Raw genomic sequence first — 144179 nt, 5'->3', positions numbered from 1 at the left:
AGATTTAACTTTCACCTTATATAAAAATCATTTCAAAAATCTCAGGTCACTGATCAGGGAAATGTTTTTTGTTTGTTTGTTTTTTGAGTTGGAGTCTTACTCTGTTGCAGTGGTGCAGTCTTGGCTCACTGCAACCTCCCTGGTTCAAGAGGGTCTCCTATCTCAGACTCCCTAGTAGCTGGGATTACAGGCACGTACCACCACACCTGGCTAACTTATTTTTATTTTTATTTTTATTTTAGTAAAGACGGAGTTTCACCATATTGGCCTGACTGATCTCAAACTCCTGACCTGAAGTGATCTACTTGCCTCAGCCTCCCAAAGTGCTAGGATTACAGGTATGAGCCACCATGCCTGAATATTTTATAAATATGACCTCAAAGCACAGGAAACAAAAGAAAAAATAGACATATAGAACTATATCAAACTGTAAGTTTTCTTCACCACAAATGAAACAATCATTAGAGTGAAGAGAGCAGAATGAAATGAAATATTTGCAACAATTCAACAAGGTATTCATATCCAGAATATAGAAGGAACTCAAACAACTCGAAAGCAAATAATAATAATAATTTAATGAAAAATGGGCAAGTGATATATACAATAGGATACTATTCAGTCATTTAAAAAGAATGAAATCCTGTCATTGGTGACCACATGGATGAGCCTGGAGGATATTACATTAAGTGAAATAAGCCAGGGAGAGTAATATAAATAACACATGTTTTCACTCATATACAGAAGCAAAAAAAAGTCGATCTTATAGAAGTAAAGAGAAGATGGTTACTAGAGGCTGGAAGTGTAGTGAGAAGAGGGGATAGGAAGGAACTGACTAAAGGATACAAAATTTCACCTAGAGGTAGAAATAAATTCTAGTGTTCTATAGCACTATAGGGTGACTTTAGCCAAGAATAATTTATTATATATTTTTAAATGGCTAGAAGAGAGAATTTTGAATGTTCTTAACTAAAATGAATGACAAATGCTTGAGGTGGTGGGTATGATAATTATCCTGATTTGATCACTATCCATTGTATGTACTGAATAGCACTATGTGCCCCATGAATATGTACAATTTATGTCATTTAAAATGTATACGATATTATTTAAAAGAAAATGAGTAACAGTCATAGTGAGATATTTTATTGAAGAGAATAAACAGATAAAAAATGAATACATGGAACAGATGTAATGGCTCATGCCTGTAATTTCAGTACTTTGGGAGGCTGAGGTTGCAGGATCTCTTGAGGACAGGAGTTTAAGACCAGCCTGGGCAAAAAAGGAAGACCCTATCTCTACATTTTTATTTTAATCAGGTGTGATGACGTGCATCTGTAGAAGTAGTTAGGAGACGGAAACAGAAGGATTGTTTGTGCCCAGGTGTTTGACGCTACAGTGAGCTCTGATCACGTCAGTGCACTCCAGCCTGGGTGACACAGCTAGATCCTTTGTTTATTAAATAAATAAATAAATATGTTAAAATGCACACATAAAAAGATGGTTAGCATAATTGGGCAACAACTAAATGCAAATTAAAACTCTAATGTGATATCACTCCACACCTAACAGTAAAGATAAAATAAAAACATAATGACAGTTCCCAATGCTGGTGAAGATACAAACTGAATCTTTCCTATATGGCTTGTGAGAATGTGAAAAAATAAACCAACTCTGACTGGCAGTTAAATGAACTTAAAGAAAACCTATACACATATTTATCATACAACATAGTATTTGGACTCTAGAGTATTTTACCCCAGAAAAATGAAAATTTATGTCCACATAAAATGCTGTATATAAATGTTCATATTAGCTACATTTGTAATAACTCAAACTTGTTAAACAAATGTGGGGCATACATATTAAGGAGTACTATTCAGCAATAACAGGAAATGAACTATTGATACCCAAGATAGGGGAGGGGAGGAAAAAAAATAAAAAAAATAAAAAAACAAATAAAAACAAATGATACCCAAGATAATTTTGATGACTCTACAGGGAACTATGCTGAGTAATGTCAATCCACTGAAGTACAGGGTGTTCCATGGAGAAACCACCGGAAATAAGTCATTAATGTGCCATCTGCTGACCAAAGCTGACTGTTCTATTATCTTGGCTGAGCTACAGGAGACATAGTTGGAAATCATTTGCATAAGGTGGTGAGTACTGGACAAAATGCAGGGCTTTGAAGTCACAAACCTGGGAGCTGCCCCCATACCTGAACTCTTGCAAGTCTGTTCAGTCCTATTATTTCTACTGCCACTTTGTTAGTAGAGGTACTTGGCATCTTTTCTCTGGGTTACTGCACCAGCCTTCTATCTTGTTTTCCTGCCTCTGCTCTCAATTCTCCCTAACCAGTCTCTGCACAGCAGCCAGAATGATCTTTTTTACACACTAATGACTCAAAATCCATTAGTGACTCCACATTACCTTAAAGATAAAACTCAGACTCCTTGGATAGCATATGGACTTGTTCCATTCAACCTATTCAACTTCATATCCCACGGTTCCCCCATAACTTTAAAGTTAGGAATCCCCTTATTGCCCTCCTACCTGTCCCTCCAAATATCCATTTGCATACACTGCTCTCTCAGTCTGAAATGTCTTTTCTTCCAATTATATACTTTTAATTAATTCTTTAAGTCTTAGTTCTTAAACTTCCTTCCTTGATTACTACCATGAAGCAAGGAGTCTTACCAGACTATCTCCATCTGGAAGAAAAAAGAACTTCAAAATATCCAAAAGACTTATTTTTTTCTACATAATTGCAGCATTAAAATACAATTAACTTGTACTTCTATAACTATTTGTATTATAGAGACAGGTGTATAAAATTGTTAGTATAGGAAGGACACTGTGGATATCAGAATGTAAGATGGTAACATTAATGTTAGCCTTTCTTGTGTACATCTGTTAGTTTTGCAATTTTTGTGGTTTTTTTTTATAATTTTGTGGGTACATAGTAGGTGTATGTATTTATGGAGTAATGAGATATTTTGATACAGGCATACAGTGTGAACTAAACACATCATGGAGAATGTGGTTTCCATCCTCTCAAACATTTATCTTTGCAGTCCATTTTGAATTCTTGTAGTTCTAGATCACTGTTATTTAGGGTGGAATTAGATGATAGAATATTTATGAAATGACAAAAGACTGTTACATTAGAGTGAAGTAAACAGGCAAAAGGCTGTAGACTTTCATAAAAACATAAAACATAGAAATTTTTAATTTAGTGCTGTGTTTCCAGGCATGTCTATTTTTATTTTCTAAAAATAAATCTGAACAGTAACCATCACCACTTCAAGAAGTTGTGCTGGTACTTATTGGAGAGTGCAGCACTGTTTTCTGTTTTTGGAAATGTAATGGGTAAATCAAAAGCCAAAGTAGCTGTTTAGAAAGTGATAATTTTATCTTTTAGAAAATCGTTATCAATATCAGATGCAAAGTAGTGTAATGAAAAGACTGCTAAACTGGGAGTCAAAAGCATTTTTTTCTGGTTCCAGCTCAACTTATACTTAACCACATCTTTCTCAATTTTTAGAGAAAAAAAGCAAAAAACATTAAGAAATAAAATTAGTTACACTCTTCTGGCTCATTATTTGATGAGTGCTGTGGCACACAAAACTATATGTACATCTTTGGTTTAGCCTATTTCAATGTTTAACTGATTATTCTTATAGATGATGCTCAGTTTAATAACAAAAATCAAATAACATTACATATTTAGTATTCATACATTAAAACCAGGAAGTGTATTATTAACTTCGCAATGATTCTTATTAAAAATATGAAGATACAAGTTCACATGTAAATGGTAAAATTTTTCATGACCTGCAAATCTTACTAGAACATTTTCTTTCCTGGATATCCAGAGGAAATATATTATTACTTGTTTAGAACTGACTGAATCCTACCAGCAAACTCTAAATGACAATTCAACAAATATTTCCTGACTTCTTACTATAGAGCAGGCACTGAGTTAGATTGTGAGGGATGTCATCTTTTATAAGAAATAAATTCTGCTCTTGAGATACTGACTTTCTTAAACACCTATTCTTATAAATCATATTTTACCAGGGTCTATAATTTATTTATCTCAGTGCTCTTCTTCACTCTCCTTTTAACTGAGTTTCTTGAATTTTAGTATATTCTGACTAAATGGTAATTTTTCTAGAAATCAATTCCACAAGGAATTGGAAAACTCATTTTTTTAAAATTCAGCTATCTTAAAATCTCAGAGAGGATAATACTTGCCTCCATAAACAACTTGAAAATAGCATAGAAGTGGCCAGGCGCGGTGGCTCAAGCCTGTAATCCCAGCACTTTGGGAGGCCGAGGCGGGTGGATCACGAGGTCGAGAGATCGAGACCATCCTGGTCACCATGGTGAAACCCCGTCTCTACTAAAAACACAAAAAAGTAGCTGGGCATGGCGGCGCTTGCCTGTAATCCCAGCTACTCAGGAGGCTGAGGCAGGAGAATTACTTGAACCCAGGAGGAGGAGGTTGCGGTGAGCCGAGATTGCACCATTGCACTCCAGCCTGGGTAACAAGAGCAAAACTCCGTCTCAAAAAAAAAAAAAAAAAAGAAAGAAAGAAAAAAGAAAAAAAAAAAAGAAAATAGCATAGAAATATGGCACAATATGTCAGAATACAGGAAGACTTCCTGAAGGATAAAAAGATTTTAAAGTAGGAGATAGATAGTCCTTATATGTGATCATATACAGAAATATTAAAAAGAGAGACATACAATAAAAATTAAAAGTTGGGAATGTGAGAATTATCAAGGCTTGAATTCAAATCCAGATTTCCATCACTTATTTTTTATGCACCCTCGGTAAATATACTTATTCACTCTGTTTTAGTTTCCTCATGGTAACATTAAGTGTTGAGAGTCATGATCATAGGAGTGAGCGTGAAAGCTAATCAAACAAAATCACTACCATTTATTAAGCTTGTGAGAAACTCAGCCTGTCAGCCCTATAGTTATTCATTACCTATAATCCACAGAAGGGGGCAGTATAGCATAATAAATCAGAGTGTGAGCTCCTTTTAGAGACTTGGCACTAAAGGATTACAAAGCCTTGGAATGGAACGCTTGGGACATGACCAGTGAGCACCAGAAGGCAGCCGTCAGGGACTGCCGAAGACTACATGCCCCGTTTTTTTTCTGTACTACATAAACCTATTTAAACCTGACAGTTCTGTGTAATGTTTAAAAGCTGCAATTAAAAAAAAAAAAAAGACTGACTTTTGATTTCCCACCAACCTCCCCTGGGAAGCTGAACGGAATTAGAGATAATAATAATAGGTAATATTTACATACTAGTTACCTGGTTTCAAACATGACTGTAAGTGTTTTACATAAATAACTTATTTAATCTTCACATCAGCCTTACTATTGTTCTTCCATTTTACAAATGAGGAAATTGAGGCTTAGAGGGGTGAAGTCACTTGCTCAAGGTAACACAACTAGAAAATGGTAAAGCTGGAATTGAACTCAGCAAAGTAACTCTATAGTCTGGCTTTTAATCACAAAACAAAACAACACAAATGTGTAGGCTAAAAACGTATTAGCCTGCCTAATTAGACTGCCTGAATTACAACTGATGCTCTGCCCTTTGCCAGCTGTGTGATGTTTGTCAAGTTACCTCATTTCTCTATTCACTGGTTTTCTCATTTGTAAAACAGAGATAATAATAGTATGTACGTCAGAGAGATGATGAAAAGCGTCAATTAGATAAACCTTATAAGTTTTCTAAGGGCTGTCTCTGACACACACTCTGCTAATAGATGTTACCTATTCAAGTACATAAAGAGAGCCAAAGAATGAAACATTGTGGAATTTCTTAATCAACGGAATAAACAGACAACCTACAGAACAGAATATTTTCCAACTAGATATTCAACAAAGAACAAATATCCAGAATCTACAAGGAACTCAGAGAACTCAACAAGAAACAAACACAAATAACCAATTAAAAAGTGGGCAAAGGAAATGAACAGACATTTTCAAAAGAAGGCACACAAGTGGCCAACATAAACATAGAAAAAAATTAATCTGATTTTGTAGGTTGCCTGTTTGCTCTGATGAAAGTTTCTTTTGCTATGCAGAAGCTCTTTAGTTTAATTAGATCCCATTTTTCAATGTTGGCTTTTGTTGCTAATGCTTTTGGGGTTTTAGTCATGAAGTCTTTGCCCATGCCTAATGGTATGAACGCTTTTACACTGTTGGTGGGAGTGTAAATTAATTCAACCCTCGTGGAAGACAGTGTGGTAGTTCCTCAAGGGTCTAGAATCAGAAATACCATTTGACTCAGCAATCCCATTACTGGGTATATACCCAAAGGATTATAAATCATTCTACTATAAAGACAGATGTACATGTATGTTTATTGCAGCACTATTTACAATAGCAAAGACTTGTAACCAGCGCAAATGCCCATCAATGATAGACTGGATAAAGAAAATGTGGCACATATACACAATGGAATGCTATGCAGCCATTTAAAAAAATGAGTTCATGTCCTTTACAGAGACATGGATGAAGCTGGAAACCAGCATTGTCAGTAAACTAACACAGGAACAGAAAACCAAACACCACATGTTCTCACTCATAAGTGGGAGTTGAACAGTGAGAACACGTGGACACAGGGAGGAGAACATCACACACTGGAGCTTGTCAGGAAGTTGGGGGGTGAGAGGAAGGAGAGAGAGAGCATTAGGACAAATACCTAATGCATGTGGTGCTAAAAACTTAGATGATTGGTTGATGGGTGCAGCAAACCACCATGACACATGTATACCTATGTAACAAACCTGCACGTCTTGCACATGTACCCCAGAACTTAAAGTAAAATTTTAAATGATTAAAAATATGCTCAACATCACTAATCATCAGTGAAAAGCAAATGAAAACAACAGTGAAATACCATCTTACATCAGTCAGAATGGCTATTAAAAATTTTTTAAAAACAACAGATGTTGGCAAAGATTCAAAATAAAAAGAATGCTTATACACTGTTGCTGAAAATGTAAATTAGTAAAACCTGTACAAAAAGCATTATGGATATTTTTCAAAGCACTACAAATAGAACTGTTATTCAGCAATCCCACTACTTGGTGTCTATCAAAAAGAAAATACATCATTATATTTTGTAAAACCTGCACTTGGTTGTTTATTACAGCACTATTAAATAGTAAAGACATGGGATCGACCTAAGTGTCTATCAGCAGAAGATTGAATAAAGAATGTATGGTATTTATATGCCATGGACAATGCTACTCAGCCACAAGAAACAATAATATCATGTCTTTTGCAATAACATGGATGAGACTAGAGGTCATTATCTTAAGTGTAATAACTCTGAAACAGAAAGTCAAATACCACATGTTCTCACTTATAAGTGGAAACTAAATAAGGTGTACACATGGGCACAGAGAGTGGAATAATAGACAGTGGAGACTCCAAAAGATCGGAGGGTGGGAGACAAGTGAGGGATGAGAAGTTACCTGTTGGGTGCAATGTAAGCCATTCAGCCACTCAGGTGATGAACATTCTAAAAGCCCATATATTTCCATTTCTCAATATACCTATGTAACAAAACTTCACTTGTATCCCGTAAATCTACAAAAAAAGGTTTTTAAAAAGAAAACTGTAGAGAATAATTTTTAAGACAATTCAACACACACTGGGGTCTCTGTGGGGGAACTAGGGGAGGGACAGTGCGGGATGGGGAGTTGGGAAGGGATAACATGGGGAGAAATGCCAGATAGAAGTGATGGGGAGGAAAGCAGCAAACCACATTGTGATGTATGTACCTATGCAACAATCTTGCATGTTCTTCACATGTACCCCAAAACCTAAAACACAACAAAATATACATATATATATATATATATGTATATATATATGTATATATATATATATGACAATGTACATCCATTAAAAAGAAAAAAACTTGGCAGGATTTCTATATTGGGGATGGCAAAGGCAATAAAGAAAGGGGCTATGATGTTTCACAAAAAGAAATAGAGAATCAGAAATAAGCAATATCATGGCAGTCAAGAAAAGAATCTAGTAATGTACTATAGTAGTTTAAACCAGGGACAGTATACCTGGGTGGAATCCTAGCTCTGCTATTTTTACTGGTTATTTGACATTAAACAAGTTACTTAATCTTAAATCAGCCTCATTGTCTTATAGGTAAAGAGAGGACAGTAATAGTACCTACCCCAAAGGCTATTGTGAAGATTAAATGCATTAGTGCATACAAAGCACTTAGGGCACTATTTCACACACAAGAAGCACCTAATATTATTGACTAGTATTATTGTTCCCCAAATGAGGGGAAGAATTTTTTAAAAATGTTTGGCAGTTACTGTAAAGCAAAGGAAACAATCAGGACTAAGGCAAACCTACCCTTTCTGTTTGCATTTCTTCAAATCCATCCCCTTGTCTTCCCCATTGCCTCAGAGAGCCTCACTCAGGTTTTTATTATCTCTGCGTGGGCTTGTTGCACATGGAGTGAAGCAAGTAAGACATGGATTGAGAAATAGGAAGTAATTGTGTTTACCTGGAGCATTAGGCTAATTACAGGTCAAGTTGAAGAAGAGCCTTGATTGTCTGGTGGGTCATTTCAGACTTGATTCTGTAAGCAACCGAGAGTTCTGAACAATTTTGGAACAAAATTAGTATTACAAAATTGTGTTTTAAGAAAAATTATCCTAGTGAGAGAAATACTAGGTGTGGGAAACTAGTTAAGAGGCTTCACAATAATCTGGGTAGAGATGATTATTGTCTGATTAAATCTGAAGAAGAAAATGATGCAAGAGATGTTGGGGAGATTTATGAGGTTTTGCTAATTTATTTTTTTATTCAATATTAAATGAACACATACTATATGCCAGGCATATTGCTAGGCACTGGGGATGCAACACTCATTTAACAAATATTTATTGTGTATTTATTTGGGTATGAATAAATAAAGTTGGAGTAGACTCCATTGTAAGTACATTATTAAGAGCAGAGAATACTTTTAGAATCCTAGCAGATTAAAACAGAAAAGGCTCATGGATATCTACCAATATTAACCAATCTTCTTCCAGTTTCGCAAACTGAGACCCCAGAGAGGTCAAGTGATTTGTCACAGAGCTAATACCATGGCAAAACTTTAAATCTGAAGCAGGTCTGATCTGATTCCCAGTCCAGTACTCTGATTACTACATCCAGATATGAAGTTAGAAGGTGCTCATCAAGAAGAACACAGGAATAGAGATGGCAAGTATGAACAGCAAGAAACTGCGGGACTGAAAGAGGATGTCTTACACTGAGATTATGTTTTTCTACATTCAGAACCCTAGAGTTTTGCAAATGTTACAGGAAAGAAAAAGAAAGAAAGAAAAAAGGAAAGAAAGAAGAAAAGAAAGAAAGAAGAAAGAAAAAGAAAGAAAGAGAAAGAAAGAAAGCAAGAAAGAAAGAAAGAGGGAGGGAGGGAGGGAGGGAGGAAGGAAGGAAGGAAGGAAGGAAGGAAGGAAAAAGACAACATTAGAAGGCCAAGGAGTGGTGAATGGTAAGATGTGCATGCTAAAGTGGTGTATCCAGTCTGCAAAGGAAGTAAGTCAGGTCAGAAAGTTGAGATTTCTTCAGTCATACTTTGCTTAACGACAGAGATACATTCTGAGAAGTGCACTGTTAGGTAATTTTGTCACTGTACTAACATCACAGAATATGTACTGTGATACAAACTTAGATGCCATAAACTATTACACACCTAGGCTACATAGTATAGCCTATTGTTTCTAGGCTACAAACCTGAAAAGTATGTCATTGTACTGAATACCGTAGGCAATTGCAAAACAATGGTAAGTATGTGTGTATGTAAACATAGAAAAGGTGCAGTAAAAATATAGTATGAATGATAAAAAATGATACAAATGTATAGGGCATTTACTAATGAATGGAGCTCACAGGACTAGATGCCATTCTGGGTGAGTCAGTGAGTTTGTGGTGAGTGAAATGTAAGGGCCTAGGACATTACACTACTGTAGATTTCATAAACACCGTAAGCTAGACTAAATTAAAAAAAAATCTTTCTTCAATAATAAATTTACCTTAGCTTACTATAACTATCTTACTTGCTTTTTAAAAGCTTTTTGACTCATTCGTAATTATCTCTTAGCTTAAAACAAAAATATATTGTATAGCTGTACTCAATTTTTTCTTTATATACTTATTTTTATAAACTTTTTTATTTCTTAAATTTTCTTTTTCTTTCTTTTTTTTTTTTAACTTTTTAACGTTTTTGTTGTTATAAATCAAGACAAAAACACATACATTAGCCTAGGTTTACACTGGGTCAGGATCATCAAGATATCATCAGGCAACCAGGCGTGGTGTCTAATGCCTGTAATCCTAGCAGTTTGTGAGGCTGAGGCCGCCCATCTACTTGAGGTCAAGAATTCGAGACCAGCCTGGCCAACATGATGAAAACCCATCTCTACTAAAAATAGAAAAAAAAAAAAAAAATTAGCAGGGCGTAGTGGCTGGCGCCTATAATCCCAGCTACTTGGGAAGCTAAGGCAGGAGAATCGCTCGAATCTGGGAGGCAGAGGTTTCAGTGAGCCAAGATCTCACCATTGCACTCCAGCTTGGGGGACAAGAGCGAAACTGTGTCTCAAAAAAAAAAAAAAAAAAAAAAAAAAAAAAAAAAAAAAAAAAAAAAAAAATCATTAAACAATAGAAAATTTTCAGTTCCATTTTAATCTTATGAGACCACCATCATATACGTGGTCCATCATTGATATCATTGCTCCAAACATCCTTATGCGGAGCATGACTATTTCACAAGGACCACAGTCAGGGAGGAAAAAGATGTACTCCAGCGACCTCTGCTGAATTCGAAAGGCTGTCGCCATAGTTCCTGGTGACGCAGACAGTCTGATAAAAAAGAAAAAAAGAAAATGGCGGTATCGCCAATGCACGTCGTGAAGCAGAGCGTAACAGAAAGGACTCTGCTGGAAGGACTGGCACAGACCTAAGGCTGTACTCCACTCCCCCTAGTTGGGGCTTCATACTCCTGAGCTCTGAAGGCACTCTGAAAACGCTCTGGAAGTGCAAAGGTATGCCAATGTTGTTGCCATTACCAGAGACATTCCAGTAGGCGGCGATAGAGGGCAGCCTGAGAGCGGCAGCCGCTCCCTGTTTTCTAGAACTGGGCTGTTAAATGATAGTTTGAGGCTGAGTCAGAGTTTAAGAATGGTGGAATTTAAACTTTAGAGCTACGAGTTTTCACCTGAGATTCCTAGGTGAGCCACACAAGGGTTCGTGGCAGTGGTGAAGGTCAGGAAGTGAATTTTTTTGAAATAGTATATAAAAACATAAACGTAAGTTTCTGTGCGTAGGGAGAGAAGGTCCACAGCTTTCATCAAAGAAGTGGGTGAGTCCTTGCCTTAGGGGTTGGGGCTCTGAGCCGGGGATAACATAGGCTAACAATAATGCAGAGCTCTAGAACCAGACTTTCTGGTTTCGCATTTTTATTTCTCTAATTCCTTGCTATGTGATCTTAGGCAAATCACTTAACCTGTTTGAGACTCAGTATCTTTATCGATAAAATGGGGATAACAGCTGTGCTGTTTCATAACAGTTGTTATAAAAGATTGCATCAACTAAAAATTGTTGTATTTATTAACTATTAATAGAAATAATTTAATGACTCCCCACCTAAGAGTTCAGTAACCCTTGGCAGCATTATAACGCCTTGTATTGTTACAAACACTCTCAATATCGCTTCTCTCTTTGATCTTAGTTCTGATTTTGTGAGGTTGATTTACACATAAGGAAAGTTGAGACAGAGACAGTCTACATAACTTGTTCATCCAGCTAGTCAATGATGAGTTTGGAATTCTAGAACCAGGTTTGCCAGATGCTTAGCCTAGTGCTCTCTCCATTTTGCCATGAAAGACTATTGCAAAGGGCCTGATGGAAACTTAGTTTAAATCTTCTAATCCTGACTCTCATTTTATAGTTGAGAAAAAAATATCTTCAGTTGGGTCTTTATCCAGACTGGGCGCAAACACATGTGACAGGGAGAATATTGTATGTTGGGATAACACAATCTAATTCATAAAATGGTAACTTCATTATGATGTTCCCTGTTCGCTTTTAGACTTCAGGTTTTTCACATGTTAAGAAAAGTTTTCCCTGACACTGGTTTCTCTCTGTCACCTTCTCTCTCCTTCCCTTCTCAGCAGGCTTTGAGGAAGGGGGCCGTTAATTTAGAATTTCAACGCCTTTGTTTTTACTTCACATATCAATTCCCTTTCCTAGTATTTTATTTGTGCCCTCGTTGGCAAAGCCAGAGGCTCACTTCAGTCCTTGTCATGCCTGACTGATATGCCATTTTTAATCCTGTTGGCCTCTAAAACGTTTTCATTTTCCTTTAGCCTATCTGTCTTTCCTTCTCCCTTTCCCACTGTGGTTTAGTTTCCTCTGCATATTGCTTAAGTGTTGATCTTCTACAAAGATATGTCCTTGACCCTTTCTCCTTTTTCTTTTCAATTATACTTTAAGTTCTGAAATACATGTGCAGAACATCCAGGTTTATTACATAGCTATACATGTGCCATGGTGCTTTGCTGCAGCCATCAGCTAGTCATCTACATTAGGTACTTCTCCTAATGCTATACCTTCCCTAGCCATACACTCCCCAACAGGCACTGGTGTGTGATGTTTTCCTCGCTGTGTCCATGTGTTCTGATGGCTCAACTCCCACTTATGAGTGAGAACATGTGGTGTTTGGCTTTCTGTTCCTATGGTATTATGCTAAGAATGATGGTTTCCAGCTTCATCCATGTTCCTGAAAAGGACATAAACTCATCCTTCTTTGTGGCTGCATGGTATTCCATGGCGTATTAACAAAAATCCCCTAATCTGATATACCTGAGTCAATCATATTGTAGACCTAGAGATGGTTATTCCCCCCACATCCTTCTGATAGACTTCAGCACAATGATTGAGAATCTTGTTTGCCAACCCCTCTTGATTAGTGGTAGAAAATTGGAATCTCTATATAGAAGGATTCTTAGGTTGTGTCAATTAAGCTGGACAGGCCAACACAGTAAATTATTGATGTCTGTCATTGGCGCAGGAGATAGAGTAGAGACATGCATGCCATATATTTACCGTATTTTCCTAAGAGAACATAGAACAGAGGGAAACAAGAGTTCCCTTTTATTTCTCTAATGCTTACCCTCTAAATATTTATTTCTAGTCTGAAAACACACCTTTGTTTATTTGTTTTGAATTGTTAGTATATATTTTTATTTTAGCTACTTTTCACCTCCTCTACCCTTTTTTTTTTTTTTTTTTTTTTGCACCTCTGATTCTTTCCTCCCCCATAACTTTACGTGGTTCCAGCACTTACCCTAACAAAAATACATAGTAGCTAATAAATTTGGTCCCTGTAATGTTAACACTCAAGAGTCACTTTCCCAGGGGTATCTATTATTAAGAAATAATGCAAAATCCTAGAAAATAAGCCAATATAATAACTACATGCTTGAAGGATTGTTTAATAGGCTTGCTATTGAGAATATACAACTGTGATTTGTTAGTTACTATTAAATAAGGGCACATACTCTAATATTATATGTTAACTTGAGTGTTTGTGTTCAGAAAAAAAAAAAAAAAAAACTAATCCCGAAGTTGGGTGTTTATTGCCTGGCAGGACATTCATGCCAATAGATTACCTGGAGATCCTATTAAATTTCAGATTCTGATTTAGTAGGTCAGAAAAGAACTAGAGACTCTACATTTTTTTCCTTTTATTTTCAGTTCATATGTAATAACTACATATATATTTGTGGGCTACATAGTGATATTTTGATAAATGTATAGAATGTGTAATGATCAAATCAAGATAGTTAACGTAGCCATCACCTTAAATATTTACATCTTTCTGTATGAACATTTAAAATCCTCTCCTCTAGCTTTTTAAAAATCTACAATAAATGTTGTTAACCATATTTACCCCACATTGCTACACAACACTAGAACTTATTCTTCCTATCTAGATGTAATTTTGAATCTGTTAGTCAAACCCTCCTTATTCTCTCCACTCCACACTTCCAACCTCTAATAACCCCTATTCTACTTTCTACTTCTATGAACTTAATTTTCTTTGTTCCCACATATGAGTGAGAACATGCAGTATTTATTATTCTGTGTCTGACTTATTTCACTTAACATAATGTCCTCCAGGATCAACCACATTGCTGCAAATGACAGGATTTCATTTTTTTCTGTTACTGAATAGTATTCAATTGTGTATGTATGCTACATTTTCTTTATCTTCTTATCTATTGGTGGACACTTAGGTTGATTCTTTATGTTTACTCTTGTGAATAGAGCTACAATAAACATGAGAATGCAGGTGTCTCTTTGATATACTGATTATTTTTTCCTTTGGATACTCAGTGCTAGAATTGCTGGATTATATCCTTGTTGTAGCTTTAGATTTTTGAGAATCCTTCATACTATTTCTCATAATGGCTTACTGTAGGGAATCCATGAGCCCCACATGTTGGTGTGCCAGAATGTAGGGATCCATGAGCCCAACATGGGGCACTAGAATGTAGGGAGCCAGCCCGTGGGTACCCTGAGTTCAGTGGTGACAAAGGAATGAGAAAAAGACAGATTAAGAGAAAAAGTGGGACTAGGGGGCCATAAGTTTACTACTCTGGAGGAAACAGTGAAGGCCCCGAGCTCTGATCATCCACACTATTTACTGATTACAATCATTTTGATCTATAGGATAGGGGTGGAGTCATGGTGGAATGATTAGTGAGCTGGAAGTGAATCAGAGGCTGGGATGGGTGTATCATTCTATGGATTGGTAACTGGTGGTTTGGGAGTTTCCAAAAACAAGAACATGTGGTTATCTTTAGCTTATTATCTATGTACAGCTGATGGAACGTAAGCCTTACAAGGAGCCTACAAGTCTGGCTACATCACAGTGCTGTGAAGGGGTTTTGTGTCCTTGAGCACAATGTTTATGGTAACAGAGCTTAGGTCACCCTGCACTGGAACATGAGGCATGGAGAGGCCTTCCTCCTCAGAGGCCTCCTGAGGCCTTCTGCAGTTTGTTGTTCCTTGTTTATATGTTACTCATAACCAACTTATGTAGGCACTCTGTAAGTCCTTTCTCCTTTGCAGTGTTTCCCACTAATTTACATTTCCACCAATGGTATATTAGAGTTCCCTTTTCTCTGAGTCTATGCCAGTATTTTGTTGTTGTTGTTGTTGTTTTCTTTTCTGTGATAGCCATTCTAACTGGAGAAAAGTGTTATCTCATTGTAATTTTGCTTTGCATTTCCCTGATGATTAGTGACACTGGCATTTTAAAATATATTTATTAGCTCTTTGTGTATCTTCTTTTGAGAAATGTTTACTTGGATCCTTTGCCCACTTTTAATTGGATTTATTTGTTTTTCTGTTGTTGTTGTTGTTGTTGTTAAGTTATTTGAGTTCCTTGTATATTTTAGATATTCATGCCTGTCAGACAAATAGTTTGTATATGTTTTCTCCCATTTTACAGGTTGTCTCATCACTGTTAATTATTTCTTTTTCTGGGCAAAGGCTTTTTAGTTTGATATAATCTCATTTGTCTGTTTTTATTTTTTGTTTCCTGTGCTTTTGAAGTCTGACCATAAAATATTTTTCTAAACGATATCCTGAAGTATTCCTCCTGTGGTTTCTTCTAGGAGTTTTATAGTTTTGGATCACATTTGTCTTTAATCTGTTTTTTAGTTTATGTTTGTATATGGTGAGAGATAGGGGTCTAGTTTAATTATTTTGCATATGACTATCCCAATTTTCCCAACAGCATATTTTGAAGAGGGTATCCTTTTCCCAATGTATGCTGTTGCCACATTTGTTGAAAATCAGTTGGCTATAAATATGTGAATTTATTTCTGGATTATATTCTGCTCCATTAACCTGTCTCTGTTCTTATACCAGTGCCAAGCTGCTTTGGTTACTATAGTTTTGTAGTATGTTTGAAGTAAGGTAGTGTGATTTCTCCAGCTTTGTTCTTTTTTCTCAGGATTTCTTTTTATATTCAGGGTCTTTTCTGGTTTCTTACTAATTTTAAGCTTTTTTCTGTTTTTGTGAGGAATGTCATTGGTGTTTTCATAGGTATTGCATAGAATTTATACATCACTTTATGTATACTATGGTCATTTTAATAATATTAATTCTTCCAGTCCATGAGCATGGGATGTCTTTCTATTTTTTTGTGTCCACTTCAATTTATTTTATTAATGATTTGTATTTTTCATCATAGCGATATTTTATCTTATTGATTAGATTTATTCCTAGATATTTAATTTATTTGCAGCTATTGTAAATGGGATTGCTTTCTTGATTTCTTTTTCAGCTATTTTGTTATTGGGGTGTAGAAATGTTACTGATTTTGTGTGAGAATTTTGTAGCCTGCAGCTCTACTACATTCATTTAGCAGTTGTCAGCTGGCTAGTCCTCAGTCCCCTAGGCTGTGTATGTGAGCACCAGCAGCAGTGGTAGCAGAGAATGGTAGCTTTGACAGGCTTGTTCTGGGGCCCCCAGGTGGCATGCTTAAGTGCGAGCTGTGATGACCTCAGATCCCAGGCGGGCCAGTCCTAGAGTCTCCAAGTGGAATGCACACATGCCAGTGGTGGTGAGGGCAGGCTGGGCAAGCTTCTCCTAGGGCCTGCAAGTGGTGCACACAGGCATTGATGTTGGCCATGGTAGGCTACTTCTCTTGCCCCTGGATGGGATGCATGGACATTGTCAGTAGTGAGATCTTACCCTGGACATTCTAGTCCGAGATCTGGGCAATGTGCACAGGCACTGATAGTGGCTGTGGTAGGTCAGGTGAGCAAGTTCCCGGGCTCCTGGGCAGGTTTCAAGGGTCAGTTGGTGTCACTGCCAGAGGAGGGAGGGATCACTCCTGGTGGTAGTGGCCCCAAATAAAATTGCTCTCAGGTTCTGGGGAGAACATGCTCCAATTCCCTGTTTCCCAGCCTCTCTGATGTGCTGGACTACCTGGGTTTGTTTGTTTGTTTGTTTGTTTGTTTGTTTGTTTGTTTGTTTGAGTAAGACACTTGGGTGTTGTCAACGTGGTCAGAATGTAGGCTTCTGCTGGTACCATGATGCTGCAACCCTTTGTGTAGATGTAGGTGATGCCAGTTGGTGTCAAGGGATATAAAAATGCAGGAGATATTGGGCATCTTCAGGGAAGAATGTAGTTGGGTGTTGTCTCCACTCTCAAAATGGCACTGTGCTGCAGCAGCTTAGGGCCTGGTTGGTGGGTAGAACCTGGCACAAATTCCCTCTCTGGAACAATGCAGTGCACCAAAGTCTCACAAATCACCACTAAAGAACTTATTCATGTAAACAAACACCACCTGTTTGCCAATAATCTATCAAAATAAAAAATAAAAATAAAGAAATAAAAAAGTCTCTTGAGGAAGCCTGTCTGATAACAAGACATAAAATGAGGTTCAGCATCTGCAGTTATCTGGTCCAAGGGCTAAGGAACCAGATATCAGAAAAAGTCAAATTTTATTGGTGTTTTGTAGGCTGGACAAGTGATAAATTTTTGAAAAGCATACACTTTTATTGAACTGGTCTTGTCACTGTACAGGTGAGCCCTGACTGCCTCCACACCTCTATTCTAGGGAAAAACCAAAAGATTTCATATGCAAGACCATAATGGCTGATCACTCAAAACAAAAAAATTAAAATTAAAAAAATAAAAACAAACTGGACCACTGTCTTTCTTGTGAAAAGGGGCAGATTTTTGGCATTCAAGGGACTTTCTATAACACCGCATTTTTGTCGGGGTCACTACCTGTGGAGGTCTGTCCTGCAGACCCTGACTCAATGACAGATGAATAAATTACACTGACACACAGATATTATGCTTTTCCAGTTCAGCTGAGGGTCCATGGTCACTTGCATGCATCCTGGAGAGTCCTGTAAATGGTTGCAACTGCTGGACCTCACGAGCCAGTGAGAATTGCATTTATTTAGTGAAGTTTAATTGACAAAGGCTTGAGTCAACACCACTAGAGTGAAGATTAAAGCACAAGTTCTGATGCCCAAAGCAAACACCATTAGAGGGTAATATCTCCTCTAGGTTGACCTCCCCCCAAGAGGGCCATCTAGTTCAAAGGTTAGTTTTAAGACCACATGAATAAACAAGTTAGTTAGGTAAACTCCCCCACATACCTTAGTTGTTTGCTTTCTCTATTACATAAATGTAAGGGGGATTTAGGCTGCCTTCAGCCAAAACTTTTACTGAAACTATGAAAAAAACCTTAGGCCTTCCAAAAGGATTTGAGACTATATTTTATAACTTTTCTCTACTATTTTTTCCTTATTATTTTTGCCACCATCCTGACTGAATTCCCACATCTCCCCCTTTTCTGTTTTTAATATTGGGTTCTGTTGACTGACAAGATGTAGCAGCAACCTGTCAGTTAGGCAAGGTGATCATTGCTTGTATTCTGGCTTTACATTCTAGAATTAACAAATAACATAGAATAATTATGAATTAGTACACTTAGCAACATTCTTTTCCAGTCAAAGAGTGATCTCCAGGAGCAGGAGTATAACCAGGAGAGATGATCTTGCACTACCTTCCGTATGGCTGTTTCTTCGGTGTGTATCTCCACAGCGTGAAGGGATTCTAAAATTTTAGTTTTGTCTTTACGTCTGCTGTTAAATTGTCGTGAAAGGCTCCCCAGAGGTGTTGTTGCTGTTGTTGCACCTCATCCCAACTATGTATTGATTGATTTCATGGTAGAGAAGTGACACAGATATGTTTATGTTTCCAGTTGAATCTAATTGCTGTTGGAATGCCAGTGCATCCTGTCACTTTCCCACATATTCTACAGCAGCTTTGAGGGCTTTCAGATGAGCAACAATGTTTTCATCTATACCTTGCTGTAAGAGAATTTTATTAGACATATTTTGGGCCAGATTATCTACAAAAGCACCTGTTTTCACTGACTTAGTAATAGATACCACTGCAATGTTGGCAGTTGGCAGTATGACTATGGCTGAGACTGTAAAGGCCATGAGTGTAAATATAAATCTTTTGTGTCTTACCTGGGACAGGGCACATTCTAAAGTGGCAAGGGCAAAGGAACCTTGCCAATCATATGTTAAATTGATTGGTAGGAATGCCTCAGATTTTCTTCTTAATACCATGACACTAGTAATTTTTAAATTAGATGTGCTGTGATTAGTGATACATGAGGCAAACCAAGCCTGTCCCTGCACCTGGGTTACAATTGTGGAGTTTTGGGGTGTAGCGGAAATGTTAGTTCCCATAAGGAAAACACATGGATGGGTAGTGAAAATCAGGCACCAATCACTGTGATTATAAATAAAGGTTATAGTATGGTTGGGACTGGAATTATGGTATGTCCCATGTCAGGTGTTAAGGGAGGTGCTAAGATGTCTCAGGATTCACAAAGTGCCTTGGGGTGGCATGGACTTTACTCAGGGTCTGGGATATCCCATCCCCCCATCAGCCCAAATTATAGGGAAATTAGATGTGGCTATGAAACTGTGATTAATGCTATAATTGATGAAAACATTAGTAAGGCTGTCCTGCAATTGGCTGCGGGGGCTCCAGTCTAAGATGTTATAATTGCCTAACTGGAGCCTACAGGCTTGTATCCCATGACAGACCTCTCAGCTTTGTTCTTTATCACTGGAAGGAATGTTTGAGAAAGCAGCATTGATTTCACTGCCCAGTTTGAGGCTGCCTGCAGCTAAGAATGTTAAAGCATTTCCTTTGGCATGATTTAGCCATACTTCTTTTGGGGCAGATACACAGTAAGGGTTACTTAAACACAGTGGGAGAATAGTAGAGTGATATGTAATGTTATCTGGCACCTTAGTCTAGTGTGTGCCATTATCGAGGGACCCCACTGGGGGTAAATCTATCCCTCCTTAGCCAGGCAGTTGCATTGTTAGAAACTGGGAAAGGAGGTGTTTGTTAAGTAACAGGGCAGTAAAAAGGCAAATTAGAAGATGGGCTCCGTAGAGTGTGGCAGATACAGGTAGAAGACAAAGTGAGAGAGAAAGTAAAAAAGATACAAATTATCTGGAGTGAATGATGTCTGTGTCCAGAGCAGGTTCACTCAGCCTCCTGCACTGACCTTTTCAGCATTCCCCAGGTGATGTCCAGGGCGTGTGTGTTCCTGTAGGATCTTTCCTAGGCTGGCTTGGGTTTTTCTTCTTTCCATCCTTTGATGAGGATGCAGTCTCCAGGCTGGTGCTGGTGTACTGGAAATTCTAGGGATGTGCCTGTGCTAAGAGACTTTTTATAATCTTTGTAAAAAAGCAGGTTAGTGCTTTAAGGAAAACCTGTTGTGCCTTATTTTACTGTCTAGTTTACAGAAAAACTGGATGATACATCTTTAACTTTAGCTAATATGCTTACACTCAGAATTTCTTTAATAATTAACATTTTAAAACTTCCTTAGACCTTTAAAACAAAAATTACACATTTTCTGCCTAAATTCCTTTTTATAATATTTTTCACAACTTTCAGTCTTCAAGACACCTTAACTTTCTTTTTCTCCTTATCTTTCTTTCTTTGCCTCTCCTTTTCTCTTTGCCTCTCTCTCTCTCTCTCTTTTTTTTTCCTTCTCTCTTCTTTTTACACTATCTCTTTTCTTAGCCTCACTTTCTGTGTCTATTTCTGTTCTCTGCCTCTTCTAATCTCTCTCACTCATTTTTCCCTCTCTTTCTCTAATCTTTCTGTTTCTGTATTATCTAGCAACATGCTTTTCTATAGCTGATTGAAATTTGGCATGTAAGTATACAATATTAAGGGTAAATAAAGCTTGTGCCAATAATGTTGGCTTTTAAAATAGAAAACAGGTTTTGCAACTTATCAGACAATTAGAAAACATTCTTTCTACTGAGGAGCAAAGCTATATGGCTGGCTTTTAATTTCTCTTTAATTCATGGGCTTGCTGTAATTTCTCTCCTTTCAGAGACTGTTATTCTACTCTAATAGGATTTTCAGATAGCCACGTTAAAGGTAGGATTGGAATAACAGCAGTGGCCAATATCAGAAAAAGGTCTTACAAATTCTTAAATTTTACTTCAATCTTAACAGAGAATTAAAATCTGATATGTCACTTATAAACACAAAATTTCCCCATGGACCACCCATGGAGCTAGAGAACAGTGGCATGGGCCCTAGGTGGCAGTCGCTTTTTGCTTGTGCTGCTCCCTCCCCCCATGGCTGGTGGCTGTTGCCTGCTGAGTGAAACTTCCTATGCCCACCAGGCTTCCTGCTCACTCATGACTGCTTTGGCTCCTAATGCTTTTCCTTATCTTTTTATGTACCTGAATGCCTTGTTGATCTTGCATTATAGGACAGGTTAAGAGCTCCCCTCCTAATGCTCCTTGTCTGTCTATTGGAGGAGGGGGCTCAGATAAAAACCTCCATTTCCTCTTTGTTATTTTGGCTTGATGATAACATTACTGGGATGTGTTGCCCTTGTGCATGATGCTGTTTAAGATTTCTCCCAATTTGTTCCCAGAGCTTTATGTCTAACATACTTTCTGCCAGGTACCATGGGCTTTGGGAAACAACAGTTTGCATTAGGTATAACTGCTGTCCCATAATGAAACCTCAGCCTGAACAATTCCTCCCCAACTTGGTAATCCCCAGTCAGTACCAATGACTTACTGACTCAATCGTGTGGTCTTCTGCACCTTCTTATTTGGGGGTCTCTCACTCTCCTTTTGCAGTGATGGTCACGGCAGGGTCCTCTTTGCCTGCCAGATGTTCTTCACAATGGGGGGTACCACTGGTGGGGTCGTCCCACATTTGGGCACCACTGTTGGGGTCACCACCTGTGGGGGTGTCTCCTGCAGATCTTGGCTTAATGACAGATAAATAAAGTACACTGACACATAGATGTTATGCTTTGCCAGTTTGGCTGAGGACCCTGGATAGTCCTGTAAACAGTTTCAACCATTGGCCCTCCCCAGCCAGTAAGACTTGCATTTATTTAGTAAAGTTTAATTGACAAAAGCTTGAATCAATACCACTAGAGTGAAGATTAAAGTACAGGTTCTGATGCCCAAAGCAAACACCATTAGAGGACAATATTCCTGGGTCGACCTCCGTGCAAGATGGCCATTCGGCTCAAACTTAGTTTTAAGACCACATGAGTAAACAAGTTAGTTAGGTAAACTCCCCCACATAACCTAGCTACTTGCTTTACTTATTAACCAAAGGTAAGGGGGATTTATGCTGCCTTCAGCTGAAACATCTACTAAAACTATGAAAATAGTTTCATGTCTTCCAAAAAGGTTTGAGACTATATTCTATAACTTTTCTCTACTATTTTTTTGCTTAATATTTTTGACACCATCCTGAGTGAATTCTTACACATTTTATAATATTTGAAATGACTGTTTTAAAAAAGTACAAAGTCCTTGGTCATATTGCAGAATTATAGGAAAGATCATTCCAACCAGCTGTCATCATTACTCTTTCAGTTTTTAAATCCTGAGTCAAACCAAAAAATAATAATAATAATAATAATAATAAACCAAAAATAAATAAATAAAGCTATGCCAATTTCATCTTTTTTTTTTGCCCAAGTAAGTAATCTTGCTGAGTGTACCTTTCAAGACCAAACAAGGATGTGCAGTACTGAAGTGAAGAAAGTCAATGCAAGAAAGTCAAAAAACATGACTCCCTAAGGTGATGGTCAGTGCTTTGATGGTAGTAGAGACGAAAATTTCACTTACTTGGCATTTTCTGTTCAGGCAATGTAGTAAGCTACTTTATGCATGTTGACAGCATCCCATGTTTACAATAATTTTGTGAGGCAGGAGTTGTTAGCCCCATTACTACACATGGAAAAACACTGATACTCTCAGAAATAAATTGAATTTCACAATTCTATCAAGAGGCAGAGCCAATGTTTTAACCCAGATCTATATGACTATATGACTTTCTTGAGTTTTCCAAACAGATTACTTCAGTGGTTCAGGTACCTACAAATATAAATGATTTGGAAGAAAGTTCTTAGACTATGACCAATGACAAGTGAGATCATAGGCCTTTGATGGAGAAATATTGAAGGTTATAAGATCAGTGAAACCTGTCACTGGGTGCTGATAATCCCTTTAGACAGTAACACTAGATTTCAAAACATGTACTGATGGCAGTATTAACTTTTTCCCAGTCTATAATCATACTCTGCCAGCTGTTCTCTTCTCAGAAATGACATAGAAATGATAAAGGGCATGCACCTGTCCATACTTTCATTTCTTTTTGTAGCTTAGTGCATTATTTTGTCTAGCTGTGTGGCTTTAAGCAATATTAATAGATATTATTCTTGAGTACTATTAATAACTATTATTCTTGAGTGCTTACTATATTTTAGTATTGTTATACTGTATTATCATTCTTTTCCTACATTCCTACCACTTAATTTTCATGCCAAACATATGAGGTAGATTGTATCACCACTCTCATTTTACAGATAATCAGCTGAGTATTACGAGGCTAATAAATTTGTTCAACGTTACACGACCAGGAAGTGGAAAATGAAGAGTCAAATACAGATTTGTCACTCTGTAACATGTGCTCCTAACCATTCTTCTCTACTGCCATTTTGGGCAGTTAACTCAAGTTCCTCTTCTGTAAAATTGGGACAGTTGTTGTTTTTGCCTACCTAGCTTCTATTCCTCCAACTGGTAGTAGAAACTGTCTTTTTCCTCTGGGAACCACCCTTTCTCCACTTCCAGTCTACATGGTTCAGTGAGGGGAAGCTTATTTCACTCCTGATTGTGGGAATGGGCTTGTCCCCCAGGGATGACCATTTAACATTTTATCTTCTTAGCTACAATGATTGTTTCATACATGGACACTGGATCTGTCTCTAAACAATAGGTGTGTAACATAGGAACTGGTTCAGAGATAGACACATGACTCAATTTGTTCCAGTAAAATTTAGGACTTTTCTCTGAACAATGTAGGAAAAGATTTCTTGTTTATGAACCAGAATCTGGGTTGATATAAACATCTTGCTACTAGGGGCCACTCCATGAATGAAGCCTTAGTAAGCATGATATTCACATAGAAGAAAGCACAACTGAAAGATATTGGGTCCTAATGATATAGTTCGGACCCCTAGCTACAGTCATGCATGAAGCAACATACCCTTTGATTATTTCAGGTTGTTTACTCAAAAAAAAAATTTTGTTGAGTTTCTGTACTAGTCCAGGCACTATTTTAGATGTAGTCATACTGCAGAAAACAAGGCAAACATGGTATTCTATAACTTGATTATGAAGGCCAGTGAATTCCTTTCTCTGCCTTAATCAATTAGATTTTTTCACATCAACTGAAATAGTCCTGACCAATACAAGCATGATAACAATAACTTCTCAGGGTGTTCGTGAGAATTAAAATGAGTTATTATTTTGTATGAAGTGCTAGCACAGTGCCTGGCACATAATAAGTTCTCAGGAAACATTTATATAATTTCATATCCATCCCACATCCAATATCCTCAGCATCCTTGGTATAGAGATTATTCTATGCCTATACATAGAAATGTGTTCAGGTATATTTAAAATTTAATAAAACAAAATAAACTTCCTGATAATTGTATATAAAGACACCTGTGCTATAAGATACATTAGCTGCAACATATTGACCTTATTTGAATTCTTATTTGAATAAACACATGGAAGTTAGAAGATGAGAAACAGTTGGACACTGGTCATATATTTAAAATATTAATATTTTAGGTGTGATATAATTGTAGATAGGCTTTTAAAAGGAAACCTTATTTAGAGATACATACTGAAATATTTTGTAGAGGAAATAATTTGATTTTGGGGAATTTTCTTCAGATTACCATGGAAAAGGAAGAAATTGAGTAGTAGTCTTGGATGAAACACAAGTGGTCATGAGTTGCTAAGAGTTGAAACTGGGTAATGGCTATCTGGTAGTTTAACATGCTATTCTTTTGACTTTTTTATTAGAAATTTTTCTTACTGACAAAATATTTTTAAAAATTATGTTGCCTGTAAAAAAAGAAGCACTCTTCTTGACTGTACATTTTCTTCTTCAAATTATCTTGTTTTTTCTTCACAGCAAAGTTTACAGAAAAAAAAAATGTCTAGACATTGTGTCTACTTTTTCCCTTTCCAGTGACTCCATATTTGCTGCAGTTTAGCTTCTGTTTTTACCATTTTGGTGAAATGCTTTTGTTTTTGCTATAATCTATGAATCAAAAATCACTATGCTTACCTCATTGTAAAATCTATTTTCTCTGCTTCTGTGTTATCTTTCTTGGTTCTTCTATTGTCCTGGTTCTCTGACCACTTCATCTCAGGCTTCTTCACTGACTCCTTTCTTTCACTCCTTCCCCTGCACAGAGTTGGAATTCTCCATAATTCTGGGTAGATCCCTCATCTTCTCACTTAAAAAAATGCTTCAATAATCTCAGCCATTTCCATGACTGCTTATCAGTAAATACAACATTTCTATTCCCCAATACATTCTAGGTTCCACATCTATATTGCCAACTGCCTGCTGAACATTCCCACCTAATGTTTCCCAGGCAATTCAACCTCAGTATGTTAAAAAAAACAAGCACACCATATTGGCCAACTCACCCTCCACCTCATCAAAGAAGTCTGATACCTTATATTTCCCTTTTGAGTGACTGGCAACATTATCATTTCAATTACTCTCTGATCCAAACTAGAAATTCTAGACTTACCCCAGATCCATCCTAGATGAACAGCCATCCTTTCCACTCATTGATTCTGCCTGTGGATTTCTTTTTTAGATAATAAACATACAAAGTTATATACGTAGCTAGATTAAAAATAAGTTATTTGATTAATTTTTTCAATCTATCTCTAACAATTTGTACTTATATATGTTTGTCAAAAATATTTGGAAGGGATCTTCTTGGGAGAATGAGGGATTGCTTAAATTTAGGGTTCACCTTATATTCAGGTATGTATAATATTCGTGATGTTCATCTACCCTGTCTTAGGGGTTAGCTCCCTTTTTATTTTGTTGGAAAATTTAAATAATATTCTACTTTAAAGCATTTCTGTTACCCATCTTCTACAATGTGATTTACCTACCCATCTGCAATGATATCTCTAATGACAAAGTGCTGTGAACGTTTATTCTTAGAGACCTAGTAGTGTGGCCTGAAGTGGACATCTTGGAGGCACGAAATTTCTTTGTAATTTTGTGTTTTACTTTATTTTTATTTTTTTTGACATATATATTTTTTGTTGTACATTAGGTTCTGGGGTACATGTGCAGATCATGAAGGATTGTTGCATAGGTACATACATGGCAATGTCATTTGCTGTCTCCATACCCCCATCACCTCTATCTGGTATTTCTCCACGTTATCCCTCCCCAACCTCCCTACCCCCTGTTGTCCCTTCCTTGCCCCCGCAACAGACCTCAGTGTGTCATGCTCCCTTCCCTGTGTCTGTGTGTTATCATTGTTCAACACCCGCCTATCAGTGAGAACATAAGTGTTTGATTTTCTGTTCTTGTGTCAGTTTGCTGAGAATGACAGTTTCCAGATTCATCCATGTCCCTACAAAGGACACGAACTCATCATTTTTTATGGCTGCATAGTATTCCATGGTGTATATGTGCCACATTTTCTTCATCCAGTCTATTATTGGTAGGCATTTGAGTCAGTTCCAAGTCTTTACCATTATGAATAGTGCTGCAATAAACATATGTGTGCATGTGTCTTTATAGTAGAATGATTTATAATCCATTGGATACATACTGAGTAATGGGATTGCTAGGTCAAATGTAACTTATATTTCTAGGTCCTTGAGGAATCGCCACACTGTCTACTGCAATGGTTGAACTAATTTGAACTCCCACCAACAGTGTAAAAGTGTTCCTATTTCTCCACATCCCCTCCAGCATCTGCTGTCTCCAGATTTTTTTAATGATCGCCATTGTAACTGGTGTGAGATGGTATCTCAATGTGGTTTTGATTTGCATTTCTCTAATGACCAGTGATGATAAGCACTTTTTCATATGTCTGCTGCCCTCATATATAACTTCTTTTGAAAAGCGTTCATGTTCTTTGCCCACTTTTGAATGAGTTTGTTTTTTTGGTTCTTGTAAATCTGTTTTAGTTCTTTGTAGATTCTGGATTTTAGCCCTTTGTCAGATGGGTAGATGGCAAATTTTTTTTCCCATTCTGTTGGTTGCCAGTCCACTCTAATGATTGTTTCTTTTGCTGTACAGAAGCTCTGGAGTTTAATTAGATCTGATTTGTCTATTTTGGTTTTTGTTGCCAATGCTTTGGTGTTTTAGTCATGAAGTCCTTGCCTATGCCTATGTCCTGAATGGTTTTGCCTAGGTTTTCTTCTAGGGTTTTTATGGTGTTAGGTCTTAGGTTTAAGTCTTTAATCCATCTGGGATTAATTTTAGTGTAAGGTGTCGGGAAGGGGTCCAGTTTCTGTTTTCTGCACGTGGCTAGCCAGTTATCCCAACACCATTTATTAAACAGGAAATCATTTCACCATTGCTTGTTTTTTGGGTTTTTTGTTGTTGTTGTTGTTAGGTTTTACTTTAAATATTAAAGTTCATATTCTAATCTATAACATCTCCTTGCATGTTCTAAAATACTAAAGTAGTTTCTATTGTTATTGAATATTCACATCATTTCAAAATAATATGGAAAGTAAATTAGAATACTCAATAACAATTGCTATGCATCCTGGGTAATCTTATGCTCTAATTTGATAAGAATGGCCTATAGTACAAAGTCAAAATTTTTTAATTTGACATACAGCGCCCTCAGTGATATGTAGCTCTGTCTTAGCTAATTTCTTGACACTCCATTCCCCTTTTTGCTTCCTGACCCCTATACTCCAAGCTCAACAGTCAAGGTTAGATCTCTGATTTGTATTCCATGAAGAGGGCAAGGGCATTGGTGGACAAAGAGGGACAGATGAAACTCTATCATCTTCATCCCATGAGTAACTCTTATAGGGCTGATGACTTGGGTTCCAATATGAGTAGATAGTAGTCAGCTGCTGTGACTGACCTGGTAATATGTCCCAAGCAGCAGCACAATGACCTGATCCCATCATCAAAATAGAGGCACTTTCTCTGGCTTTTATTTATCACAGGGCTTGAATGTAAGTCTGAGTTAACTTGGGATGGTGAATATCTTGTGATGGTTTAGGCAGTGCACATACTATAATGGAAGGCATGTATACATTGGCCCTTGTAGTAAGTGGACTGGAAGATAATGGGCTCACATTTCACTAGCTCTGTATTTTGGGTCCTCAGAGAGTAGAGAGCTGCATGTCTAACTTTATTTAAGTATTTCTTTCAGTCATAACAGTATCTTCATTTATTGAATGTGTACTATTTGTCAGGTACTTTAGTAGATACATTTTACATACACGATTTTATTTCTTGTTTTCTTTTCATAACATTATCTGAAAAATACCAAACTTTCAGAAAAATTGAAATAACAGTTCAATGAACACCATATACCTAAATTCATTGATTGTTAGAAATTTTCCTCATGTATGCCCATAAGCTGTCTCCCACCTTCCTCCCACCTTAGTGTTTATGTGTGTGTTTATGTATGTGTATTTTATAGTGGTTGTTATATTGTTCCTGAGACATTTAAGAGTTAATGTTAGACATCATAATGCTTGACCTGTATTCATGAAGTACTTCAGCATATATATCCTAAGAATATGGGCATTCCCTTACATAGCCTTAATAAGATCATCATAATTGGGAAATTTAACATTTATATAATACTATTACCTACATTCAAATTTCCTCATTTGTCCCAATAATTTTTATTATACCTGCTTTTTTTCCTTATCTAAAATCCAGTCAGGGGTCATGTGTTGCATTTAATTTTCATGTCTCTTTAGTCTTCTTTAATCAAAGAAGTATCCCAGCCTTCTTTGTCTTTTGTTACACTGATCTTTTATTTTATTAATTTTTTATTATACTTTAAGTGCTGGGGTACATGTGCAGAATGTGCAGGTTTGTTACACAGGTATACATGTGCCATGGTGGTTTGCTGCACCCATCAACCCATCATCTACGTTAGATATGTCTCCTAATGCTATACCTCCCTTAGTCCCCCACCCACTAGCAGGACCTGATATGTGATGTTCCCCTCCCTGTATTCATGAGTACTGTTTGTTCAACTCCCACCTATAAGAAAGAACATGTAGTGTTTGGTTTTCTGTTCTTGTGTTAGTTTGCTGAGAATAATGGTTTCCAGCTTCATCCATGTCCCTGCAAAGGACATGAACTCATACTTTTTCATGGCTGCATAAAATTCCATGGTGTATTTATACTACATTTTCTTTATCAAGTCTATCATCATGGGCATTTGGGTTTGTTCCAATTCTTTGCTATTGTGAACAGTTCCACAATACACATACATGTGCATGTGTCTTTCTAGTAGATTGATTTATAGTCCTTTGGGTATATAACCAGTAATGCGATTGCTGGGTGAAATGGTATTTCTAGTTCTAGATCCTTGAGGAATCACCACACTGTCTTCCACAATGATTGAACTAATTTACACTCCCACGAACAGTGCAAAAGTGTTACTATTTTTCTACATTCTCTCCAGCATCTGTTGTTTCTTGACTTTTTAATGATCACCATTCAAACAGGTAGGAGTTTTGAATGGTTTTGATTTGCATTTCTCTAATGACCAGTGATGATGAGCATTTTTTCATGTCTGTTGGCTGCAAGCATGTCTTCTTTTGAGAAGTGTCTGTTCATATCCTTCACCCACTTTTATGGGGTTGTTTGTTTTTTCTTGTAAATTTAAGTTCTTTTTAGATTCTGGATATTAGCCCTTTGTCAGATGTGGAGATTGAAAATTTTTCTCCTGTTCTGTAGGCTGCTTGTTCACTCTGCTGATATTTCCTTTTGCTGTACAAAAGCTCTTTAGTTTAAATAGAATCCATTTTTAAATTTTGGTTTTGTTGCCATTGCTCTTGGTGTTTTAGTCTTGAAGTCTGCCTATGCCTATATCCTGAATAGTATTGCCTAGGTTTTCTTCTAGGAATTTTATGATTCTAGGTCTTACATTTAAGTCTTTAATCAATCTTGAGTTAATTTTTCTATAAGGTGTAAGGAAGGGATCCAGTTTCAGCTTCCTGCATATGGTTAGCCAGTTTTCCCAACATTATTTATTAAATAGGGAATCCTTTTCTCATTGCTTGTTTTTGACAGATTTGTCAAAGATCAGATGGTTTTAGATGTGTGGCATTACTTCTGAGTCCTCTGTTCTGTTCCATTGGTCTATATATTTGTTTTGGTACCAGTACCACACTGTTTTGGTTACTGTAGCCTTGTGGTATAGTTTAAGGTCAGGTAGCATCATGCCTCCAGCTTTGTCCTTTTTGATTAAGATTGTCTTGGCTATGCAGGCTCTATTTTGTTTCCATATAAAATTTAAAGTACTTTTTTTCCAATTCTGTGAAGAAAGTCAATAGTAGTTTGATGGGGACAGCATTGAATCTATAAATTACTTTGGGCTTTATGGCCATTTTCATGATATTGAGTCTTCCTATCCATGAACATGAAATGTTTTTCCATTTGTTTGTGTCCTCTCTTATTTCCTTGAGCACTGGTTTGTAGTTCTCCTTGAAGAGGTCCTTCGCATCCCTTGTAAGTTGTATTCCTAATGGTATTTATTCTCATTGTAGCATTTGTGAATGGGAGCTCATTCATGATTTGGCTCTCTTTTACTGATGTATAGGAATGCTTATGATTTTTGCACATTATTTTGTATTCTGAGACTTTGTTGAATTTGCTTATCAGCTTAAGTAGATTTTAGGCTGAGATGATGGAGCTTACTAAATATATCATCATGTCATCTACAAAGAGACAATTTGACTTTATCTTTTCCTATTTGAATACCCTTCTTTTTTATTTTTATTTTATTTATTTATTTATTTATTTATTTATTTATTGCTCTTGCCTGATTGCCAGAGCTTCCAATACAAATAGGAGTGGCGAGAGGGGGCGTCCTTGTCTTGTGCCAGTTTTTTTTTTAATTGCATTTTAGGTTTTGGGGTACATGTGAAGAACATGCAAGATTGTTGCATAGGTACACACATGGTAGTGTGGTTTGCTGCCTTCCTTCCCCTCACCTGTATCTGTCATTTCTCCCCATGCTATCTCTCCCCAACTCCCCATCCCCCACTGTCCCTCCCCCATTTCCCCCCAACTGACCCCAGTGTGTAGCGCTCCCCTCCCTGTGTCCATGTGTTCTCATTGTTCAACACCTGCTATGAGTGAGAACATGCGGTGTTTGATTTTCTGCTCTTGTGTCAGTTTGCTGAGAATGATGGTTTCCAGGTTCATCCATGTCCCTACAAAGAACACAAACTCATCGTTTTTGATGGCAGCATAATATTCCATGGTGTATATGTGCCACATTTTCCCTGTCCAGTCTATCAACTATGGGCATTTGGGTTGGTTCCAGGTCTTTGCTATTGTAAACAGTGCTGCAATGAACATTCGTATGCATGTGTCTTTATAGTAGAACGATTTATAATCTTTTGGATATATACCCAGTAAAAGGATTCCTGGGTCAAATGGAATTTCTATTTCTAGGTCCTTGAGGAATCGCCACACTGTCTTGCACAATGGTTGAACTAATTTACACTCCTACCAACAGTGTAAAAGTGTTCCTATTTCTCCACATCCTCTCCAGCATATGTTGTCTCTAGATTTTTTAATGATCGCCATTCTAACTGGTGTGAGATGATATCTCAATGTGGTTTTGATTTGCATTTCTCTAATGACCACTGATGATGAGCATTTTTTCATACGTTTGTTGGCCTCCTGTATGTCTTCTTTTGTAAAGTGTCTGTTCATATCCTTCACCCACTTTTGAATGGGCTTGTTTGTTTTTTTCTTGTAAATCTGTTTTAGTTCTTTGTAAATTCTGGATATCAGCCTTTTGTCAGAGAGGTAGACTGAAAAATTTTTTTCCCATTCTGTTGGTTGCCAATTCACTCTAATGACTGTTTTAAAAGGTAATGCTTCCAATTTTTGACCAATCAGTATGATATTGGCTGTGAGTTTGTCATAAATAGCTCTTATTACTTTGAGATACATTCCATCAATACCTAGTTTATTGAGAAATTTTAGCATGAAGGGCTGTTGATTTTTTTTTTTTTTTGGCGGACTTTTCTACATGTATTGAAATAACCATGTGGTTTTTGTCATTGGTTCTGTTTTTATGATGTATTACATTTATTGATTTGTGTATGTTGAACCAGCCTTGCATCCCAGGGATAAAGCCAACTTGATCGTGGTGGACAAGTTTTTTAATGAGCTGCTGGATTCGGTTTGTCAGTATTTTACTGAGGATTTTCGCATCGATATTCATCAGAGATATTGGCCTAAGATTTTCTTTTTTTGTTGTGTCTCTGCCAGGTTTTGGTATCAGGATTATGCTGGCTTCATAAAATGAGTTAGGGAGTATTTCCTCCTTCTTCGAATAGTCAAGCCCCTCTTCTGCAGGTCTGCTGGATTTTTTTGGAGGTCCACCCCAGACCCTGTTTGACTGGGTATCACCAGTGGAGGGTACAGAACAACAAGGAATGCTGCCTGTTTCTACCTCTGAAAATTCATCCCAGAGGGCCACCGACCAGATGCCAGCCAGAACTATCCTGTATGAGGTGTCTGTCAGCCCCTACTGGGAGGTGTCTCCATGGTGGGTCAGGGACCCACTTGAGGATGCAGTCTGTCCCTTATCAGAGCTAAAATTCTGTGCTGGGAGAACCACTGCTCTCTTTATAGCTGTCAGGGAGGGACATTGAAGTCTGCCGAAGCTGCACCCTCAGCTGCTACTTCCCCCAGGTGCTCTGACCCAGGAAACTGCAATGAGTTCCACCTAGTTCAAACTTCCTGACAGCTTTGTTTACCCTGTGAGGGTGGAATCATTTACTCAAAGCTAGTAACATGATTCTTTATTTTAATATCTACTTTAAATTTTATTTTAAAATTGATAAATATAAATGTTTATATTTCCAGTGTATAACATGATGTTTTGACATAGATACACCCTGTGGAATGCTAAGTCAAGCTAATTAACATGTGTATTACCTCATATACTTTTTAATTACTCATGGTGAGAACACTTAAAATCTACTCTTTTAAATTATTTTCAATTATGCAATATATTATTAACTATAGTCATCATATTTTACAGTAAATCTCTTGAATTTATTACTTCTGTCTAATAGAAATTTTGTATCTTTTGATTAACATGTCCTCAGTCTTCCCAACTCCTCCAGCCCCTGGTAACAATCATTCTACCCTTTGCCTCTAAGAAAACTGCACAAAATAAAGAAGAAAATACAAATCACTTATAATCTTCTTAAATAATGGTAATCATTGTTAATGTTTAGGTATGTTTCCTTCTAATATATTTTCCATGCATATATACCTACATTAATGCAGAATACATAATGTGTTTACATAATGAAATTTATACTAAATGATAGTTGTATATTTTTTATGTAACTTTACGTTAGAAACATAGTCTAATTTAATTTTTAAAAGACACTATGTAAACATCATTTTACTGGCTGCATAATACTGCATCACAACACGATTCATTTAGTCATTTCCTGTTATTGGACATTGAGATTGTTTGAAATGTGTTACTATGAAAAGCCTCACCACTGTAATAAACAATCTTATGCATAAAGGTATATGTATATAATTTTTGAACCACTTTACTCAGGTATGATTGACATACAAAAAGTTATGCATTTTTAATGTATACAAATTTATGAGTTTGAAGATAAGTATATACCCATGAAATCATCACTACAATCAATGCCATAAACACAACCTCCCCTTCTAATGTTTCCTCCCACTCTCTTTAAATTTTTTATGTTTCCTTAGGCAGGAGTCCCAGAATGAGAATTGCTAGATCAAAACCCATGAATAATTCTAAGATTTTTTATTTTCTTCCAGAACATGAATTCCAGAAAATGGATGTCAATAGGATTGCCTTGTAACAAAGTGAGATAGATACCTAAAACATAGTCTCTTCTTGGACCCTGGCAAGTGACTATTATCAAAGGGCAACCCTAGATTTTTACTGGCAGGAATAGTGCAAGGGCAAGGTGACAGCATTTTATATTATCTCAAGTGTCCGCTAGTAGGGTTACACCAGAAATAGTTGCTTTTTGAAATTGCCAGACAGCTTAGGTTAAATGTAACTTCCCAAGTCTGTCAGTTAATTTCCAATGCGCCCTGAACTTCAGCCAGTTCTCACTATTTACTGGAATTTAACATAGATTATTTATACTCCTATCTTTCCTCTCTTCACCTAAGTCCATCATTTCCTGAATTTCCAATCCTGTATCTCTTTACAAGATAACATATAGCAGACCCTTTGCCATCATATTGATATGAGTTCCATATCAAAGTGAACATTACTTATAAACACTTTCAACTATCTTAGCAAGCCACAGCTACACACATCAACCTCTTAAATAAAGATATAGCCTAAGTGGAGTAAAGGAAAACAAAACAAATAATTTTACAGGAAATCTTTTCCTTATTCAGACTCAAAATGCTGTACAGTTTCCTCAGTGTTGTATTATGGACTGGGATGGAATTTATTTGTCAGAGCCCCAAATTTAATGGTTTCTGTTTTTATAGAGTTGTCAAGCCTCAAACAGCAAGTCTTCCAGAATGATGAAGCTGATACACTCTTGATTATTCTGGTTCCTGGCATAATCAAGCACCAGTGACTTAGCTGGTTTTTTTTTTTTCCAGGGGTTTTAAGCCAAGGTCAGATTAACACTGACTCAGAGGACAAAAAAGAGATTTGGTCAGATGTTAGGCACAAACTGAATCCCCTAATTCAAAATACTTTCCAACTAATTTTTATGCCCCACTTAGCTCCAGAAAGTGTTAAAATGACTTGTCTCTTGCATCATTCATCCTGGTTCTGCTCTATTGACTTTGGTGATAGCTGACTCTACTAACATTTTTACACTAATTTCTCTGCCCTATAGTGCAGACTAATTCTTGTCTGAGATTAGAAGTGCCAAATGAGTATCTTCCTTTTCCTCTTTCTGCCCTAAGTACAAAACAATTAAAAATCCATGTGTAGGGGGTAAGGCTGGAGTGGAGAGGCTTAGTATTGAGTCACTCTCATTATTAAAAGGGTCTAGGAATAGTGAGCATCTGTAGATAATGAGGTGTTCCTGTGATGATGGTGGGAACCTTGCATGGACAGTTGCCCACATTTTACTCTCTTTCTTCATTGTCTTAAGAGAGTATGACTGAGGATAGATTCTTCAAGGCCAAGAAATCCTCATTTTCACCTTAAACCATAAAGTTGGACAGTAGACCAGAGGTGCATACCAAACCAAAGTGGCATGCCAGGGCTCCAAATGTAGGAAGAGAAAGTATGGAATAATTCTTAATTCTGGTGGAGTCAGAGCCAGTACGCTATAGTCAGAATATAAAGCCATGAATTTAAGGAAAAAAATGAGGATAAAAACAGAGGGAGTGTGAAGCAATCATCATGAATGCCATCTAGCAATTGAGACTTGCACCTGTGGAGCAAATATGGCATGGACAACAGAATTTTCTAGCCCAAGAAGCTTCTTCATGCACCCTAGCTCTTAACAATTGTCAACTGGCCATATTTTCTACCCTTCTTACATGCCCAGCTCGGTGCTAGGTGCTTTCATGAATCCTATCAACTTTATAAAGTCGTTACTTTTTCTGTTTTATTGATGAGAAAACAAAGCCTCCTGACTTTCAGACCAGAGACCTTCCTCTTGTGGGCTGTCTTGATTTAATGGTTTTCAGCCCTGTTGTCAATGTTCCAGTCTTTCTCTGTCGTATTAAATATCAGTCATTCTGTGTGACACCACTGTAGTCTATTTGTGCCAGTGAAGGATATAGATCTTGCTTCCTATTTATGGCTACTTCATTTCTGCTCATGCTCTTATCTCTGCCTGCTCCACCAAGAAGTTCCTGCTCTGACTCATACTTCTAATTCAGACTCTGCCACTTGTATGGCAAAACTAGGCATGATCATCCTGATAATAATAACAATGATGGCACATAGTAGTTTTTGAGTACTTGCCGTGTGCCAGACTTGTATCATAATTTTAACATGCATTATCTCATTCATTTCTTACTCCAGCTCTATAAGTACTATTATTATCCACAGTTTACAGAATATGAAAAATTAGCTTTTGTTCACATCACAAGTCTCATCTAGCATGACTCTTCCCTTCCTTCACCCTGCCCTAGCCACAGTGGCTTTCTTGCCGTTCCTCAGAAAATCAAATGTGTTCCTACTTCATAGTCTTTACACTTGCTATTTACTGTGGAAAAAAAAAACTGTTCTGCTAGATTTATTCTCATGGCTGATTCCTTCACATCATTTAACTTTCTGTGCAAATGTCACTTTGAGGCTTTCTCTGAACACCTCATCTAAAACAGAATTTATATTTTAATAAAATCCACCATCCCTACATGTTAAAAACTGACAATAAACTAGGCATTGAAGGAACATACTTCAAAATAATAAGATCCATCTACGATAAACACACAGCCAACATCATACTGAATGAGCAAAAGTTGGAAGCATTCCCCTTGAAAACTGGCACAAGACAAGGATGCCCTCTCTCACCAGTCTTATTCAATGTGGTATGGGAAGTTCTGTTCAGAGAAATCAGGCAAGAGAAAGAAAGAAAAGGACATCCAAATATGGAGAGAGGAAGTCCAACTATCCCTGTTTGCAGATGACATGATTCTGTATACAGAAAACCCCACTGTCTCTGTCCCAAAGTTCCTGGATCTGAAAAACAACTCCAACAAAGTTTCAGGATTCAAAATCAGCATACAAAAACCAGTAGCATTTTTGTACACCAAAAATATCCAAGCTAAGAATGAAATTATAAATACATTCCCATTCACAATTCCCATGAAAGAATAAAATACCTAGGAATAAAACTAACTGGGAAGGTGAAATGTCTCAACAAGGAGAATTACAAAACACTGCTCAAAGAAATCAGAGATGACACAAATAGAAAAACCATTCCATGCTTATGCATGGGAATAATCAATCATTCATTCATCCTGGCTCATATCATTAAAATGACTATACTGCCCAAAACAATTTACATATTCGATGCTACTTCCATCAAGCTACAAATAACACTCCCCTCAGAAATAGAAAAAAAAACTATTTTAAAATTCACATGGAACCAACAAAGAGCACAAATAGCCAAGGTAGTCCTAAGCAAAAAGGACAAAGCAGGAGGCATCACATTACTCAACTTCAAACTATACTACGGGGCTACAGTAACCAAACAATATGGTACTGATAGACAAACAGACATATAGACAAACAGAACAGAATGGAGAGCCCAGAAATAATGCTGCACACTTACGGCCATCTGACCTTCAACAAAGCTGACAAAAACAAGCAATAGGAAAAGAATTCCCTCATAAATGGTGCTGGGATAACGTCTAGCCATTGGCAGAAGATTGAAAGTGGACCCCTTCCTTATACTGTATACAAAAATCAACTCAAGATGGATTAAAGGACTTAAATGTAAAACTTAAATCTATACAAACCCTGGAAGAAGACCTAAGGCATACCATTTTGGACATTGGAACTGGCAAAGTTTTTATGCAAAGATACCAAAAGCAATTGCAACAAAAGCAAAATTGATAAGTGGGATACAATTAAAATAAAGGGCTTCTACACAGCAAAAGAAACTATCAAACAGAGTAAACAGACAACCCACAAAATGGAAGAAAATTTTTGCAAAGTGTACTTCTGAAAAGTTTTAATAACCAGAATCTAAAAGGACTTAAATTTACAAGCAAAAAGCAAACAACCCCATTAAAAAGTGAGCAATCTTGCATGTTCTTCACATGTACCCCAAAACCTAAAATGCAATTAAAAAAACAAAATAATAAAATAAATAAATAAATAAATAAATAAATAAATAAATAAAAAGTGAGCAAAGGACATGAACAGACATTTTTCAAAAGAAGATATGCATGCAGTCAACAAGCATATAAAAAAGTAGTTGACATCACTAATCATTAGGAAAATACAAATCAACACCACAATGAGATACCATCTCACACCAGTTAGAATGGCTGTTATTGAAAGTCAAAAAATTACAGATGCTGACAAGGTTGCAGAGGAAATGACATGGTTATACTCTGCTGTTGGAAGTGTAAATTTATTCTGTCATAATGGAAACCAGTGTGGCCATTTCTCAAAGAACTAAAAACTGAATTACCACTAGACTCAGCAATTAAGTTGTTGGGTATATATCCAAAAGAATGTAAATTATTTTACCATAAAGACACAAGCACCCATATGTTCATCTCAGCACCATTCACAATAGCAAAAGCATAGAATCAGCCTAGATGCCCATCAACTGTAGACTGGATAAAGAAAATATGGTACATATATGCCATGGAATACTATGCAGCCATAAAGAGGAATGCAATCATATCTTTTGCAGGGGCATGGGTGAAGCTGGAAGCCACCGTTCTTAGCAAACTAACACAGGAACAGAAAGCCAAATACTGCATGTTGTCACTTGTAAGTGGGAGCTAAACTCCATATCCACTCCAGCCTGAGTGGATAATCATTGCCTTATAGTAAGTCATAGTTACAGCATTGTGGTTATAAGCATGAAATCATGCTTAGACCACCTCTGTATGAATCCTGGCTCCTCAGTTTGCTAGCAGTATACATATCCTCCGGATTTTAGTTTACTTACTTGTACAATGGAAATAAAAATAGACTCTTAAACTCTATGGTTGTTGCAAGGATTAAATGAGTTAACATACGTAAAACATTTAAAAGAATGCCTTGGAGATGGTAAGTGCACAGAAATTGTTAGTTATTCATGTCATACCCTTGAGGAACATTGGGCTGGAAAAAGTTTGAGAAGAATTTTGGTGTGCTTCCTTCCCACAATAAAGCTGTTAAGTGAGGCTACAGCTTTCATGCAACACGGCACATTAGGGCACCTGCAAATCCATGTGTTCCATCCTCAGCGGGGCCTTTAGTGCTGCACTTGACAGTGTTTTTAATGTGTTCTTGGTCAGCCCCCTGTTTTATTCCCTATTCGATATTCCGCATCTTTGTCCACTCCTCAAACCCTGTATCTCACTCCACTCAAACACTTCCCAGTTGGAAAAAAAAAAAAAAAAATCCCTTTATTCTGCATCTTTCTCGAACTGCCACCCTGTCTTTCCCTTTCTCTTTACTGATAAGTACCTCAAAAGAGTATCACCTCATTCTCCCCACTTCCTCACTTTACAATCTGCTGCACTCCCGATTATACTCTCATCACTCCTCTGAGAGTGCTCTAGTATGAATCAACAACATCCTTGTAACTGGATCCTGAGGTCTTTTTGCAGCAACCTTGCTTATTTGATCCCTGCTCCATGGCCGTTGACTGTTGTCTACTGTCGGCTTCCGCCGTACCTCTCATGCCTGTTTCTCCTCTTATCTCTTTGATAGTTCCTTTTCAATCCCTCCTGTAGTCTTTTCTCCTTCACACACCTAAAAGTTTGTCGTGCCTAGAGGTTTCACCTGTTGACCCTCTTATTTTTGCAGTCTATGAGTGTATCTTAAATGATCACATCCACTGACAGTATTTTATTTACAGCAGTGATTAAGCATGCAGGCATTAAGGTAGGAGTGACATGGGTTTAAATCTGGCTCTGCCACTTACTAACTGTGCAAATTACTTTACCTCTTCTAAGCCTTGGTTTCCTCATTAGTACAAAGGGGTCAAATATGCTTCCTAAATTATAAAGTCTTTGTGAGCGTTAAATGAGATAGTGCTCGTGAAGTGATAGACACATAATAAATAATAAATGTTAAAGATATTAATTCTAAATTCAAAGCCCAGCCTTTTCTCCTGACTTCAGTTTCATGTAACTGACAACCTACTTAAAGTATCTACCTGCATACCCTCAGAAATCTGAAACTCACTATGTCCAAAACTACCATCATAGTGGTTTCCTCCAATTTTGTTTTTCATCTTGTGTTCTCAATCTCAGTGAATGATACCACCATTTATCCAGTCACCTAAGCTGTAATAAACCTGCACATGCATACTCTTAGCTCCCTTTTGCTCGTCTGCCACATGTTCAACTAGCAACTAAGCCCTATTTTTTCTCTCTTGTTAAAATATGTCCTGTCTGGGTTTTCCTCCCATCTTCCATGCTGCTGCCTTAGTTAAGGCCTTCATCCACATAGTATTCTAATTAGTTCTCCCTTCACATATCTGGTCTTTTAATTGGTCTCCCTGTCTCCCACAGCTTTGTTCCCTTTTAGTCCATTCTCTAACTGCTGCTAGAATAATCCTCTAGTGTCTTACTAATGATTATAAAATAAAATCTAAATCCTTTAGTGTGATATACAAGGCCCTCAGTGATTTCACACTTTCATGTCAAATAGCTTATACTGCTTTCTCTACTGGAAATGCTCCCTCACCTTGGCCTTATGGTAAGCTTGCAGTCAATGGCTAACATTTAGCTCCAGATTCACCTCCTTCAGGAAAATTTCCATGGCTGGTTTACCTTTTACTCAAATTTTGTTTTCTCCCATTCTTCCTAAAGATATTTACTTCCTACAAATACTTATTTTCTTAAATACGTTGTCTCATGTATTAATATGCATATCTACCTTCCCTTACTAATGTAAGCTCCTTGAGGGCAGGGACATTGTTGTGAACTTTCCTGTTTTTACTCCGTTTTGTTTCATGGCTTATCATAACATATAATACCACAGTATTGTTGATCAAATAAATGCATGAATGAATCAACCACTCGTGAACTGTGCTAATAAAAATGTACACCATTAGGAGCAAGGAAAATGATCATCGTTTCCCTGTTACTTTTTTCTTTTGCCACAGTCAGATCATTTTTTAAAGAGGAGCACTGGTTAAAAAAAAATTCAGATCCCTTCTGTTTCTGAGAGTTGTTGATTCTACCTTATCCTGAATACTATAGGGGATACCAAAGTATGAGATACAATATGCATTCACAGTCAGCTTACAATATATCTGACCAAATGAGCATAACATCTATGAAAAACTTAAGTAGAAATATGTTGGGAATGATAAGGCAATAGGTCTAGGCATCATATTAGTAATATAGCATCAATAAAAACTCAGGAGGGGTATTTCGCTAATGGCTGCAGTGGTTAGACAAGACTTTCTGAAGGGATGGGACTTGAGTTGGACTTTAGCAGATCAGAAGGCATGAGTAATGTAGTAATAACAGCAAAGAGACAGAATTGTAAACTGGTTAACGGCATGGACTCTACAGTACAACTTTCTGGCTTTAAACTCAGCTCTCCTACTTACTTGACCATATGTCTTTGGGCAAGTGATTTCACCTCTCTCAGACTCACCTAATTCTTCCATGCATTTAAGATGGCAATCATATTTGCCTCATATTGTGAAGATTAAGTAAGATATTGTGTATAAAGAGTTTAGAAGAGTACCTAGTTTATAGTAAGTATTTAATGAGTCAATAAGTATTGGTTGTTTTTATTATGCCTTACATACCCTCAGGCTTTCACTTTGCACAATTTGTTTTGCAAATTTCCTGAGCAATCCTATGAGAACTGGGAAGTGTTGTATTCCCATTTGACAGATGATAAAACTGAGGTCCAGAAAAAGAAAGTGACTTATCAAAAGTGAACTAATGGAAAAGTCAACCCTTCCTTTGGCCATTGGTTAGCCTTTCATACTCAGTGATATCACGGCTCCTCAGTAGTTGCTTTATTCATGTCTGGGAGATAAAGTGGAGTTGGGTACAGCAAAGGGTTGGAGGGAATAATGGGAGAGGAAAAGTGTTGAGAAAAAGCCAGAACTATCTTCAGGATTTGATGTTCGTTAAGGATAGCCCAGCTCAGTGGATAAGGTTCCAGTCCTGGTCCTGCCTTTTAGGATACGAAAGAAGCATAACAGACAACCCACCCTACTAGGTTAGAAATTAGTTGGGAGGATATAAGTTTCATGCCTCACTCTCCTTGTCAGTCATCAAAACAAACAGAAAGTTCTGAAAGGTTTGAGTCAACCTCCTGAGGAGGAAAGGGGAGCTTTTCTGCAATTAATAACATCTGGGAAAATTGTTTCTGATTACGACTAATGGGTTCCAAGGGTAATTCTTCACATTCAGTGGTGTGCGGTTCAGGTCCGGTTGTCACATTGAGATGAATATAGTGATAACTACAATTTTTTCACTCAAATCACTAATCAGAACCCCCCCCCACCAAGGGATAAACTACATCCTGGATTACCATTTTTAAAAATTACTTTTATAGGCTCTATTTCAAAAGGCTTCTTCCTCCCTGTTTCTAGTCAAGGTCTCCGACTATAAAGCCACACACAGAAAAACAGCCTCACTATTTCTCCTTAAATCATTTCTCTCTTTCACTTCCCCTCCTTCTCTCTCTTTCTCTCTCTTCTCTCTTTCTCTCTCTCTCTCTATATATATATTTTTTATCTCTCTCTCTCACACACACACACATACACATACAAAAATAAACACTCACATACACACAGAGTCCCAGTTCTACTTCTTGACATTAAACCAGTAAATCGATACTCTCTGATCAACAGTGTGATTTCTAAAGCACTACAGCCTAGAATACCTTTTAAAAATGAAGTATAGGCCGGGCACGGTGGCTCACGCCTATAATCCCAGCACTTTGGGAGGCCGACGTGGGTGGATCACAAGGTCAGGAGATCGAGCTCATCCTGGTCAACAAGGTGAAACCCCGTCTCTACTAAAAATATAAAAAATTAGCTGGGCATGGTAGCGCATGCCTGTGGTCCCAGCTACTCAGGAGGCTGAGGCAGGAGAATTGCCTGAACCCAGGAGGCGGAGGTTGTGGTGAGCCAAGATCGCTCCATTGCACTCCAGCCTGGGTAACAAGAGTGAAACTCCGTCTCAAAAAAAAAAAAAAAATGAAATATAGTTCAAAAGCCTACACCAGATCAACCAACAAGTGCTTACTATGTGCCAGATAGTCTGCATTTTTAACAGGACTCCTATGACTCTGTACATTAAAGCCTCTCGTTGTGGAAAAGAATAGAAAGCCAACCAGGCACTATGAATGCTAAACCTATATCTGTCATATTTAATTCTCACAACAAACTGATGAGTTGGCTAGCTCTGTTATCTCCACTTTACAGAAGAAGAAACCAAGGCTCATGCTCACTTCCACAGCACATAAAGTAAAATTGGAAAACTGAATAGATGACTAGCATGGTTCTTATGTAAGGAAAACACATAAATTCATAAAATACACTGTATATTTGTATATTTGTGCAATGAAAGGACTAGCAACATGAATGAATGCATAACTTCTATACTCAACATGTTCAATGAATCTCATACACATAATACTGAGTGAAAAAATGAGACAAAAAAACAGCATATGATTTTGTTCATAAAAACTTTAAAAAAAGACAAAAGTAAACTATAGAGTTTATATAGAGAGAAAAGCAAGCAAGCTATTATCTATTATTTCATATTCTCATTCATATTCCTTCCCTCCATTTCTGTTTCTTTATGTATAATGTATCTCAAAATGAAATTTCATTTTTCTAGGCCCTAAGGAAGGGTCTGGGACCTTTCGCAAGAGAAATTTTACAGGCTCCAACTTGTGATGCATCCTAAGTACAGACATGAGAATTGTGAGAAGAGGAAGCCAGGGTAAAGGGGTGGGCTAGGGACAGTTATTTTGCATGGCATGCTCTGAGGAAAAACATTAGCTCACAGGGGAAAAATAGGTCTTCATAAAAGTATGTTACATGCCAAAAAATGTTCCGTGACTCATTGTACTCCAAACCCCTATAATGAAGAACTCCAGTAACCCCAATAGGCCAAAATGCTAATGTTGAAATTTCATAAATATAAACCTCTGTTTCTTGCTCTGGTTCAGGAGTTGTGGGAACCAGAGAACAATTGCTGGTAGCATGGTGTATCAGGGGAAAAAAACAGAGTTTGTGTGTCTGACTGACTTGAGATCATTTTCTTGGATTTCCTAAACTGTGTAACCTTAAGAAAGTTACTTGCTTTCTCTGAGTCTCAATGTCTTCATAAATGGGGATGTGAAAGGCTTAGCGCACACTAAGAATCAATCAAATTAAAATGGAATAATTGTATTACCTAACTTACAAATTTATTTTAGGAAAGCACCTGACACATAGTAGATACATAGTAAATAAGTTTTCTTCATTTCTTCACTTAGTGGCCCTTGCAAGATCTCAAAAGATAAAGTAGAAAACTCAACGTCAGATGACTTGAGAAGATATGTGCTAGTTTACTTTTGGAAAGGCATGTTTCAAAGGCTATAAATTTATCATTGTCAAAAGAAGACACTCCTGAAAGCATGAAGTAAATCTGCTATCTACTTTAAGTTCTGTCTTATATGGGGGAACAGAAAAACAGAAAGAAGGGGTCTACCTGGCTATATTTCTTCATCAAAACAATATTCTGCTGCTTCAAAATTTACTTTCTGTTAAACCTCCCTACCCACAAATCAATGTAGCACACAACCATAGGCGCTCAAAGGAATAAAATTCTAATAACATCGAAGCAACTATCCTTTGGTATATATTAAAACATCTTGCTTATCTCCTTTGACTAACATTACTTAGTGAAAAGGTATTCCATGCTGGTTATTGAAAATGAGTGTAATATAAGAAACTGTAAAAATACCAGGTGACTCCATTGAAACAGATGTGATGCCGAGAGATAATTATGAATATCATCTTTTTGCAACCCTAGGGAGGTATCAGCTATTGCTGTTGATGTACCTCTTCTACTGAACTACCTGCCTAACCCACCAACCACAGAACATACAGTCGACATGCTAAAATTACTGTAAAGGATTTTGGTTTGGTAGCCAGAGAGACTTGTGTCTGAACCCTGGCTATGATACTGGCTTGGTGGACTTTAACAAGTCTCTTTTCTCTCAGTCTCAGTTTCCTCATCTCTCAGACAGGAATAGCAACAGTACCTGATTCATGAAATTATTGTGAAGACTCAATGAAATTATGTTATATAAAACTCTGGCCAGACACAGTTGCTCACACCTGTAATCCCAGCACTTTGGGAGGCTGAGACAGGCGGATCAGGAGTTCGAGGCCAGCCTTACCAATACAGTGAAACACTGTCTCTACTAAAAACAAAACAAAAAAATAGCTGGATGTGGTTGTGGGTGCCTGTAGTCCCAGCAACTCGGGAGGCAGAGGCAGGAGAATTGCTTGAACCCAAGAGGCGGAGGTTGCAGTGAGCCGAGATTGCGCCACTGCACTCCAGCCTGGGCGACAGAGCAAGACTCCATCTCAAAAAATAAAAATAAAAATAAAAAATAAAAGTCCTAGGATGACACTTCACATCAGTTAGGTACTCCAATGTTAGTTTCCTCTTGCCATGCTCATTAAAACATCTACCTTATTTCAGTTAATAAATTTAGTTACAGGTTTGAGTCTTCTCAGTTTGTAGTTGACTAGATCCTAAGACACTGTAGCATGCTCTGTTTCAAAATGGCTCAGCCTGAATCTTTACTTAACTTCACTAAACCAGAGCTCAGAAAAACTGTCCAGCCAAATGATATTCAGCTTGAAGACTGTTTTGGTATGGCCTATGAGCTAAAAATGGTGTTCACCTATGTAAAGGATTGCAAGAACAAAAAGAGGATGAGGAAGAAGTAAAAGAGAGTATGTGGCCTACAAGCCTAATAACATTTACTATCTGACCCTTGGAGAAAAAAAACTTGTCAAACTCTGCAGTAGTCCCTAGTGAGTAGGAAAATCACATGTAATTATTTGTCTGTGGGATTACTTTTTTAAAATCTGTCCTTTCTTTTTTCTTCTTTTTCTTGTAACAAATTCTCACAAATCTGGGTTGGCCTGTGATCTAGGCTTTGCCAAAAAAAATATCCTACTTTCTCCGGTGACAGTGACTGATCAATCCCAATTCGTGTCAATCTCAGTCTTTCACTGAGATGTAGATTCTAGGAAAAAAGGAAGTTTCACCCACTGAAGTTGCAGAATGAGGCTCTTGTCAGCCATGTTTCCTGGCAAGTGGACAAAACCTGTCTGAAGTAAGAGAGCATGAAAGAAATTTGAATAGAGAAGCAAAGATAAGAGATATGCAGAGAAAAGGAGAGTCCTAGCAGCTTTGAGTCTCAAGTTCCACTCACCAAAATCTTGGTTCCTACAGCTCTTCAATTCCATGAGTTACCCTAGTTCTTCTTCCTAGATTATCCCAGCAATTCTTCCTAAAATAAAGCCAATAAATGCCTTTTTGTTTAGCTACGTTTTGCATAAGTTAAACTGAGTTAATTTACTGTTGCCTATAACCACACACAGCCTGTTCCAATAGAGCACAGTTCCGAAATCCAGTACAACTGGAATCAAGTTAATATCCCATTTCTTAACTATATGATCCTGAGCAATTTACAGTCTTCTGTTTTCTCTTTAGTAAAACTAGGACAATAATACTTACATAGAAAAGTTGTTTTGAGATGTAAATAAGATAGACATAAAATAAGAGTCACAGTGCAGGGTGTGATAGTGTTTAGATGATGTGAGTTTCCTTCCCCAATCTAACAGATCTAACAGATCAGCTGAACTACAGACAGGGAAACCCTCTCTAATTCCTATCTCTTTAAATATTTGGGGGTTACTTATGAGCATAAGAAACTCACCAGACCTCCACCATATAAATGAGACCCTGGACTCACCAGCCAAAATGGCAAGTGTAGTTTAGCAGCTTGAGCTCAATAACAAGCCACTGAAACTCCTTCAACCCTTCCTGAACCAAGTCAATTTCCTCTTGCCATGGCTATGCAGCCTCTTAAACTAACTCTAACCCTCCCAGATTTTCCAGTCAATTAAATAAGCTTTACTCAGAACTGATCTTCGACTTTGAAGTGAAAAGGTGTTCTGACGTCACTATATGGGGAAAAAAGATCATCAAACCTCTTCAAGTGAGAAGCTTCATTAATCTTGAGGGAGAACTCCATTAGCTTTAAGAGAAAGCTAGGTGGAGCAAGAGTAAAAAGGAAGCCTCAGATTTTTCACTTAGACCAAGATAGTCATACATCAGAAAGCAACCAAGCCTGTCTACTCTGCCCTTAGGCCAGGCTCTCCTCTGGTGAAATAGGGTCAGAAAAACTCTTTACCTTGGACTACCTGATTGAAACCTGAGGGTAGGACTCAGGTGCAATCCATCAGGGGAGGATGGGTGGGAGATTTGCAAGGGGTAAGTTAACCCAACCTCAATCTTGCCCCAAAAAGAAGATGGGCTCCCCTACACTGAAGACAGGACTAAGAACAGTAGTCCTTTCACCCTCTCCCTAGCTACACAAGAGAGAAAATCGACCGAAGAGATTTCAACAGAGCCTAGCATTCCCACTAGCCATATAAAAGGTAGGGAGAGGGAGTGACCAACACAAAGGCAAAACCCTCTACTGATCAAGTTGCTGAGCCTGAGGCAGAAAATGTGGGAGTCGAGAAATGCTTATCAAGTAAGGCCTAACATTCCAAGGATGATCCAGGCTTTCTTAGGATATGCTTCATTGACTTAGTTTTTGTACCACTGGATCAGCATGGGAAATGAAGCAATAAGGACATTACAAGAAAGCAAATCTACAAAGTGCTCTCTCATGAACATAGATGCTGAGATATTAAAAGTATTATCAAATCAAATCTAGCTTTATATAAAAGAAAATGCATCACAAGCAAGTGGGGTTTGTTCTAGAAATGTGAGTGTGATTTCGCATTCAAAATCATTAACATAAAAAGGTGGGAATTATGTGATCATCTTAGGAGATGCAGAAAAACATTTGAAAAACATAAACACCCATACAAGATAAAAACTATTAGCAGAGTAGGTATAAAATGGAACTTTCTTAATCTCATTAAGATTACAGAAACCTATAGCAAACATCACACTTAGTAGTGAAGTATCAAAAGCTTTCCTCCTGAGATCAAGGGTAAATAATGAATGCCTACTATCAGCATTTCTACTCAACATTATACGGTAGTTATAGCCAGTGCAATATGATAAGAAAAATAACAAGCATAAGGATTAGAAAGGAAAATATAAAACTGTTATTATTGTCAGGTGACACATTTGTATAGGTATAACATTTAAGATAATCTGTAAATTGTTACAATTAATAAGTAAAATTTGCAAGGTTATTGGATGCAAGGTCAGTACACATAAGTTACTGTTATTTCCACATAGCAGCAATGTATAGCAATTTAAATTTATATAAAAGATGACATTTACATTAGCTATCAAATACCTAGGAGAAAATCTAATGAAAGAATTGCAAGACTAACAAAACATAATTGAGAGAAATTTAAAAAGATCTAAATAAATGAAGAGATTCATGGACTGGAAGACTCAGTATTAGATGTCATTTATCCCCATATTAACAAATACATTTAACAGAATCTTAAGCAAAAGGTGCTTTTGGCCAAAATTTTGAAGCTTACTCTAAAAGTCATATAGAATTTTAAGGCCAGAAATAACCAAGGTAATTTTTATGATGAACAAAGCTGGAGGACTTAGTCTACCAGATTTCATTTCCTGTTACAAAGCTGTGATAAATATGACTGTTTAATACTGGTGCAAGTATAAATAAACTGACCAAATACACATAATATACAATTCAGAAACAGAACCATACATTTTTAGTAAACTGATTGACACTGAAGGTGACACTGCAATGCAACAAATAAAAATAGTCTTTTAAATAAATGGTGTTATGTTAATTGGGTTGCCATATGGGGAGAACTGTATATATGTGAGTGTATATATATATATACATATATATATATATATATATATATGTATTTTAGAGACAGGGCCTTCCTGTGTTGCCCAGGATGGAGTGCAGTGTTGCTATCACAGCTCACTGCAGCCTTGAAATCCTGTGCTCAAGTCATCATCGTGCCTCAGCCTCCTGAGTAGATAGGACCACAGGAGTGTGCTACCATACCCAGATATTCTTTTTTTCCAAATCTGTTTGTAGATACAGTGTCTCACTATGTTATCCAGGCTCATCTCAAACTCCTGATCTCAAGTGATCCTCCTGCCTCAGGCTCCCAAAGTGGTGGGATTACAGATGTAAGCCACCATGCCCAACTGAGAACTATGTCTTTATCTCTATCCCACCATAACTGAAAATCGACTCCAGATATATACAGATCTAAAGTAAGGAGCAAAACAAATCTTTTAAAAAATATAAAATATTTTTATGACATTAGAGTATGCAAAGATTTTTAAAACAAGACACGAAAGCCCCATTCTTAGAGGTAAAATTGATCACATGAACTAAATTAAAATCAGGAACTTCTACTCATTAAAAGACATTAATGTCAAGAGAGAAAAGGCAACTCACCAACTTAGGATATTTGCAATACATCCAACAAAGGACTCATATCAGAATATATAAATAACATCTACAAATTAATACAAAAAGACTATAGGAAAATAGACAAAAGACTTGACATTTGACTAGAATGTATTCAAATGCCCAATAAGCATACCAAGTGCCCAGTTTCATTAGTTATCAAAGAAATGCAAATTGAAACCACAGTAAGTTTACACTGACACTCATCAGAATGACTAAAATTAAAATGTTGGAAAATACCTAGTTTTGGTGAGGATGTAGAACAACTGAAAGTCTCATACAGTATTAGTGGGAATGTAAACTGGCATGACTACTTAGGAAAACTGTTTTACAATACCTGCTAAAACTAAACATAAGCATACCCTATGACCTAGTGATTCTGCTCCTAGGTATCTAACCGAAATATGTTCATCAACAGACATGTTCAAGAATGTTCATAGTAGCACTATTTGTAGTGGTCCAAACCTGGAAACTCCTCATATGCACAGCAACAGAATGGATAAAGTGAATAAAAACCTGTATGGGAAAAGAAAACCAAACACAGCATGTCCTAACTCATAGGTGGGAGTTGAACATGGAGAACACATGGACACAGAAAGGGCAACAACACATACCAGGGCCTGTTGGGGGTTGGAGGGTGAGGGAAGGGGACTTAAAGGACAGGTCAATAGGTAGAGCAAACCACCCTGACACACTTAGACCCATGTAACAAACCTGCATGTTCTGCACATATATCCCATTATTTTTTAGAAGAAATAAAGAAAACAACAACATCAAAACATTCTGTATGAGGGATACTCTACAGAAATAAAACAAAACTCTGCAGATATGTGCAACAATATGGAATAATTTCACAATCAACCAAAGGAAGCCAGAAATGAATGTAAACTGTATGTTTCTATTCATATAAATCACAAAACAGTTAAAATTAATCTATGCTGTCAGATGTTCTAATAGTGGCTACCCTTAGGGTGAATAATTAGTAAAATGGGGCACAAGGAGGACTTCTAGGGTGTTGAAGCTTTTGTACATTGATCCGGGTAATGATCGCTTGAGCCTGTTCAGTTTGTGAAAATTTATTGAGCTGTACACTTATGTATATATTTATGAATATATGTTACGCTTTAATAAGGGAGATAAAGAAAGTGAGGCAGTATTTGCTAGGGCTAACATAACAAACTACCACAAACTTGGTAGCTTAAAACAGAAATTCATTCTTTCGCAGTTCTGGAGATTAGATAGATGCAAGAAATCAAGTTATTAATACAGATGTACTCTCTCTGAAAGCTCTAGGTCAGGCATCCCCAAACTACAGCCCGCGGGCCGCATGCGGCCCCCTGAGGCCATTTATCCGGCCGCCCACCGCACTTCAGGAAGGGGCACCTCTTTCATTGGTGGTCAGTGAGAGGAGCACAGTATGTGGTGGCCCTCCAATGGTCTGAGGGACAGTGAACTGGCCCCCTGTGTAAAAAGTTTGGGGACACCTGCTCTAGGGGAAAATACCTTCCTTGCCTTTTCTAGCTTCTGGTGGCTCCAGGTGTTAACTTGGCTTGTGTTTGAGTAAATCCAATTTCTACCTTTGCCTTCACATGGCCTTTTCCTTCTTGCTGTGTGTCTCTTTTAAAAACATTTGTCATTGGAGATAGGGCTCATCTAGAGAATCTTCACCTCATCTCAAGATCCTTAACTTAATACTTTTCCTCTTTGGGGGAATCATCATTCAAACACACTGTAGTCAGAAAAATACTCAAAGAGAAAACTTTTAGCAGAGGAGGTCTTCCATTGCCTGAGATCTGCAAGAGCCTCTTGCACAGTGTAATAGTATTTACTATTGCTTTTCTGGCCTCCAGAACTGAAAATATTGACAGAGGCCTCCAGCACTATGCACCTGATGACCTAATTGATGGGATCAGCTTTTCTGAAACCGGAATCCTAGAAGATATTTGGAACTAGGACTACTTATAAAGGAGTTGTAAGAGAAGCAATTATAGAGCTGGTTGACTTTCACACACCCAAAAAATTTCTTTGGCAATCAGTGTTCACCTGTCCCCACTATGTAGGTTGTTTTATCTCTAGGTCTCCCCAGTAACCATTTTAATGCCTTTGTCTTTCTACAGCTGAGCAAAGTTCTATAGTGTGGATGGCAGGGCAGTTAAAAGAAAGGGTGGTTTGTATTCAGTTATGACATTCTCACGGTGTCCTGATATTGAGGTCTGTAAGAACCTTTTGCTCAATGTATTTGTATTCACTATTGCACAGAAGACTTTTTGTTAGAGGACTATGGTGAGCCAGTATGGTTGCATTTGTGAAGAAAAAACATGGCATAGGTCTTCGGAAAGACTGATGTTCTGGCTCATAGGCTGAACTAGGTACCACATGGGTATCTCGTCACATATGAGCCACATACCTATAAAGTTATAGCCTTCTTGTTTTGTAAATATTTATAGAACATACTCTCTAAATCTAATAAATCAAGCTAATTAGCATATCAATCACCTTATATATTTCAAATTTTTTTGTGGTGAGAACATTTAAGATCTAGTCTTTTGATAATTTTTAAATATATAGTACATTATTATTAACTGTAGTTACCATGCTGTACAACAGATCTCCAGAACTTACTCATATTGCATAGCTGAAACTTTGTTTACTATGAGCAATATCTCCACATTCCTTGCTTACCACCGTTACCACTAGCAACCATTGGTCTACCGTCTGCTTGTATGACTCCAGTCACTTTAGATTCCATGTATAAGTGAGATCATTCAATATTTGTCTTTCTGCGTCTGACCATCTGACTTATTTAACTTATCATAATGTACTCTAGGTTCACCCATGTTGGCACAAATGACAGAATTTCTTTCCTTTATAACAGCTGAATAGTATTCCATTGTGTATATTTACCACATTTTCTTTATCAGTTCATCTGCTGATGATCACTTAGGTTGATTCCGTATCTTGGGTATTGTGAATAATGCTACAATGAATATGGAAATGCAGATATCTCTTCAACATGGAGTCATATTTTGTTTTATTGCACTTTGCTTTATTGTGCTTTTTAGACACAAATTGAAGGTTTGTGACAACCCTGCATTGACCACATCTATTAGAACCATTTTTTCCAAAAGCATATATTTATTTCATGTCTGTGTGTCCCATTTTGCCAATTTTGCAGTATTTCAGACATTTTAATTTCACATCTGTTATGGTCGTCTGTGATCAGTGACCTTTAATATTACTCTGATAATAGTTTTGGAGCACCACAAACCATGCCCATAAGACAGTGAACTAAATTGATAATGTATATTCTATGTGTTCTGACCACTCTACTGACTGGCCATTTCCCTGTCCTTACCCCTCCCTATCCCATGAGACAAAACAAAATGGTAATTTATGCCAATTAATAACCCTAAAATAGCTGCTAAGTGTTCTAGTGAAAGGAGGAGTCACATGTGCTCACCTTAAATCAAAAGCTAGATATGATTAAGCTTAGTGAGGAAGGCATGTCAAAAGCTGACATAGGTTGAAAGCTAAGCCTCTTTCACCAAACAGTAAAGTTGTGAATGCAAAGAAAAAGTTCATGAATGAAATTAAAAATGCTACTCCAGTGAACGCATGAATGATAACAAAGTCAAATAGCCTAATTGCTAATGTGCAGAAAGTTTTATTGGTCTGGATAGAAGATCAAACCAGCGAAAACATTGTCTCTACAGAGCTTAATCTGGAGCAAAGTTTTCTCTCTCTTTAATTCTGTGAAGGTTGACAGATATGAAGAAGTGGCAGAAGAAAAGTAGAAAGGTAACAGAGGTTAGCTCATGAGGTTTAAGGAAAGGGGCAATCTCTGAAATGTAAAAGTCCAAAATTAATCAGTGCTGATGTAAATGCTACAGAAAGTTATCCAGATCATTGATGAAGGGCCTACGCTAAACAAAAGATTTTCAATATAAATGAAAAAGTCATATATTGAAAGAAGTTTCCATCTAGGACTTTCAAAGCTGCAGATAACTCAGTGTCTGTCTTCAAAGCTTACAAAAGTCCAGATGACTCTCTTGTTAGGGATTAAGGCATCTGGTGACTTTAAGTTGAAGCCAATACTCATTTACCATTCTGAAAATCCTAAGGACCTTGTGAATTATACTAAATCTACTCTGCCTGTGCTCTATAAATGGAACAATAAAGCTGAATGACAGCACATCTGTTTATAGAATGGTTTACTGAATATTTTAAACCCACTCTGGATACCTACTGCTCAGAAAGATTAGTTCAAAATATTGCTCATTGACAATGCACCTAGTCACTCAGGAGCTCTGATGAAGATGTATAGGGAATTAATGTTGTTTTCATACCTGTTAGCACAATATCCATTCTGCAGCCTATAGATTAAGGAATAATTTTGAATTTCAATTCTTACTACTTAAAAAATACATTTCACAGGCAATAGCTTCCATAGATAGTTATTCGTTTGATGGGTCTAGATGAAGCAAATTAAAAATGTTCTGGAGAGAATTCACTACTCTAAATGTCATTAAAAATTTTGTGATTCATTAGAAGAGGTCTTGTCAACAATAATGGGGATCTGGGAAAAGTTGATGACAACTCTCATGGATGACTATGAGGTTTACAAGACTTCAGTGAAGGAAGTAACTGCAGATGTGGTGGAAAAAGCAAGAGAATTAGAAATAGAAGTGGAGCCTGAAGATGTGACTTAATTGCTGCAATCTCATGATAAAGCTTGAATGAACAAGGAATGCTTCTTATGGATGAGCACAAAAAAGTGGTTTCCTAAGATGGAATCTACTATTGGTGATGATGCTGCGAACATTGTGGAAATGACAACAATGCATTTAGAATACTACATAAACTTCATTGATAAATCTGCAGCAGGGTTTGAGAAGGTGACTCCAATTTTGAAGGAAGTTCTCCCGTGGGTAAAATGTTGTCAAAGAGCATCACATATTATAGATAAATCTTTTTGTGAAAGGAAAGGTCAACTGATGTGGCAAACGCCACTGTTGTCTTATTTTAAGAAATTGCCACAGCCACCTCAAACTTCAGCAACCACTACTCTGATTAGTCACCAGCCATGAACATCAAAGCAAGATCCTCTTCTGCAAAAGGATTATAATGATTTGCTAAAGTCTCAGACAATCATAAGCAATTTTTTCAAAATGAAATATTTTTAAATTAATCTATGTACTTTTCTTAGACATAATGCTATTGCATTCTTAATAGAGTATGTTATAGTGTAACTATAACTTTAATATGCACTAGGAAACCAAAAAAAATGTGTCACTCACTTTATTGCTCCTTTTGCTTTGTTGCAGTGGTCTGGAACTGAACCCCCAATATCTCTATGGTATGCCAGTAATGAATGAATTTCCTTGACATATATACTCACTAGTGGGATTATTGAGTCATATGGTAGTTTTATTTTTATTATTTTATAAATTTCTATGTTTTTATAACATCTATACACTAATTTATATTTCAGCTGCAGTGTAAAAGGATTTCTTTTTCTCTACATGCATGACAACATTTGTTTTTCATAATTTTTTAATTTTTAAAAACCTTTATGTGGGTACATAGTAGGTGTATATATTTGTGAGTTACATGAGATATTTTGACACAGGCATGCAATGTGTAACAATTACATCAAGCATTTTTTCTCTGTGTTTCAAACAATGCAATTATACTCTAAGTTATTTTATTTTTTCTATGTATTACTTCTATTTTAGATTTTTGTGGGTATATAGTAGGTATATATATGTATATGAGTCCATAAGATATTTGATACAAGCATGCAGTGTGAAATAAGCACATCAATGGAGAATGGGCCATCTGACCCCTCAAGCATTTAATCCTTTGAGTTACAAATAATCCAATTGTATTCTTTAGTTTAAAGTATACAACTATGTTATCACTGATTATAGTCACCCTATTGTTCTATCCAATAGTAGGTCTTATCAATTATTTTAACTATATCTTTGTACCCATTAACCATCTCCACCTCCTCACCAGCCCCTCAATACCCTTCCCAGTCTCTGGGAACCACTCTTCTAGTCTCTACATCCATTAGTTTAATTGTTTTGATTTTTAGATCCCACAAATAAATGAGAACATGCAATGTTTGTCTTACTGCGCCTGGCTTATTTCACTTAACATGATGATCTCCAGTTTCATCCAAGTTGTTGCAAATGACTGGAACTCATTCTTTTTTATGGCTGAATAGTACTCCATTGTGTATAAGTACCACATTGTCTTTATCCATTCACCTGTTAATGGAAACTTAGATTAGCCAAATCAGCTATTGTAAACCATGCTGTAACAAACATAGAAGTGCAGGTATCTCTTTGATATGCCAACCTCCCTTCTTTTGAGTATATATACAGTAGTGGGATTGCTGGATTATATGTGTATTAGTTCTGTTTTCACACTGCTATAAAGAATTTATAAAGAAAAAAGGTTAATTGACTCACAGTTATGCATGGATGAGGAGGCCTCAGGAAACTAACAAGCATGGTAGAAGGTGAAAGGGAAGCAAGGTATGTCTTACATGGTAGAAAGAGAGAAAGAGAGAGAGGCAGGGAGTGTCACATTTTTAAACTATCAGATCTCATGAGATCTCACTATCATGAGAATATCCTGGGGGAAATCTGCTCTCATGATTCAGTCACCTCCCATGAGGTCGCCCCCCAATGTGAGGATTACAATTTGACATGAGATACAGGTGCAACACAGTGTCAAACCATATCAATATGGTAGTACAATTTCAGATTTGTGAGGAAACTCTAAAGAGTTCTCCATAGTGGTTGTCCTAATATACTTTCTCACCAATACTGTACAATGGTTCCCTATTTTCCACATCTTTGTCAGCATTTGTTTTTCCTTTTGGATGGAAGCTATTTTAACTGGGCTGCTATGATATCTCATTGTCGTTTTGATTTGCATTCCTCTGATGATCAATAATGTTTAGAACTTTTTCATGTGCCTGTTTGCCATTTGTGTATCTTTTGAGAAATATCTATTCAGTTGTCTTGCCTAACTTTTGATCAAATTATTAGATTTTTTCATACACAGTTGTTGGCGTGTCTTAATTACTCTAATTATTCATCCCCTTGTCAGATTAGCTGTTTGCAAATATTTCCCCCATTGTGTGGCTTGTCTCTCCACTTTGTTGATTGTATCCTTTGCTGTGCAGAAGTTTTTTAACTTGATGTGATCCTATTTGTCCATTTTTGCTTTGGTTGCCTGTGCTTGTTGGGCACTGCTCAATAAATTTCTGCCCAGACCAATGTCTTACAGAGTTTCCCCAATGTTTTATTCTAGTAGTTTCATAGTTTGAGGTCTTAGATTTAAATCTTTAATTAATTTTGATTTGATTTTTGTATATGGTGAAAGATATAAGTCCGGTTTCATTTTTCTGCATATGGTTATACAGTTTCCCCAGCACCATTTATTGAAGAGACTGTCTTTTTCTGTGTGTATGTTCTTGGTACCTTTTTTCTGAAAATGAGTTTGCTGTAGGTGTGTGGATTTTCCTCTGGGTTTTATACTCTGTTCCATTGATCTGTCTTTGTGGCAACGTCCTGTTTTGGTTACTATAGATCTGTAGTATAATCTGAAGTCAGGTAATGTGATTCCTCCAGTTTTGTTCTTTTTGCCAAGATTGATTTGACTATTTGTGTGTGTGTGTGTGTGTGTGTGTGTGTGTGTGTGTGTCTGTGTGTGTGTGTGATTTTATACACATTTTAGGATTTTTTTAATTTCTATGAAGAATATTATTGGTATTTTGATAGGGATTGCATTGAATCCATAGATTGCTTTCTCTATTATGGATATTTTTAAACAATATTGATGTTTTAATCCATGAACATGAAATATTTTTCTATGATTTTGTGCCCTCAGTTTGCAATTTGGATTTCTTCCTGTTTCAGTCATGGTACGTTGCATGGGTCTAGGAATTTGTCCATTTTTAACAGATTTTTTAATGTATTGGCATATAGTTTCTCATAGTACCCACAAATGATCCTCTCATTTTTTTCAGTATCAGTCATAATGTCTTCTTTTTCATTTCTGATTTTATTTGTATCGTCCTCTTTTCTTAGTCTGGCTAAAGGATTGTCAATTATTTTTAACTTTCTTAAAGTACAATTTTGTTTCATTGATGTTTTGTATTTTTTTATTTCAATTTCATTTATTTCTGCTCTAATTTTTATTATTTCTTTTCTTCTACTAATTTTCATTTGATTTTCTCTTGCTTTTCTAGTTCTTTAAGATGCATTGTTATATTGTTCATTGTTATATTGTTCATCTGTTGGTACTTTTACCTATAAATTTCCCTCATAGTACTGCTTTTGCTGTATCTCGTAAGTTTTGGTATATTGTCTTTCCATTAGCCATTGTTTCAAGAACATTTTAAATTACCTTCTAAATTTCTACATTGATCTACTAGTCATTCAGGAGCATATTGTTTAATTTTCATGTTTTTATAGTTTCCAAAATTCCACTTGTTAATTTCTAGTATAAGCCCATTGTGGTCAGAGATGATGCTTAATATTATTTCAATTTTTTGATGTTTCAGGACTTGATTTGTGACCTAACATATGGTTTGTTCTTGAGAATGATCCATGTGCTGAGGAAAATAATATGTATTCTGCAGTTCTTGAGTGAAATGTTCTGCAAACATATATTAAGTTCATTTCATCTACAGTAGAGATTAAGTCTAATTTTTCTTTATTTTCTGTCTTGTATATCTGTCCAATGCTAAAAGCGAGGTGTTAATGTCTCCAGATATTATTGTAATGTTGCAATGGGACTTATCTCTCTTTTTAGCTCTAATAATAATTACTTTTTTTTTTTTTTGAGATGGAGTTTTGCTCTTGTCACCCAGGCTGGAGTGCAGTAGCATGATCTCGGCTCACTGCAACCTCTGCCTCCTGCATTCAATTGATTCTCCTGTCTCAGCCTCCCGAGTAGCTGTAATTACAGGCACCCTCCACCACGCTTAGCTAATTTTGTGTATTTTTAGTAGAGATGGGGTTTGCCAAGTTGGGCATGCTGGTCTCAAACTACTGACCTCAGGTGATCCTCCAGCCTTGGCCTCCCAAAGTGCTGGGATTACAGGCATGAGCCACGTTGCCCAGCCCAATATTTACTTTATATATCTGGGTGCTCCAGTGTTGGGTGCATATATATTTTAAATTTTTCTATTCTCTTGATGGTTTTACCTTTTTATCATTATATAGGGAACTTCTTTGTCTCTTATAGTTTCTTTCTTGAAATCTATTTTGTCTGATATAAGTACAGCAACTCCTGCTCTTTTTTGGTTTCATTGGAATGCAATACCCTTTTTCATCCTTTTCATTTCAGTCTATGTATGTCTTTATAGGTGAAGTGCGTTTCTTATAGGCGAGCGATCAATGAGTCTTGTTTTTAATCCATTCATTCATCCTTTGTCTTTTGATTGGAGAGCTTAGTCAATTTACTCTCAACATTATTATTAATAAATAAAGACTTACTGCTGCCATTTTATTTGATTTTAGTTGTTTGTGGTCTTCTCTTTCATATTTATTTCCTTCCTGTCTTCCTCTAGTGAAGGTTTTGTTGTTGTTGTTGTTGTTGTTTTTTGTTTTTGTTTTTGTTTTTCTCCTGATGGTTTTTAGCTTCTTGCTTTGTATATGTGTGTCCATTGTATGAATTGAATTTTGGTTTGAGGTTACCATGATGATTGTAACAACTTAACACTTTGCATAAACAAACAGGCAAAAAGAAAACTAATAACAATTTGATGCTTTAACATAATTTCCCTGCTTTTTTAACTATTTATTGCTCCCTCCATGAGGTGACTCATCTGACTTTTGTCCAGTTTTCCTTTCTTTTTTACAGAACAGTACTGACTTCCATGCCTCGCAATTGCTGTGTTCTCCCACCTCCAGCACCCAGAGATGTTCTCCAAACCATTCTGCTGCTGCGTGGGTTGGGGATGGCATGGCATCTGTAATTCAGAACTATTTGTTCTACCTCTTCAATACCTTTTTTAGTGACATGAAGTTAAACCAGGTAATATGTATGCTCACCTGATTTTTGGTTCTTATGAAGGTTTTTTTTTTTTTTTTTTTCATGTGTAGATAGTTGATAACTTGGTGTCCTTGTTGGGGGCATGATCCGTGGAGCTTTCTATTCTACCATCTTGTTCCACCTCTCTCTAAGTTATTTTAAAATTTACAATTAAATCATATTTTTACCATAGCCACCCTATTATTCTAGCAAATACTGGGTCTTATCTTCTGACTTTTTTTGGTACCTAGTAATTATCTCCTCTTCCACAACCCTAAGTACACTGGCCAACTCTGGTAAATCATTCTTCTACTCTGTATCAGTTAATCCAATTGCTTTATTTTGTAGCACCCACAGATAAGTGAGAAAATGTGATGTTTGTCTTTCTGTGACTTAACTTAATGCCCTGCAGTTTCATCCATCTTGTTGCAAATGACAGGATCTCATTATTTTTATGGCTGAATAGTACTCCATTGTGTGTATGTACCACATTATCTTTATCAATTTATCTTTGTGAATAGTGCCGCAATAAACATGGAACTGCACGTGAGTCTTCGATATACTGATTTCCTTTATTTGGGGTATCTACCTAGGCATTGGATTGCTGGATCATATGGTAGCTCTATGTTTAGTTTTTTATGAGACCTTCAAATTGTTTTCCATGCCAGTTTTACTAATGCACATTCCCACCAACAGTGTATGAAAATTTTCTTTTTTCACATCCTTGCCTGCAAATGTTATTGCCTGTCTTTTGAATAAAAGCTTTTTGTTGTTGGTGGTGGTGGTTTTTTGTTTCTTTGTTTGTTTGTTTTGAGACAGAGTTTTGCTCTTGTCACACAGACTGGAGTGCAATGGCATGATCTCAGCTCACTGCAGCCTCTGCCTCCTGGGTTCAAGCGATTCTTCTGCCTCAGTCTCCTGAGTAGCTGGGACTTCAGGTGCCCACCACCATGCCCAGCTAACTTTTGTGATTTCAGTAGAGACCAGTTTTCACCATGTTGGCCAGTCTGGTCTGGAACTCCTGACTTCAGATGATCTACCTGCCTCAGCCTCCCAAAGTGATGGGATTACAAGTGTGAGTCACTGCACCCAGTCTTTGCATGAGATTATATCTTATTATACTTTTGCTTTGCATTTATCTGATGATTAGTGATGTTGAGCACATTTTCATATACCTCTTTGTCATTTGTATGTCTTTTATTTGAGTAATACCTATTCAGATCTTTTGCCCATTTTTAAGTAATATTATTAGATTTTTTTCTTATATGGCTGTTTGAGCTTATGTATTCTGGTTATTAATCCCTTGCTAACTGTGTAGTTTGCAAATATTTTCTCTAGTTCTGTGGGTTGTCTCTTCACTTTGTTGATTGTTTCCGTTGCTGTGCAGAAGGTTTTTAACTTGATATGACATCATTTGTCTGTTTATTATTTTGCTGCCTATGCCTGTGGGATATTGCTCAAGACGTTTTTGTCCACTCCAATGTCCTGGAGAGTTTCCCCAAAGATTTTTATAGTAGGTTCATAGTTTGGAGTTTTAGCTTTAAGTGTTTCATTCATTTTGATTTGATTTTTGTATATGGCTAGAAATAGGAGTCCAGTTTTATTCTTCTGCATATGGATATCCAGTTTTCCCAGCACCATTTATTGAAGAGATTGTCCTTTCTCTAATGTATGTTGTTAAAACCTTTCTTGAAAATGAGTTAATTGCAGGTGTATAGAATCATTTCTGGATTCTCTATTCTGTTTCATTGGTCTATACATCTATTTTTATTTCAGTACCATGCTTTTTTGGTTACTATCACTCCATGGTATAATTTAGTTAGGTAATTTGATTCCTCCAGTTTTGATCTTTATGCTTGGGATAGATTTGGATATAGTGAGTCTTTTTCTGTTCCATATAAATTTTAGAACTGTTTTCTCTATTTCTATGAAGAAAGTTCTTGGCATTTTGATAGGGGTTGGGTTAAATCTGTAGATTGCCTTCGGTAGTACGAACATTTTAACAATATTTATTATTCAAATTCATGAACATAGACATATTTCCATTTTCTTGTCCTCTTTTTTTTTCCATCAGCGTTTTATAATTTGCATTGTTAACATCTTTAGTATTTTGGTTATTTCCTACATATTTTTTATTTGTAACTATTGTAAATGGGATGAATTTTTAATTGCTTTTCTACATTGTTCACTATTGGCATATAAACATGCTACTGATTTCTATATGTTGATTTTGTATCCTGTAACTTTACTGAATTTGTTTATCAGTTCTAATAGTTTTCTTTTGGAGTCTGTATGTTTTTCCAAATGTAATATCACATCATCTCCAAAAAAGGATAATTTGACTTCTTTCTTTTCAATTTGGGTACCTTTCATATCTTACTCATTTGTTTGTTCTAGCTAAGACTTCCAACACTATGTTAAATAACAGTGGTTAGGTACAGTGGACATCCTTTATGTGTTTTAGATCTTAGAGGAAAGGCTTTCAGTTTTTCCCCTTTTGGTATGATACTGGCTGTTGGTTTTTCCCATTTGTGTTTTATTATGTTTATGTATACTACTTCTATCTCCAGTTTTTTTGAGGGTTTTTATCAGGAAGAGATGTTGAATTTTATCACATTTTTTCACCATCAATCGGAATGAAAATATGGTTTTAGCCTTTCATTCTGTTGATACGATGTATTACATTGATTGATTTGCATATGTTGAACAATTATTGCATTCCAGGGATAAATCCCACTTGGTCATGATGGATGAACTTTTTAATGTGTTACTGAATTTGGTTTGCAAATATTTTGTTGATAATTTTTTCATCAATATGCATGAGTGATAATGGCCTGTAGTTTTCTTTTTTTGATATGTCTTTGTCTGCTTTTGGTATCAGGGTAACACTGGCATCATAGAATAAGTTTGGAAGCATTCTTACTTCTTCCAGTTTTCAAAATAAGTTCACTAGGTTTGGTATTATTTCCTTTCTAGAAGACATTTTATTACAGCTTCAATCTTGTGACTTGTTATTGGTCTGTCCAAGTTTTGGATTTCTTCATGGTTCAATCTTACAGGTGGCATGTGTCTAGGAATTTGTCTGGATTTTCTAATTTATTGGCATATAGTTTTTCATAAAAGCCACTAATAATCCTTTGAATTTCTGTGGTGCCAGTTGTAATGTCTCCTTTTTCATCTTTAATTTTATTTAGCTGGAAATTCTCTCTCTCTCTCTTTTTTTTTTTTTTATTTAGTCTGTCTAAAGTTCGTCAATTTTGTTTAAATTTTCAAAAAACAACTTCTTGTTTCATTGATCGTTTTTATTGTCTTCTTCATTCTTATTTCATTTATTTATGCTCTGATTTTTAGTACTTATTTTCTTCTAATAATTTTTGGATTGATGTGCTTTTACTATTTTAATTTATTTTTAAAGATGCATTTTTATGTTTATTTATTTGAAGTTATTCTTCTTTTAGTGTAGGCACTTATAGTTATAAACTTTCATCTTATTACTCAGTTTATTGTATTCCACAGGTATATTGTATTTCCATTATCTTTTATTAAAGAAATTTTTCAATTTTCTTCTTTATTTCTTCATTGGCACATTTGTCATTCAGGAGATTGTTTTTAATTCTCATTTATTTATATCATTTCCAAAATCTATATTGTTGCAGATTCTAGTTTTTTTCCCAGTGTGGTCAGAGAAGATGCTTAATATGTTTTCAATATTTTTGTATGTTTTTAAGACTTATTTTGTGACCTAACAGATAATGTATATTTGAGAATGATCCAAGTGCTAAGGAAAAAAAAAGTATACTCTTCAGCTGTTTGATAGAATGATCTGTAAATATCTCTTAGGTCCATTTGGTCTATAGTGCAGATTAAGTCTGATGTTTCTTTGTTGATATTCTGTCTAGAAGAACTGTCCAGTGCTGAAAGTGGTGTGTTGAAGTCTCAGCTTTTATTGCATTATGGTTATCTCTCTCTTTAGCTACAATAGTAGTTGGTTTATAAATCTGAGTGTTTGTCTGGCGTTGATATGAGGGTAATGCTGACCTTATAAAATGAGTTTGCTAGTCTTCCCTCTTATTTTATTTTTTGGAAGAATTTGAGAAGGATTGACCTTAATTCTTCTTTAAATGTTTGCTGGAATTTACCAGTGAAGCCATCAAGTTCTGAGCTTTTCTTTTTTGGGAGGTTTTGGATGACCAATTCAATATTTTTATACATTTTTGATTTGTTTATATTTTGTGTTTCTCAATGATTTAATTTTCATAGGCTGTATGTTTGTAGGAATTTAACCATTTTTTCAAGTTTATCCAGTTTGTTGGCATATGATTGTTCACAGTAATATTTTATGATCATTTTTATTTCCATGGTGTTGATTTTAATGTCATGTTTTTCATTTAAAATTTTACTTTTGTCTTTTCTTATCTCAGTCTAGTTAAAGGTTTGTCAATTTAGTTTATCATTTCAAAAAAGTGACTCTTAGTTACATTTATCTGTTCTATTGCTTTTCCTAGTATCTATTTTATTTATTTCTGCTGTGCTCTGTGTTATTTTCTTTATTCTGCTGAAGTTGAGCTTCATTTTTTCTTCTTTCTCTAGTTTCTTGAAGTCTCAGGTTAGGTTGATTATTTAAGATCTTTCTTATTTCCTATTGTTGGCTTACATTGCTATAAATATCTCTCTTAAAATTACTTTTCTGCTGCATAAATGTTTTGTTATGTTATTTTCCATTTTCATTTTTCTCAATACTTGTTTAATGTCCTTTTTTTGGACCACAGGTTGTTCAAAAGTGAGTTGTTTAACTTCAGTCTACTAGTGAATTTTCTCATTTTCCTCTTGTTGATTTTTCATCTCATTATATTTGATCAGAAAAGATAGTTGATGTGATTTTATCTTCTTAATGTTCTTATCTTCTAAATGTTTTAAGAATTGTTTTGTGGCCAGACATATGGTCTATTCTGGAGGATGTTCTGTGTGTGCTGAAAAGAATGTGTATTCTGCTACTGTCGGATGGAATGTTCTGTACACGTGTGTTGGGCCAGTTGTTCAAATCCAGTTTTCTTATTGATTTTCTGTCCAGATGATCTATCCACTGTTGAACATGTGGTTTTGAAGTTCCCTACTACTTTTGTATTTCTGTCTGTGTCTTCTTTCAGCTCGGTTAATATTTGTTTTATATATTTAATTGTTCTCATACTGGTTGCATATGTTTTTACAATTGCTATGCCTTCTTAATGAATTGACCCCTTTATCATTAGTTTTTTTGTCTTTTGTCACAATTTTGACTTAAAAACTATATCTTGTTTGATATTCCTAGACACATCCTGCTTTTTTTGTATTACCCATTGTATGAAGTATCTTTTTCCATACCTTCACTTTCAGTCTATCTGCATCTTTCAAGCTGAAGTGAATCTCTTGTAGAAAACTTAAGTTGGATCTTGTTTTTCTATTTAGTAAATTTATCGCTTTTTATTGGAAAATTGGATCTATTTTCATTTTATGTAATTTTTGGTAGAACTTACTACTAGTAGCCATTATGTTTTCTGCCCCTTTTGTAGTTCCTTTGTTCATTTTTTCCTCTCTTGCTGTCTTCCTTTGTGATTTGATGACTTTCACCAGAATATTTTCATTCTTTTCTCTTTAACATCTGTGTATCTAACATAGGTTTTTTATGTAGTTACTGTTAGAATATATATCTTATATAAAATGGGGTACTATTTGCATATAACCTTCACATATCTTGTCATGTACTTTAAATCATCTGTACATGTGCATATAAAATGTAATGTTATATAAATTCTATGTAAATAGTTGTTATACTATATTTTAAAATTTTTATTTTTTATTGTTATTGGGTTTTTAAAATATTTTTGATCTGTGGTTAGTTGATTATCTGGATACTGAACCTACACATGTGGAGGGCTGACTGTATACTGGTTTCCTTGATGGTAACCCATAACTCCCACATATTTTCATCACCTTTTTCTTTTCTTTTTGTTTTTGTTGCTTTGAGTGGGCAATTTCAAATAATCTCTCTCGTGGTCACTGCTTTGTTTTTCTGCTTTACTGAGTTTGTTATTTCCAGCTTTGTCTAGAAATTTTTAGTTCAGTCATTGTGCTCCAGAATTTCTATTTGGCTCCTTTTTATGCTTTCTATCTCTTTGTCAAATGTTTCATTTTGTCCAGGTATTGTTTTCCTGATATCATTTATCCACAGTAAAAGGCCTGGAGCCTGGGTTCATTGCACCAGGCCTGGATCCTGGGTCTGCAGGTGGTGTACTAGATTGTAAGTCTAAAAGTGGTGGCCTGCAGGCTAGGTCTATAGGGGCTGGCCTGGATACTGTACTTGTGGGAGCAGGCCTAGTATGTATCCTGGCCTGAAGACTGAGTATGTGGTCCAAGCCTGGATCCTGGGGCAGTAGGAGGTGGTTCTGGGGCATATGGCCATGAGCTAACATGACACTGGGGCCTACAGAAGCAGGACTGGTCTTCGAGTCCACTGGAGTCTGAGGCCATGAAGACTGGTATAGAGCCTTATTCTGTGCAAGCTGGCCTGGTGCGTGGTGCCATGTAAGCCAAACTGGAGCTGCGGTCTTTGAGATTTGTTCTGACACTCTAGCCAGTCTGGAGGCTGGGTCTGTGGATGCCAGCATGGAGTCTAATGCTGTGGCGTCTAGTCTGATGGTGGGGTTTCTCCAGAGTCTGGGATGGGTCTGAAACCTGAATATATAGGGTAGTCCTATATATTCATATCTACCTTACTTACCAGGTCTATAGCTGTAGTAGGCCTGATAACTAGGGTAGATATGCTAGCATAGATAAATTACCTATCACTTATGTGCCTCAATTTTCTCATCTATTAAATAGAAGTGATGTCATGGTTTTTGCTGAGACTTGGGGGAGGGGTAATATGGATAACGTAAAACTTTCTTTCTTTCCCTCTTTGATGCATCTTTTCTAATTTCTGTGCTATGTCCAGGTACTATAATCTCTCACCTGGAGTCCCTCACTCTTGTAAACATATTTTTGTTCATAGTTTTCTTTTTTGTTATTGTTGTTGTTGTTGCTTCTTTGTTTTGGTTTTTAAGACAGAGTCTTGCTCTGGTCACCCAGGTTGGAATGCAGTGGCATCATCATAGCTCATTGCAGCTTCAAATTCCTGGGCTCAAGCAAACCTCCCACCTCAGCCTCTCAAGTAACTGAGACTACATGCTCATATCACCACAATAGGCTAATTTATTTCCTTCTTTCTTTCTTTTTCCTTTTTCTTTTCTTTTCTTTCTCTTTCCTTTCTCTTTCTTTCTTTCTCTTTCCTTTCTCTCTTTCTCCTTCCTTCCTTCCTTCCCTCCTTTCTTCCTTTCTTTCTTGACATGAGTCTCGCTTTGTTGCCCAGGCTACACATTGTTTTTCAAACTGATGTTTCCACAAGAGGATGAGTGCTGAAAAGTTCTATCCAAAGATCTTGCTGCTGTCACTCCCACTTAATGTTTTATGTTTGTTTCATTTTAAAAATGGAACTAATTATCTAACTGCTCTGGAAGGGTTAGTAAAATAACTTACCACATTGCCTAGTATAGTGCCAACATATAGTCCACATTGGATGATAGCAATTCTGCCTCTTCCAATTAGTATATTTTTATAGTAATAGTAATTCCACTTTCCTGTGATTATAGGTTGAATAAGGTATGTGTGTATAGGACTTTAAAGGGTTATTCCCCACATTACTTTAAAGTAATATTATTAACAAATACATGTCTAGAAGTTTCAGTATTGCAGAGCCTTCTGGTCAGTGTGTGCTGAGCTTCTGAACATAGGCCCATAAAGTTATAGAGTAGACACAGAGGTTTGGCTACTTGGCTGAGTCAAAATTACATTTGAAGTTGTTTCAGTAAGGTGAGAACAAACAATAAGAGGAAGTAATGATAAGGAAGTTACTCATGTAACCAAATACCACTTGTACCCCAATAACTTATGGAAAAAGTAATTTTAAAAAAATAAATAAAAAGAAAAATAGAAGGAAAACAGGGGGGCAGGATTTTTTTCAACATTAGAAAGAGTATTTTCTAAAGAAAAGAGTGACCAACACTGGAAAAAGCTGTGGATGAATCAAGTAAGAAGATGAGCAAAAATGTTCCTTAAAATTTGGCAGTGAAGTGTTCCTCTCAGGCTTCAGGGAGAACATATGGGGCTAGAAGCCAGATTATAGTAGGTTGGGAAATTAATGGAAAGTGAAGGCATGGAAACAGTGATATAGACAACTCTAGCCAAAAATTTGGCTAAGAAAGAAAATGAGATGAGGCTGTTGTTTGAGAAAGAAGAAATGTGGTAGAAGGGTTGATTATATTTTGTAATGGGAGGAATTCAGATATTTTTATGGGTAAAAGGGGTGGGCACAAGAAGTCAAGTAAATATTGATGCCAGAGAGAGTAGGGGTAATTGATGGAGAAAGATTCCTAGAAATCAGGGGAGGCATTCTCTCCTCTTCTTCAAGAGGAAAACCCAGGATGAGTGAAGACAGAAAGAACCTTATAGGTACAGTATTAGGGAAGAAGGTGTAGGGACTAAATGCCTAATAGAATCTGTTTCTTGATGAAGAAAGAGTCAATATTTCTGGGCTAAGAATTAGGTGCCAAAATAGGAACTTAACCTCTACTTCTAAAGGTAGAGGTTTAGGATAGCTCTCCAGAGAGGATTTGAAAAGCCTCTGATTGGAAGGGAAAGAACGGATTGTACATTTTAGTGTGGCAGTGAATATTTTAGTCATCAGCTATTCTTGAGAATCCTGGGTCAGTTGCCACTTATTGGTTGTGGCACTGATAGATGGCATAGATAAGTTATTTATCACTTATGTGTCTCAATTTTGTCATTTATAAAATAGGAAAAAAATAAATACAAATAAAATAGGAGTGATGTCATGGTTTGTGCCTCATAGGATTATTGTGATGATTAAATGAGCTATTGCATATAGAACATTTGGCATAGGGCCTGACATAGAGAGTTCATCAATCACTGATCAAGTGTTGGCTATTATTATTATTTTGGATGTGGGCTTCAATTCTTTTGCAGCCATGTTATATTTGTCATGGCACACCTGAGGCCTGGAAGCTCATTATAGAAGGATAAATTCAAATGTGAGAATTCTCCTCCTTGGGCCCACCCATTCATTTATTCAACAGATGTATTGATATATAACATATGTAAAAATGTATTGAGCATTTAAAATACTCTAGGTACTGTTTTTCATGTGAAAATTAGTGAAATGGTATACAAAGTCTCTGCCACATAGGTTCACACTCCAGTGAGAGAAGTTAGAATCAGGCCAGAGGGCCAACGGAGGGTTGGGGGAACTCGGTAAAACCCATGCACTTGAGGGGCAAGTGGAGAATGAGAATCCAGAAAATACTGTAGAGAAATAAGTGAAATCAGAAGACATGGTTTCCATGAAAGCCAAGGAAGAAAGAAAAGAATCCAAACAATGTTGGATGTTATAGATAATTCAAATAATAAAACAGAAGAATTCATGGGTTGGATAGTAAAGAATTCATGGGTGACCTTGAGAAGTGCAGACTATCGTGAGTTTGGAAATGAAGAGGTGGAGGTGAGGATATGAAAGCAATGAATCCTAGTTCAGAATGAAAATACAATTTAGGAGAAGGAGACAGAGGAAGAAAGACTATGAAGATACAAATAAAGCAAAATGGAATAGACAGAAAGAGTAAACATGGATGGAGACAGGAGGAATCTGTGAGGTAAGAAACAGGATGAACTTGAATGTGGAGAGGTCAGAAGTTTTTAGAGCTCAAGCTTGGTTCCCTTTTACATTCTCAGTGAAACTGGAGGGGAAGTCATCTGCTAGGAGTTTGGGAGCTGTGTAAGAACAATGAATTTTAAAAGCCATCTTGGGCAAGTGGACTAGAAGATGATTTAGAATTAGAGATAACACTATTGGACTGCCCTAGAATCCAACTGAAGTTTGAAAATTCCCACGGGTGGAAGTAACTCTTATACACCAGCTTTCTAATTCAGAAGACCCAAGCTTGTATACACTATTGCATCAGATATGTATGGCCAAGGTTATCTACACACATCTCACAGGCTGACTAAAGAGAATAAGAAGCTGATATTGTATTCAGGGACATCCCTAGCAATGTTTGAGTTTATAGGAGTTGCCCCACAGGCCTCACATCCCCTTAGTCTTTCAGCCTCTTTTTCCACTCCCTGTTCCCAGTCTTGAGAAGAGCTATAAGGGCCCCATTCTTCCTGGACACTAGAATTAGAGGTTACTCAGGATTCTCTGAGACACAGCTAAGGCCAGTATTCCCTTGACCGACCCTAAGTAACCTCTGAGAGAGAACTGAGGGGTGGCAACAGTGAGCTCTGAATCTCATTGAGCCCCAGAATCTGTCTGGCCCCAGAGATAAGCAGAGTGGAGGCTGGTCCTGCTTATCCTGCTGTAAGGTTAGGCTGGTTCCAGCACTATAGTATAGGGAGAGAAACTCTTTACTGATAGGACTCAGTTTGGATTCATGAAGTAACAGCTGTCTATCATAAAAGGAGGGTATGCGGAAAGCCCTCAAGAAATGAGCTGATCTAAACTTAGTTCTGCTGCACAAGCACATGGAGCTAAAGTGGCTCACCCATAGAGAGCAGAGAGCCTTAACCCTGCCCACCACCACACTGCACCTCAGGTCCTGGGGTTAGTGCTGAGAAAAAGCTCAACTACCCAGTGGATTTCAAAAGGCCTAGTCAAGTCCATTAGCTTGTACTAGATAGGGTATTCAAAAAGTCCTCTTTGATAAGGTAACATTTAAGCAGAGATATAGAGGAAGTGAGAAAAGGAGCCATGCTGATATCTGGGGTAAGATTTGGCTAGGCTGAAGGAACAGCAAATACAAAGACCAGAGTCTGGAGCATGCTTTGAGTGTTGGAATAAATATCAAGGCGGCCAGTGCGGTTGATTATGGTGGTCAAGGGGAGTGTTAAGAGATGAGATCAGAGATAGAGGGGCAGGTTAGTTGGAGTGGGACAGAGTGGGATGGATTGTAGACTATTATATACTATAGTTAAGGATTTTGGCTTTTCCACTGAATAAGAAGCCAACCAGCAGAATTGCTTGGACAGACTTAGACTGATGTACTTTTAAAAGGATCACTCTGGCTGCACTGCTGATAACTGACTGGAGTGGGGTAAGGACAATACAGCAAGGAGAGCTGTTGGAGGATATGACAACAATTCAGGTGAAAGGTAATTGTGGCTTGCACCAGAGTGGTTCCAGTGAAGGTGCTAAGAAGTTGTTGAAATTCAGAGTTTATCTCTGAGGCAGGAGGCAGGGCTGACAGGATTTGCTGATGGGTTGAATGTGAAGTGTGAGCAAAAGAGAAATAAGGATCATTCTGATTGTGGCCCCATATATTGTGAAGATAAAATGAATTAATTCATGAAAAAAATGGAACAGTGCCTGACAAGGGCTTAGTGAGGGCCACCTAACTGTTACAGTATTATTGGACAAGTTATGGTGGAGGACAGTAGCTTCACATGTGCTACTTATAATCACTTTCCACAAGCAAGAGCTTGTGTACTCTGACATTTCCCTGGCACCTCTATCTTAAGTTTCCTCCTGTACTTCCAGGCAGAATCACAGGGTACAAGGAGCCACTTCATCTACAAAATGAGTATAGTAATCTCAACCTCATAGGACAGCTGTAAGGTGTGTAAAGAGACACATATGCATGATATACAGATGTTTAGTAAATGTTCTTCTTGTACACCTTCTAGACCTTTGCTACTGAAACTATGGTCTGTGGCCCAGCATTATCAGTATTACCTGGAAGCAGTTAGAAAATAAGAGTCCTAGCCCCACACCAGAGCTGCTAACTCAGAATCTGTGTTTTAACAAGATCCTTAGGTGGTTTGTGTGCACCTTAATATGTGAGAAGCACTGATCTAGGGTTTCAAGTTTATCCAGTCCAACAGTCTCTTCAGGGTACAGATGCAGAAAGAAAGGCTAAGAGAGAGGAAGAGATTTACATGATGTTATATTTAGTTTTGTGAAGACATCTACATTCAAGCTAGGGTTCTTTCTACTACATAAAAGTTTCAGAAGTGTCTGTAACTCAGCCTCTCTGGGGAGGAAAGGATGGAGAAAAAGCAGAGGTTCTGTTTTCTAGGAAAGCACAGGACGGAATTAAGAAGTATCCGGGGTAGCTATTTTCATTTTAATCTCACAGATAATTTCAAAGGGCCCTAAAGTGCATTCATGTATTTATTTATTTATATTTAATAAACACTTCTATACCACTATGTCCCAGAAATCGTTCTAGGCTCCTTATGCATATGAACACTATTTTGTATATTAATTCATATAATTCCCCAAACAATCCTATGAGTAAAGGATTGTTATTTTCCCCATTTCACAGAAGAGAATCCTGAGCCACAGAGTGGTTAAGTGACTTGCCTTAGGTCATAAAGCTACTAAGATGCAGACCTAGGATTCGAATTCTGGCAGTTTTCCCTCCTCCTAGGCCTGAGCCCAAAGTAGCTAATTCTGGTCTCAACTCTAGCAAGGGAACAGATACCACGTTCATGTAGGACTTTTTCTACTTCAGCTTAGGGCCTATTCAGCCCTTTCCCACCAAAAGCTTTTCAGCTGCTGTACTAAGACTCTATCCTGAGTGGGCATATAGCCTCTGCCCAGTACAGGAGGAGCCCCTCAGAGGCTGATAACGACACATTTCTCAGTCCTCTCCCCCATACCTTGGCTCAAGTTTTTCTTTTCCTCTACCCATAATGCTATTTCCTCTTTGACCTCTTTTAAAACCTCCACATCGATTGAAAAGCCTTTGCTTTCCCTGGCAAACTCTTTTTTAATACTTCTTTCTACCCGCCCCCCAACCCTGTAGTCTGTACCTCATAGTTTGGCCTTCTGACTCTGTCCAGTCAATTTTATCTTCCCAACTCTTCTGCAAGCTCTTCAAGGTCAGGGACCAGTAACGTTTCAGGATTTAACCACTGCTGCCTCTGAGATCATAGATAATAAACTCCCAAAGTGTCATTGCTTGAAGTGCCCTTAGAGACTATGTAGTTCAACCCCATCCTTGTACAGACAATCAGGGGCCCAGAAAAGGTGGGTGATCAGAGCTAAGTGCCGAAAACAGTTTTCCTTTATTTTTAGTAGTGTTTTCTCTGCTTCATTTTTGCTCTCTTCCTCCAATACTACCTACGCTTCTAAACGGAGGAGTATTTTTTTGAGGCAGAGCCAGAGCTGGAAAGTGGCTTCTCCATGTTTCTGAAAATCGTGGCTTTTCCAACAATAGTTTTCCCTGTCAAACCCCAAGCCTGCTAACTCGTGAACAAACTTGGATGAGCTGAGCTGCATTCAGCTGTGAAAGAGACAACTTGAATCTTTCTCTAGACCCAACTCCGTGGCCCTCTACTTTCTGGCCCCGCTTCAGTCACAGGAGCTTTGCAGCTCCTGTCATACCAGTCGCTTGGTCACTGTTCTTCAGCCTTACATTGTGACTCTTAAGGACAGAGTTTCTTTTCGTAGCCACGCCTAGACACTCAAGTAGTCCAATAGCTGCTCTAGGAACTTCACTGGGGAGGAAGAAGTAAGCTTACCCTGAAAGGAGGATTTGGGCCATTGAAGCTACACGTGGATGTGAAATGAGTCAAGCGGATCTTTGATTACAAGGAATTTCATCCACTGTGAGTGTGTGGGCAGGCTGGGGGCCGAGGGGCGGGGCCGAGGGGCGGGGCCGAGGGGCGGGGGCCGAGGGGCGGGGGCCGAGGGGCGGAAGCTGGGTGGGTTGTTTGCTCTCGGCTGAGGTGGGTTTGTCTGGAATCCCATTTTGGAAGCAAGAGCCATCTACTCGTCCGTTACAGGGTAAGTGTGGGAACACTCTCTGGTGTGGCAAGGCGGCTGGGACCTGCGGCATCTAGGTGCGGAAGTACAGAATCGTGTCAGGATGATCCTGCTAGGGTGCCGCAAAAACAATAGGGAGGGCGCCCCGTGACTGTCAGTCCATCCAGTTGTATCCGGAGAGTGCTTTCTGAGGTGCCAGGGATTTGGGCTGATATCCCTAGGGTCCTGGCGAGCCAGTTCCTATAGGCTCTTACTGGACCTGCATTGCCCTGTAGGCTCTTACTGGACCTGCATTGGGAACATGCCTGGACGTGTCCAGCAACCTTGAGCATCTAGCGTTCGTAAAGAAGAGAAGGAGACTGGGAGTTAGTGGAGGGGGGAGCAGTGGATCAGACTTGTGGAGCATCCTGAGGAAAGCAAAACTGCTGGCCCGCCCACGTGGCTGGAGGGCAAGTCCGGGCTTGTGTAAAGAGCAAGCTGGCTCTGTTTGGGGGCTTTCAATCCACCCCCTCACCCGCCGAGCTTGGTTTACTTGATCTCTCATTCCTGGGAGCTGAGTGCCGGGCAGTGTTATTTTGATCCTGCCTCACCCCAAACACTGGCCAAGACCCAGCAAGCTGTAAGAACGGGGGGACAAGAAGGGACCCGCCAGAGATCTGGCTAGGAAAACAGAGACTTCAGGGTCTGACTTAGACAGGTGTTGGCAGAGTTCGCCAATGTCATGCTGGGTAGCTGGGGCAGCAAAGTTTGTACCATCTCTCCTAGATAACTCCTCTGTTCCTTCCTTCACCACAGCATACTTTCAACTCAGCAGACTCACTGAGCACCTAGTCTGTGCCACCATGTGTGAGACAGTGAGATGTTTGTCTGAGACTTAGGCTGTATCCACTGGGGCCTGACAGTGTCATCCTGGATATAAAAAACACAGATAAATATAAATATAACACGAGAGAGGTTTTAAAAGTTAAATCAAAATGCTCAGAGGCTGCCAAGTAAGGATCATATCAAGTTGAAACATATGAAATTAGAAAAAGGTTTTTGATTGTTTTTTAAAATTGCAATGCCTTTCAGGGCTCCATAGTTAGACTATTTGAGTTCACATCTCATACTCACCATTTTTTAACTTGTGTGACCTTGGACAAATAAAATTACTTCTCCCTTTCTGAGTTTCTGTTAACTCCAGGCTAAAGTGGATAATAATAGCACCTACCTCATAGGGTTGTTGTGAGTATTAGATGATATAATCCATATAAAATACTTTCACACACTTAGCACGGTGGCTGACCCAAAATAAACACTCAATAAATATTAACTATTATTATTTAAAATAGACTGTGGCACACAGATAAGATTTCAACAGGTGGAGATAGAGAAGACAGTTTAAGCTGAGAAAATAACAGGAACAACTGCTTTAAGGCAGGGAAGCTCAGGACATGTGAAAAGAACACCAGCTGACCTGGATTTGAGAGTTAGCAGGAAAATGTAAGTTAAAGTTGCCAAGGCAGATGGGTGGTAAACTGCAAAAGACAGTGGATGCTAGGGTTTTGATTGGATTTAGCAGACAATGGAAAGCCATTGAAAGTTTCTGAGCTTAAAAAAAAAGGGCAGATCCTCTGCTTTAGGAATAGTAATCTGGTTAAGAAAAAAATGGTTAGTCAGCTGGAATAGGAAAACATAAGAGGTGGATAAACTAGAGGCAGTGAGAGAACAAGGCCCTGGGACTGAGGTGGTGGCTATGGGAATAGAAAGGAGGTAATGAATTTAACAAGCCATCACGGAAGTTGAATCTATGGAACTTTGTAGTTGATAAATTATATGGGATTGAAAAAGGAAGAAAGAGAAAATCAGAATCTTTTCAAGTTGGCTTAGAGGGTAAAAGGTTGTGCATTCCCATCTCACTTCTGTGGATAATGCAATAGAAAGGATATGCACTTTCTGAGCTAGACACAGCTGTATTCAAGTCCTGGGTTTGCTATTTGTCTGCGGTTTGTGATCCTAAACATATTATGTACCTGACATTCCCAACTAGGATCAGTATTTCCACAAAGCACTTAGAAGTGCGTATGGTGTGTTTGTGTGTTTTACACACAGTCTAAGGTACTACTGCATTGAATGCCAAACCAGTGCAACAGATAATTGTTCCTACCACCCACCATGCCAGTAGTAAGCTAAATGAGAAGTAGTGAAATTCTTTGAGCCTCAGCGTTCTACCCTGGAAAAAAGGGATAATAGTACTCACATCATGGTGTTATGAGATAATTAAAAGAGGTATTTCCTGCCAAGGGTTTAGTGCATAGCGCCTGACAAATAGAATTTCATGATTCGTAATTTACTTTTACCCTAATGGACTCCACATTAAAACATCCCTGCCAATCTCTGCTTGAACACTTCTAGAGGGAGTTCCTTACTTCTTCCTGAGAGAGCCCATTCACTTCAGGGAAAGCCTTGGACTGCTAAAAGTGCTTCCTTTGCTTAGCTTAACTTTGTTTTCCTAAAGCTTGTACCTGGATATCCTAGTCATTCCCCTTGAGACCACCTAGAGCAGTCTGTTCGTTTTCTTCCATGACAGTTTTTCAGAGATCTGAAGATCAGAGATCAGATCCCCCTGCATCTTCTGTGCCTGGGTCAAACAGCTCAGCTAATTGTACCATTTCTTATCTGGCATGGTGCCAAGTCAAATATGACTCTGGTTTTGAAGTCTATAAATTGGGGTATGAGTATGTCTTCATAGTAATGAGGACTTCTGCAAAAGGAACAGAATGGATAAATGTGACAAATTTCTTTGTAGTTTATTTTTTTTAAAACTATTTTTTCTGCTCAGGCTCATTCCTGTAATCCTAGCACTTTAGGAGCCTGAGGTTAGAGGAAGGCTTGAGTCCAGGAGTACAAGACCAACCTGGGAAACATAGCGAGACCCTGTCTATGTAAATTTTTTTTTTTTGATTAGCAGGGCACTGGATGCTGGGCACCTATAGTCCAAGCTACTCGGGAGGTTGAGGCACTAGAATCTCCTGAGCCAAGGAGTTTGAGGTTGCAGTGAGCTATGATCATGCCACTATACTCCAACCTGGGCAAAAAAGTGAGACTCCATCTTAAAAAGAAAAATGAAAGAATATAAATCATTTTTTCCACTATGTACCAAATACTTTCAAATCTATCATCCCAGTGATTCTTTATCTTCAACTGAGGGAAGTGCAGATTTTTTTATATATATTATACAGGTGGCCAGACAGCTCATTTAGTTGGTAAGTATCTGTGCCAGAACTGGAAGCTACATTTTTCTTACTCCAAGTTCAGTAGGGTTTTTTAATTTCCACAGCTGTTAGAGTTTAAGGTGATAGATAGCTGGACAATTAGACCAACTCTGGCACTAAAGAATGAGACAAAAGAAAGATGGATTTCCAATTACCTTAAAGCAGTTATTCCTTCTTTGAGAGAATTCTTTTCTTTTGAGACGGAGTCTTGCTCTGTCACCAGGCTAGAGTGCAGTGGTGCGATCTTGGCTCACTGTGCAACCTCTGCCTCCCAGGTTCAAGTGTGTCTCAGCCTCCCAAGTAGCTGAGACTATAGGTGCGTGCCACAACGCCTGGCTAATTTTTTCTATTTTAGTAGAGACAGGGTTTTACCAGGTTGGCCAGGTTGGTCTCGATCTCCTGATCTTCGTATACACCCTCCTCGGCCTCCCAAAGTGCTGAGCCACTGAGCCTGGCTGAATTCCTTTCTTTAGATGTCTTCTTGACCTGCTTCACTCGAATGCCTCCTGCAGAGAATGAATCATCTTTTGGAGCCACTCCTCAGTGCTGAAGCTTCATATTGAAGCAGAAGCTGCTTTTTCACTGCTTTCTTTTTGGAAACTAGGTCCACCCATGTATTACCATCATGGGAGCTTAACAGGAAGGATATGGGTCAGTTTCACTATCAGTATGTAAAATACAGTTAATATTATTTTGTGTACATAGATATGAGGATGGCTATAGTCTGTCTTGGATCAGAGTTAGTGGTATATATTTTTATGTTGTCCACCAGATTGCAGTCTCTTAAATATGGAGAATATGCTTTATTTACCTCTGTTTTTCTCTCTTGCCATGAAGTTCTAACAGAATACCTAGTATAGAAGGTGCTCCTTAAGTGATTTCTGAGTGACCAGAAATTAATTCTCCCTATCTTGGGGTGACAACAGTTATTCTACCCTCCAAACATCACCAAAAGACATCACTCTATTCTCAAAAATAAAGGAATTTCCGTGTAATATATGGTGGGATCAAACAGTAAGATGTCCTACTTCCAGGAGGTTGTCAGTCACCATTGTTGATAAGCCAAAGAGTAGGCAGCATACTTCCCTCCTACAATCCATCTCTCCATGAACCAGCCCACCGTTTGGAATTGTTTCTGTTGAGGGTAAAATGAGCCATTATCGAGCTGTGGGAGTTAGGAAAAAGAAGCTGAAGCTTTGGTAGTATAGTCACTGAGTAATTGGTCTTAAAGCTGGGCCAACTCCTCTCTTTGTATATGGGAAGTAGAGAAGCCACTGGGCCCTGAATATGCAGACTTGAATTCTACTTTTAGGTCAACCACCAACCAACTGTGTGACTTGGGGAAAATTCTATCCCTTTTCTGAGCATCAATTTCCTCATCTTGGTTCATCAGGAAATGGGGTTAAGTTGTCTTGAATAATTTCAGGATTCCATGACTATATGTTTTCAATTATCTGATAGTTTGAAGTTTTAATTGGTTGCCAAAGAGGAGGAAAAAAAACCCCACAATGGAATGTGATGTCTTAAGAGTACTGAGGTGCTTATTACTAAAAGACTTCAAGTGGAGCTGGATGATATTTCTTTACTGGGCAACAGGCCACTGGGGCTAAGATTAATTTTAAATCCCCCTTTGGCTCTAAGATTGTCAGAGTCTAAAAATGGTTTCAAAGGATGTGCATTTACATGAGAGATTGTAGGCTTCTTGGTATCAATCTCACCTTCCCTCTACAACCTCACAAAGTCCTATTCCTTTCTCTGTTTTCTTGGTCATCTAAAGAAAAAATAAAGAAATATTTTGGTGGCAGTATTCTATTTTGTATATAGAGGCCTCATTCTTTGGGTCTCATTCTATTCTACCGGTCCTCTGGTAAGGATGTGGCCCTGGGTTGTGTTTGTAAATGCCCACAGATTTGGATCTCTTATCCTTTAGGATATTTTATTCCCTGGCCTATGAGGATAGGACGGAGTACTTGATTGCTATGGGAAAAAAAAAAAAAATAGACTATTCTTATTGACATCTTCAGATAAAGCTATTCAAGATGGCTTGGTAAATGGGACAGGGTGGAGGGAGTATGGGGCAAGACCAACAAACTTAATAGAAATCAGAAATTGGAGTACTTGACTGAGTTTTATCCAGTCCCAGCCCTGCAAATAAATCATACCATGAATTCAATTCCCAACTGGGACAACTCAGCCAAAAGCTTTCTTGGGAAGTCAACTTTTCTTCCCTTCCAGTACTGCTGGTAGAGCAACTAATTTTTTATGATACCATAATTTTGTGGCATCGTGTGGTGATTGGTACATGACCAGAGACTCACTTTGGCTAGGGTAACAGCAGAGCAAAGTGGAGTTTAGCTGAGTGCTGGTCTAGCTTGAGGCTTGTCTCCTGTGCCCTTTGTTCCTCAGCTCTGGGTGCGGTAGTGACAACAATCATAGCAACTCCTCACATGTGTAGCACAACCTGGAGTTTCCAGAGCACTCTCACATACATTATCTCATTTTTCCCTTGAACATTATCCAGGGTAGTTTCTGTGCTTTCGCTCCCGCTTGGGAAGAGTATTTCAGAAGTCAGTAGAAGAACATTTTCCCTCAAAATCAGCCCAGAATTTGGTGTCCTTAATTTCATCCTGTTTCTTTAATAATATCTTTGTATTCATGGCTACACAATTCCTTTTCCCCTTTCCTTTAACGATTATTTTCAGCAGTTGCCAAACACTATCCAAATATTTATATTTTTAATCTACAGTCTTCTAAGTTATTTTTGTTTTGTGAGGTTTGTGCTTTGTTTGTTGTGTGTGTGCATGTATGCAGATGTTTTGAAGGCAAAACGATTTGACGCAAATGGTTAGCATTTACTTTTGGCCAAGTGGAAGCAGCCTAGTTCAATTGGTCATTAATTCTGTCTGTACAATTACAATGGCTTTTAGTAAAGATTTTTTTTTTCTTTTTCTACCCCAGTTGGAGCATGACCTCTTGCTGTGTGCACTAGAATAAAAGACAAAGGAGAATAGATGAGACTTCTTTAATTTTGCATATGTTCATTCTCCTCTGTTGATATACCATTCCTGACATCACTGGGCCAGATGTTACTATCACTAACAGTTAAAATTCTTCAGCCACTTTGGAAATGTTGAAAGTAATGCATTAAAAACTGAAGTAACCACCTGTGGTCTCTGAATTATGTCTATTCCAGGCACAGATTTTAGTGTACTTAAAAACAAAAGGACAATTTACTTTCATCACCTGCCCATGTAATAAAATCAAAATAGCACATCTTCAGACCTGTCCTCCTCCACCTCCCAGTTTTAAAAGCTGACACACTGGGCATCCCTTACTTCTTAAAGCTTTGTGCTATACTACCCTATCAAGGTTCTTTGTTTTTTTTTTTCTTCTCTGGCTTCCCCTTCTTTGTTGCTATCATCTGCTCCTGCTCTTCCAGCTTCAAGTATGAGTGACCCTCAATGTTTTGTTCTTGGCATTCTTCTTATATTTGTTTTTAATTTTTTTGAGACAGAGTATGGCTTTGTCACCCAGGCTGCAGTGCAGTGGCACTGTCTCGGCTTACTGCAACCTCTGCCTCCTGGGTTCAAGTGATTCTCCTGCCTCAGTCTCCTGAGTAGCTGGTACTACAGGTGTGCACCACCACACCTGGCTAATTTTTGCATTTTTAGTAGACACAGTGTTTTGCCATGTTGGCCAGCCTGGTCTTGAACTCCTGACCTCAAGTGAATTACAAGCAGGAGCCACTGCACCCAGCCATTCTTCTTTACCCATGATTTAACTTCTGCCATGATTTACTTAGGCCAGAGTTTATCAACCCGCAGAGGTTTTTATTTAATTAATCCAGAGTATAGGATTTTTTTTCAGTGCTCCAGATGATTCTGATGTGCAGCCATGAGCAAGAACTGTTATTCTGGTCTTTTAATGCATTGACACATCTCCAACTTCAACTTATATTCTGCATATTTTATATGCTTGTTGGACATGACCACTGAAATGTTTCTCTCTCCCCTTCAACTTCTCTATACTTGAAATAATTGAAGTGCTCGTTTCTGAAGCACATATGCTAAAAATAATTGAAAAACTGTGCATTATCTTTTCTCTTACCAAGCAGCACTCCTTTCATGCTTCTTATGGCACTTGAACCCAGGAGGCAGAGTTTGCAGTGAAGGCTGGGAGGACATCCATTCTCTAAAGTTCAATACTGCCTTGAAAAGTGTGCCAGACTCATAGGTGCCAGACTCATATGGCACTTACATTCTTGTGGTTTCCTAGGCAGGAGCTCTCAGAATCTTCTCTGACTCTTGTCATTCTGTTGGTCCTCACTTTATAATGTTTATGTCTCCTACTATCACTTTCTCTCTGTTCCTATTGTAACCGCCTTTGACCTGACCCTTATCTCCTAAGGCTTCGACAGTTACCCTGTCAAACCATTATTTCAAGTGCAGTTTGGTTGACGTTCATAAAATACATCTTTGCCCATCCTAAAATATCACTGAAGAAAAAATTGCAGTGAAGGCTGGGAGGCCCTCCATTCTCTAAAGTTCAATACTGCCTTGAAAAGTGTGCCAGACTCATAGGTCCTAAATTATCTTTGAGTTCTGTCCCCAACTATTATTGCATTGCTGTCTATCTCAGTTCTTAGGTGTATTAGTAATTGCTTTCTAAATTTGGGAGCTTCAGTGTTATTTGCATATATGTTTAGGATTGTGATATTTTCCTGTTGGACAAGGCCTTGTATCATATAATGTCCCTCTTTGTCTCTTTTTAACTGCTGTTGCTTTAAAGATTGTTTTGTCTGATATAAGAATAGCTACCTCTGCTCACTTTTGGGGTCCATTTGAATGAAATGCTTTTTTCTATCCATTTTCTTTAAGATTATGTGAGTCCTTATGTGTTAGGTGAATCTCCTGAAGGCAGCAGATAGTTGTTGGTGAGTTCTTATCCTTTCTGCAGTTCTGTATTTCTTAAGTGGGGCATTTAGGCCATTTACAATCAATGTTAGTGTTAAAATGTGAGTTTCCATTGCATTCATTGTGCTATTTGTTGCCTATGTACATTGGTTTTTTTTTTAGTTTTGGTTTTTAAAATGTATTTTTGTTTTATAGGTTCTGTGTGATTGATTTATGCTTTAAAGAGGTTCTGTTTTTATGTGTTTCCGGGATTTGTTTCAAGATTTAGAGCTCCTTTTAGCAGTTCTTGTAGTGGTGGCTTGGTAGTGGTGAATTCTCTCAGCATCTGTTTGTCTGAAAAAGACTGTATCTTTCTTTTATATATGATGCTTACTTTCATTGGATACAAAATTCCTGACTGATAATTGTTATATTTTTAGGAGGCTGAAAATAGGGCCCCCAATTCCTTCTAGCTTGTTGGGTTTCTGCTGAAAAATCTGCTGTTAATCTGATAGGTTTTCCTTTGCATGCTCCCTTCCTCTTCCCTCCACTCCCCTCCCCTCCCATCCCCTCCTCCCCCTTCCTCTCCCCTCTCTTCCTCTCTTCTCCCTCTCCCTGGCTGTTGGCTGGTACTGGGGGTTGTCTGCCCAAAGTCCTGTGGTGTGAACTGTCTATGAGTCTCTCACCTGTAGCTACCAGCACCTGTTCTGTTCGAGGTGGCAGGGGGTGAAATGGTCTCTGTAACAGTTCTTAGTTTTAGTGGTTTAATTTTCTAGTTTTGTGGTGGTTGGCCTTCTGCTAGGAGAGGGTGCTTTTCAGAGAGTATAAGCTATGGTAGTGTGGAGAGGAACCAGTGGTACACGGGGCCCTAGAACTCCCAAGTATATATGCCCGTTGTCTTCAGCTGCCATGGCAAGTAGGGAAGGACAATCAGGTGGGGGTGGGGCTAGGTGTGTCTGAGCTTACGCTTTCCTTGAGTGGGTCTTGCTGTAGCTGCTGTGGGGGTGTGGGTGAGGTTCCCAGGTCCATGGAGTTGTGTACCTAGGAGGAGTATGGCTGCTTCTGCTGAGTCATGCAGGTTGTCAGGGAAGCAGGGCACAGCTGGCAGTCACAGGCCTCACCCAGCTCCCACACAATCTCAATGGCCAGTCTGACTCCCACTGTGCCCCCCTAACGGTCCCATGTCTGTTTCTAGGCAGTGGATGAACAGGGCTTGAGAACCTACCCCATGCTACCCACCTCCCAGCTCTGAAAGAAAAGGGCTTTGGTTCTTCCCCTGCCTGTGGAGTCTTCACACAAGATGAGTGTCATACCCTGAGTTCTAACCAAGATGCTTCTCTCCTGGTTCAAATTGTTACAAAGCTCAGCTGGAGACTTCCTTTTCCCCATGGTGTTTTCCCCCATGCCTCTGGCCACCCTTCTGAAGGTTCCCTATGGTTCCAGGCAGGAATGGCCTGCTTGGGGACCCAGCAAGCTCCCGTGGCCTTTATGGGTGCTTCCTCTAACCCTGTATTTTCCTTGGCTCTCTATTGACTCAGCTGCAGGTAAGATCAGAAACTTCTCCCACAAACTAGACCTTCAGTTTTCCCAGTGGGGGTGTGTGTTTGGTAGTGGAGGATCTCCCTTTCCCACTTCTGCAGTTGGGACACTCACAGTATTTGGAGTATTTGCTGGGTCCTACAGGTGGAGTCTATTCCCTTCAGAGTGTCTGTGGGTCCTCTCGGGATTCCTGGTTTGTTCTTACAGTCGTCCTGGACCTGAAATTCATGATGCAAGCCTCCTCACACTGCTCTGTCCATCCGAGTAGGAACTGCAATCTAGTCCGGCCTCGTGTCTGCCATGATGACCCCCCAGCTCTACTTCTTACTGAAATCTCAAGCAAGATCTCAGATCAGTCCTTTCCTTCCTCACCATGTGATCTTCTTTTTTAATCTATTGATTTATTTACTTAAGATGGAGTCTTGCTGTGTTGCTCAGACTGGAGTGCAGTGGCACAATCTTGGCTTATGGCAACCTCAGCCTCCCGGTTCAAGTGATTCTTGTGCCTTAGCTTCCCAAATAGCTGGAATTACAGGCATGTGCAACCATGCCCAGCTCATTTTTGTATTTTTAGTAGAGTCAAGGTTTCACCATGTTGGCCAAGCTGGTCTCAAACTCCTGACCTCATGTGATTCACCCACATTGGCCTCCCAAAGTTCTGAGATTATAAGCATGAGCCACTGCATCTGGCCAAATTTATTAATTTTTTATGACAATCCCTAGCTTCCTCCTAGGGATATCATGATGATCTGTTGAGCCAATTGATAGAAAGTCCCATATACACTCTGAAACCTTTTACTCAGGCAGGAGATTATTCCCATTATTCCGTAGATTTTCACCATTTGCTCACCCAACAAATATTTATTTAGTGCCTACTGTGTGCCAGGCACTATTCTAAGCACTGAGGATGAAGTAGCAAACACAATAGGTACCATGGTCTCATGGCATTTACATTCTAATTGGGGAAAAAATAAACAATAAAGAAGTATATAAGTAAGACGTGTGATATGTCAGAAGATCACATGTGCTATGGAAAAGAATAAAACAGGAAATGGGTATAGGAATAATGGAAAGAAGGTGAAAATTTGAGAGTGATCAGAGAAGCCTGACTAAGAAGACTGTATATGAACAAAGAACTGAAGAAGATTAGGGAGGTGGCCATGCAGATATCTTGGAAAAAAACAATTCTGCTTGAGGGAACAGCAGATGTGAAGGCTTTAAGATGAAAGCATTTCTGGTTAGTTTGAAGACCTACAAGGAGGCCAGCATGGCCGGAGTGAAGAGAATAAGGAAAAGAGTAGTAGAACATAAGGTCAAAAAAAATAATGGGGGAAGTTGAGGTAGGGATATCATCTAAGGGCTCCATTGGCCATTATAAGAACTTGATTTTTTATTTTTTAATATGAGCTCTTTATTATATGCCATACATCACTGCATATATTTTATGTTTTTACATACCTATTCATTTTTGAAGTTATATCCAAAATTATGTAGGACTTATGTTTTATTATTAGTGAAAGAGGGAGACTTCAATGGCTTTTGAGGCTGGAAATGACATTATCTAACATGTTTTAGCCTCTTTATTTTTATTTCCTATTCTCCTTAGAAAAAATATGGGTAGGCCCCAGGTTTCTCTCTCAACAGATTCTCTTTGCATATGGGAGAGAGACACAGAAAAGCCTTTTTTCTGAATGCCCTTTATATTCAGGTGAAACAGACAAGGTCAGAGCCAAAAGAGCCCTTAAAACTGTGATTTTCAACATTGACTGCACACGAGAATCACTTGGTGAACTGTAAAATGTCACATGCTCAGGTCGCATTTTTTACTAATTACAACAGAATCTTAGGGGAGGGACCCAGGTGTCAGTATGTTTTGGCACTCCCAAGGTGCAACCAAGATTGAGAACCAGTGGTCTAAGAGATTAGCCAAACCAACTCCCTAATGGTACAAAAGGGGAACTTGATTGCAGCATTGGGAGGGGATATTCTCCTGATGGCAGAGCTGGTCCTGGGACCATTCACTATACTGCACTAAAACAAGAAGTGCAAACTTTACAAATAGTAGAGCAAAAGGCAGATATAATGTTTGATAGTTTGGAAGGGGCTTATAGACAAGAGAAACCTAGGATAGAAGCAGGTCAGAAAAGGGGAAGGCTAAGTGCCAACACCGAAAGGTAAAGCAACATTTGGATTACAGGCCAGACATCTGAAAATGATGACACTGTACAGTTTAGAAGCTTGAATATCAAGGAAAGCAGTGTTCTCAAGGCAAGGTTGAGCAACTGCTTTGATTTTGTCTTGTGTATGTGGGTAGAGGGATGGACTCACAGGAGAAGAACGGGCAAGGCATGGAGACCATCTGCTGTCTTCTTCACCCTTTTTAATCCCTCCCCTTCTGCACTGTTCAGGCAATGCAAATATCCTGAAGTACTGAGTTCTTAATTTAGACTTGTCTTTCTGTCCTGCCTACCCATACTACATAGAGAGAGCATGTTTCATCCCACAGGCATGTGTGCAAGTTAAGAAGAGCAACAGCCACAAGCTGCAGCCAGAAGCAGCTGTACCCCCAGCAGCCAGGGTACCTCACATCCAGCAGAAACTTGGCCAACATCAATTATTCAGGGCACGATGAGCTAATTTGGGGCCTACTATTAATTTCAGCTTTATTGTTTCTCCTCTTCCCTGTCTGCTTGCAGTCTTACTCTTCTACGTTATTTTTTGAGGAATCAGGACAGGGGGATGAGTGGGAAGAACAGCCACATGACAGACAGGCAAAATAAGGAGATAACTCTAGTCATATTGCCACTTCTTGGCCCTTGTAAAGACAACAATGTATATACAACACATACTGGATAAGTTTGGGTGAAAGTTGGATAAATCAAATTATAGTTGGAGGACTATATAAAAATATTCATAGCAGCTTTAACAATTTTGGGGGGGCTAACTTAGGCAATGTCCTATTGGAATAACACATTCACAGTATTAAATAAAGCTAAAAAACTATCTTTTAAAATGAGATATAATTCACATACCATAGGACTTACCCTTTTAAAGCGTATAATTCACTGATTTTAGCATATACACAAAGTCACATGACCATCACCACTGTCTAATTCCAGGGCATTTTCATTACCCCAGAAAGAAACTTATACCTATTAAGCAGTCACTCCCCATTTCCCTTTCTCCCCAAGCCCTGATAACCACTAAAACTACTTTCTGTCTCTATTGATTGCCTATTCTGGGAATTTCATGTAAATAGAATCATACAATATTTGTCATTTTGTGTCTAGCTTCTTTTATTTAGCATGTTTTCAAGGTTCATTCATGTTACTGCATAATTAATCATTCTTTTCTCTGACTGAATAATTTTCATTGTATGGATAGACTACATTTTGTTTCCCATTCATCAATTGAATGGTTTTCCTCACTTTTGGCTATTATAAATAATGCTGCTAGGAACATTTGTTTACAGGTTTTTTTTTTTTGTGGACACATGTTTTTAATTATTTTGGGTATTTACACCTGGGAGTGAAATTGCTGAGTCATGTTATAACATGATGTTTAACATTATGAGGAGCTGCCAAATTATTTTCTAATATGGCTACATCATTTTGTATTCTTGCCAGCAATACATAAGGGTTCCAGTTTCTCCACATCTTTGATAACATTTGATTGGCTTTTTTTTTTATTGTAGTGGATATAAAGTGGTGTTTCATTGTGGTTTTGATTTGCATTCTCTTTGTTGCTAATGACACTGAACATCTTTTCATGTATTTATGGGCCATTTGTAAATCTTAGAGTGATATCTATTCAAATTCTGTACTCATTTTTAAGTCATCTTTTTTAAAATTTTTGAGTTGAAAGAGTTTTCTATATATTCTAGATACAAGTCTCATCAGATAAGAAAAATTTGTCTCCCATTATGTGGGTGGTCTTTTCATTTTCTTGATGGTGTCTTTTGAAGCACAAACATTTTTAATTTTTAAATTTCGTTTACATGTCATTGATCTATTTTTCGATTTTGTTCTTGTGCTTTTGTTGTTATAGCTAAGAAACCACTGCCTAATCCAGTGTCACAAACATTTACACCTATATTTTCCTATGAGAAAAACATTGATTATAGAATTTGTATGTTTTCTTATAAAAAAGCATTTATAAGAGTTTTGTAGTTTTAACTCTTAAGTTTAGGGATTTAGTCTATCATGAGTTAATTTTGTATATGATGTGAGTTAGGGGTCCAATTAGTTTTTTTGCATGTGGATATCCAGTTTCCCCAACACCACTTTTTAAGAAGATTGTTTTTTCTTATTGAATTTTCTTAACACTTTTTTAAAAAAATCAGTCAACCATAGTATAACAACTCAATTTATAATGGCCTCAAATTAAAAGCAGCCCAACGTTTACCAAGAAAAAAAGTATAAATTGTGGTATATCCATACAATAGGATACTACACAACAATAGTAATGAGCAAATGTTGCTACAAAAAACATAGTGGATAACTATCACAGACATTATATTTAGCAAGAGAAGCCAGAAACAGAAGAGTGCATCTTGTATTATTCAAATTTGTGTGAATTTCAAAGACAGGTAAAACTAATCATAGTGATAGAAGCCTGTGCTGTAATTACCTGGAGTGGGGGTGATATTGACTGGGAAGGGGTATGAGGGAGTCTGCTGGGGTAATAGAAAGGTTCTGTGTATGTTTCTGGGTGGTGTTTACATGGGCATGTGCATATGTAAAAATTCATTAGATTACTTAATCTTTGTACTCCTTGCTACGTATATGCTGTACTGCAATCAGAAACAGACAGACAAAAAGTCCCAGCATGTTACCCACATGAATTTTTAGAGCACTTCCACATTACCTCATCTGATGTCCAAACTACTCCTGAGTTACAAGGATCAGATATTCTCTGGGCAATTTGGGAAGTTGGAGGCAGTATTTCAGGATATAGTTGGCAAACAGAACAACTGTGTAGGTGATGGGCTTTAGCAGAATCAGAACCCCACCATATGTTATACTTCATGAGATTGAGAAATGAGGCTTCTGCCACTTCCCTTCCTCTTCCCAACCCTCAGTAATGTAAAGAGAACACAGTCCCATGTCAAAGTTGGGGTGAAAAAAATTTTCTTGAGCAATCACAACCTTATGTTGTGGAGGCAAGAGAGACTTTTCTGTGGAAAATAATATGCTATTTCATAAAGTCCATAATAACATCCTCACTTGCAAATCTGATTTTATTTCCTTTGCACTTCCATTTCAAAGACAATTATCTCAGAAAAGTTTCCTCACGTTTGTTGACCAAGTTAATCCTATACAGGAATGTCTTAGTGAAAAAAATCTAGCAAACACTTAGAACAATGTTTCTTTTAGCCAAGGTGGCTTAGGTACTGAAGGTATCGTGGAGAATCTTTTCCTTAAGCCTCAGGTCACCGGTGGTTGCGATTAATGAGTAGGAAACTGCTATAGTGGGACCCATCTTAAACATGGCCTTCATGCTCCAGCTGAAATGGTCAATAAAGATACTTAGGTACCTTTTCCTTTTCTTCCCCACGCATCCCAAGAGTAACAAATGTGCACTCCTTTTGCTATAAACCTCACTCTTCTGAAGAGGAAAAAAGAAAGGGAACCTGTTAATTACCAAGTGTCTCATATGTATCAAGCCCTATACTTGGTCCTTTAACATGTATTATTGCATTTAATTTTCTAAATTACTGTGCAGTATATTATTTAAACCTCCATTTTGCAGATGAAGAAACAGATGCTGACAAAGGTACAATTTGTTTGAGGATGCACAATTAAGATTCAAACCCAAATCTACATGTCCCTAACTAAGAGCTTTGCTCTTTTCTTTATGTGAGGTTACTACTATTGGTTGCAAAGTCATTATCTGAAAGAGAAATAACCTAGGTGGCTAGATACATATGCATAGTTAGCCACAGTCCAGGGAATGAAGCATGTTGACAAGCTAACAAATAGTAAGCACTGTTGAGGTACACAACCTCTGCCAGGTTCAGGGCTAGGCACTGGGCATGCAGTGGTCTCTACTCTTGGGAATTTTATAGGTCTGTCTATATTGCCAACTTACCCAGAAGTTTAGAGGATTCAGGCACATTCTTTGTGATACTTTGCAAGAGTGTCTGGCTGCAGTATGCCATACCTAAGAGTAGCTCTAATTTTCTGAAAACATATTTATTCTTTTACTTTATCTTTTAAAAGGTAATTACATATGCTACAGGAAACTGTTGATTACAGGGGAAAATTGATATAAGGTCTGACATTGTTCCTGGGTAATGACATTTAACTCTCATTAGGTAGTTTTACACATAAGCACTGACTTCTTCAAAACGGTCCAGAGTCTATGCTTTTGTACTCTAATAAAATCAAACAGGAGGCAATCCCTTTGAAAACTGGCACAAGACAAGGATGCACTCTCTCACTACTATTATTCAGCATAGTACTGGAAGTTCTGGCCAGGAAATCAGGCAAGAAAAAGAAATCAAGGATATTCAATTAGGAAAAGAGAAAGTCATATTGTCTGTATTTGGAGATGACATGATTGTATGCTTAGAAGACCTCATCACCTCAGCCCAAAATCTCCTTAAGCTGATAAGCAACTTCAGCAAAGTCTGAGGATACAAAATCAATGTGCAAAAATCACAAGCATTCCTATACACCAATAACAGACAAACAGAGAGCCAAATCATGAGTGAACTCACATTTACAATTGCTACAAAAAGGATAAAATACCTAGGAATACAACTAACAATGGATGTGAAGGACATTTTCAAGGAGAATTACAAACCACTGCTCAAGGAAATAAGAAAGGACACAAACAGATGGAAAAACATTCCATGTTCATGGTTAGGAAGACTCAATATCATGAAAATGGCCATACTGTCCAAAGCAACTTATAGATTCAATGCTATCCCCATGAAGCTACCATTGACATTCTTCACAGAATTGGAAAAAAAAAAAAACACCTTAAACTTCATATGGAACCAATATACAGCCTGCATAGCCAAGACAATCCTAAACAAAACAAAACAAAACAAAGCTGGAGGCATCAGACTACCTGACTTCAAACTATACTACAAGGTGACAGTAATCAAAACAGCATGGTACTGGTACCAAAACAGAGATATAGACCAATGGAACTGAACAGAGGCCTTGAAAGTAATACCACACATCTACAGCCATCTGATCTTTGACACACCTGTCAAAAACAAGCAATGAGGAAATGATTCCCTATTTAATAAATGGTGTTGGGAAAAGTGGCTAGCCATGTGCAGAAAACTGAAACTGGAACCCTTCCTTAAACCTTATACAAAAATTAACTCCAGATGGATTAAAGATTTAAACGTAAGACCTAACACCATAAAAACCCTAGAAGAAAACCTAGGTAATACCAATCAGGACATAAGCATGGGCAAGGACTTCATGACAGAAACACCAAAAGCAATGGCAACAAAAGCCAAAATAGACAAATGGGATCTAATTAAACTAAAGAGCTTCTGCACAGCAAAAGAAACTATCGTTAGAGTGAACTGGCAGCCAACAGAAGGGGAAAAAAAATTTGCAGTCCACCCATCTGACAAAAGCCTAATGATATCCAGAATCTACAAAGAACTTAAAAAAATTTACAAGAAGAAAACAACTCCATCAAAAAGTGGGCAAAAGATATGAACAGACACTTCTCAAAAAAAGACATTTATGCAGCCAGCAAACACATGAAAAACTCGTCATCACTGCTCATTAGAGAAATAGAAATCAAAATCACATTGAGATACCATCTCATGCCAGTTAGCACGGTGATCATTAAAAAATCAGGAGACAACAGATGCTGGAGAGGATGTGGAGAAATAGGAATGCTTTTACACTGTTGGTGGGAGTGTAAATTAGTTCAACCATTGTGGAAGACAGAGTGGCAATTCCTCAAAGATCTAGAAATAGAAATACCATTTGACCCAGCAATCCCATTACTGGATATATACCCAATGGATTATAAATCCTTCTATTATAATGACACATGCACCCATATGTTTATTGTGGCACTGTTCACAATAGCAAAGATTTGGAACCAACCCAAATGCCCATCAATGACAGACTGTATAAAGAAAATATGGCACATATACACCATGGAATACTATGCAGCCATAAAAAAGAATGAGTCATGTCCTTTGCAGGGACATGGATGAATCTGGAAATGATCATTCTAAGCAAACTGACACAAGAACAGAAAACCAAACACTGCATGTTCTCACTCATAAGTGGGAGTTGAACAATGAGAACACATGGACACAGGAACTGGAACATCACACACCAGGGCCTGTCTAGGGATAGGGGACTAGGGGAGGGATAGTAGGGGATGGACAGCATTAGGAGAAATACTTAATGTAGACGACATGTTGATGGATGCAGCAAACCATCATGGTGCATGTATACCTATGTAACAAACCTGCACGTTCTGCACATGTACCCCAGAACTTAAAGTATAATTAGAAAAAAATAAAAATAATTTTTAAAAAGTCAATTTGTTAAACTTCTAATGAAAGATAATTTAATTTGTATGCTTTGAATAAACAGGATGAGAAAAAAGAGGGAAAGGCTCTCTGTTCATTCCCTAAGTCTTGATATGGGGTTTTGGCAACAAGCCTGCCTTGCCTAGACAGAGGTTTCAAAGCCATGGTTAGAGACATGTTAGGGCTTAGGCCACATGATGTTTATTAGGTAGGTGGAGCTCTGGAAGCCAAGTGAAATGAGGTGTCTCAGACCATCAAAAGCCAGCAGCAGCTGTCATGGAGATTTTAAATGCCTATCATGGGAACTTAGTTCAAGAGGAGGGCTACTTCTTGGTTCCTGACAATATTTTTCTGTTTTGTGGGCAAAAGGGGAGATAAGAAAGTTGTCCAGATCAGTATCCTGGTCCTGTTACCGTGGCATTGAACTTCCTGGTCATGAGGGATATGAGAATACTGATGTTTTTTGTTCTCAGTGAGAAGAGTGCATAGCAAGTGGAGGGAAGCATGCCTACTGAGGCCAATACCATTGCCAGTGAACAAATCAGCACAGAAGAGAGTATGTTTATCTTATGCAAACATGGATCTTGTAGCCCACTTTCCTTTGAATGAAGGAATGTGAAAGAATGGCCCAGTTGATGATGGAAAAAGGTGCACTTAAGCAAGAATGCCAGCTAGGATGACTTAACCTATCTCTTTTGGGGACCTTTAGTGAAGAGTGGTGACCTCTCAAGGTACACATGTACACTCTCCTCTCGTCTGACTTATAGTACACATTTAGGACTTTTGGCACTTTTAGAAATCACTTGAAATTCACCCTAGTATGAGGTCATGAGTAAGTAAAAAATACCTCATGCTACCTTTCTTTTTGAGTAGTATAAGCCCCATGTATGAATTATTTGAGCCCCTTCATTAAAATTCCTCTTTGTAGAAGACAACCTTTCTGCATGCTTAACTCTGTCTTATTTTGTATAGCTCTTCAGAATGGTTTGATGGACCTTAGCACCTTTAATCCTTCCAAAAGCTATGCATGGTAGGGGAAGAACATGCTATCCCTTTTGCTTATATTAAGTAATCGAGGCCAAAACAGATAAAAATGATACATCACAGATTGCAGGTTGAAAAGGTAAGAGCCAGGTAGGGTGACCAATTATCCCACTTTGCCCAAAACTGTTCCAGTTTTAGCACAGAAGATTCCACATTCGAGGAAATCTCTTCGTCCTGAGCAACAAGATTATTGGCTATCCTATAGCCAGGATTAGAATCCAGATCTCCTAATTTTAAGTCCAATGCTAGTTCTGTTGCCATATGCATCTGTCTTCCAAGAACTTATCTGAGTAATGTTTCTCTTTCTGTGAACCTTAGTGCACCAAGATATTTCTACGTGCTGGGTCATTCTCCCCTCCCATTCTGCCTAGGACAGAAGCAATGGCAGCTAGTGGTCCTCAGAGGCACTGAGACCACTGTTGGCAAAGAGAAACCATGTTTCAGCTTTCTCAATTACAAAATAAAGATGATAATCCCTATACTGCTGACCTCACATGGATGTTGTATAGATCAAATAATAATAGATATGAAAGTAGTTTCTAAATTGTTATGATCTGTTCACATATGAGGGCTTGTGATTATTCTGTACCTCCTGGGCAGAAGCCAACTCCTTGTCTTACTATTCTCTTTACAAATTCAGCTCCTGGTATAGCCACTGACTGTGAATTTGAGCAAATAGCTTGGTCTCTTTGCCTCAGTTTCTTCATCTGTAAAATGTAGCTAATAATAATTCTTAACATGATTGTTTTGAGAATTGAATGAGTTATTACATGCAAAGCATTGACAAGAGTTCATGGCATATGGTCAGAACAATATAAGCATTAACTCTTTTGTGTTGGCTTCCTCAGCCCCACTGTCTCAGAGTCAGAGACTAGATTAAGAGGACCCAGAAACCAAGTGACATGGAAGCCACTACTTACAGTCTCTTCCCACTGACTCCCTAGTTCTTGTGTTCTGTACACACAGCCTTCCCACCATGGATTGCCAAGAAAATGAGTACTTGGACCAATGGGGACGGTGTGTCACCTGCCAACAGTGTGGTCCTGGACAGGAGCTATCCAAGGTAAGTTCTCCTAGTCAGTACACTTATTTTTGTCACATCTTAGGAACTAGCCTGGCAACTGAAAGAGGCCAAGATTAGGGAAGTTAGCACTACTTATGACTGATCCAGTTCAGCAGGTAAAAACTGGGATCCACAGAGTATGCATTATCAATCATGGTTCCAGCATGAAGTCAGCCTAGCAGGATCAGGGTCAGGGGAAGTTTCCATGAGATAATAGGGTATTTCAAGAAAAGATGTCTTGTGCAGAGATCCATGAGGACTGTTAAGCATTAGGGAAACTGTTAGCTAAAGCAAAGCCCAACCACATAGTGCTGAAGAGCCAGATATCAGATCTTAGGAATGAGAAAGATAGAAGAACCAAGTAGTGCAGATCCTCTGAACTCCAGCCTCTGTTCTAGAGGATCTGCACTACTGAGGAAGCTGTGCAATGGAGAATTTAGGGATAGGGAACCAGGGAGGGTCTAAAATCCCAATTAAAGATAAGGATCAGAACAAAATGACCAGCAAGGCAGAGACTTTATGCAACCTACTTGTTTTCAAGCCTGGATCTGCTTAATTGTTCTTTCCTCAGGTCCTTTGTTGGTCCTTGAACCTTGAACCTGGGGGTGATATTAAATTTTGGCTGCAGCTGGGGCTACAGAGTCCAGAAGCAGACAGCTAGCAGATGTTTTCTGCATACTCATGCCCTATTTTATACAATTGCTTGTTCATTCAGCAATTGCTTATTGAACATTTGCAAAGTGACAGGCATGGTTGTGGATACCATGGATATGGCAAAATGGACAAAAAATATTTGTCCTCATGGACCTTTTATTATTAGTGAAAAAAATAATAATTGAGACACATACACAGATAAATAAAGAATCTAGATATGAAGATATGAGAAGAATCAAATTAGAGTGATGTGATACAGAGTGACTGGGTGGCTACTTCAGCTTATGAAACAGGGAAAGGTCTCCCTAAGGAGACACTCTTTGAGGAGAGGATACTATTGCAGAGTCCCAAGGTGAAATGAACCAGGCATATTGAAGGAAAAGGGAGCAATGAGTGTGTGATGAATGAGAGGGAGAGTAGTACACAAAGAGGTCAGAGAGAGAGGTATGGACCAGACCAGATAGGGGCTTGAGCTCTATGAGAAATGTTCATTTTTCTCTAAGTGCACTAGGAACTCTTTGGAGGATTTTGGGTGGGAAAGTTACATGAGTCTGTGGCTATAAAACAATATAGCAGTTATCTAGCCCACTTTCTTTCTACCTTTGTATTTTAAAAAATGAAGAGAATAAGGCCCAGGGATATCAAGGGATACAAGTACGAATTCTAATTTTTTTTTTTTTTTTAGATGGTATCTCCCTCTGTCACCCAGGCTGGAGTACACTGGCTCACTGCAACCTCCATCTCCTGGGTTCAATCCATTTTCCTCCCTCACCCTCCCTAGTAGCTGAGACGACAGGTGCATGCCACCATGCCCAGCTAATTTTTGTGTATTTAATAGAGACTGGGTTTCACCATATTGGCCAGGCTGATCTCGAACTCCTGACCTTGTGAGGAGTTTGGAAACTGAGGCAGAACTCCCATCTGCCTCAGCCTCCCAAAGTGCTGGGATTACAGGCCTGAGCCACTGCTCCCGGCCCACTAATTCTAAGTCTTTATTCATGGTATTATGTTCCATAGTGGGATACCCACATGGTTAATAAACGATCCCAGAACCAAGGAAAGATTACCAGAGGTTAGATAATGCTGGACATTAAAATGGATATTAAAGCACACATATATATAAAGCTTGCATTAAATGGATATTAAAGCACATATGTAAAATGCACATATATAAAACACTTACATAAAATGGATATTAAAGAACATACGGATCTAAAGCTTCTGTATATAGTATATGTGTACGTATACTATACACAGAAGCTTTAGATCCGTATGTTCTTTAATATCCATTTTATATAGTATATCCATTTTGTATAGTATACATACACATATACTATATACAGAAGCTCTAGATCTAGATACACATGTGTGTATATACATACACACATATACTATATAGAAGCTTTAGATCCAGATACACGTAGGCATGAGTCCCATCTTTGCTCTGGGCAGATTATTTCACCTCAGAATCAATTAGGATGTATTAAGTTGAAAGTAACATAAAATTTAACTGTGACCTGAACCATATTTATTTATGTAATGAAGTCTGGAGACAGGCAGCCTTTTTATTTGTTAGGCAGATCAGCAATGTTATCAAGGACTCAGGCTCTTATAATCCTTCATTTTGGACACCTTGCTGTTTTGTTCTCATGATTGTGGTCTCATGATTGCCAAACGCGAAGCATATCTTCACACAATAGTCAAAGTCAGGAATCAGTTGCAGGGTCAAAATAGCTTGCCTTTTATCGGGAAGAAGACTTTTCCTAGAAGCTGTCCAACAGATTTTTCCTTATATCTTGTGGTCTATAACTGGGTGATGTAGCTATCCCTATCTGGAAGAGAGACTGGGAAATAAGCATATGGCAAATGAGAATGGGATTGTATGATTAAGACTGATCAAGAATCCATTCTTGAGACTGGTCATCATGCTACCTAGAATGAAATCAGTGTTTTCATAGTAAGGAAGAAGAAGGGCATTGATGTTTGAATAAGCAGCTAGAAGCATCTGGCTAAAGTTACTTCTATTTACTTTTTAATTTTATTCATGAGTTATAAGCATCACTGTAAATAAATAATTGCAGAAAATTGACACCATTTCCACAGGACATTTTTCTTGATGTGTAATTGCAAAGCTAAATAATGCATACAATTTTAAGACGCTTGAAATGTATCAGCAGATAACACTTCTGAATTTTTTCACTAATTTTCCATTACAATTACATTTATTTTCAACAGTGCATAGAATTCCCATGTCCCAGAAGCCTAACCGCACATGATAATACATATTTTCATCATCTATTAATTTTATGCCTTCCTTTATAGTATTAATTACTAATTTATGAGGACTTTATGAGAATTTTGTTTTTACTTTTTTTCTATTTGATAGGGGAAATGTACCGACTTTATTGTGTTTATTTATCCATTTGCATTTTCAATTTTGTGATCTGTTTCTTATTGTTTCTCTTTCTATTTATTTATTGTTCTTTGTCTACTCACCTAATGAACTTAAGTAGACAGACATATAGTAGATAACAAAGTATTGTAAAAAGCGTTTATATAAAATTATAAAATATATTAGCATGTGTATGTATTTGTACTTAAAAACCAGAAATGATTTTACACTTTGTTTCATTTTATCATCTATTGATTTTTTAAATATATTTTCCATTTGATGTATTAATTTGATGACATATATTAATAAATTCTTAAAATTTAAATATCTTGCATTCCCAGTATAAACCATTCTTGATTATAGGTTTAAGGTAAATACCCTTTTATGTTGTATAAGTTAGTATTTTATCTAGAACACATAATTATTCTTATAGCACTATCAGCATCAAAATTTTGGATCAGCATTGTGCAACCATGATAAAATTAAGAAGGTCAATGTTTTCCGGTTATAAAATTGATTAGTAGCAAAAGAATTTTTGCACTTTAATCATTTGAAAGAAATTCCTTTGGCTCCTAATTGTGAAGGAAAATTCTTAATAAATTTTTTAAGAATAATTTGCTCCTTCCTAATTTATTTAAAAATGATTCATTTATTTAAGAAATTTTTATTGAGTACAATTGGATAGTCTTTGGTTTTATTTCACTATGCCAATCTCTGTCTTTTAATTGGCTTATATAGATCATTTATATTTACAATAATTATTGATATTTTAGGATTAAGCCTGACATTTTATTCTTTTTTTTGTTTTCTCTGTTTTTTGTCCCTCTATTTGTCTTTTCTTACATTCCTGCGGGTTACATGAACATTTTATTTAGGACTCCATCATGATTTATTCGTAGGGTTTTTGAGTGTATCTCTTTGTATCATTTTCTTACAGGTGGTTCTGGTATTAAAATATACATATTACTTTTTCATTGTCAACTGGTATCAACATTTTGCCATTTCAAGTGAAGTACTGAAATGTCTATTCTCTTTAGTTTCCTTTACTTTCCCCAGTATTAAATATCATTGTCACAAATATCAGATATAATTTTTGTTAAATTTGTTTTAGTCATTGACTATGATTTATGAAATATATGAAGAGAAAGATAGTACATTTTATATATCCATATTTTTTCTCTTCCAGAGTTCTCCCTTCCTTCCTGATGCTACAAGAGTTCTTTTATCACTTCCATCTTTTAAATCATTTCATTTCTGTTTTATGAACTCCCCTTAGCCATTATTTAAGAGTAGGCCTACTAGCAACTTACTGTTAGTTTTTCTTTGCCTGAGAATATTTTTATTTCCCTTTACTTCCAAGGATATTTTCACTGGATATAAATCTGCAGTTGACAGTTCATTTCAGTACTTGAAAAATGTGATACTTCCTTCTGGCCTCCATGGCTTCTGATAGAAATCCACTGTTGTGTCTTTTGAATGGGTGTTTTCTATAATGTCATTTCTTTTTGGCTATTTTCAATATTGTTTTATTGTCTTTTGTTTTCCGAAGTTTTATGATGTGTATTGGTGTGCATTTCTTTGGATTTATTCTATTTGGAGTCTGTTCATCCTCTTTAACTTGTAGGTCTTTTTGCCAAATTTGTGAAGTTTTCTCCCAATTTATTTGAAAATATTTTTAGATACACATTTTTAAAAATGTTCTTTTCCTAAGATTCTGATGATATGATTGTTCTATAATTTGTTGTAGTCTCATAGGTTCTTGAGGCTTTGTTCATTTTATTTTGTCTGTTTTCTTTCTATTGTTCATGTTGCATAAATTCTATTGTTCTTGCCTCAAGTTTACTAATTCTGTCATCTGTCTCTTCTCTGCTACTAAGCCCATCCAGTGAGGTTTTCTTTTTAATTTCTGTCATTTGATTCTTAATAATTACCATCTGCTTATTTAAAACAAAACTTCTGTTTCTTTGATGGGATTTTCTATTTTTAAGAGAATTTTCAATTTTTTTTTAAACTTTTTTTTTATTACAGGTGCTTTAGAATCCTTGTTCAATCATTCCAGCATCTACTTTATCTAAGGGTTGGTGTCAGTTAACTGACTTTTCTCATTCATGTTGTGATTTTCCTTATGCTTATTATCATGGGTGGTTTTTTCATTGTATTCTGGACATCTTGTCAATTGTGTCAGGAGACTCAGAGTCCTATTTAAATCTTTTACTTTAGCACTCAGTCATCTGTTTAGGTTTAGCATACAGTTTCTGGTCTACTTTTAGGAGCTGCAGTTCTAAAGACTGTTTAATTTCCGGGATCTTTGTGGTGTGATTTTTGGTCTGTGGGGTTTATATTGTGCTGCCTTAGGTATAGAAGGAGTTTTCCTGGGTCAGGTCACTTGATCCATCTAAGTCGGCATAAAGAAGTGTCAGAGTTGTGGAGTCAAAGAACATTCCCCAGACTGGACCACTTGTTATTAGTAAGATACCACTTGCCAGTATAGCCACCTGTTCCTTTGTGGGGGGAAAGAATCTCAGACCCACAGGATAAAGAGATATTTAAGCTGGGTCCTTATGGTGGAATCTCAGGTGCTCCCTGCAGCCTGTTGTCTCTAGTTGTGGGTGGGGAATCTCAGGCTCATGGGAAGAGGCTTCTCAGGCCAACAATTTGTGCCTCAATTTTGCTTATTTGTGAAACATGGGTTATAATGCACCCTTATAAGGTTTTATGAAGAAAAAAGTTTTATAACGTCATGACTATGTGGATTTTTATCTGATTGATTCATTTAGTCACAATATTCAGAATACCACCCTCACACGTTGTAGTTGCTTCAAAACTGTTTTTTGAGTTAACCAATAAAATAAAAGGGAGTGCTAACCAATCAGTCGACTTATTAGTTAACTTTGAATAAACGCTAGTTTGCGAGGAATGCTGGGAAGATGGCCACCTAAGAACATCTCAGGACTTCAGCTCCCAGTGAAAGTGCAGAGGGTGAGTGGACGCCACATTTCCAGACAAACTCTTATTGCCCACAGACCAGGAGATACCCAGGCAGAGGGGTCGCCAGCGTCGCAGTCCCAGCCGATGCGGCTGTTTTGGCCCCCGCGGGGCTGATTCCGCCCGCGCGGCTGCTGTGACCATTCCCTGTTGCTGTGGTTCTCCCTACAAAAGCCACTGGTCTGGGAGCCCTCTTAGCTGGCGAGCAGAGCCCTGAGACGGCAGAGTTGCCCATTCATCTGAAATAGCGAGTCAGGCCAGGAGATTCTTAGGCAAAAAATCCGCCAGGAGCCAGCGCCACAGTTAGAGCCGACTCCGTGAGTCGCAGCACTGGAGATCCCGGCGCCTTTTCAACAAGCGACCGGAACGCGGGGTCCTTCAACATAAAAGAAAAGACTCTGAGTCAGGGAGCCAGGTGATCAGGCTCCGTTGGTCCCACCCCTCCACCCCCAACAACAACGAAAACAAAAACAGTAATTGGAAACCCTCTGGGTTGAGCCCTTCAAACCAAGCACAGCTGAACCAGGATAGTCAGGCTCAGTGGGGGAGGGGCTTCCACCATTACAGAGACTCTCCACCACTACGGAGGCAGGCTGCCTCCCCGAGGCAACCCGCCGTTGCCGAGGCAACCTGCCACAACAGAGAGAGTCCGCCATAACAGAGGCGGGGCCACCATTGCCGAGACAGTTCTAACTATGCCCATATAAAAAGGACTGCAGGGAAGAGCTCAGGGCAGCTGGGCGGAGCCCATAGCAGCTCAGCAAAGCCCCTGCGGGCAGGCAGTGGCTAGGCTTGCTGCTAGCTGGGTGGGTCAGACCTGAAAGAAAAATCAAAAAAGGCAGTAGTGCAATGGAAACTCATAAAGCTCCAACTCCCTGGGACAGAGACAGACAACAGGTGGATAAACCCACAAAAATGGGAAGAAACCAGCACAAAAAGGATGAAAACTCCCGAAACCAGAACACCTCTCCTCCTAAAAGGGATCACAACTCCTCATCAGCAAGGGAACCAGACCGGATGGAGAAGGAGGGTGATGAAATGACAGAATCAGAATTCAGAAGGTGGGTAGTAAGAAACTACAGAGAGCTAAAAGAACATGTTCTAACCGAACGCAAAGAAAATAGGAACCTTGAAAAAAGATTGGACGAACTGCTGACGAGAATGGACGGCATAGAGAGGAGTATAAGTGAATTGATGGAGCTGAAAAACGCAACAAGAGAACTTCGTGAAGCATGCACAAGCTTCAACAGCCGAATTGACCAAGCAGAAGAAAGGATATCAGAGGTCGAAGACCAACTCAATGAAATAAAAAGAAAAGGCAAGAACAGAGAAAAAAGCACAAAAAGGAATGAACAAAATGTTCAAGAAATGTGGGACTATGTGAAAGACCTAATCTACGTCTGATAGGTGTACCTGAATGTGATGAAGAGAATGAATCCAAGCTGGAAAATACTCTTCAGGATATTATCCAGGAAAACTTCCCCAACCTAGCAAGGCAGACCAATATTCAAATCTAGGAAATACAGAGAACACCACAAAGATATTCCTCAAGAAGAGCAACCCCAGGGCACATAATCGTCAGATTCACCAGGGTTGAAATGAAAGAGAAAATGCTAAGGGCAGCCAGAGAGAAAGGTCGGGTTACCCACAAAGGGAAGCCCATTAGACTCACAGCAGATCTCTCAGCAGAAACCCTACAAGCCAGAAGAGATTGGGGGCCAATATTCAACATCCTTAAAGAAAAGAACTTTCAACCCAGAATCTCCTCTCCAGCCAAACTAAGCTTCATAAGTGAAGGAAAAATAAAATCCTTTGTGAACAAGCAAGCACTCAGAGATTTCATCACCACCAAACCTGCTCTACAAGAACTCCTGAAAGAGGCTCTACACATACAAAGGAACACCCAGTACCAGCCACTCCAAAAACACACCAAATGGCAAAAGAGCATCAACACAATCAAGAATCTGCATCAACTAACCAACAAAACAGCCAGGTAGCATCAAAATGACAGCATCAAATTCACACATAACAATACTATCCCTAAATGTCAATGGACTAAATGCCCCAACAAAAGACACAGACTGGCAAATTGGATAAAAAGCCAAAACCCATCAGTGTGCTGTATCCAGGAAACCCATCTTACATGCAAGGATACACAAAGGCTCAAAATAAAGGGATGGAGGAAGATCTACCAAGCAAATGGAGAGCAAAAAAAGGCAGGAGTTGCAATTCTCATCTCTGATAAAATAGACTTTAAAGCAACAAAGATCAAAAGAGACAAAGAAGGACATTACATAATGGTAAAAGGATCACTGCAACAAGAAGAACTAATGATCCTAAATATATACACACCCAATACAGGAGCACCCAGATACGTAAGGCAAGTTCTTAATGACTTACAAAGAGACTTAGACTCCCACACAATAATAGTGGGAGACTTTAACACCCCATTGTCAATATTAGACAGATCAACCAGACAGAAAATCAACAAGGATATCCAGGACCTGAACTCAGACCTGGAACAAGCAAACCTAATAGACATTTACAGAACTCTCCACCCCAAATCCACAGAATATACATTCTTCTCAGCACCACATCACACCTACTCTAAAATTGACCACATAATTGGCAATAAATCACTCCTCAGCAAATGCAAAAGAACAGAAATCATAACAAACAGTCTCTCAGACCACAGTGCAATGGAGTTAGAACTCAGAATGCAGAAACTAACTCAGAACCACACAGCTTCATGGAAACTGAACAACTTGCTCTTGAATGTTGACTGGATAAACAATGAAATGAAGGCAGAAATAAAGATGATCTTCGAAACCAATGAGAACGAAGACACAACATACCAGAATCTCTGGGACACATTTAAAGCAGTCTCTAGAGGAAAATATATAGCAATGAGTGCCCACATGAGAAGAAAGGAGAGATCTAAAATTGACACCCTATCATCAAAATTGAAAGAGCTAGAAGACCAAGATCAAAAAAACTCAAAACCTAGCAGAAGACAGGAAATAACTAAGATCAGAGCAGAACTGAAGGAAATAGAGACACAAAAAACTCTTCAAAAAATCAATAAATCCAGGAGCTGGTTTTTTGAAAAGATCAACAAAATAGACAGACCACTAGCCAGATTAATAAAAAAGAAAAGAGAGAATAACCAAATTGATGCAATAAAAAACGATAAAGGGGATATCACCACAGATTCCACAGAAATCCAAACCATCATCAGAGATTATTAAAAACAACTCTATGCACATAAACTAGTAAACTGGGAAGAAATGGATAAATTCCTGGACACCTGCATCCTCCCAAGCCTAAACCTGGAAGAAGCCGAAACCCTGAATAGACCAATAACATGGTCTGAAGTTGAGGCAGCAATAAAGAGCCTACCACCCAAAAAAAGCCCAGGTCCAGATGGGTTCACAGCTGAATTCTACCAGACATACAAAGAGGAGCTGATACCATTCCTTCTGAAACTATTCCAGACAATCCAAAAAGAGGGAATCCTTCCCAAATCATTTTACGAGACAAACATCATACTGATACCAAAAGCCGGCAGAGACTCAACAAGAAAAGAAAATTTCAGGCCAATATCCATGATGAACATAGATGCAAAAATCTTCAATAAAATACTGGTAAACAGATTGCAACAGCATATCAAAAAGCTCATCCACCATGATCAAGTATGATTCATTCCAAGGATACAAGTCTGGTTCAACATACGCAAGTCCATAAACGTAATTCACCACATAAACAGAACCAAAGACAAAAACCACATGATTATCTCAATTGATGCAGAGAAGGCTTTTGACAAAATTCAACAACGCTTTATGCTAAAAACCCTCAATAAACTAGGTATTGACAGAACGTATCTCAAAACAATAAAAGCTATTTATGACAAACCAACAGCCTATATCATACTAAATGGGCAAAAACTGGAAGCATTCCCTTTGAAATCTGGCACTAGACAAGGATGTCCTCTCTCACCACTCCTATTCAATATAGTACTGGAAGTTCTAGTCAGAGCAATCAGGCAAGAAAAAGAAATAAAGGGTATCCAAATTGGAAAGGAGGAAATCAAATTGTCTCTATTTGCAGATGACATGATTGTATATCTGGAAGACCCCATCATCTCAGCCCAAAGTCTCCTGAAACTGATAAACAACTTCAGCAAAGTCTCAGGATACAAAATCAACGTGCAAAAATCACAAGCATTCCTATACACCAGTAATAGACTTCAAGAGAGCCAAATCAAGAACGAACTGCCATTCACAATTGCTACAAAGAGAATAAAGTACCTAGGAATACAACTAACAAGGAACGTAAAGGACCTCTTCAAGGAGAACTACAAGCCATTGCTCAACGAAATAAGAGAGGATACAAACAGATGGAGAAACATTCCATGTTCATGGTTAGGAAGAATCAACATCGTGAAAATGGCCATACTGCCCAAAGTAATTTACAGATTCAACTCTATTCTCATCAAGCTACCAATGACCTTCTTCACAGAACTGGAAAAAAACACCTTAAACTTCATATGGAACCAAAAGAGAGCCCGCATAGCCAAGTCAATTCTAAGCAAAAAGAACAAAGCAGGAGGCATCAGACTACCGGACTTCAAACTATACTACAAGGCTACAGTAATCAAAACAGCATGGTACTGGTACCAAAACAGAGATATAGACCAACGGAACAGAACAGAGGCCTCAGAGGAAATACAACATACCCACAACCATCTGATCTTCAACAAACCTGACAAAAAGAAGCAATGGGGATAGGACTCCCTGTTTAATAAATGGTGTTGGGAAAACTGGCTAGCCATGTGCAGAAAGCAGAAACAGGACCCCTTCCTGACACCTTACACCAAAATTAACTCCAGATGGATTAAACACTTAAACATCAGACCTAATACCATAAAAACCTTAGAAGAAAATCTAGGCAAAACCATTCAGGACATAGGTGTAGGCAAGGACTTCATGACCAAAAAGCCAAAAGCAATGGCAGCAAAAGCCAAAATAGACAAATGGGACCTAATCAAACTCCACAGCTTCTGCATGGCAAAAGAAACAGTAGAGTGAATCAGCAACCAACAGAATGGGAAAAAATTTTTGCGGCCTACCCATCTGACAAGGAGCTGATATCCAGAATTTACAAAGAACTAAAGCAGATCTACAAGAAAAAAACAAAGAAGCCCATTCAAAAATGGGTGAAGGATATGAACAGATACTTTACAAAAGAAGACATACAGGAGGCCAACAAACATATGAAAAAATGCTCATCATCACTGGTCATCAGAGAAATGCAAATCAAAACCACATTGAGATACCATCTCACACCAGTAAGAATGGCGATCATTAAAAAATCTGGAGACAACAGATGCTGGAGAGGATGTGGAGAAATAGGAACACTTTTACACTGTTGGTGGGAATGTAAATTAATTCAACCATTGTGGAAGACAGTGTGGCGATTCCTCAAGGACCTAAAAATAGAAATCCCATTTGACCCAGCAATCCCATTACTAGGTATATATCCAAAGGATTAGAAATCATTCTACTATAAGGACACATGCACACGAATGTTCATTGCAGCACTGTTTACAATAGCAAAGACTTGGAACCAACCCAAATGCCCAACGATGATAGACTGGATAGGGAAAATGTGGTACATATACACCATGGAATATTACGCAGCCATCAAAAACGATGAGTTCACATCCTTTGTAGGGACATGGATGAACCTGGAAACCATCATTCTCAGCAAACTGACACAAGAGCAGAAAATCAAACACCGTATATTGTCACTCATAGGCGGGTGTTGAACAATGAGAACACATGGACACAGGGAGGGGAGCACTACACACTGGGGTCCGTTGGGAGGAAATGGGGGAGGGGTGGGAAGAGATAGCATGGGGAGAAATGACAGATACAGGTAAGGGGACGGAAGGCAGCAAACCACACTACCATGTGTGTACCTATGCAACAATCTTGCATGTTCATCACATGTACCCCAAAACCTAAAATGCAATAAAAAAAAAAAAGGCTAGTTTGCTTTTGTCATTCCCTTCTCTAGCAAGCGAGTAAGTGAGGAGTCAGGCACAGGTCTTCTGATTCCAGTGCTCTAGATGGTATAAACACTTGCTTTCCAGAAGAACAATATCTAATGTTTATCTGTTAATTGAAGCATTACTATATTCCAGGCATAGTGACAAGCACTACACACAGCCCCTACATAGAGCTATATATATACATATATCTGTGTATGTTGTGTGTGTGTGTGTATGTGTGTGTGTGTGTGTATGTGTGTGTGTGTATGTGTGGTTAAGAGACATCTTTTATCTGGGATAAGGGCTGTTAATGTTTCTTTTTCTGTGAATATATATTTAGTTTCTCATAAAGTTGTTGTTGTTGTTAATTTATACCAGTTCTGTATGTTACAATATAAATCTTTAGTCTGTGATATGGTGTACATTTTTTTACTAGTTGTTGTTTGTCTTCTAATTTTGCTTATGAATCTTTTATACTCAAACTTTTTGAATTTTTTTGTAATTAGAACTATCTATCTTTCTTTATTGCTTCTGGACTTTGAGTTGCAGTTAAAGAAGATTTCTCTATTCCCAGATTAAAGAGGAATTTATTTATTTTTTGTTTTGGTACTTTTGGGTTTTAATTTTTATCTATAAATTTCTGATCTATTTGGCATTTATTATGGTATATAGTGTGAGGAATGTATCAAATTTGATCATTTTTCACATTATCTTTCTGTTATCCAACATGACCTATTTAAAAAGCCAGCTAGTCTCCATTGCTTTGAGATATTCCCTTTGTTCATTTGGTCAGCTCATGTAAACTTAACAAACCTATAATTTGGATAGCATTATTTCTGACAAGAAAATTCAGGCCCAAGGACATGCCCAAGGTCACAGGGCTGGTCAGTGGTGGAAGTGGGAGTTAAAGCTAGGTCTTTGCTGCCTTGGATCAGGGATTTTCATCACTACATTGTATTTCCTATTAGTTTGACCCTCAGCTCACCATTTAAAACAGATCTGGCAGCTATCACTATTCCAAAGCTGCACATAAGGTAGCAGAGACTCCAAGAAGCCCTTTGCCTTTTCAAGAAAATTACATTATTAGTAAAATGGCTAGTGCTCATGTCAGATTCCATTGGTATATGGGATCATTGTGAGTGAGGCTGTGAGACATTGGGCAAAGCCTGAGTGGACAAACACAGGGACAGAATGGCAGGCATATTTACAGTCTGCCTGATGCTCACTTTTTCCAACTCCTGGGAAAGTATAACTTAAATGTTAGTTCAGGTAATAATACTAACTGCTGTAACAAATGCTAAAGTTTGGTGACATAACAGATTAAGTGTTTATTCCTGAATGTAACTCCTATCCATGTCGGGGAGTAGGAAGGTTCTTTCCAGCCATTCAGAAACCCAGACTTATTGGAGCTTTATGTTTTTTAGCAGCCTTATTAATATACAGTTTCCATACCAGGCATTTCACCCATTTAATTTTATAATTCGTGGTTTTTGGTATATTGCATTACGATTTTTAAGATTGTGGTAAAATATAAAACCTCAAATTTGCTGTGTTAAACATTGTATGTGTAGAATTCAGTAGCATTAATCACATTCACAATGTTATGCAACCATCACCCCTTTATTTCTAAGACTTTTTCTTACCCCAAATACAGTCTCTGTACACATTAAGCAGTAACTCCCAATTTCCCCCTCCCCAAAGTGCCTGGTAGCCTCTACTCTACTTTCTAGCTCTACAGATTTTCCTATTCTAGATATTGCATATAAGTGGAATCATATTTTTCCATGCATTCACCTTTACCAGATATATTCTCTTTGTATGACATTGGGTTATTGACCATTGTTCATTCATTTCAGCCTGAAAGACTCCCTTCTTGTAGTCAGGTCTAGTGATACCAATCATCTATTGTTTATCTAGGGTTGGTTTAATTATTCCTTTATTTTTGAAGAACTTTTTTGCTGTATATAGAGTTGTTGGTTAACAGTTTGGGCACTTAAATACATCATCTTACTGACTTTCAGTCTCTGCACTTTGTGATGAGAAGTATGCTTTGAATCTTATTGAAAGTACCTTTACTTGACAAATAATTTTACTCTTGATTTTCAGTATTTTCTTTCTGTTTTCAGATATAAACATTTTGTTTATAGTGTATCTCAGCGTGGGTCTCTTTAAGTTTATCTTGCATGGAGTTTCTTGAGCATCTTGGATGGGTAAATTCATGTATTTTATCAAATGTGGGAAGTTTTAAGCCATTATTTCTTCAAATATTCATTCTCTTCCCTCATCTCTCTATTTTTCTTCTGGGAATCCCATAATGCTTATATTGGTCACCTGCATGATGTCTCACAGGTTGCTTCTGTTATGTTTACTTTCTTCTCCTCAGACTTGATCATTTAAATTGTCCTGCCTTCAAGTTTGCTCATTCTTTTGCCTACTCAAATTCCCTAGTGAAATTTTCATTTCATTTATGTTACTTTTTAGCTACAGTATTTATATTTGGTTTCTTTTTAGCATTTTTCTTTACCAATATTCTCACTTTGTTTACACATTTATTTCCTGATTTTAGTTATTAGTTCATGTTTGTCTTTGTGCAAATTTAAGACAGCTCTTTTAGTCTTTCTCTAGTAAGTGCAATGTCCAGGCTTCCTCAAGAATAGTCTCTCTGTTCTTTCTTTATCTTGTTCCTTTGAATGGGCCACAGTTGCTTGTTTCTTTTTACACTTTGTGATTTTTGTTGTTGTTGTTAAAAACTGGGCAGTTTTGTATTGTAATGAAGTAACTCTGGAAGTCAGATTCCCCTCTTCCTCACATTTACCTGTTTTGTTTTTGGTTTTGGTTTTCTTTGTTTTCTAGTTTTGTGTGGTTGAAGGCTATAGTAATCCATTTGTTGTTGCTGTTATTGTTGTTATCATTGCATTTGAGACTGAGTTTTGCTCTGTCACCCAGACTGGAGTGTATGTAGTAGCATGGTCATTGCTGACTGCAGCCTCCACTTCCTGGGCTCTAGTGGTCCTCTCACCCTAGCCTCCTGAGTAGCTGGGACCACAGGTGCATGCCACCATACGCAACCAATTTTTGGTAGAGACAAGGTTTTGCCATGCTGCCTAGGCTAGCAGTCTATTTGTTCAGATGTTTTTCCAAACTATTTTTGTAAATACTCTATTTCTTGTCATGTATAGTAATTGAAACCTATGTTAATTTAGCTCATGTTCTGCTAATGTTTGGACAGCAATTTAATTGAATGCTAAAAGTTAAAAAACAACACCATCAACCAAAAGAAAAAATAGTCACACACTTCTCCCATTTTTTTTAGATTGGCTCTGTGTTGTGGCACTCCTTCAGCAGTTAGCCAGATGTGTACTTAGCTTAGAGATCAGCCTGATATGTAAGCTTTAGGTCTCCACTAGGATTTTCTGAGCATGTGTCTTGTCCTGTGTATGCATATACCTTTCTAAATTCCTCCATGTGGATGCTTTTGAATGTCCTTATTTCTCAAGTAACCTCCCCCAGCTTTTGCTCCCAGATTCAGTCTGTTTTATGTCTTAATCCATAATATTTGCCCTAAGCATTGTGGTTTGTTAGTTTGCCTTGGAGCATTGTGAAACAGTGGCTATCACTTTTCCAATCTGCATTCTGAATCGAGTGGAACATACATAAATACCTTTTATTGGTCCTTCAAATAGCCCTCAAAGAGGTTAGGACAGACATACACAGTAATTTGTCAATAAGGTTTGCTTAGCTCACTCTGGAATCAGGTACTGAGATCTCACACTAGGAACACAGGCTGATGCTACTTTAAAACTTCCACTACTTTAGGACTGCCACTGCTCTGGGGTGAGGGCTGTAACAAGTACAAGTAAAAACAGCAGAAAACTTTCTTATTATTTTCAAGTGAACTTTTTCTTGATTTAACATTTACTTGGTTCATGTAAGCCTTTGAATGTTTTCCGGAGTTCTGACAATATTGATTATGACAGTTCCTGCTTGTTTCTTGATGTTTCTGTGGGTGCATAAGAGCTTGAAGCTGCCTACTCCTCCATTTTATCTGACTTCCTCTGTCATTCTTAATATATTCATTCAAAGGTTTACAGGGGTGTAAACATGCACTGAAAAATGAATGTATAAAAAAAATGTAAGTAGCACACAGGACATGTTATTGAGTCAGGCCTAGGAATGGCACACAATATTTTCATTCCTATTTCATTGGCTAAAAATGATGCACATGCCCCCACTTAATTCCAGTGAGGTTAAGGAATGTTGGGTAGTGTTGTTCCCAGGAGAAATAAAGAATAGGTTAAGTAAACAACCAGCTAGCTTCTGCTACAACTAGCATTCAGTAAATATCCTTTTACAGCTAGAGTTGTTTCTTTGAGAAAGAGCTGTGACGTATCAGGCAAGAGGATTGTTCCTCTTGAGGTTAGGCTGCCAGCTCTAAGAATCTTTAGAGAACATTTATTCCAATTTCCTCAAGTGCTAGAATCTCTGATGCCCAAAATTTGGGGGTTGGGAGGAAGGAATATATGCCAAAGTTAGCACCAGAGCTGAGACAAGAGCCAGCTAGACTGTTTGCCTCTCATCTGTATCATTGGCATTCAAACATTTTTTGCTATTACTAGAGTGAGAAATAACTTTTTATCACAACCCAATATATACTTTCATGGTTTTTTTTTTTTGTTTTTTTTTTTTTTTTGGTGTAGAAGGTTTATTTATTTTTCCCACGAATCACTCAAAGTTTAGGTCAGTGGGAAATAATTTTAATCAAAGAATTGTACATTTTCCTCCCACATATCCTGCCTTGTCTTAGGAAATGACACTGTGATCCATTTTATTACAAATAAAATATTACAAAATATTTACAGGAAAATATTAAAAATAAACACAAAAGGCAAGATGAAATAAACTGTTTTTGTCAGAAATCTCCACTCCAGTGCCCACAGCACACAAGAAGAGTCAAAACAAAATAAGCAACTAAGATACCTCTGATCACAAATTTCCAAAGAACTGGAGAAGGGGAAGAAACAGGATGAAAATGGTAGTGTGAAAGGGAATGATGTTAGCAGCACTGCTTCAATAACTGATCTATTCTTAATGACATACTCTGTTTTATGTGCAGTAAATTCTGGACAAGGCTAAATTTTAGGATATTCCTTGAACTGAAATTAGAAAATACCCTGACGGTGGAAGCAGCTCTTTCATCTAAGCTTAATAAGAGTCTCTTTCTTCATGGGCCACTGTTATGAACAGAAGCCTGTTCTGGCATCAAAAGCTGTCACAGTAGCCCTTCCATCTCTTTCATGAAAGCCTCAAAGACATCATCCTTAGTTTGTACAGAGACAGGAACAGAAGATCAGATTTGGGTGCTGCTTTGGCAAGAGGCACAGCAGAATCATCCTCTGACTTTCTTCGGGGAGCAGAAGTAGCCCCTTTATTCTCCCGATGTACTCTCAGTGCATTGGGCACAAATCAAGTAATCTCTGCCTTGGGGTTAGTGATCTGTGGCTTGGCACTGATGGTTACTGTGGCTTTCTTCTCAATGATGGCTGCACTCATATCATCCACCTTGGGTCGATGAATCAAGTTGGGTGGGGTACTTAAAACCCCAGGGTTCGGCAAGGGAGCTGGTGGGAAAAGCCCAGAGGCGAGCAGGTCCAAGGGGAGGCGCCAAAGGTGGGCACATCATGCTAGGACGAGGTGGAGGAATACCTGGAGATGCAAGGGGAGGTAGCCTTGGTGGGGGTCCCCAAGGAGGGGGACCAGGAGACAGACCTGGAGGTGGACCTGGGGGAGGGCCACGGGGTAGGCCTGGTGGTGGTCCTGGAGGTAAAAGTCGGGGTAAAGGCCCTCAGAGTCCTGGCATTCCATGTGGTCTCAGGAATGGAGGAGCTCCGGGAGGTGGACCAGGAGGCCGTAATGGTGGAGCAGGTGGTGGTAAAAGAGATTGTGGTCCTGGCATGGGAGGTGCTTGTATCTGAGAAGGAGGAACAGACTGCGGGGGAGCCTGCTGCTGTGAAGAAGCAGTGGATGTGCCATCAGAATAGGATTCCGCTTTATGTTGTTTTTGTGATTGCTTTTCTGCTTCAGAGTCATCAGAGTCATCTTCATCATCATCTTCTGAAAATTCCTCTACTTCCCGTCCCTCCTCATGGATTTCTTGACCTGCCATACGAAGCATCATGGCTTGAAGAGGAGTCAGTTCCTTCATATTCTTCTTTTTCTTCCTTGATTTTCCAGGCATATCTGCAAACCGTACACTCAGATCTGACTTCTTTTCTTCGTTGTTGTCTGTCTCACCATCATTACGGTGCACAAATTCATCCCCCTCACTTTCTCCATCTGATTTGCCAGTGTCACTGTCATCAGTACTGTCATCATTGCTTATCTTGATCCATGCCCTCAGAATAGCCATCATCTTCACTGGTGCTAGAAACATCATCATCATAACCTTGCTGGGCAAGTTCAGGACTACATAACATGTCTTCATCTCACCTACGAGGGGGAAGATCTAGGATAAAACCAACTTTACGGCATACATCTGCACGACTGGAGGAGGAGGTGAACCGGGGGAGGGCCAGGAGGTTTTCTGCCAGGGGGCAACTGTGGAACACCATGTCCAAGAAGAGGAAGGATAGAAACTGCCCGAAATGGAGGTCCATAGGCTGAGGTTTTCTTTAGAATGGAAGATGGCTGGGCACCAAGAAGTGGAATGTCCAGGATCAAAATGTTGGAAGGAGCATGCGGCATATCTGGCAAAGGAATACTCTCCACTTCCACATGCTGAGCGTTCTTGACAGCATCAAAATATTGGCTGAGTTGAGCCCTCTTCTGTTCATATTCTACTTCTAGCTTTCTCGGTTCTTTGTGAATATCTGTTCTCTTTTTTATAGAGTCGTAGAATACGTTCAGAGGTTTCACACAGCTTTTTACGCTTGCCTTTCAGTATTTTCTCATTTAGTTGTGGCTGTTGCACTGGGTTAAACTCCATTTCATCCAATTTCTCCATATCTCAGATAATCTGTTTTGGATCCCTCATCTTTAAAGCTGCAGCTCGAACCGTCATGTGCTGGTTTTTGTTCTTTAATTGTCACTTCCAGGCTTCCTTTCGGGCTTGGTCTGTGGGGTTCATAATTTTCCACTTAGTGGATGATGTAGATCTCCGTCCCATGTTGACAATTTGTATGGTTTACTTGTTCATTAAAAAAAGAAAAACACTTCTGCTGTGCTCCCAGGACTGTGAGAAGCAGGGAGGGAGTGATTCCTGACCTCTTTTACTTGGTAAGGGCCTTCAAGTCGGCCTCTCAGTCAACCCCTCAGCTACCACCATCTTGAAAGCTTGACTTTCATGTATTTTATCTGTAAAACTTTTATAAAACGGTACTGATGTGGGTAGTGCTTAAGACTATTTGTCAAATATTTCAGCTCCCCACATTCCACCACATTGAAGAATTGCATTTTCTTGTACTCTTTGTAGTTATTAATGATCATGTGATATGTATGGCCAAGGGCATGTGAGTAACGCAATATGGGTCATTTCTTGGGGAAAACTTTAAGAGCTTGTGCATAGTTCACAATGTTGTAATCATGGCAGCACAAAGATAAAGCTTCTGTAACTCTGAGTACCCCATTAAAGATGATGTAGAGCAGAGCCCTCAGGAACGCCTTGGTAGGCAAATATAAGAAGTGAGAAATAAGCTTTTATTATTTTAAGACACTGAAATTTAGGGTTTGCCTTTTGTCATACTACAGACTAGCCTATACTGACGGATACAAATACTTAGCTTTACTTCATTCTATGTACTCTTATATTTGATACTATTATTCTATTTTATCTTTCAATGCTGGCTGCAACCTAGTGAATTGGTCTTATGACCTAGTAGTGGGGTTACAACTTGCAGTTTGCAAAATACTACTATGTACAAGTCCACTTGTCCCATAGGTGATCCCATCTCCAAGCTCCCATAGAGCAATATTAACAACTCCCATCTCTCTACAGGACTGTGGTTATGGAGAGGGTGGAGATGCATACTGCACAGCCTGCCCTACTCACAGGTACAAAAGCAGATGGGGCCACCACAGATGTCAGACTTGCATCACCTGTGCTGTCATCAATCGTGTTCAGAAGATCAACTGCACAGCTACCTCTAATGCTGTCTGTGGAGACTGTCTGCCCAGGTGAGCCTGGTTTATGAGACCAAGTTTGTCTGGGCTTTTCTAGCTGTTGGAGGTTTCTCCCATCCTCACCTCTTAGAACTTAGTTGAGGTATTCTAACCATCAACATATTATTCAGTTTAAGCTCCCAGAAGAGAGAAGTGGTATCTTCCTAAGATTCCTCTATAAAGTGCCTAGCGCATTGTCAGTCACAGATGAGTACTTGACAGCTTTTTCATCATCACTCTCAGCCCAGGAACAAAGTTCAAGATAAATCTCACTGTAGACTTAAAAGAAGTTATGGTGTATTTGGTAGCAAAGAAGTGCTCCCCTCTCTTGTGGAATTAGGTCTCCTTTGTGGTCCATGGTATGGTGAATGGGAAAAGAAGTGGAGTGTCTAGGCTTCTGAGTCAGAATGAGAAACAGAGGCAGATACCTCACAATGAAGGGTGGGCACTTATTTTCAGGTTGGCAAAATTCTTATCTGTTTTTCCAGGAAAAACTGGTCCAAGTGCATTGCTTGTTTGATCACCCTGCCATTCCTATTTGCTCTGAACACAGGTTCTACCGAAAGACACGCATTGGAGGCCTGCAGGACCAAGAGTGCATCCCGTGCACGAAGCAGACCCCCACCTCTGAGGTTCAATGTGTGTACTCAAGTTGTCTTCTTCCCTTTCCTCCTCAACCCATTGGGTGGCAGCAAGATAGGGTAGTAAAGACTTCCCCTATCCCCTCATACCCTTTCCTGTAGAATAGAGTGGCAAGGGAATCAGATCTGAATTCTGGTTTCATGACATATTATCTATGTAACCCTATGCAAATCATTCAAACTCATTGAACTCATTTCCCTCCTCTGAAGAAAATGTGAGTCATGATAATAATTTTTCTTCATACGTTATGTGGTGGCTGTCTAGGTCTAATGATAAAATGGGTATTAGGAAGTACTTTACAAATTATAACATATGTACACTTATGAGATATTACTATTATACGAAATATATAGGAGGCCCTAGGGCTGAACTTGTAAAGGCTGAATGAAGAACTAGGGTCTAATCCAGGTGTCCCCAAACTTTTTACACAGGGAGCCAGTTCACTGTCCCTCAGACCGTTGGAGGGTCGCCACACACCGTGCTCCTCTCACTGACCACCAATGAAAGAGGTGCCCCTTCCTGAAGTGCAGCGGGGGGCTGGATAAATGGCCTCAGGGGGCCGCATGCAGCCCGCGGGCCATAGTTTGGGGATGCCTGGTCTAATCTATGCCTATATCAGTATCCATTTATCTTACTATCTATCATTTTTGTCTTCTATTGATTATTATTTTTAAATTATTAATATATATTTTTAAATCATGAAAAAGTTCCAACACATAAAAATATTTTTTAAGTTCAGAAAAATGTAAAATTAAAATGCAGTTACCCATCATCCATCCAAAGCTGATAAATCATAGCATTTTGCATATTTGCTTCAGATTTTTTAAAAGAATGAAGATTTCACAGATATAACGGAATTCGCGATCCTCTCAGTCCTATTATCTCTCTACCTCCTCAGATACAACCACTATCCTGAAATTGTATGTATTCTGTTGGTAGACTATGCTACAGTAACAAACAAACTGCAAAATCTCAGTGACTTTATACAATAAAAGTGTATTTTTCACTGTGCAACGACCTTCTTACCTCATTTGACTGTGCCTTCTAAACCATAGAGCTTCCAGGTCAATGATACAGGGGAAGAGATGGAGGAGACATACTGGTTATTAACTGCCTCAGTCTGGAATTGACACATGTTATTTCGACTCACAGTTCATTGGCCAGAAGTACTCTGATGGCCTTACTGCAAGGGTATAAGGGGAATACAGGGGCTCATGTGGATAATTGGTAAGCACTATGCCTCTGCCATACTCTCCACTAATGTTTTAATACTTAGATTCTTTTGTGATATATGTACATATTCATAACCAATATATACTGTTATGTATTTTATAATGTTTTATAGAAATGATATCAAGCTACATATTCTCTTTCTCCAATTTGCTTTTCCCCTCTAGATTATTTATATTGATCCATAAAGGTCTTCAAGTGCTGTGTAATAATACAAAATTTTAGGATTACATCATGATCTGTTTATCCTGTGCTCTAATGATGAATGTTTTAGCTTGTTGCCATTTATCTGGATTGTATTATTAAATGTGGCATGGAAAGATCATAAGATATGTGCATCTTCAATTAATTGTACTAATTTGTACATACCAGCAGTATGTGCAAATTCTTTTGCTTTGTTCTTTATAATTTTGCCTGCTCTGGAAAGAAGTAAAACCAGCATAGGCACTCTAACTGGGGAAGGCCCTAGGGAGAAGGGTGACAGCCTGAGGAAGTCCAGGCCCAGGGTCAGGGTGACTGTTAACTGCCCTCACTAACTGACCTGCCGCATTTTTTTTTTTTTTTGGTCTCACAGGTGCCTTCCAGTTGAGCTTAGTGGAGGCAGATGAACCCACAGTGTCCCCTCAGGAGGCCACACTTGTTGCACTGGTGAGCAGCCTGCTAGTGGTGTTTACCCTGGCCTTCCTGGGGCTCTTCTTCCTCTACTGCAAGCAGTTCTTCAACAGACATTGCCAGCGTGGTAAGGGTGGCTGTTTAACGTTTCACATGAATCAGGAACAAGGCTCTTATTGGCAGAAGACAGGACTGTTCTGAGGTTGAGAAATAATGGGCCTTTTCTACCATGCTTTAAAACCCCATGAATAGTCTTCTCTTGGTCTGGGGAACTATCTGGGGCTGCAGTAGGAAGCATGGGACTTCAGAGATTCCTGAGACTAACCCTGAGAGTTTAGAAGACCTGGTTCATTACATTTCAGAAGTTTGTAAAGGAATGTGGTATGGTGGGATACCACAGGAAAGGAAGCCAGAGACCTATGTTCTACAACTACCTCTAAATCACTACGTAGCCTTAGACAAGTCATCTAGCCTCTTCAGAACTCTTTCTTCCTAATTGTTAAGATAAGAGATAGGATCGATCTTTTTGATTTCTGAGTTCTTTTACAATTCTTTATATCTATACTACTAGGTATAAATTCTAGAGCATGTCAGGAATTGAGAAAGGCTCGGCTATATCTGGGATATGACTGAAATAAAAGTGGTTGAGTGCTAAGGCAACTGCTATCAGTATACTAACTTCACAAATGGGGATAACTGAAACCCCAATGTCCAGAAGAGTTGGCAAACCTAGACTTTTTTTCTCAAATAATACTGATGTCCAAGAGGTCTGGCCCAGTCCATATGAGATGGCCATGTACAATTCCAGATGGTAAATCATATATAAAGTCACACTAGATGAATTCATGGAAGACAGTTTTTCCACAGACCATGGAGAGAATGGTTCAAGCGCATTATATTTATTGTTCAATTTATTTCTATTATTAATATTAATATATAATAAAATAATTATACAACTTAGCATAATGTAAAAAGAAAAAGTCACACTAGCATTGTGATCTTTATTAAGCACAACTTCAGCTACTAGACAAGAATATGGGCCAGAAAATCCAGCTCACTGAGGGCAAAGATGGAGGAAGTGAGAAGGTGGCTGGTCAGGACCAGGCAAAGAGTTAGAACTCCAGCCAAGAATACCAAGGTTCATTGAAGCTTCAGTGCCATTAAGGGAACTGAGAGTTAGGCAGGAACACTGAAACAGGAACTCAGACCAGAAAATGAAGTTGATTTATAAGGGGAATAATAAAGTTTACTAGATAAAAGAGTGCTCAGGACTCCTTTTCAGCCCACTGGACAGTGGACCCAAAGCAGCACTATTTGTGCTAATGTAGATTTGCCTTGGTCAGTTTGGCCCTGGGGCCTGGCAGATGACCTTGAAAAACCCAAGAGGTATATTTTGTTGTGCCCTGGCTTAAATGGAGATGAATATAGCATTTCATGGGCTGTAGGGTACATGGGGAACACTGTTGTCCCTTTATGATCCTTCTCAAAGTCTACTTCTCTCTTTGCTAGCTCCTGGGACATTGTGACTCAGGGTAGACCTTCCTGTCTCTGACTTTGGAGGCCAGTGTCCCAGATAAGAGGTGTTACTTAGTCCCTGGGTGCATGGACATGAAACATGAGCAATGAAGCATTTGGACCTCAGGGTCCAGAAGGTGAAAATGAGAGAATATCTGAGAGCTGCCTCAGGAGAAGAGAGATGGGTAACCCTTTTCTGCTGTCCTATCCTGAAGATAATAATGTGGTAGGCTTCTTGGAATATAAGGGCAAGAAGCTTCCCCAGTGTTTTTATAAGGGGTAGGAGGGCTAGACATTTTCTCATGCTGGAAAACTTTTTCAGGAGTCACTGACTTACACACATACCGGGGTGAGATGTATGTATGAATTAGATCCAATGTAAGGTTGCAAGAGAGACGAGTAGCAACTGTGGTAAACTAGAGAGTGCTCTCTTGTCTAAAGGGGAATCCACTACTCAGCTCCAGGTCTTTGTAACCATGTGGAAATATTTAGTGTTGCAGAATCTACTGCATTTTCAAGAGAATTCAGAAATCTGGATTTTTGTGTGAAATTGTGGTAAACATAGTCAACGAATTTGAATAAAGAGCAAAATCACAACCAAAGTTAAGAGGCCAAACACACATCTCAGAGGTTCTGTTTGTGACCTGATGTTGAATCAGACCTATGCATAAAAGGAATATTACTTTTCTATCATCATAACAAATCACCACACATTTAGTAGCTTATTATCTCACAGTTTCCATAGCTTAGAAGTTCAGCAGGCTGTTCGGTCTCTGTTTAAGAGTCTTACAATGCCAAAATTAAGATATTGGCAGGGCTCTGTTTCTTTCTGGAGGCTTGGGGAGATAATCTGTTCGCTTGACCATGCATGCAGATGGCAGAATTCAGGTCTATGGAGTTAAAGGGCTTAGGTCCTATTTCCTTGCTGACCTTAAGCTGAAGACCATTCCTAGCCTCTAGGGCCACTTACTTTTTTTGGCTCATGGCCCCCTTCTGTTTCCAAAACTAGCAATGGCGAGTTGAGTTTCTCTCATGCCACACCTCTCTCATACTCTCTGTCTCCTCTGTCTTCCTCTTCTGCTTTTCGGGCCACAGAAATACTTTGGACTCATATGAGTAATCCAGGATTCTCTCCCTATTTTGAGCTCCATAACCTTAATTCCATCTGCAGAGTCTAGTTTGTCATATAAAGTAATGTATACAGACATAACACCAGGCCATAAAGATTATGGGAAGGGAGAAGGTATAAAAATCCTGTTTCCCACAAAGACTTCTTTTTGTCTAGAGAAATTGATTATTTTCCCTGATCCAGTACCAGGTAGCCCCAATCTGATACCCAAATGTAAGTATGTTTCTCAACTGTGTCACCTCAGCCTGGTGCTAGGTGCTCTAGTTCCCAGGGAGAGGAAAGGAAGAATCAGCTCCCAGACATCTCCCTATCTTGTGCTCAGTACCCAGTGCCGAGCTGAGAAGAGCACCTGCTTTTGGGTAACCCAGTGGCTTTCTGCTTCGAGTTGCAGGAGGTTCGCTGCAATTTGAGGCTGATAAGGCAGCAGAGGAAGAATCTCTCTTCCCCATCCCACCCAGCAAGGAGACCAGTCCTGAGTCCCAAGTGAGTGAGAGCATCTTTCAGACGCAGCCACTTAACCCTATCCTCGAAGACGACTGCAGCTCGACTGGTGGCTTCCCCACACAGGAGTCCTTTACCATGGCCTCCTGCGCCTCAGAGAGCCACTCCCACTGGGTCCACAACCCCATCGAATGCACAGAGCTGGACCTGCAAAAGTTTTCCAGTTCTGCCTCCTGTACGGGAGCTGAGACCTTGGGGGAAAACACAGCTGAAAGCACAGGAGACAGGCTGGAGCTCAATGTGCCCTTTGAAGTTCCCAACCCTTAACTTTAACAAGGTGAGCCAGAAAGATGGATCAGAAAAAAAAGCAAAACAGAAATTAGAGACCACCCTCAAGGAATTCCCCTCCGGAATATTATTGTTCACAAGGTGTGGAGGAACAGCAGCAAGCTAGGAACACTTGTGGGTGGAGTGACAACAGCGGTGATGCTGATTTTTTAGCCAGACAGATCTCACACTTCTGGGTCTCCAATTGTCAGGGAACTGGCAAGGTTGTCATAATACGAGTCTCTCCATTCTGGCCTTTCCCAAGCTCTTTCAGGGCCCCACTATCTAATGGTCACATTCAGGTATCTCCCTTTATATGTACAAGCAGCATAGCACAGTAGAAAAATATATACAAACCTTGTCATCTGGAAACCCTATATTTCAAATCAACCTACATTCCCTAATAGCCATACGAACCTTGTGCATATCCTTTCATTTTACAGAGGCAAGAACTGAGACACAGAGAGGGAAAATTAGTTTCTCAAAGTCACAGAACAAATTCGTGGGCTAGGACTGGGCAAGAACCCAAGTTTGGGGGCTCCATTTTAGAGTTCATCCAACTGCACCATTGCAACGATTTGATAGCCAATGTTACTTTCTCAAAGGCTTAAGTAGCATAAGATAGGACAGGAGGTAGATTTCCAGTTTGCAACTAATCAAATACCTTGTATCGCCCACTGATGTATTTCTTCAGTCTTCAGTTAATACATCTTCAGTTCTCCCAATGACTTCCCTGCTCCCTACATCCAACCTAAAAAAATGTGAACAAATGTAGATTTGAAAGTCATAACTGATATGAAATGTGAAAGTTATAACTGATATCAAATCAATAAACTTAGGTACCGTCAAGGTTATCTAGTCCAATTCTTCTTCCAAGGCATGTGTCCCTTTTATAATAATCCCACTAAGAGTTTGTGTAGTCCTTGCTCACATACTCGAGGTGGCAGAGGGCTGACTACTTCTCAATGTATATTACAATATACACAATTGTGACTGGCGGGTTTGAAGTCAATGTAAAAAAAAGAGCTTTCTGTCTCCCTTTAGTACCTACCTATGCATCCTGGCTCTGTTCCTTGTGCCAGACAGACCTCATCTGTTTCCTCTGTTTTGTGATAGCCCTGCAGAGGCTTAAAGATAACATTGCTTCTCTGGAGAATACCACTTTAGGTTCTTCTAAATTTTGTGGAGCTTAGAACTAAACCCATCTTCATGATAAATGATTTCATCAATGTAGAATAGGGTAGAATTGTCATATCCCTATCTAACTAATGTATTTCTTCTGTTACAACCTCAACCATTGGCTTAACGTATGATATTTGGAGGGGTAGAGAGAAAAGGATGCTAGTGAGATTTTCCCACGTTTCTAATTTGATCTGCTCTCTCCCTAGGTCTCTTGGGCTCCTGGCAGCCTTGCCCAGTTGTTCTCTCTGGACTCTGCTTCCTTGTTCGTGTACCACAACAGCAACAGGGGCCTGAAATGTGTCCACAACACCTAATATTCTGCAGATGGGGCATATTCTATCCCATCTCACCAGATAATTGATTTTCCATTTCATCAGGACTGATCCGCAGAATTTCTTGCTTCCCCATTGTAGCCTGGGGAGCCAGATTTCCCATTCTTGGGACTACCAGATATGTTCCTAGCTCAACTTGATGATAGAGAAGAGGTGAGAGAAGGACAGTGAATGGGGTAGAGTTTTCATGCCTGCATTTTTGGTCAGGTAAGCCTCTCAAAATTGTGTCAGCACATCTACCCAGCACTTTAAGGCAAAATCAAACCCTTCTCCCTTTTTAGCTCCTCAACACTGCCTCTTTCCTCAACACACATGTGTGCGCACGCACACACACACACACACACACACACACGTATTAATATCTATCTTGGGGGAGGCCTGGTGCCGTAATTCCCCGGCTCATGTCTCACAGACTTCACTAGTTGTGACAGCTCTGAAGCCAGCACATTTGCTAAGGTCCTCTTCCCTACAAGTAGATCTCTACCCTTATTTAGTGTGGATTTAAACTAGTGTCTTTTTTTAATAGTCCTTCTTAAAGTTACTTTCAACATTTATTTCTCTTCTCTTCTTGCCTTTTTTGTCCCTTCCAGGTTCCTCATCTTCTAAAGCCCAAAACTCAGTCTCTAGATCCCAAGATCAACTCAAAGCTCAGAGCTTTGGACTCTGGGTTGACAGTGAAGCTCCTAAGGTCTCAGGGACAAAGGAGATAAAGTTCTCACTGAGGCCTGGCCTTAAGGCAGCTTAGGGACCATTTTGTGCTTTATTGGTTTAGAAAAAAAAAAAAAAAAAATTATCATTTCATTAGCTCTTAATATCAGTTTCACATGCTTCTCAGCATGAATAAAACTACTCTTTCCATGGCTCTCCGATAACAAACAGAGCAAATGAGACCCTCAGGGCTCAGGTGTGAGCATCACAAGTTTATTTATTTATTTTTTTTATTTATTCATTTTTTTTTGAGACGGAGTTTCGCCCTTGTTACCCAGGCTGGAGTGCAATGGCGCGATCTCGGCTCACCGCAACCTCCGCCTCCTGGGCTCAGGCAATTCTCCTGCCTCAGCCTCCTGAGTAGCTGGGATTACAGGCACGTGCCACCATGCCCAGCTGATTTTTTGTATTTTTAGTAGAGACGGGGTTTCACCATGTTGACCAGGATGGTCTCGATCTCTCGACTTCGTGATCCACCCGCCTTGGCCTCCCAAAGTGCTGGGATTACAGGCTTGAGCCACCGCGCCCGGCCTTATTTTTAACTCTCCCTTTTTGTCCATAATGGGCCAATTGGGCTGATTCCCACTCCCTCAAAATGTGTCAACTTTGGAAAGAAAAAGCACTCAGATGAGTGGAGCAACTGGCTCCTTCACTTGAAAGCACCTTATATAGTCTGGGATGTTAGACGTGACAATTTGGAAAAATTAAGACATGATAGGGCACAGTTATCCTAGGTTAAGAATGCTGGAATTCACTACATTTATGGGTGTCTCACTTTACGTTTTGCAATGTGCTTTCATAGTCATCATCTCAGTGGGTTTTTACACAGACCCAGAGGTGGGCAAGGCAGAGATTATCATCCCCAGTTGACAGATGATAAAACTGAAGCCCAGAGATGGAAAGTGATTGGCTTTAAGCTATACAGTTATCCAGAGGTGAACAGCAAGCTAGGATGCCTTCATGGCCTCTTCAATATCTTGAAATCTTCATTTTCTGGAAGAAAATGTTATGAGGTAGAAGGATGTTTTGTTTTCTTGCCATATCTGTTTGAGAAAACAACTCTGTCTGAAAACAAGAGGGGTAGATGGACATATAAGACCCTTTTGCCTGAATATTAATGAGGTAATGTCCTTGCCCATCATATGAAGCCTGTTCTCTCTTCGTCCCACCAGTTTCCCGCTCCTCTTTCTGCCAGCCTGGTACACTCTCTGCCAGGTCGGACGACAGTGGAAAGCTAAGAGATTTGCCCTTCATCACTGTCCCACAGAGGTTAGAAAATGTGAAGGGTTGCGAGGCTAGACAGGGTTCATTTTTTTTCTTTCTTTTTTTTTTTTTTTTTTTTTTTTTTTTGTCCCTTGGGTGTGAAAGAAGGGATATAGGCTAGAGCCGGTAGGAGCATTCATTTTTCTTTCCCCCACTTACCTCCCACTCCCCAGTCCCCCCACTTCTCCTTTCTGCAATTTGAGTCTCTAATTTTCGTTTGGGTGACTTAAGACTTTAACTTTATTTAAAAGTCGGAATGGGCAATTATCCCATCTTTAAAAGCCTAGACAGATACTGTAAATGTTTGGGCAAAACTGTCAATAACAATTTAGTGCTTTTCAGTTTAAAAAAACCTCATTGATACATTATGCTTATTTTAAATATGAGGAAACTGAGGCCAAAACAGTAGTGACTTACCCAAAGTAATTCATATTTGAGAACGATAGTATGGCCTACACGTCCACCCACAGACCCAAGTGTGCATTCCCTGACTGAGAGTAGAGGCCAGAGAAGGGCAGCTAGAGCAGAAACTAGGCTTGGCTATGGCATAGAGACAAGTGGGGTTGTTGAAAGGTCCTCTGTAGTTATTTCTCTTCACTACACACTGTGTAAATGATCCTTAAAAGATCATTAAGGAGCATGGGAGAGAGATTAGGAGACTGATTAAGACAGCCCATCCCCACTCGCAGGAAAAGTAGCTAGCCCCATAGTTTGTTGAGTGTCTCTGAGGCAGCAGTGTAGTCTCCTATGGAAAAAAAGAAAAAAATAGCACATGATTTCATCTGCATCTTAGTTCAGTTGGGGCAAGATAAATAATTTTTTACTTTTCTCTCCCTCTATTTCTCACCCCTTACAGATTATAAGTTTTCTTCTGCCTTCTTCTCTAGACTCACTGCACTCCCTGGGGCAGTTGCAGGGTGTTGTATATGTTTGAAGAACAATGGTCCTGCTCTACAGCATAGGGCAGGGCAAACACTTTCCCTCTAGATCCCCTGGGCCTCTCCCCATATTCTAGGTGCTCTACACCCTCAGCAGGGAGGAGGGCTGAAGTTTGCCATTTTGAAACCTTACAGAACATTTCTGAACTAAAGTAATCTTCCTTCTGGAGCCTGGGTTTCCCAGACTACCTCCCAGCAGTCCCTCAAAGACAGCCCTCAATCCATGTAGGGACATCTGAGTATGCCTCTTTCTATTGAAATATCAATTGAATCTCAGCTGTCTCACCACTGTTCCCTTTGATTCTTTCTCAGTTATCTTTTTACCTTTAGTTCCCACCTATACCTCTCATGCTCAGAGAAAAACAAGTTCCATGGAGGTTGTATTCTTTATTATCTGAGAATCTGCCTGAAACTTGTACAGTTAGCTCCTGTCCCACAAGTATTAGGTGGTTCATGAAGTACATTAGGCAGAATGTGCACTTCATCACCAGGTTCTAGCTCTGGCAAAAGAGTGCTCTCTACGGCGAGATTATTGCTTTTAGAGTTTTGTTAAATATTTTAGAGTTTTAATACATAAATACTTTTAGTAAATACTTTAGTCCGTCTACAAACACTGATTAAGGGCCCCTGAGGCAACCAATTGATCAGATTACTAAAAGTAATTGGGGAAAAAAGCAAAAAAGGTCTCATTGTACTGGACTGAGGATTAGAAGCAATTAAAATAGAAGCCTGTACCAAGCAAGCAGCCTGGCCCCGCATAGGTCTTAGCAAATATGTGGCAACCAACGGTTTAGGCCTTGGCCATGAGGTGCTGTGTTTTTTGGTGGCATGTTTTGTTTTGTTTTGTTTCTGCTACGGTTTATTATCATCTCACTGACTTTCACTGATCATGTTTTCACCTTCTGGTAGAAGTAGTAGTATCCAGAAAGAGGATGATTCGGCTTGAGCAGGCTGCAGGTGCTACAGGTATTCAAAGGCTGCCATGTGGTTGGCAGTAGTTCAAGCCCACATTTAACACTGCTGCTCTAGAGGAAAGATAATGGTTGTAACACAATATGATAAAGTGCCAGAGCCAGCCTTCTTCACTGTGCTTGCTCATGGTATGAATATTATGTGAACAGCCAAAGCCAGACCCAGAATCACCTTAATTCCAACTTTTTATGGGTCAGCAATTGGAGGTGGCAATTGGCTTTGCGTTTTAAGGTATTTGGGGCAAAGGTGAAGTGAAGGATGTTTTTCCTTTATAATTTCTGGTTGGGCCATAGCAAATGTCATAGTTGAATATTTGCTTCAGGAAAGTTCTTTTTACAGTTTTCCTTTTCAATGCTTTAAAGTTTGGGACATATTTGTTTGAGCACTATGCTTTTATGTTTTTCGACAAAGGGGTTATTGGCCAGTGGAAGCACAAAGTACACTTGATAGAAACATTTTCAACACACCCTTGAGCCTAAACAATAGTTAAGTTGTCTTCATATGAACCAGCAAAAGAAAAAAAATATAGCTTTTGTTTGTAAGGAAGTGGGGAGGTATTTGTTGAGAATGAATTGGGTTTTTTGGTTTACTGTTTTTCTCTCCATATACCTTGACTTGGATTTTGACAGGAGGGAGTCTGGGGAAACAATTTTTTCCTACAACAATCTCAGATCCAGGCTAGGAAAGGATTCAGTACTGCAGCATACCCCTCCACAACAGACAGCCCTGTCACATTGAGATCAAAATCCCTCCTGTTCCCCTCCTCCCTGCCAACCCCACCTCACTAGCTAGGTCTTCGGTGTTTTACATTGAATATTGGTACATTTTAATTTTTTTTTTTCATAAATGTGTTATTTATAAAAATTTTGTTAAATCTTAAGCCATATGCATGTGTAGATAATGGCAGAGCTATGTTTGTTTATGATTCTCTGCAAGCATTTTATATTGGCCAATAAACAGAAATATATCCAAACACCTTGTTTATTTCTCTACTTTCAGAGAACCAGGTGGCTTATTTTGCTAGTGTGTCTCTTCTCAGTGAGCACAGCAAAAAATGTGTTTCTGATCATCAGTAGTGCTGGGATTCATTGACTTGTCACACAGGAGATCTGGGTTATAGTCCAAGCTCTCTTTCTTTTTTCTAAAATTGTTTATGCCATTTATATCATCCTCTGGGATAAGGATCTACTAGAAACTGTTGTATTCTAAACTAATACTTCTCAAACAGGGTTCCATGGCCCTAGGGAACTGTGCATGAGTCTTCTGAGGTCTGCAAAATCTCTAGGAATTTACGTGTGTGTCTGTGTGTGTGTCTGTGTGTATGTGTGTGTGTGTTTTCATTTTGATCATAATTTCTTAAAATACAAGCATATTCTAGCTAGACCATCTGGATGATTACCTCTTAAGTGTACTGCCGTGCCATTTCAGGGTCTCTATGTGTGTTGATAATCTTACCAGATTAAAGGGACCACCTAAAGAGACACTATTTAATTTTGAATGTTATACTTTACTATAACTTAATTTAAGAGAGAGGAAAATCAAGTTTCCTTCCATCTTTAATATTCTATAATCTTGGCAACAACACATGTTGGCAAGGATGTGGAAAAATGAGAAACCTCATATAGTGGCGGTAGAATTATAAAATGGTATAACCACTTTTGAAAACAGTCTGGCAGTTTTTCTAAAAGCTAAAGCTAGAGTATAATCCAGTAATATCACTCCTAGGTATATACCCAATATAATTAAAAACACATATACACACAATACTTGTATACAAATATAGAAACATAATTTATAATATCCAAAAGGTGGAAATAACCCAAATTGTCCATCAACTGATTAATAGATAAAAAGTTGTGGTATACACATATAATAGAATACTATCCAGCAATAAAAAAGATTGAACTTCTGACACATGATACATTGTAGATGAACTTCAAATCATGCCAAATAAAATAAGCCAGATACAAGGGACGACATAGTGTATGATTTCGTATATATAAAATGTCCGCAAAAAAGCATGCTAATCAAGACAGAATGTAGATTAATGGTCGCCTTGGAATGGGCATGAGAAAAAAAACGATTAAATACTAATAGGCATGAGGGATCCTATTTAAAGGATAAAAATGTTCTAAAATTTAGTTATGGTGATGTCTGCCCCACTCAATAAAGTTAATAAAAATCATTGACTTGTATACATGAAATTATGGATGAATTTTATACTATACAGAATATTCCTCAATAAAGCTGTTTTACAAAAATATTCTATGATTACTGATCTCTGAGTAGACTGCTGTTGGTTTACTAATTTACTTTCTAAAAAGTGCACATTACCAGGACTGATTCTATAAGCAATCTCTTTTCCTCTCTCTCTCTCTCTCACACACACACACACAAACACCACTTAATTACTCAATTCAGGGCAAAAGAAAGAGACAAAACTGGACTCCTATTCAGTTCTCTTCTTTTTAGTCTCTATACCCTACGTAACCCAGAGAAAAGATGGAGAAAAGCATCTAGGCAGAACTTAGAGGAGGAAAACTTAGGAGGTATTACTCAAACCAAAGGAGAAAAGACAAAGGAAACCACTAAGGCTTAGGGGTGTGTATAGGAAAAGCGATATTGGGAAATAATATCACAGACTGTAGAAGGGTTTATTGAGGGAACCACTACAGAATGGGGGAGAAGTGACTGGAATTACCAGGAGGTAAGAGGCCAGGGCTTGTGTATTTATCATAACTCTAATTGAGAAAAGGCATTTTTTAAAGCCTAACTGGGTTTGCATTCTCACTTGATAAAAATGGTGGTACAGTGGGGGAGATTTAATCCTCTGATTGATGGATGATAATAAAAGCATAGGAATGGTTAGCATTTGGGCAATCCTTATCTGTTCTGGTGTTGATTTCAGTGTGTGCCTGTGTCAGTCAAAGGGCAGAGAACCCCCACTCTATACCCCAGAAGGACATGGGAAAACCAGATCTCTGTGAATAGATGGATTAAAGCAGCAGGCAAGTCATCCAATGGTCAAACAGGATTCTTAGGTGATTGTTAATAACCTTTTCGTTAGGGACTAAACATTTGCATATTTCTAGGCTGGTATGACACTTCATTTTATGCCCACAGTGTGACTGGCAAGTTTCTGTGTACCCGGCAGCCTTGTAAGGCCTCAGAAACAGTGTACACATGAGTGTTGGGGGTTCACATGCTGCCTGTCTGGACAAAATGGATCCCCACTGAGGGCAGCTGTGCAGTCACCTGGTGAACTTCTACATAGCATTTCTTCCTTGTGGATTCTAGTGGGAGCAAATTACCTTCCTTAGGAGCTCCTTTCTAAGGAGTAGTTCAGTGAAAGACAAGGTGGATGAAAAACTATATTTAGTGATTATTGCTCATGTGCTTTTCTACTTCCTTACTTTGTCTTATTCAATACTCATGATATTCCTAGGTGGTAGGCATCCTTTACAATCTTTATTTTACAAAATAAGAAACTAAAATTCACAAAGGTTTAATATTTTTCCTACGACTATACAGCAGCAAGTGACATTCTGAATTTCAGCCCAAGTCTGTCTGACTCAGGCCCAGCACTGTCCACTATACTACAGCTGCCTCCTCAAGAGAGGCCTCAAAAACGAGGATTTTTATCCCGTTGAGTTCCTCATAGTGTTCAGCTTGGAAAGCTCCCTAGGAGTTTTCAAGAATCACATACTAGTTTCAAAATACCTTCAGTTTGTAATATACTAATTCCCATATAATGTGAGTAACTACGTTGATTATACTGTTTCCTTGGCCCCAGTGGTATGACTCAAAGAACATGCTGGAGATCTGAATTCTTGTCTCACTTCCACCATTCCCTAATTCCCTAGCTGTAGTAAGACCCTTCCTTTTTCTAGACCTCAATTTTCTCCTTGGTGCACAATGGAGACTGGGCTCTGTGATCACTAGAACCATTTCCAACCTAATGTGCAATGAATGAAACCTACCTTTGCTTTGACTCATTCTTGGTGACAGAGAGGAAGACAGAGAAGACAACCAGAAAATGGTCACTAGAACACAACTGAGTGAATAGGGATTGATTCTTGTCTAATCTATGTGATTTATTGATATTTTTATTCCCTTTTGGAATCAGCTTTGTTTAATCCTGAAATTTTAATTACATTTGATTCAATTTGCCTCTAAGGATCATTTTAAGATTATCAAGTTAAATCTAAGGTAAGTTTCCCATAAGTAGGGACAATAAAGAAACAGATTGTGGTGGACTTTTCTACTCAGGTATGTGTTGACTTTGAAAACAGAACTTAGTAGTAAATCGGTAACAGTATTAAACATCATTATAGTGTTTAACAATATTTTATTGAAGAGCATATATGGAGAAAGATGAAAAAATCTGGGTTTAGTCAGACACTTTTTTTTTCATGAAGTCTTAGTTTCCCATCACTGATTAATCTCTTCTTGATTCTGCCTCCCTGCTGTCTTGTATGAGATGTGTTTCTAATTTAGCCTTTATCAAAAAATCATGCAGCAGTGATTCTTAACCTTGATTTTATACTGGAATCACCTGGGGAGTTTTAAAAATACTGACACCTAGATCTTATCCCCAGACATTCGGACTTAACTGCCTGTAGTGCAGCTTGGACATAGTAGATTGTTTTTTTAAAAAAATTACCTGTGGTGACCAAATGTAGAGGGCTTCTAATACGCCAGCTTCCTGGGTGGAGTCCACAGACTCAAACCAAGCTACATCCAAATTTACCTCATAAAAACTAATTAAAGGCTTTAGATTCCAGACCAAAAAGGAATGGATGCACTTCTCTATTCCTTCTACTAATTAAAGGTGGAATTTCTAGGCATTGTATATACAATTATGAGAAGACCCTTTTAGAAGACGGGAGAGAAGAAGATAGACTAGGCGCCATAGAACTTGGTAAACAACACATGAGTGCCCTGGGTTTTCTTTTTGCCTCATATATCTCAGATTGGGTGGCAAGAAAAGCCAACAACATGGAAATATTAATAAGCATAGACCTAAAATGCTCCCAAGAAAAGCCTGCTTTCTCCAGCCAAAAGACAAGAAAAGTGGCAACTTAGTGATACAGAAACCTTTTAGAGAATAACTGCCCTACCTCAGCCAAACACCATGGAAAAAACTATGGCATCATTTCCACTCTACTGATGAGTGGAGAAAGCCAAGCCTTCCACCTTTGCCATGCTGCAATGAAGTGTCCCATCCTCTCTTGTAAAAGTGGTATCAGAGAAGATCAAATGGGGACTGGAGACTGTTATCACTGCCCTGTGATAGCAAGCATGTCTCTATGGTATCAGATGGGGTCTAGCAGGGGTCTCAGATTCCACACCTACCCAGTGGTTAGAGGACACTCCTCCAACTCCCTGCTCCACCAATGTCAGTGGGAGCTGAGTAAGATGCCAGAGTATTGTCTATCATCCAGAAGTAACAAGGCATTTTCCTACCCAAAGATGTCAGTGGAGACCACATGGGAAGCCGTAAAAACGTGCTTCTCCTTTTTGCCAGGGTGATGTAATCAGAGACCTAGAAAAAAGCTAAAACTCTCAACTTTGCCTAGCAGTAAGAAGGCACCCTTATCTCTGGGGTGTCAAAGAAGGCTGAGTATGAGACTTAAATTTCTGTCCCCCACCTGGCACTAGTGATGGGGTTACTTCGCTTCCCCCATTTGTATGGTGTCAGAGGAGGCCTGTTAAATAGAATATTTAAAAGCTACCCAGTGTCTAACAATACACAGAATGTGCAGGATAATTTTTTTTAACCATATATTATAGCAAGAATGAGGAAAATCTCAAATAGGGAAAAAATAATCAACCAATGTCAATGTGGTGACACAGATCTTGATATTATCCAACAAAAATGTTAAAGCACCCATCGTAAAAATGGTTCAATGCATGATTATATACTTGCTTCATAATTGAAAAATATATAAATGCTATTCCTATAAAACTACCAAGGACATTCTTCATAGAATGATAAAAAATAAAACTATTTTAAAATTCATATGGAACCAAAAAAGAGCCTGAATAGCCAACCATTCCTGAGCAAAAAGAACAAAGCCAGAGGCATTTACAACAGTGAGATATCATCTTACAACAGTCAGAGTGGCTGTTACTAAAAGGTCAAAAAATAACAAATGCAAGCAAGGTTGAAGAAAGCAAATGCTGATACACTGTTGGTGGGAGTGTAAATGGGTTCAGCCATTGTGGAAAGCAGTGTGGTGGTTCCTCCAACAACTTAAAACAGAATTACCATTTAACCCAGCAATCTCATTCTTGGGTATATACTCATAGTAATATAAATTGCTCTACCATAAAGGCACATGCATTCAGGGCTCAGCACAGTGGCTCACTCCTGCAATGCCAGCACTTTGGGAGGCCAAGGCAGGTGGATCACGAGGTCAAGAGATCGAGATCATCCTGGCAAACATGGTGAAACCCCGTCTCTACTAAAAATACAAAAATTAGCTGCGTGTGGTGGTGTGTGCCTTTGGTCGCAGCTCCTTGAGAGGCTGACACAGGAGACTCACTTGAACCTGGGAGGCAGAGGTCACATCACTGCACTCTAGCCTGGTGACAGAGTGAGACCGTTTCAAAAAGAAAAAGACACATGTATGCAAATATGTTCATTGCAACACTATTCACAATATCAAAGAAATGCAATAAACCTAAATATCCATCAACAGTAGGCTGAATAAAGAAAGTGTGGTACATATACATCATGGAATACTATGCAGCCATAAGAAAGAATGGGATTATTTCTTTGGTAGCAACATGGATGGAGCTAGAGTCCATTGTCTTCAGCAAACTCAGGCAGCAGCAGAAAACCAAGTACTGCATGTTCTCACTTAGAAGTGGGAAATAAACAATAAGAACACATGGATGCAAAGGGGGGAACAACAGACACTAGGGCCTAATTGAGGGTGGGAAGAGGAAGAGGATCAGGAAAAAAAAAATACCTATTGGGTACTATGCTTATTACATGGGTGGCAAAATAATCTGTACACAAAACTTATTACCTGGGTGGCAAAATAATCTGACACACAGTTTACCTATGTAACAAACCTGCACATGTACCCCTGTGCCTAAAATAATACATAGAAATACAAATGAAAATAAATAAAAATACAGCAAAAAAGCAAAAGAGCCAAATAAAACTTTCAGAACAGAAAAATAAAAATACCTGTAATTTTAAAAAGCCTCAGTGGATATACTCAAGAGAAGAATGGATAAGACAAAAAAGAATCAGTGAACTTGAAGGTAAAGCAATATTAATTATCCAATTTGAACAACAGAGAAAGGATGGACTGGAAAAGGAAATGAACAGAGACTCAGAGACCTGTGGGACCTAAAAAGAATCTGACATTCAAATCATCAGTGTCCCAGGAGGAAAGGTGAAAATGGGTGAGGCTGCCACAGTATTCAAAAACATAAGAGGTAAAATTTCCCAAATTTGGCAAAAAAACCACAACCAACAGATTAAAGAAGCTGAACAAACCCCACACATTAAAAAAAAAACAAAACAAAACAAAAAAAAAATGCAGAAATTTATGCCAAGACACAGTATAATTATCATCAAACTTCTGAAAAGCAGCAAGAGGGAGATGACAATTTACCTATAGAGGAAAAACTATCGGAATGACAGAAGATTTTTTTTTATCAGAAGCCATGCTAGCCATAAAGAATTGGTACAGTATGTTTTGAGTTTTGCCAGCCCTGAAATCTGTATCCAGTGAAATTATCTTTCAAGAATGAAGAAAATATAAAAGCACTTTCAGAAATAGAAAACCTAAGAAAATTTGTCGCTAGCAGACCTACTCTAAAAAAAATGACAGAGTTCTTTTACAGAACAGAAGTAATACAAGTAGGGATCTTGGACCATCAAGGAGAAAGAAAGAAAAAAAAAAAAAAAAAGAAAAGAAAGAAAGGCAAAACAATGGGTAAATACAATGCAATAGATTTTCCTTCTTTTGAGATTTCTCAATTTTTTATGGTTAAAGCAAAAATTATAATAGTATCTGATGTGTTTCTCAATATATGTATAGAAAATAAGACAATTATTAAAAATAGAATAATTTTTAAAAACACAAAACAAGATGAGATTGCGATTTACCCAGAAAGGCAAAATGTCAACTCAGTAGCTTTTGATAAGTTATGTATATATACTATAATACCTGGAAAAATAACTTCAAAAATCCGTATAAGGATATACACTCAAAAACACTACAGAATGGAAAGACTTCCCCGCTGGTACAATGAGATGCTCAGTGGACCTTCTCCATAGCAAAACAACTATTAATCTGGAGAGATTATATAAAACTATCAATATCTCTGGAAATTGTCCTAAGACCTTTCAGAAAATGGAGAAATATGTATTTCAAGAAAATCTACTAAATCTCTATAAAAACAGTGACAGTCTATGGCATTTAAGCCACAAACCACTTCCTTCCCCTCTCAGGTTGAGTGTGATGATAGTTCTACAACAGGTAGTCATGGCCAAGAAGACAGTGCTCCCTCTCTTTCCAATGCCCAGTCTAGGGCTTCAGTTCTTCCTTTGGAAGGGCATATCACTGGCATTTATCAGCTCTCAGCTCTGTTAAATACACTTTAAGGAACTGTAGCCAAGAGGTCTGTGTCCATCTTCTTGACCAAGCCTTCCTACTCAACGTAGAATGTCTATTTAAAATACTGTATGACAGGCGAAGACTGCTGTACCCTAAATGCCCACACCTGAAATCACTCTTAAGGCAAATAATCCATGATGGGAGAGGCAAGCCAAGAAAATCAGGGATTCCCAGCCTTATTTAGTACTCTGTTTATAAAGGAGGAAAATTACTTCAAGAAGAGTGGACCACAGAAAGAACTTAAAGTATAATGATAAAAAAGTTATTTGTTTAAATAATAATAATAACAATTTTATTCTCCAGTTTTGATTTTGTTCAATGTTTAGCCAGTGATTGTGTTGATAAGCAGAAAGAGAAATTGAAGAAAAAGTGCTTCAACTTTATAGTACAGTGTAAAATAATATTTATGGGTTTTACTTGATTTATCTAAAACTGAATTTTAGTCAAGATTGATTTGAAATTTTTTTAGAGACCAGTGAGCCAATTAAACAGCACACTATAACAGAGAGATTATAGCTTGGGCTAAGGAAGTGGACTCAGGTCAGACTACCTGGCTTCAAGCTCAAGCTCAAATGATTATCTTTTGGCTGTATAAAACATCAGTGTATCTCCTTTTCCCATTTTCTGCTTTGTAAAATGAGGATGAGGCCAATAATACTTATTTCATAATGGCATGAGAATTTACTGAGTTTATTTTCACTGCTTAGAGTAGTGCCTTATATTCAATGATAATTAAAATTAAGCACATTGTATTTCCCTTAAAAAAAGATACTTGTACATGCATGTTTATAGCAGCACAATTTGCAATTGCAAAAATGTGGAACCAACCCAAATGCCCATCAATTAACAATCGGATAAAGAAACTGTGAGATAGATAGATAGATAGATAGATAGATAGATAGATATGCACTATGGAATACTATTTAGCCATAAAAATGAATAAATTACTGGCATTCACAGTGACCTGGATAAGATTGGTGACTATCATTCTTAGTGAAGTAACTCTGGAATGAAAAACCACACATTGTATGTTCTCACTGATATGCTGGGGCTAAGCTATGATAATGCAAAGTCATAAGAATGTCAAAATGGACTTTGGGGACCCAGGGGGAAAGGGTGGTAATGGTGTGAGAGATAAAAGACTTCAAATAGGGTACAGCGTATACTTCTCAGGTGATGGGTGCACCAAAATCTCAAAATCAACACTAAAGAGCTAACTTTTGTAACTAAACACTGCCTGTTCCCCAAATACCTATGAAAATGAAACAATAAATAAATAAATAATAAATAAATAAAGGCCTTTTCTGCATCTTTTGAAATAATCATGTGGTTTTTGTCTTTACATCTGTTTATGTGATGAATCACCTCTATTAATTTACAACCTATTGATTTAACCAACCTTGCATCCCAGAGATGAAGCCTACTTGATCATGGTGGATAAGCTTTCTGATGTGCTGCTGGATTCAGTTTGCCAGTATTTTGTTGAGGATTATTGCATCGATGTTCATCAATGATATTGCCGCGAAGTTTTTGTTATTGTTATGTCTCAGCCAGGTTTTAGTATCAGGGTGATGCTGGACTCAATGAATGAGTTAGGGAGGAGTCTCTTCTTTTCAATGTTTTGAAACAGCTTCAATAAAAATGGTACCAGCTCTTCTTTGTACCTCTGGTAGAATTCAGCTGTGAATCCCTCTGGTCATTTCGGAACTTGCCACTGGTGTATTCAGAGATTCAGTTTCATTCTTGGTCAGTCTTGAGAGGGTGTATGTGTCCAGGAACTTATTCATTCCTTCTAGATTTTTTAGTTTATAAATATAAGTGTTTATTAGTATTCTCTGACGGTTGTTTGTATTTCTGTTGGGTCAGTGGTAATATCATACTTAATATTCCTTATTGTGTTTATTTGAATCTTCTCATGGATGGGAATGAAAAGGGAGAGTGAATACAGCATCTTCAACTGAAATATCTAGAAGACTGCATTGGAAATAATTAGGGAAATAACTTGTCACATGGATAAGAAAGAAAAGCAGAGTGGGTCATCCTTGTGCAGGAGTCATGCTAATCTTCTCTGTATTATTCCAATTTTAGTATATGTGTCTCTATGTTTTTCAGTTCAGCTCTGATATTGGTTATGTCTTGTCTTCTGATACCTTTGGGGTTCTCTACTGAGAACAAATGTTTTCCTCTTGACTGCCTCTGGCCCCATCCATTTGACAGAAAAAATATTCTTAGAATAATATATTTTCCATTTGTTCCTCTCTCAAAAGGGGGAAATGTATTTAGAATTAGAAAATAAAATAGAACTACGAGTACAATTTTTTTTTCAAAATCTGATTCTCTTAATTTGAAAATTACAATTTATATCATCATGGAGGAAACTACATTGATAAATAATGAAGAATTACAGGAGCTGTTAAAGATAGTACTTAATTAATTGTTGTCAAAACCCTCCACCAATATTGGAAAAATTATTCTAGCTGCTCCAATAAAAATCACATACATTTATCAAAATGTCTTCTAAAATTTAAGCATTACCCTCTAAAATCAGGCTTTGGAGAGAGTAAGATCTAGAGTTTTGAGTTAGATAATAAGAGGCTTGAGTATTTGTTGTGCAATCCCAGTTAACCTTCTCCTCCTTCTGGAAAGAAAACCAAATGTACAGGATGGAAATTTGCACAGAATCCAAGAACAATTAATAACGTAGTCATATTTCTCAACATTCAATAGTACCAAACAGATAATTTTTGTCTTTTGGAAGGCTTACAATCTTCCCAATTGGCCTACTATAAGATTTCTTATTCCATTTCATTCTACTTCTGCTCCTCCTTCCATTTGTCATCTTTTATACCACTTCAAAAAATATAGAGGAGACTTCTAGGAGCCCTGAGACCTGCACAGAAAAAAATCCCCACACATCCCTTTGGAGGTCTTTTGTTTTTCTTGTGGAGTCTGGAGAGTCATGGAAAGATTTCTCCCAGCTATAAAGCTCTGATCTCTTTCCCTGATCTCTCTGACTTTTGGCCTTAATGGTGGTTACTTTATTCTTTGAAAAAACTTGACCTGTGGGTGTGAAATGCTGACAAGCCACCTGGTAAGGGCTGCAGTTTGGAGGTGGCTGATAGCATTTACAATAAGTGGTTGTTGCTGTAGGTTATTACTTGTTTATTTGTGCATATAGATAAGTGTGGTTTGGACACATTGAAGCTATGGAAAAACTCACCAGTGAGGAAGAAAAGACTCCCATGGGGTAACTGAAGTAGTCTGCTTTCCAGCTACACTTGGTTTTCACATATGCCATTATTAGGCAGTGAAAACAGCATGCTTTTCTTGCCCTGTACATTAAAGGGCTCTAACCTGAAGTCAGTAATCTAATCAAGAAAAATCTAAGTTGATTATTATGGGGAGGACATAGGCTTAAAATTTACATAACAAGCCTTACCTTAGCTCAGGATACTTTTCCTGGCAATCTTTTCTTCACTGGTTCTTTATGCCCTTCTTTGTCTCAGCAAATAATGGTGTTTAGATCTATGTTCTGTGACTTTGGACTATACATTTTCACCTAAGTATAATGTCTTTGGAAATGCAAATTTAGGGTTGACTAGCTGCCAATTGTCTAGGGCTACAGAACAGACAATGAAGAAGCTGACAGTCTAAAGAAGGGAGAGAAACTATTTAAAAACTGACAATTGAATAATTTCATACAGCTCTAAGACCTGACCTGCTTCTGTCTGTGTGTCTGTATGCCTATAGTTTATATGTGTTATGTCTATGTGATATTTTACTACAAAAATATATAAAAGAGATTCAGTTAATAGATTGGCTTCCTATGAATTTCTTCTTAACTCTCCCTATATTTTAATCTCCAGATGCAATAATCTGAATCTTACCATTCTTCTGCTTCTGCCTTCAGATAAAATGCCACGTGATTGAATAATTTTAATTAAATAGCTTTTCACTCCTAGGATCCACCTACAAAGAACTCCCCTTACTAAAAATACCAATGTTGTTTAGTTTACATATGGATCTTACTTGAAAAATAAATCTGGAGTTTGTCATACTGTTTATGCTATAAATCTTTAATTGAGGAAACAAAATGTGTTTATCTTTTGGAAGCAAGGTCAGCTCAAAAAAATAGAGTTAACAGAATTAATTAGAACTTATCAATTGGCTGAAAGAACAACCGCTAATATTTATACAGCAAATACGTCTTTGGAGTAGCCAATGCCTTTGAAATGCTATGGAAACAAAGTCAGTACATAAAAAAAGAATAACTTGTTTCAGAATTATTAGAAGGCATATTATTGCCAAAATAATTAGTCATTATCAAGATTATAGGCCATTCAAAGTCTGACTTTCCAGAAAGCAAATGAAATAAATTGGGAAATAATATAGCCAAATGACTGCTATGAAAGTATCTAAATAGGAAAATAAATGTACTTTTAACTTTTTAAAAAGCACTTGGTTTTGATTAAAAAAAAAAAAGTTCAATTCAAAGATCCAAAAACAGAATAAGAAGATTGGGAAACAAAAGGAGGAACATAGTTCTTTGAGACTGGGCTATGGTTTGGACTAAATGTTCTACCCATGCCTCAAACCACATTAGTTATCTTCCTAACTTATGCACATGATTTAAGTCATTGTAGCTCCAATACAATTATAAGCCTTCACCAACTGTTACTTATAAAGCATACAATTTTTGCCACATCTGCCCAAAACATAATATAGGAAAACCTTTACACAGATTTCAAGGTTGTTTCTTTTTATCCAAAGGCCCTGTCAAGGTATGGCAATTCAATTTTATCCATTTTATGCCACTGTCACAATGATACAAGTACATTCCAATAATTATTTGAGTTTTCTTATTTTTTAGAAGCATTTTCATTCAGAATAGCAATAATGATAGTGGCAAGTAAAGTTATGTTAGAAAAAATTATTCCAACTTTGGGAACTCCTGTAGAAATTCATCATGACAGAAATAATCACTTCACTGGAAAAAAAATTTAGTTAATATGTAAAGTCTGGCCCATTCTCTAACATTTTTATTGTGACTATCACCTCCAGTCATCTGGGTTAGTGGAATGTACAAGTGGAGTAATCAAAGCTCAGTTGGCAAAATTAACTGAGGCTTTTAAAATTCCTTTCCCAAAGCTCTTTCATTGGTTTTGCTTAATTTAAGATCAACCCATTCTGGTAAACACTAGCTGTTTCTATTTACAATTGTAAAAGACAGACCTATGAAAAGTTATTGGTGCTTAACACAAGTATAACCAAGAATGCCATATAACACTGACCTATTAATAATACTTTACCAAGCAAGGGACATAGGAAGAGATTTTTGGTAGCCAATTCATTAGGTTTAATGTTAGCACTGTCCCAGCAGAGAAACAAGACAATTCAATTTCAAGATGTTATAAAAAGAAATCGGGACAGTTTTGTCTGGCTTATCCCCTCTTTTGGTCAGCTTAGTTCATTCATTTACACTAGGAACAAAAGAATCACACCAAAGATACACAATCCAACAGCACTAAATATGTGGGATAGATACCCAAGAAACAGAGTATCCACATCATTATATTACAAAATACTGATTTGTATACCACTAAATGGGCACAATAACTGTATATTTATTGGCTAGCTCTGAATGGAACATTTTGGCTACATAGAATCAATCCATGGCCATGGTTACTCCCAGTATTGTAAGGATATATTCTTTGGGTTATGTCTGGGCAAAACGTTAAATAGTTCATACCTTTTCAAAACCTGCAAATTTTCCTTATTTACAATTTCATTGCACTTTTTCTGTGTTCCATTGGTATGCTCATTTAGCTTCCATCTTTCTGCTATAACTGAATATCGAGGATGTCATTTGGCATTTAGAAGCCTTAACCAATTACACAAAAAAGGCCACAAATGACAGCTTCGTGGGTATCTTTTTATTAAACAATTAAGTTGTTCATATGAGAAAGGCTGTATTTTAGAACATATGGCTTTAGATGTACTACAGCCCAAGGGGAATACTGCACTATCATAAAAAATTAGTGTTGTGCCTATATTCCAGATGAATTGGATAACATCACTAAATTAATGGCTGATACGAAAAACCAAATAACCAACCTTTTTCATCTAATATGCTCTCTGAATGATGGGCTAAGCAGCTGGTTTGGATCTTTGGTAACCTGGTGGCAGAAACTGTTCTAGAAATTAAAGTCATCTGTTGTATTTTAACCTTGTTTTCATCTTTACTGCTGCCGCAACATTTGTTTGCAATGGTTTGCACCAGGGGTCCCCAAACTACAGCCTGCGGGCCGCATGCGGCTCCCTGAGGCCATTTATCTGGCCCCCCCCGCCGCACTTCAGGAAGGGGCACCTCTTTCATTGGTGGTCAGTGAGAGGAGCACAGTATGTGGCAGCACCGTAAAGCGCAGCATCGCTCACATACAGTACTACTTTCAGTGACGTGGGACACATGCGTCACGGCTCCGGAAGCGTGCCATATGACACACATCCGGTCTGCGGCTGCGGCGCCCAACATCACCAGAAGCAGTGTGAAATAACAGCAGAAGTAGGAAGAAAGGCAAAGCACTATAACCATTACTACACAGTACAATGGCCCCCATACTCCCCCAAATGTACAACAACATAATGGCCCCTATAACCTCCCTTTGCCCAAAAGTCTCCCCCAACATTACTACACACCGTGTTTTCCCTATTATAAGACCCTGTCTTATATTAATTTTACCCCCAAAAGACGGGAGCTGTCTTATTTTTAGGAGGTGTCTTATAATAGGGGAAACATGCAGCAGTGGGTTTCCCAAAGAAGAGGCCCACCACTGCTGCAGATGTCCAGGATGCTGTATACACAGTGTCACAGGCTGATCACCACCATCCCTGTATACAGCACTGGAGGCGGTGCTGGGCCCGTGACACTGTATACCACTGTCTGGGATAGTGGAGGCAGCAGCGCTGGCTGTTAAGGGTGTCACACCTTGCATAGTCCGGCCCTCCAACGGTCTGAGGGACAGTGAACTGGCCCCCTGTGTAAAAAGTTTGGGGACCCCTGGTTTGCACAATTAAAAATAAAACTATAATAATAGTTGCTCAAAGAACCGCATTATTTGAAGATGCAGCCATGTATCTTGGCTTAACTCAAAAGGTCAACTCCTTCATTTTGGTCTAAATTCAGCATATAGCCAATCAGCTTTATAGTCTGACTATTCCCTGAAATGTGGGACTTGACTCTCTAAGCATAAGCCTTCCTGGTGATGTGTGACTAAGTTCCTGAACATAAAAGTAGCCAAACCATCTGAGTTTGTGTACAATATATTCTTAGGAAGATCTTGATAAAAAGGAGAAAATGTGAAATTAAATAATTTGAACTTAAAGCTAATGGAATTTTAAATTATTTTGAGCCTTGAGGGGAATGTGGTGAAGCAGCCGGAGTCATGTAGCGGGCAGCTACAACTTCTGCTTTTTCCTGTAAGTGATTAAGAAAGGCCTTGTGATGCCAGAGATAAGACTCTCTAGGATCATCATTTGACCTTACAGAATGTTGAAGCAGTCTTCATTCGATTTTAGCAAGCTATCACCAATACAATCTCTACAAGACATGTATTTACCTTGTATGGAAATTGTTGTAATCCTGTTAATTGCCCTACATAAATGAACCCTTAATTTACCCACTTTGGAATATTGTTTCCATTTGTTTGGAGTCTGTATTTTCTGGGTAGTTGTCCTCAAGCTGTCTACACAAGTAAACTTTATACTTAATTACATTTCCTGAATCTTATATTTTAAGATTGAAAGAAGAGAATAGAGAACCTAGAAATATATTCATAAGAATATCTACAACTAATTTTTAACAAAGGTGTAAGACTCAATGGAGGAATGTTATCTTTTTCAACAAATGATGTTGGATCAATTGGACAATTATAGTGCCCCCTACAAAAGGAATTTTGAACTAAACCTCACAGCTTGTGTAAAAATTATCAAAATGAATCACAGACCTAAATATAACCTTATAAAACATTTAGAAACAAAACAGGTAAAAGTCTTTGGAATCTAGTACAAGGAAAATTATTCTTAGACTTGATACCCGAAGCACAACTCATAAAATTAAAATTTGATAAATTTATACCTCACCAAAATTAAAAACTTTTGCTTTGCCAAAGACTGATAAAAAGACCAAAAGACAAGCTACAGAGTTATAAAAATTACTTGCAAACAATACATTTGACAAAGGACTAGCGTCTAGAATATATAAATAACTCTCAAAACTCAACAGTTAAAAAAAAAATCACTAAACAATCCAGATAGAAAATTGACAAAAGACATTTAACAGATGTTTTACTGAAGAGGATATACAGATGCAAATAAAGTGAGCATAAGGACATGTTCACTATTGTTAGCCATTAGGGAAATGTAAATTTAAGCCACAATGCAATATCACTAGACACCTAATCAGAATGGCTAAAATGAAAAATACTGGCAACATCAAATTCTGAAGAGGATACGAAGAAATTGAAAAACTCACACCTTGATGATGGGAGTATTAAATAGTATAGCCACTCTGGAAAATAGTCTGACAGTTAACAACAAACAAAAACACTAAACATTCACTTACCATGTGGCACAGAAGTTACACTGCTAGTCATTTACCTCAGAGGAATGAAAAGTTAGGACCACAGAGAAGTCTATATATGAATATTCATAACAGCCTCGTTTATAATAACCCCAAACTGGAAACAACCAAAATGTCTTTCTATAGGTTAATGGTTCATCAAACTGTGGTACAGCCATAACATGAAATACTCCATAGCAATATAATAGAACAAACTATTGATACACACATCAACTTGGATGAATCTCCATAAAATTTGCTCAATGAATAAACACCAATTCAAAAAGTTTACATTGTATAATTTTATTTGCATAACATCCTTGAAAAGTCAAAATTATAGAGATAGAGAATAGATTAATTGTCCTATGTTAATAAGGGCTTTAGGTGGGAAGAGAGGTAGAGATGACTATGAAACAGCAACAATAGGGATTCCTGTGGTGTTGGAAGTGTTAGGTATATTGACTATATCAATGTTAATATCCTGGTTCTGATATTATACTATAGTTTCTTGAGATATTATCATGAAGAGAAACTTGGTAAAAAGTGCAGGGATCTCTGTATCTTTCTGACAATTACACGTGACTCTGCAAGTATCTCAAACTAAAAATTTATTTTTAAAAACAATAAATTTGTGTTGAAAGGTGAAAAAGGAACCCAAAGGGCCTACCATGCCCTGAAGAAAGCCACAGAAGAAAGAAAATCAGTCTAATTAATAACCCAAAACAAGCCAAGAAAACTTGCTTCCCACATGCCGTCTGTGACATTCCTGATTTGAAGATTGTTAATTTTCAGTATAATATATTGATCCCTATTAAGTGACAGTGGTAGTAAACATTTCTGCCTGCCCTTCACCTGGACATTAAGGAAGAAAAGGGCTTGAGTTCTTAACACAGGACAAAAAAAAAAAAAAATTGCTTCATTGAGGGAAGAGGATAAAGAGAAGGAATTTAGAAGTGTTTCAGCACAGGAACAAAGGGTATAGATTCTGGAACTAGATTTCTGGGTGTAAGCCCCACTACTTCCTAATTACATAATCACCCTTTGCCTCAGTTTCCTCATCTGCAGTGTAGAGAACATAATACCCATCTCATCAGTGCTTTGTAAGGGTTACATGAGTTAATATATGCAAACCACAGAGATCAGTGTCCAGCACATAAGTGTTATGGGTATAATTGGTAAAGTTAAAAAAATTTGATAATAACATGGTGTTTACAAAGGTGTGACAGATATGGCAAGACAAGCAAACATGCACTGTCACAATCACACTCTACTGATGGAGGTATAAATTGATATGCATCCTCTGTGCAGGGCATTTTTTACTTTCTATCAAAATGCCCAATTGATTTAGCAATTCTACTAGAAAGAATTTTTTCAAGATATATTCACATATGTACTGAGAAATAGGTACAAAGAAGTTAATTACAGCATTATTCATAACAGCCAGTGGCCATCAATAGGAGCCATGTTGTATAGATTATGGAACATACAACCAATTGAATACTAAGCTATTATTTTTAAAAGTGAGATATTTCTATATATGCTTGTGTTATTACGTTAAAAAAAGTATG

At 38.1% G+C, this 144179-nt stretch overlaps 1 protein-coding gene, 1 non-coding gene and 2 pseudogenes across 2 annotated transcripts; 2 read left to right on the top strand and 2 right to left on the bottom strand.

The window, feature by feature from the left end:
- Positions 1 to 43373: 43373 nt before the first annotated feature.
- Positions 43374 to 43480, top strand: LOC120366679 (U6 spliceosomal RNA). Its single transcript, XR_005581260.1, has one exon. It is a non-coding gene; the product is annotated as a U6 spliceosomal RNA (small nuclear RNA).
- Positions 43481 to 73438: 29958 nt separating this feature from the next.
- Positions 73439 to 125956, top strand: EDA2R (ectodysplasin A2 receptor). The gene is given in 8 exon segments (XM_074392239.1): positions 73439 to 73529; positions 93728 to 93824; positions 113898 to 114076; positions 114615 to 114700; positions 116508 to 116672; positions 119581 to 119672; positions 121346 to 121399; positions 121402 to 125956. Coding segments are annotated over 7 exon segments (762 nt in total). The 5' UTR covers positions 73439 to 73529; positions 93728 to 93737; the 3' UTR covers positions 121501 to 125956.
- On the bottom strand, positions 111138 to 113187 carry LOC101029535 (WW domain-binding protein 11 pseudogene; annotated as a pseudogene).
- Positions 125957 to 136007: 10051 nt separating the features above from the next.
- LOC120366670 (U6 spliceosomal RNA) lies at positions 136008 to 136106 on the bottom strand (annotated as a pseudogene).
- Positions 136107 to 144179: the final 8073 nt, after the last annotated feature.

The sequence above is a fragment of the Saimiri boliviensis genome, chromosome X (assembly GCF_048565385.1).
Source record: "Saimiri boliviensis isolate mSaiBol1 chromosome X, mSaiBol1.pri, whole genome shotgun sequence".
Classification (NCBI taxonomy): Eukaryota; Metazoa; Chordata; class Mammalia; order Primates; family Cebidae; genus Saimiri; species Saimiri boliviensis.
The sequence above is the reverse complement of the archived record's forward strand: the minus strand, read 5'-3'. Positions and strand labels throughout refer to the sequence as shown.